The sequence below is a fragment of the Pleurodeles waltl genome, chromosome 8 (genome assembly GCF_031143425.1).
Source record: "Pleurodeles waltl isolate 20211129_DDA chromosome 8, aPleWal1.hap1.20221129, whole genome shotgun sequence".
Classification (NCBI taxonomy): domain Eukaryota; kingdom Metazoa; phylum Chordata; class Amphibia; order Caudata; family Salamandridae; genus Pleurodeles; species Pleurodeles waltl.
The window spans coordinates 462,466,035-462,610,213 of record NC_090447.1 but is presented as its reverse complement, the minus strand read 5'-3'; the positions used below and the strand labels follow the sequence as shown (position 1 = coordinate 462,610,213).

Here is a 144,179-nt window from a genome sequence, read left to right as displayed (position 1 = left end):
CATACACCTGGAAGGTACTGACACCTTACACCATCCCAGAGATGGCATTGCCAAGACACTATGCTGTTGTTTCCTTTGATAGCTCCTCATGTTGATGTATGTGTATGTGTGCCCCATTGCACAGCACACATGGACCTAGCAGATTTCCATTTAATCTTCTGTCTGTGCTGGAAGGTGCTCCTTCCTACACAACTATGATCTCCCCCTCAATGCATCCATCCTTGCACTATGATGCAAGAGATGCAGCATCGTGGCAGTGAGGCTAAATTGACACAGGCACAGGGGTGGACCCAGGGATGGCCAGCATGGGTATAATTTGTTGCTGTGTACATCATTTTCTATAGGACAGTGCCTGATGGTAAATTAGTTTATGGACATAGCCAATTAACTGGAGCTACCCTCCAGGTATGTTCCCGCTTTTCCACCAGCCTTTGGATGGCGGTAAAACCCCCATACAAAGGTTGGTGGTGATGTGGTGTGGTGTGCCCCTGGGTGCCTCTGTACAGCCCATGCACCTGGCATGGGCAGTGCCGGGGGACCTATGCCCTGCCCCTTTGCCCTTTCCACTTCCTGATTTACGGGGCTAAGAGCAGCATGTCCTGTCACACCCATTGCACCCTAAGACTGGCACTGACTCTATTTGATCCATCAACAATGTTGTGCTCAGTGCCCCACAGAGCTGCTATGAGCAGACAGATTTCCACCCACCATCCTAACAGGTGACTCATACTGCCAACTGCAAAGGGTATACTGCACTGGCGGTCTTACCAACACCTGACTTGCCCATGTACCACCCCAGCCCGTCAGTGTGAAATTGTACACCATTATTTTCACAGTCATACACCATGTGTTTTATGTGTGTGGTTATTTCCCCATTCCTATGTTTCTCACATGGTTGTGTCAGAGTAGTTATAGACTCAACCTGTATTTGTTGTGACCTACAGTTTGAAATCTGTAGTACATATTTTCTGTAGTGGCACAGTTCTGATCAGCATCATAATGTGTGGCTCCATACTACACCAGTTTAGTTGCTCTGGGTAGTGGCATGTTCCAGAGATACAGGACCACCCTGCTATTCCACCAGGGCCTGCCCAGATTATTTTCCACTGCACCCAAGGGGCATCCTTACTGCATGATAGAGTGGTGGCTGCCTTATGTGGATGTGTTGTTAATGTGTGGAGTAGTGGTGCTACCAGGCACATGTCTGGGTACTGTTGGGAAAGGTTGCAAATAATTGTGTGCTGTAAGATGCATCACACGTGTTTGGGCAATGAGGCAAGGCAGATGCAAGGTGTTACTGCAAGGGACACCACCATGATGTAACCTCAGGAATGGTATTGACTGACTTCCTAGTCTCTGATGTCTTGGTCATGATGTTAGGGTTTATTTGACTATAGGCAAGGGGTGTTGTGATGACACAATCAGAGGCACAGTAATTAGACATCCCTTCCATCCTATGTGCTGCATATGTACATGTATGTATTTAGCCCTGGTGATTGACACATGTCCAGGTTGTGTATGTGTTGTCATGCATGGCACTACCAAGGCATTGGTACATGTGTAGCTACGTCTAAATGGTGCAACTTCCTCATGTGCAATGTGTCCCTCTGCGCTTCTTTGACATGCATTGAGTGTGTCCTATGTGCCTCCCCATTTTTGCACTTGACAATTTAGCATTAATTTCTCCCATGCAAATTACCCTGCATTTCTGGTGTTTCCTGGTAGTCTGCGCTGTCCTGCGATTTCAGTGATCAGTTCCTCCGGGATGACCGCTGCAACCATCTCCTCCATATCGTCCAGTTCCTCTAGTGGTGCTGGACTACCACCTCCAGTTTGCAGTGCTGCCTTCCTGTTCCTTGCCATTTTCTCCTTTGGCCTTTTCTTGCAATCATGCCAGCGTTTCTTGCACTCGGTTACGGTTCTCCTCACCTCTGCCACACAGTTAATCTTGTCAACTATCTGCTGCCACATTACCTCTCTCCTGCCAATTGGCAATTTGGAGGTGATGAGGAGTTGATGTTGGTGCTCCATCACCTCTCTCACGAGTATTACATACTCCTCCACACTGAAACAACACTTTCTCTTTTTCTTCTCCCTCTCCTGGTATTTGGTTGAGTGTCCTCCTGGCTGGTTCCTGGTTGAATGGGGGTCACCCTGGGGTCTCTCCGGGCTTTCTGGGTCCGTTTTGACTCTCGTTTGCAGTGTTTTCTGCATTAGCATCTGAAGTTGATGCTGATGCGGTTAAAAATGGTGCATATCCATTTTGCGTTTAACCCCCAAAAATTTGACTCTAACCAGTTTTGAGTGCCGTCTTGCATCATGGTATAAATATGACGCCTAGATGGTGCTAAAAAATAGCGCTAGCCAGCGCTAAGCTTTTTGACGCAAAATTGTGTTTGAGCAGTTTTGCGTCAAAAAGTATAAATATGGACCTGAGTCAACAAGGAATTCTTCACCCTCTGAGGACTAAGCCAAGATCACTGACAAGAAGTATATTTAGAACATGTTAACAATGCAGCTGGAGCTCAGAGAATTCAGTAGTCATTATGCAGTACTTGCTTTGAGAACAGTGTAGAGCAGTGGTCCCCAACCTGTGGTCCAGGGACCCCTGGGGGTCCGCAAAGCCTCCTCAGGGGGTCTGAGAAAATTCAATAATATTAACAGATTAGGTCCCCAGCTTTTAGTAGTGACTCAGCTGGGGGACCCTCAGATTCCAATAATGATTCAGTGGGAGTCCCCGGGTTCCAGTATTGATAAAGTGGGGGTCCACAGAAGTCAAAAGGTTGGAAACCACTGGTGTAGAGGAAGAGGACATTGCCCATAAAACCATTTTTCCCACCTTTACTGGTGGAAGACAAGTACTTACTTGGATTTCGTTCACATGATTTACTTGCCAGTGAGTAAGCAGTAATTTGAGTAGCACCAAAGTACCTTAAAAAGGTTGTGATCACATGTGAGAAAAGGAAATGGTGTGTGCAATTTGATTTGAATTTCAATTTTCAATTTTCATACTTCCCTATGCCAGTTTCAGAACAGTGAGAGAAACTCTTCTCTGTCAACACATGAGAAGAAATCCAGCTCTTTAGTCAGTAAATGAAACCTCAGTTGCTGAAGGAATTCATTTGAGGTGGGAGACAACTTATATATATATGTCAACAACTTGGAAGATCACTCTCATTTGGAAAGTAAACTAACAATTTAATTTGATTTTACTTTGTAGTTGTTAGCTGTCTCTGGGTTAAACACCGTATGAAGGGAACACCCCACAGCTCCAAATGCTATTACAAGTATTTAGGACAGTTGAATAGTTGTCTACTAGCATCTTGGTTTGTAAACAATATTGGCTAGGGGAATGCAGCATTTTGACATTTTGGAAACCTGTTTAATGATAAAGAAGTATGTGCATTGTTTTCTCTGAATAGGCAGCTTTGCTTTTTTGTTTAGGTAACAGTTACTGTATTCCAAGTTTACCACAATGAGTCAATTTGTGACTTAAGGAAAACACAACCCACTGACCCACTGTGCCTCTGTAACCAAGCTTACCTGGCAAATTGGCCCTAGAAAGGGTGAAACTTATCTTAAGTTGCTTGTGTAGCAGTTCAAGAAGGACCTGGCCTGGCAGTTCAAGCTGGACTGTTCCTATTGGAGCAGCGTGAAGACTAATTTGCAGATTGCTAAGTCCAAAATCAGGTGGCATTGTGTGCAAAATATTGATGCACCAGGATGCATCCCTGAGTAACTACAAGGGGACTCTTCCGATTGGAGCAGGGTCAAGACTGATTTTTCGTATTGCTGGGTATAAATAGTGGTGGACTGGGATGCCGCCCGAGTAATTACCAGTGGTTGAAATTAATTAAAGTATTCCAACTATCACTTTTTTTGTTACACTTCAGTGAGATGCCCTTAGTAATTCGGGTATGCCTAGAAGTGAGTCTCTTGCAAAATATGCCACTATAACAAATCCATACCTAATGTGAGTCCTAATAAGGGTGACAGCAATCGTGGATTGCTTGATTGCTTCAAGGGAGACCTGGCATGACAGTTCAGGCTTCACTGTTCTGAGTGGAGCAGTGTTAAGACTGATTTGCATATGACTGGGTTCAAACTGATGTAGCATAGTGTGAAAAATATTGATAGTCTGGGATGCGGCCTAGTAATTACCAATGGCTGGTCATGAATTCAAACATCTCTCCTTCACATTTCTGTATACTTCAGTGCACTATGTGAATGGCACAGTCCGGTGTTTGTGACACCTGTAGGATTCTACTGGTGTTTTTATGCCCTTGCAGGTTACTATCAAGGAGCTCAAAAACTAAAGCCATGTTTTGTGGTTAGATAAACAGGTCTGACAACTAGTATATGAATGGAAAGTGACTGGGGCAAGCCGATACCAATAAATGTTTAGGTAACTTTCTGGTTCCCAGGTGAAACCGGAATTCTACATGGATAAAAAGAGAGGCGGGTAGGACGATGACTGAGGTCTTAAATCAATATTATCAAATACAGTGGCCAAACTGCAATCCTTCCCACAAAAAAATCATACATGGGTCAAGGATTACCAGTATTGCTTTATGAAGCACCAGAAGGGATGCTACATAAGAGGGGCAACCTTAAGCAACTGGAAGCACAGTAATGGAGAATGAATTATAGTCTCCCACAAACAACCTGGCATTCAACACTAAGGGCCTCATTACGACCTTGGCAGAGGGGATTGCTCTGTCCCAAAAGTGACGGATATCCCACCCCCATATTACACATTCCATTATATTCGATGGGACTTGTAAATTGACGGACGGGATATCCATCCCTTTTGGGGCGGAGTAATCCCCTTTGCCAAGGTCATAATGAAGCCCTTACTATCTAGAACAAAAGAAATACCTATCGGCACTGTAATTATTTTTTCCCAGGATGTTATGCATCCAGAAGGCATACTTGTGGAGCCTACATATCATGAAGAGGTACAACAGATGGATGGAACTTTTGTAAGCTTGTTTGATAATTAGCGGCAAAAAATGAAGGAGCAAAGGAGCTCAATCTTGAAACTGAATCTCTGGCTGTGAAAATGGATAATGTTGACTTTTTAACATTTGGCTAAATGGTGAGAATGAAATACTATGTGAAATTACGCCTATCACCTAGCCATACAGATGGAAGAACTATTAAACAGCAATAATGCTATATATTACTAACTATCCTAGATGAAGTTTATGTTCAACCAATTGTTGATTCTTGCTCTAGGACAGATCGAAGACTTTCAAGTTGCTAGTGGACCAAGATGCCACACATACCACTTTATTGTTTCAAAGACGTAATGACTATGGATAAGGTGTTCAAAGAAGAGATGGTGATGGGAATTATAATGAGTCCCTATAACATTTTGATGTGGTATCAGCATTTTTATGTATTCATATTTGAAGAGACAAAGTATTACCTACTAAATGAAATTATTCCTGTGTAATTATATGAGTTGAAGTAAGTTAATATTGAATTAGAAGATTTATGATTGTTTATATGGATGTCCAAGTAGGGACCCTCACTCTAGTCAGGGTAAGGGAGATGCACAGCTCAGTTAACCCCTGCTTACTCCCTTAGTAGCTTAGCTTGGCACGAGCAGTCAGGTTTATCTCAGAGGCAATCCACAAAGTATTTGTACAAACACATACAGTAACACAGTGAAAACACCACAAAAGAACTCCAAACCAGTTTAGGAAAATAGCAATTGTTTATCCAAATTAATAAAGACCAAAATGACAAAAACCCAACATACACAAGCAAAGGTATGAGTTTTTAAAGTAAAAAGAGTCTTATTCCATAGAAATCAATGGATCCATTGTTTTAGCACAAAGTATCTGGCATGCGTCAAAAATAAAGCTGCACGGGTGAGCGTGCGTTGGAAAAGTAAGCAATGCATCAATTCCTTACTCGCAAGTGAGGCCGTGTTTCGATTCTTTCTCCATCGGGTAAGCAACGCGTCGGATTCCGGACAAGCATCTTCAGGTCTGTGCGGTGATGTTGAAGATTTTGGTGCCCTGGGACGATGTGTGGAATATTCTGCCGTGCTGTGCGAAGGGTCTGTGTTGAGAACAGGTGCTGCGTTGATTCTCCAGCCGTGAGGCAGGCGCTGCGTCGAATTTTCACCCGCAGGGCAGGCGCTGCGTCAGTTTTTCTGACGCACACACAGCAGTGCATGAAATTTTCCCTGCAGGTTACCAACTTCCACTTCTAAGGGCCCAGGGACTGGATTTGGCACCACTTAGTAAGTCACTATTCTCAGCAGAAGAGCCCAAGCAATGGCAGATGAAGTCTTTGATATCTCTGAGACTTCAGAACAGGGGGCAAGCTCAGCCCAAGCCCTTGGAGAAACTTCACAAGCAGGTTTTCAGAAAGCTAAGTCCAGTCCTTTCCCTCTTTGTGCAGAAGCAGTAGCAGTAGGCCAGCACAGCAAAGCAACAGGCAGAGTTGCAGGTCTTCCTCAAGCATCAAGCTCTTCTCCTTGGCAGAGGTTCCTCTTGATCCAGAAGTAATTTAACGTTGTGGGGTCAGCAGTCCAATGTGTATACTTATTTCTGCCTTTGAAGTAGGCAAACTTCAAAGGGCAGTCTTTGTAGTGCACAAGACACTGCCTCTTCCTTGCCATGCCACATTCACACTCTAGGGTGTTTGGAGACTGTATTGTATGAGGGCAGGCACAGCCCTCTTGAGTGCAAGAGTCAGCTCCTCCCTCCTACTCTAGCCCAGGAAGACTCATCAGGATATGCAGGACACACCTCAGCTCCCTTTGTGTCACTGTCTGGAGTGAATTCACAAACAGTCCAACTGTCAGTCTGACTCAGACGTGTACTCAGCAGCCAAGCAGAGGCACGGAATGGTTAAGCAAGAAAATGTCCACTTTCTAAAAGTGGCATTTCCAAACAAACAATCTAAAAACCAACTTTACCAAAAGATGTATTTTCAAAATTGTGAGTTCAGAGACCCTAAACTCCACAGCTCTATCTGCTCCCAATGAGAAACGGCACTTAAAAGATATTTAAAGGTAAACCCAATGTTAACCTATGGGAGAGATAGGCCTTGCAATAGTGGAACCCGGATTTAGCAGTATTTTAGTATCAGGACAGGTAAAACACACTAGTACATGTCCTAACTTTTAAATACACTTCACCCTGCCCATGGGACTGCCTTGGGCCTACCGTAGGGATGACTTACAGGCCCTGGGCACCTGTGGTGCATTTTACCTGGGACTTACCAGCAAATCATATATGCCAATCATGGAATGGATAACCATCACCAATACAATTTAGGAAGAGAACATATGCATTTTAGCACTGGTTAGCAGTAGTAAAGTGCCCAGAGTCCTAAAGCCAACACAAACAGGTCTGAAAAAATAGAAGGAAGGAGACAAACAATTCGGGGATGACCCTGCAAACAAATGCCAGGTCCACCAGTAGTTTCATTCCAAATGAAAGGTTGTTAATGTGACAAAAGTTACAAAGTAAATTTCCAGATTAAAACATGTATAATGGTAATAGTTGAAACGTTCATTGTGATTTAAAAAAGTTAGAAGATTACATCTTACAGCTGAAAAAGTTGAATTAAAAATGTGTTCAAAAGTGAAACCTCTTCTTAAACCAGTCTTTTAGTGGTGCCCAGGACGAGAACAATGTGGCAAGAACTCCATTCTTTATCATATGTAGAAGGAAAGGGAGGAGAGGGTGACTTGAAGGTCAAGGGTGGGTAGAGGTAAAGGGAAGTGAGGGTGACTTGAGGGTTTAAGGGTGGGTAGACCTAAAGGGATGTGTGGATGTGTGATTTGAGGGGTGGGTAGAGATAAAGTGAGGTGAGGGTGATGTGAAGGCTCAGGAGTGGGTTAAAGGAGGTGAGGGTGACTTCAGGGTCCAGGTGTGGGTAGAGGTAAAAGGAAATGATTGTGATTTGATGGCTCAGAGGTGGGTAGAGTTAAAGGAGTGGGAGGGTGATTTGGGGATTTGGGATGGGTAGAGCTAAAGGAAGGTGAGTTTTGACTTGAGGGTTCAGGGGTGAGTAAAGGTATGGGAGGTGAAGGTGACTTTCGGGCTTAGGGGTGGGTAGACATAAGGGGACGTTACAGTGACTTGGGGGTTCAGGGATGGGTAGAGGTAAAGGTAGGTGAGGATGAGTAGAGGTAAGGGGAGGTGATGGTGACTTGAGGGTTCAGGGGTGGGTAGAGGTAAAGGGAGGTGAGGGCGACTTGGGGGTGTAGAAGTGGGTGGAGGTAAAAGGAGGTGAAAGTGACGATTAGATAGCCTGACATGGCATGGCCTGTTAATGAACGCATGTTATGCTATGGTATGCTATGAAATGGTTATGGCAGGGGTTTTCCAACCTTTTAAAGCTGCACCCCCCCCCCTCAGGTGGAAAAATAATAATTGCCCCCTCTCAGAATATATCACAATAGTTCTATTAAGTTGGCAATGTTTAAATTTGTCTAGACTTATTTACATATTTCAGTTAAGTTCTGTTAAAACCTGACATCTTCCCTGGGATCACTTGAGGCCCCCCGCGGGGGGCCCGCTCCCGAGTTTGAAGACCACTGTTATGGTATGGCCTGCTGTTATATAGTATAGTGGAGGATAATACAGTATGATATGGTTTGGACTGTCATTTTATTGTATGGTGTGGTATGGACTGCTATTGTCTAGTATGGTATAGTATGTTGTGGTATGGTAGGGTTTGTTGTATAATATGGTCTGTTATTTCATAGTATGGTATGGTATGGTATGTCATTGCCTTTTATTGTGTAGTATATTATGGTAAGAATATGGTATGGTGTATTATTGAGGTGTACAGCCTATGAACTACTAACAGCACATATACAAATGAATTTAGGCAAGCACAGATATCACAAATTGGTACAAATTAAAAATATGTAACTTTTATTAGCTTTCCCAAATTTGGAAGGAAGTTACCACTAGACAGAATGTGACCAAAACCAGGATGAACCATAAACAAATGCACCCCTAGTGAATGCTATCTTTATTAAAATGTAATAAATTATGTTGTGTTGTTAGACATCTCAGACAAGTCTAACTGGAGAAAAGTGCCTTACTGGAAAGTGAAGTTTTGAAAAATCTGTAATGCAGACAAAACAAGGGGAGTGGCTGGCCCAAGACGAAAAAGCAAAATCAAGTGGGCATAAAAGCAGCTAAAAAAAGTGAATTAGAATGGCATATGAGCATGTAAAAGGAACATACAAACAATACAAACTCACAAAAACCAAAATTTGAAAATCCAAACACAAGTAGATCATAAGACCACTAATCAAGAAAACAATCAGTACTTTTTCCATGCTGTAGAGACGAAAACTAAAACACTGAGATGAAGTGAAGCTGACATGCGCAGATACTTGATTACCAATGAAAAGAAAGAAAAGAAGATTGACGATGAAGCCAACCAATGGGAAGTAATGTGTTGGCCTTAAAGCCCCTTTTTAGAGTTTTTTTTGCTTTTTTAGAAACAATAGATGGCCATAAGCAAGACCCAAAAATGGCAAAATTAATATCACTGGCAGGGAGATTTGTAAACACTGAATGCACAGGTACAGAAGAAGGAAGCCAAGCATGGGCACAGGCCCAGTGAAAAAAGGGGACAGGAAGACATCCCCACAGGTAGTTTCTCACCTTTACCATGACCTAGACAGAGGGGTACTAGCAGTGAGACTAGCAGTGAGACATACATGGAAATGAGAGACATGTACACGGAAGATCTGTCACCTTCAGAAGGATACGGTGGTGCCTCCTAGTACTCACTGTTTCTAGTCACAACAGAGGAAAGAAAAAACTTATCTCATCATGCTAGATAGAGGAGAAGCCCTATACAGTGGCTGGGTATTAATCTCACAGTGTTTTTTCCTCCACCCATCCCTATAAGAGGGACTTGCCAAAGGCTCTGTAATTGGCATATTTCCTTTCGGTCTCTCAATCTCTCTCTAGAACACAATCTCTTTTCACTTGCAGAACCATATATACTTCATTGATGTTTTAGGCTACTTTTGTTTGGTCCTGAAGAAACGCTATTTGATCCTTTGGACTATTGAGGCGTGAAAAATGTTGACCAGAATTCTGTAGTACTGCAAAGTTAATACACAGAATTACATATGGGGAAGGTTGGAGCATTATCTCCGGTGACTTCCCCATTTTGTTTTTAATCTTGACATAGGCACTCCTGCCAATAAAAAACTATAACTACAGTGCCTATGGACAATTTCAGCTCACTTCTCTCCAGTCTCTCACAACACCACACATTAGGATTCACTTTATTCTTCTTGATTCTGCTGTCCCCTCTGGAAAAGATCTCAGGCAAAGAGCCCTCTCCTGGGGCATGACAGGCATTGCAGCGCCGGCCCAACGAGGGGCAGGCCCAATGTCAAAGCATGCCACCTAATGGTGGGTGAGGGCTCTTGCTCCAAATTAGCTAATGCTTCCGGTGACCTCTTCTTCTCTCCAACATGGTATTGAGGAACACTATTTACGTAACAGTGTACTCTTATTTTGACTGTCAGTCAGGCTGACCTTCGCTGAGCTTGATACGTCTCCTAAAAGGTGACCGGATGGTACCCCTCCAACCTTAAGGACGGGCCGCTGCTGCCTATGCCCTGTCTTGCTTGCAATTGCATGCATTCATCTGCAAAGACATTAGTCTCAGAATAAATCAAAATAACATGTTTTCTGCTGAAATCAGGGAGATAGATTCATAAAGCCATTTGATGGTAGAAGATTATCTTAGACTGTAGAACAGTCCCGAATTAGGCGTTTCAAGTTATTCATGAAAGATGATTTTACACTTGTAAATAATTTATTCTTATACAATGTTACTGGGATGGAAAATGGGTGTTCTTAATCAGGAATATTGTTTAAAATATGGTGAAATAACCCATAACCCAGGGACCCTTATTCAATGTAGACAGCTCATCTGAAGATAATCTGTATTAAGACAGGTTAAAGGTGGGAGCTACATCGGAGGTGGTGTCGGAAGTGTTAGGTGTTGTCAGAGTACCCTCTGGTTCTACCAAGCGTAATGTTGGTGCCTTGTCTGTCTCTCTCTGTGGGGTTCTTGGAAGTGAATATTTCGAGTTCTGCCCCTCCCCTGCCACAGTTCACAATGGAACAAAGTGACAGCTGTTAGACCTTTCATCCGTAGCCATCAATAGCAGGAGGTTACTTCCCAGGGAATGTAGGTGGAGTGCCATAGAACGTGAATCGTTTGCTGTTGTCTGGGCACTGAAGAAGGTAAGGCCCTACTTGTTTGGGACTCATTTTCAGGTTCAGACTGACCACAGGCCCCTCAGATGGTTAATGCAGATGAGGGCTGAGAATCCAAAACTGTTGAGGTGGCCCATTTCCCTACAGGGGATGGACTTTACGGTGGAACACCCTCCTGGTGAAGAACGCGCCATTGCTGATGGTCTGTCCAGGTTCTTCCACCTTAGTGATGAGAACTCCCATGAGGTTGGGTAGTTGCTCCCCAGTTTCAGCTGCGGGGGACACGTGTTAGACTTTTCATCCTTGGCGTGGTCTCCCTTAACTTTGCCTCTGTTTCCCAGGTTGTTGATGTGTGCTGCACTCTGTTTTTTCTGTTTGTGTTACTCTGTGCACTTTATCACTGCTAACCAGTTCTAAAGTGCAAGTGCTTTTACACAAAATGTATATGTAATTGGTTCATCCATGATTGGCATATTTGATTTACTAGTGAGTCCCTAGTACAGTGCAGTAGAGGTTCCCATGGCCTGTAAATCAAATGCTACTAGTGGGCCTGCAGCACTGGTTATGCCAGCCACCTTAGTAGCTCTGTAAACATGGCTCCTCAGACCTGCCACTGCAGTGTCTGTGTGTGCAGTTTTAAACTGTAAATTCGACTTGGCACATGTACCCACTTGCCAGGCCTAAACTTTCCCTTTTCTTACATGTACAACACCCCTAAGGTAGGCCCTAGGTAGCCCCAAGGGCAGGGTGCAGTGTATGGTTAAGGTAGGACATATAGTAATGTATTCTATATGTCCTAACAGTGAAATAGTGCTAAAGTCGTTTTTAGCTGTTGCAAGGCCTGTCTCTCTCATAGGTTAAGATGGGGGCTACCTTTAAAAATGATTAAAGTGTAGATTCGCTTTAGGAGCGGATAGACATGTGGAGTTTGGGCTCCTGAGCTCACAGTTTAAAAATACATCTTTTAGTAAAGTTGATTTTGAGATTGTGTGTTTGAAAGTGCCACTTTTAGAAAGTGAAAATGTCTTGCTTAAACCATTCTGTGACTCTGCCTGTTTGTGGATTTCCTGTGCTGAAGCAGATATGTTAAATAGAAATATTAATGAGAGTTTATGCATATTGAATAATAAAAAAATTGTAGAAATAAATAACGTAGAAAAATAATGTACACCTTTGAAAATGTGCCCTCGGAGAGCGATCACCAAGATTCACAAATGTACCAAAAAAAATAATAATCTGTATGAAATAGAAAAAAATGTATTGAATAATTTAGTAGTATGACATATTAAGATATATAACAAATGTTTTGCATTATATTGTAGAGCTTGACTTAGCTGAAATTGTGGCCTAGCTTTGCCAGGCTTCGTGCAGAAGCTTAGTCTTAACGTGCAATGTAGAAAAAGCTGATGTGCTGAACTGACCATGAACCACTCATTGTTTAATATAATCTGCTTAGTTAAAATTCTCTGCGTTGAACCGACCTACAGAAGACGATGGAATCAATTTTGTAACAAGGACTGTGTAAAGCAGACGGGATGTACTTTCCCAGGGCTCGAATAGAGACACTGACTGGAGAAGAAGATGCAACATTTTTGATACCTGACGAGCTGGATGATGAGAACATCGTACAGTGAACCAATTGACACCTTGAGAACTGTGTAATATCAGAATTCATAGATTTGAAGAGTTAAGATTATTGAATAGAGTCATAACTGGTGATTAACTGACCAATTAGGAATTGGGGGATAGTCTGGGTGACTTTGATATAATGACATGACAGAAGGGGAGAGCTCAGAGATGTTATGGGCATATGACGGAGGAGAGACCTTATTCTGAATATGATGCGATATTGGGGGGGGGGGGGGGGGGAGATTCGAGATTCTGTCTTTGGGCTCATGCTCTTGAGAGCCTGATGCGATGCCGATCGATTGATGACCTGAAGACGAAGACTGACTTTGTTGCTGATCCATATCGTGGATAGGTAGCTATGACAATGTGACTGAATTAGCTTTTGTGCCTTTTCTTTCTATGTACCAACTGTGCTGCTTCATACGTTTTTCTCTTAGCTAGGTGTGTTTTTTCCATAAATATGTGTTCTAAACCATTTTCGCATGAAGCCCCACATGCTAATGCTAATCTGGACTAGATGAGGTTCCTATTCTAAGACGTTGACACATACAGTGACAAATGATTGACGAACTGATTTGCTGAACTCTGCTACTTATGTTGACGTATTCACCTTTGATTCAGATGTTGGCTTATGCTGAAGCATTAGAATGTATTTTGTTCCAAGTTCTGATTAGATTATGTTATTGGTGGTCACTAATGAATTAATCTTGATTTCATTGAATAAAGTTTGAATTAATTCAATGATTTAGTATTGTAACTAATAGGGAAATAAAATTGATAAAAGGTATATTGAGTTGTGTTTATTTATGACTGGATGTCATGGTGAAATGTTAGAGTTGGGTATGTTCCCAGTATTTTAATGATAGTATTGAAGTGGTAGGTTGCGCTTGCAGAGGCTTATGCAAACCGCAGGTGAATTGTGACGTATGTGAGGGAAGTAGGGAGTCTGCGTACTCCAGGTAAAAATTAGTAGGAGTGTGCGTACTCCGCAGTCTGAGAGTAGGGAAGTCATCAAACTTCATTTGTGTGGCACTTTGTGCTAAAAAATTGTCCACGTGGTTGTTGGTAATGTACGGACCCTATGTGGTCTAAGACTCCAGAGTATATTGACAAGTGTAGGAGACACTGGTTTATATGTTGTAATCTGTGTGGTTTAGTAGGTTGAGCAGGCGTGGTCAACAAGTCGGTGCATAAGTTAAGAGAGTAAGAGAAATTTTTACTGAGATTTGGCGAGTCCTATGTGCACCAGGACCGACCCATTGATCAATTGAGAGAAAAATTTGCGGGTCGAATTGAGAAAGAAACATAGCTATATGGGCGAAAGGGCCTTCAGTGAAAATCTGTAAGGTCTCTGAGGCGATTGTGTACCTTCCTGTAGTAAACCAGCTGATTTGTTTTGGTTATTGGTTGTTGGTTAGTGCTCGCAATAATTTGCATTCTTTTTGTGTGACTCGAAGTTTAGGACGACGAGCAGCAAGACTTTGTCAGCTGCAGTGTGTGAGTGAGACGTCAGAGTGAGCTCCACTGGGATAGGTTGGTTAGTAAGAAGAGTCGCAAGCGGATTGGCACCCATCCGTGAGAGACAATTGGTTGAGAAATCAGGTGAAGGGAATCTTGGGAGTAAAAGTAATTTCCTTTTGAATTGAATAAACACAACAAAGAAAAGATGAAGTTTTTCAAAGCGTTTAGGAGTGCTATGAAAGGTGGTACGTATATTAAGGCAACAGCGGGGGAGCCTACCCCACCGGAAAATTCTCTGGCTTATATTGTAATGGAGGAGCAAGGTGTCACGCCATGTCTTTGGTTAAAGCAATGGTGCAAATTGACCAAGCAACAGGGAGCTTTAGCGTTTCCACAACATGGAACATTTAATTTGAGAATATTGGATTAGTTGCGGATTACGCTGTATGAGACAAAGCCTTTTCCGTGACAAGCACAGTTTGAGGCATTAGCTGTTTGGGAGCTCATAGCGAGACAGCAACAAGAAATCAAATTCCAGAGAAGAATAAGGAAGCTAGAGAAGTCTCTAGCAGAGGCAAGATGGGATTGGGAACAGAGAAGGTGGAGAACAGTGACATTGCAGGATGTTAAATTGTTTCCTGCCATCCCAGAGAAAGATGAGTCGGAAGGGAAAGAGGAGAATAGCAAGAGTGATAAGAGTTTGTCAGGGAGTAAAAAGAAGAAAAAGTCTTACATAGCAGAAGAAGATTCAGATGTTGAGGATCCTATTACTCAGACGCTGAGGGACAGACCTCCACCATATGCGGAGCATGGGGGCGGTCCAAGTAATAGCACTGCTCCAACTACCCCAGCTCAAGTGTTGGGGACAGTGGGACCAGTGCAACCACTTAATAGACAGGTATAAGGGGTAGTGCAGAGTACAGAGTACTCCTAATGCAGTGACTACTTCGGTAGTCCAAGCCCAGATGCTCCCACCACCGGTACAGAGAATTTATCCAGAGATACAGATTCTTGAGACAACCTCGAACTTAGGTAGCTACGGAGCAAGTGGTTCCGAGGCCGATGCTAGTTCAGACTGAGCCGACTCCAATGTTGATGCCTATGACATGGACACAGTCAGATGTGACACCAGTGTCGAATCACAGCATGGGAATAGCCCTTCCACAAAATGCGGGTGTCAGAGCGGCACCAGATACAATATCGCTGCTGATTCCTGTTGGTCCAGCGGTACCACTGTTTGCACAGAAAACACCAAGTGCAGGAGAACAGGGTGAAATGTCACAGAGCCTCATGAGGAGGGGAATGAGAGAGCATGTGCAGGTGGTTTCATCTATGGGTCAGACCTTTGATGGATCTAGGCCTTTAATGGACCTTATTCCCTTTGTTGCGCTTTCAGATGCTGAAAATGGCCCGAGTGTAAGTCAGAGTTTGAATCTTTTGACACCGCAAACTCCAGGTGCATTGGTACAACAGGTGCCATTGCCGAACACGAGTAATGTTTCATTACAGGGACTGACAGCACAGCAGTTAAATGAGTGGTTAGATAATCTAAATACCCCACGAAACACATCCAAGGGTGAAGAGCAGATTGCTAGCATAAGCCTGGCAACAGAAATAACTGAATCAGTTGAGGGATCAGTGGTAGTGAACAGGTTAGAATCCTATACTGAAGAAGAGCTGAGATACTTGTGTCCAAGAATCACGAGAGAAGTGGGCAAAATTCATTAGAAATTGGCAGATTTGGCAGAGAAACATGACATAGAAATTGAGAAAACAAAGCACTTGAAAAGAAGATTTGGGGAGCATTAGAGAAGTGGGAAGGCAGATGGGCAAAGAAGAAGGATAAATGGAAACGAGATTCACAAGAAGGATCTGAAAGTGTCCAGAATGAAAAAGATCCATTAAAAATTCTACCAATGAGGGAAATTCCAGGGGGGCAATTTGTTCACGTTCCTTGGCACAGAAGTGATATTCTGTCATTCATAAATGATTATCCAAAGCTGAGGGAGAAACCAGTTGAATGGTATCAGCAGACAGACAGATTTATGAAGCTTTCGAAATGTCTGTGGGAAGACCTGAATACTCTGTTGGAAATAGTAGTGCCAGCTGTTTTGGGGGTTGAGTGCAAGAGAGCAATGGACTGGGCAACAAGTGAACCGGAAAGAGATAGAGTTACAGGTGCACCATCACCCGAAGTGATGAAACATTATTATAGGATGATTGAGTTCCTGAAAACAAGAATATCACCAAAAATAATTGATTGCCAGAGAATTGACAGTACAGGAAGTAAAGGAGTCGATACATGCATACTATGAGATATTGTTGAAGGTGTTCAAGGATTACAGTAGTAAGGAAACAATCGAGCCGAAAGACATGTTGCACTTTGTGCTCAGATTTGTAGAAGGATTGAGACCTGAAGTAGGTCAGATGATTAAGAGTCATTTGATTTGTTGGCAAGCGAAGCTGATCAATGAGGTGTTCCAGTATGCGAAATACTGTAGTGATGAGATTGAGTTAAAGCATAAGAAGTTGAAGGAAAAAGCGATGGTGACGCAGATTAAGGCAGCTTAAACTGGAGTGCCTGGAGTTTTAGTGCAGCAGATACCGCAGCAGCAGGGAACTGTTATGTTCCAACCCCAGGTGAGAGGTAGAGAACATGGAGTCAATGTGAATCGCAGAGCGGATTTGAGTACTGTAGTGGTTAAAAATGATGTGCAAGGGGTGAAAAAGATGTTGCTGTGTCATCTTTGTGGAAACGTGGGACACTGGAAGCGGGAGTGTCCTATGATGGTTCAGGATGGTGTTGTTCAGCCAAGTGGTGGTGTCAATACATTGCAAACTGTAAAAGTTCCAAGAATGAGAGGATTTAATCCGAATTTCCAGAATAACATGAATCAAGTGCTGAATTTTCAACCCATGCAGCAAGTACAAATGTCTTGTGCACAAATGACACAGTGACAACCAATGCAACAGCAGGTTCCTATGGTACCTAGACAGCAAATGCAGATACCTCAAGCCCCGATGGAACAGCAACAGATGATGCTTACTCAGCAGGTCACAGGTCAGAGACAAGACAAAAGTAGTGAAACAGTGCACCAATTCCCATTACATAGTGAGAATGAAATAAATGACAAATGGATGAGGGATAGTTCGGATGAGGAGCCATGCATGCTTGCAGCATCAGTAGAGGTAGATCAGAGAAGACCTTTTGTGAGAGGAAAGGTGATGGGTCATAGGGTCTCATTTCTAGTGGACAAAGGAGCTACACGCTCTACAGTGAGAAGTGCAGAAGTTCTGAACTTACCCCTTTCAGGCAGAACAGTTCAGGTTGTGGGGGTAGAGAATAGGCAGTTGATAAATCCGATCACAGATCCAGTACAGGTTGAGATTGGCAACTTTCAGGGACTGCATAAGTTTGTAGTCTGTGATTCAAGTCCAGTATCCCTACTGGGAAGGGACTTATTGTACAAGACCAGGTGTTCGATTCATTGTTCAACTGCTGGAATAGAGGTCCAGACGAATAGTGATGAAGAGGAAGTACAAACTCCAGAAATTGAGAATGAAACCACTAATGAAGAGTACCCGTTGATTGAATTTTTCCTGATGTTTACTGTGAAAGAATTACATGCAGACTTGCAGGGAACACTGCAGGAAAATGTGTGGGACCTGACAGGTAAGGAAGTGGGTTTGATTAAGGGAGTGGAGCCGATTAAGATCACTTTGAAGCCGAATGTAGTGTGCCCGCAGCTTCCACAGTATAACATGGCACAAGATGTTCTGATGAAAGTGGCGCAGATAATTGGAGATTTTCTGAAACAGGGGATTTTGAAAGAAGTGTTGAGCAGTCCATGTAATTCACCGATAATGGGCTTGAAGAGACCTTGTGGGAAAGTACGAATTGTGCAAGACTTGCGAAAAGTGAATGACATAGTAGTCAAGTGTTGTCCTGTGGTGCCAAACCCAGTGGTAATATTGTTTCAAATTTCATGCAATGCAGAGTGTTTCACAGTGGTTGATTTGTCACAAGCTTTCTGTTCTGTGCCTCTTCATGAGGATAGTCAGTTTCTTTTTAGTTTCAAATTACCGAGTCACCGTCTCTGTTCAATCAGATTTTGAAAAATAATCTGGAGTCATTGGAACTACCGTACCAATCAACTTTGGTGCAGTACATTGATGATTTATTAATTGCATCCAAAACGAGGGACGAGTGTAAGTAAGACTCGATTGCCCTGTTGAATCATTTGGGAAAATTTGGACATAAAGTGCCACCTTTGAAATTGCAGTATTGTCAGAAGTCTGTGATGTATTTTGGACACCTAATTGAGAAAGGGTCCAGGAGAATTTCCAGAGACAGGAGTACAATGATACTGCAGAGAAGTACCCCAACTTCACAGAGAGATGTCAGGATGTTTCTGGGAATGGTAGGTTACTGTTGTCAGTGGATTCCAAATTTTGCTGAGATTGCTAAGCCATTGCAGCAGCTGACACATAAAGATGTTACAGATCCCATTACATTGGACCTGGATCAGATGAAAGCATTCACTGAGTTGAGAGAGAATTTGTAAAGAGCTCCAGCGATGGGAATGCCTGATTACACGAAGCCATTCACATTATTTTGTCATGAACGTGATGCTTGTTCTTTGTCTGTCTTGACACAGGTCCACGGAGGTGCTTTTCACTCAGTAGCCTATTTTTCAGCTACCTTGGACCCAGTTGCAGCAGCCTTACCGGGTTGTTTGCGTGCAGTTGCCGCAGTTGGTCAAAGCCTTTCACAGTGTGAGGGAGTAGTGATGGGATACCTTCTGACAGTAATGGTACCTCTATATACCTCACTCTGCTGAGATCTTATTGACAAGGACAAAAAAACAGTATTTGACTGGTGCCAAACTGACAAGGTATGAGACAAGCATTCTAGGTGCTCCAAATGTAACATTGCAAAGATGTACAGTGCTGAACCCGGCAACATTACTTCCTAGTGGTACTGTTGAAATTGAAAAAGAGGAAGCCATTGAGCATGATTGTCTTGAGGTAACTGAGTTTTACACAAAACCCAGACCTGATATCAGAGATACACGATTGGAAGAAAATGACCAAATTGTCTTTGTTGATGGCTCATGTCTCAGAGATGGTGCAGGATTATTGAGAGCAGGATATGCTGTGTGCACAATTACAGGTACTTTCGAAGCTTCTTGGCTTCGAGGTGTATATTCTGCACAAGTAGCAGAATTGGTAGCTCTTATTAGAGCATGCCATGTATCTGCAAGATTGAGAGTCACTACCTATACAGATAGCCAATATGGATTTGGAATTGTCCATGATTTCGGTCAGTTGTGGTCACAAAGAGGTTTCCTGACCTCTACTGGTACACCAGTAAGAAATGGCGACAGAATAAACGAGTTGCTCGATGCAATACAGTTACCTGAAGAAATTGCCGTGGTGAAATGCAGTGCACATTTGAAGGCACAGGATTACGTGTCACTGGGAAATGGGAATGCGGATCAAGTCGCAAGATTTTGCGCATTGAACTGTATTTCGTTCAAAAAGTGGGAACTGATGTCAGAAGAAGATAACACATGTACAAGCTTTCGGAGGAGCCAAAATGGCGGCCAGGAAGGATGCCTAGATAGCAAGCTCCGTCCCGGACTCGCCATAAATATCCTGCAGGGCGCCCTCCCTGGAATCTTACCGTCGATGCGGAGGCCGTGTGCTGCCCCCCCTCAAGCTGAGGGCTGCCGGGCAAAGAGGACACCTGGGAACACAGGCCCGAACGGCCGAAACCGCCCCAGGGATCGAGGTGAGGAGCCGGGAGTTTCCAAAATGCCGCCGCCCAGCGCGAGCTGAGCTGCGGTTGATGGTCCGGCTCTCCTTTCCCCCAAGGGGTCGGGGTGCTGAGCCGCCGTGCCGCTGCCGAAGACGGTGATCGCCCGGGACGTCCGGGGCGAGGAGGGGCAGGGTGTGCCCCCTCTGCCCGCTCTCCCTTCCTGGACGCGGTGTCGCCGCGCTGCGGGAGCCGCCGGGGAGACTGTAAAAGCACACGGCGCACCCGGTACGAGGGGCGGAGCCGCGTATTAGAGGCTGAGGTGGCCCTGGGCAGGGGCCCTGGATCCATCCACGAGGCGACCCACAGGGGGCCAACCAAATACGAGGCACGAGGCGTGCGGGAGGACCTGTGCTGGCCCGGTTCGGCCTTGCACACGGGCAGCAGTGTGGCCCCCGCCTGGAGGAGAGAGCCGTGGCTCTGTCAGGCGCGGTGGGTCCTGGAATTTTTGTCTTATCTTCTTTTTGCGGCAGGTGAGACGCGGCGGCTGGGGGCGGCGTGGGCCCTTCTTATTCCCCCCCCGTCCCCCCCTCCCTCGCTGGAGGCATCCATTGTGGTGCTGCTGCCTGGTTGAAGGGCAAGCCCACGCCCACGCCCTGCTGGGTGCGGCGCCGTGATCCAGGAGGCCCCACCCGGGCTGATTGACGAGTGCGGGAGCAATTCCGACCAGTGGGGAGCGGAGGGACCACACGCCAGTTAAACAAGCGCCACGCCGGGACGAAGGGCGCTGGCGGGGGCTTAACCCAGGACCTTGGCCGTCGTGAGCGGAGGGGACCGCGGGCCCACCCGGGGACCGGTCTCCGTGGCCTGAGCACCTGGCTGTCTCCCCCCCGCACCCGCCTGAGCGGCTGTGGCCTGTCTCCGCCGATGCCCCCTCTGGGTGACTGAACTATTGGAGTAGCAGGCGCGGAACCCTAACCCCAAGGAGGACGCACTATCAAAACCCGGGACTACTCGACCCTGGCTCCGCCGGCTGCACTGGCGGTCCCCCCCTGCATTGGCTAGCGAACAAAGGCATGTTTTGATTTGAGAAAAAGGGAAGAATAAACACCGCTCATACTTCGCCAACTAACGCGGTGCCCGGAGAGTAAGAGCAGGGGCAAACTACTGCGAGGTCAAAACAAAACTGCGCAGAGCACCACCGTGCTCCGTACGGCTTCAATCAGGCAGGTACAATGGCAGACAGGCTTAAATCGTCCAAGAACCAAGACCGGAACGTCCAGAGCGCAGCTCCCTGTGACCAGCAGCCAAACCCGTCTCTACAAACTTTAGAAAGCACACTCCTGTCACACTCCGCACAATTTGAGAAAGTACTCCAAGTGATCATGGACACTAAATCCTCACTGGAAAATAGAATAGACGCAGTCTCCCAAGATCTAAGTACACTCCGAGTGGACCACCGCAATTTGTTGGAAAGAGTGAAATCGGCAAAAGAGGCGATATCCGAACTGGCTCCCATGTCCCAAGATAACCAAAAACAAATACAGCGCCTAGATGTTGTGGTGAAGGCACTCCGGCGGAGATCAGAGGAAGCGGAGAGTAGATCGCGCCGCAACAACGTTCGCTTTCTGGGGTTCCCTGAAAACATGAGGCAACCGAACTTGGAGTTATTCCTGGAGCAATGGCTAATCAAGGAAGTACTAAACGGAGCTCCGTCCAAGTTCTTCTCCATAGAAAGGGTGCACAGAATCCCGGGTTCGACCTCCGGCCCCAGGCCAACCACCCAGACCATTGATTGCTAGATTTTTAAATCACAGGGATCGAGACGCAATTTTGCAACAGTGCCGCAATAACGGCCCATATAAATACGAGGACTCAATTATTAATGCATACCCAGACTTCACACAGGAGGTGCAAAATCAACGCAACACCTACGTTAAAATTAAACAGTGCCTACGAGAACATGACATCAAATATGCTCTGTTGTTCCCTGCTAAACTACGAGTGGTGTCGGAGGACCACACACATATCTTCACCTCCCCTGAGGACGCCTGGACATGGTTACATGCCAAGAGCCTGGCGCCCCCCCGGGAGGACACAGAGGACGCCGAGGAATGGATAACTTCTGCGCCGAGGAAACGATCTAAGAGACGCACCAGGAATCAACCCAATGATCGACAGGCAGCTGAAGAAAGGGCGAAAGTGCTGAAGGAAACACCTCTGCTGATGCAAAGCAACTTTGGAGGACCTAGGTCGACTCCCGAGATCAACTTGGACTCCGACACAGCCAGCTCTGACTCTACAATAACAGGAGTGTGGAAAGGACCGATAGTCACCCCCAGAACCGCAGACGAACTTTAACTATACTCCCCTGCTCCACCTTTCCACTAATATAAATAGCGGCCATGGTCAGATGTCACCGGGGGCCTTCGAGAGGGGACGGCCCCGGAGAACTGGACATTAACAACAGCGTGTATCTTTTGCACAATCCACCCCCCCATCTCCTGGGATCCGCGCATGGGGGAATGGGGGGGACGGGCAAACTGGGGGGGCAGGGGGAGAAGCTCCCTCTATCTTTCTCTCTCCTACACAACGGGGGGGCGCCCAACGATATTAGCAGATTAAGTCTGCGGAAAGATGTGAGCCCCGTAAAAGAGCCACATCTGGTTGCCAATACTACACCACCACGGGTATCCAGTTGGATACAGGTTTTTTCACACTTTTATGGGTTAAGTAGTTTCACACAAATTTTTAGTAGGGTTAAGGTTGCAGTTGGGATGGGAGGGAGTAGTAATTTAGTAATAAAGCACACAACAGATCCACTTAAAAGGCAGGGCTCACTGCCGCAAATGGAATCTCCACTAACTGCCACAGCAGAGGGGGTGGCTGAGCATGGGACGGAGACAACCGATAGACATGCACAAATAGGCGCATCTCATAAACTCACATGGCACCACATACGAAATGTAATATAAATCAATATGATATTGTAACATGGAATGTGAGGGGATTGGGAGTGCCGAGTAAACGGTCCCGGGTGTACACACGCCTTAAACGCATGTGTGCACACATTGCTATTATACAAGAGACACACATGCTGGAGCCCGACCTGCAGGAGCTGCGTACGAAGTGGGGTGGGCAGGTAATAGGCACAACATACTCGGCCTTCGCGAGGGGTGTGTTGATCTGGATAGCAAGCGGGGTCCCATTCCTCCAAACAGCACACAGAATAGACCAGGGCGGAAGATTTGTGGCGGTGGAAGGCCAGCTAGATGGCAGACAGCTGACAATAGTTGGCATATACGCCCCAAACTGCGGGATCGCAGGCTTCCTGAGCACACTCACTCCATCCTTATCTTATCAACCCCTCGGCCCCGGCCATCTGGGGGGGTGACTTCAATAGCAAACCAAACACAACACTAGACAGGTCCCACGCCCCAAACGAGCTCGACAGCAAAAAGAAACACCACAAGTTCATTACAGATATGGGCGGGGGACATGAGATTATATGACCTATGGCGCATGGGACACCCGCAGCAGATGGAATACTCATTCTACTCAGCACCACACAAAACCCACTCTAGAATAGATATAATATAGGGTACCCGGGACATAGGAGCACTGGTGAATGGATCGGAATACCTAGCAAGGACATTGTCAGATCACTCACCACTGAAAGTGTCACTGGACTGGGATAGGAGGCGACAGGCCATTCCCACGTGGCACCTGCAGGTAGATGCCTTACAAGACCAGGCATTCGTGGAAACTCTAAAAACCACATTGAATCAGTACTGGGAAACAAATGACTCAACAGCAAACTGACGGGCAGCCGAATGGGACGCTCACAAAGTGGTGATACGTGGACAATGCATGTCCACCACGTGGGGAGTGAGACACACCCTACAGGCGGAAGTAGGTAAATTAGAACAGGAGCTCAGGGTAGCAGAGACAGCGGTAGCACGCAACGATGTTCCCCACACAGCGCTAAAAGAAGCGCGCTCGAACTACAACGAAGTAGACAGCAGACTCCGATGTCACGATTATAATTACCACTTATCGCGCTTGCACACAGAAGGCGACAGATCGGGCAGATTGCTGGCGTGGCTGCTACGGGAGGACAAACAGCATTCCCCCATCGGGACCATACGGATAGACACACACACTACGGTAACCACGCAACTCGAAATAAATGAAACATTCCGTGAATATTACACAAAGCTGTACACTAAACGCACCTCATGCACGTCACTGCAACTTGAATCCTTCCTGGGAGACTCACTGTTATCACAAATATCCCCAGCAGACAGGGACTCCCTTGAAACCACAGTGACAGCGGGCGAAATAGATCTAGCCCTGGCGCAAATGCCCAGGAACAAAGCACCTGGCACAGACGGCCTCCCGATAGAGTACTATACTACCTACTCCTCTCGCCTAAAGCCTCATCTGCTGAAGGTGTTTGAGGAGGCGTGGGCCAACAAACAGCTTCCTCCATCTCAGAGGGAGGCTATGATAGTGGTCCTCCCCAAACAGGGCCGTGACCCCACTGACGTTAAATCTTATTGACCACTCTGGCTTCTAAACTTAGACTGCAAAATATTAGGTAAAATATTGGCTAACCGACTAGCTCCCATTATATATACCCAAATACATGAGGATCAAAACGGCTTCATCCCGAAACGCAACACCTTTTTAAACATCCGCAGACTGCTGAGCATAATGGGCGATACCCCCCCGGAGGCACTTGAAGAGATGGTGCTGTCACTGGACATTGATAAAGCGTTTGACACGCTAGAATGGGACTTCCTACTGGCCACAATGCGGCGAATGGGAATAGGCCCCAACTATATTTGATGGGTCCGGACACTCTACTCTAACCCCAAAGCTAGAGTGAAAACGGGGGGAGTCATATCGGATAGCTTTCCAATCTCCAGGGGCACGAGGCAGGGATGCCCCCTATCTCCGCTATTGTTCGCTATAGCAATGGAACCACTAGCAGCGAGAATACGCTCGATGAAGGACAGCTGGGGGATAGTCAGGAACGGGCTTCACCACGCAGTCTCGCTATACGCTGATGATGCCCTCGTCTACATACGTAAAAGTAGCAAGGTGCTACCAGCAGTAATGTCATTGCTGGCCGAATTTTGAAGCATATCCGGCTTAGTGGTAAACTGGGATAAGTCGTGCACGTTTCCGTTGGCCAGGTGGCCACCGGCGAGACGGGAGACCGCCCCGCCGGGTCGACTGAAATGGTGCTTTGAGACGTTCAAATACCTCGGGGTAAACATATACCACAACACAGAAGACCTGAGAGACGGGAACCTGGGGAGAGCACTAGCTTCCATAAAGGGCTCTTTACAATTTTGGAACAGACTACCGCTCTCGCCCCCAGGCAGGGTGGCGGTCGCGAATATGCTAATACTACCGAGGCTACTATATTACTTCGCAGCTTTGCCAATCAACGTCCCAAGGAGCTTTTTCAGGAATCTGAACACAGCGCTTCTACAACTCATATGGGGTGGGGGCAGAGCGCGGGTGGCCTTAACCTCTTTGCAATGCCCAGCGGACGCGGGTGGTCTGGGAGCTCCTAATTTTGAATTATACTGGGCGGCTGCCCAACTGCAGTGGCTACAGAACTGGATCCACAGGCCAACGCCGGCAGAATCTGAATGGCTGGGGTCCTGGTTAAAATGGACTCCACTGATAACGTGGTTGTCAACTAAACACCCTAAAAGCGTATTGGTTAATCCACTGCTAGCAGCGGCTCACGCATGCTGGGGGAAATACGTCCAAAAAGACCACAAGACGCTCCCATACTCCCCGCATATCCCACTGGATCTCCTTCCTGGTTGGCATAAAGCTGCAACGCACCAGCCGCCGTGTGGACAAAAGCGGGCATACAGTTAGTGGGTGATTGTTTTGAGGACGGTAAACTAATGTCATTTGAAGCCATGCAGGCTCTCACAGAAATAAACCCCGGCCAATTTCTGTCATATCACGCCATATGCTTGGCAATCAAAAAAGCGTGGGGCGCAGGAATCCTGGAACCGAAGATCTCCCCCATTATACACCACATCCTACAATATGATGCCCATACAAAAGTAGTATCGAGCCTATACAAGCTCCTCAACAATCCCCCTGAACTGCATATGGAGAGGGCTAGGGAGAGGTGGAACTTGGTCCTGCCGGACCCAATACCACAGGAGGACTGGCCGAAAGTCCTGCAACATGCTCGAGGAGTGTCGAGGAACCCCAGATTCCGTTACACCCAGTTTAACTATACACACCAAACATACTTATCCCCAGCCAGGTTAAGGCGTATATTTCCCGACTGTGAGCCGACATGTCCCAGATGCAAAGCCCCACGTGCGCACTTCTACCACATGGTCTGGGAATGCCCTCAAGTACAAAAGGTATGGAGTGAGGTGGTGTTAGCGATTTCGGAACTGACAGGACTAGGTCTGACAGTGGACCCCAAGTCATGCCTTCTGGGGCTGAGGACAAGAACGAAAAGGCACAGACACTTACACAAATTTGCGGATCTAGCATGCGTGATGTATAAAAGACTGATAGCAATGCACTGGAAAGCGCCTAGAGCACCTGATCAGAAATCATGGCACACCACCACATTGCGCTGGGCCCGCACAGAATATCAAGTACTGAGGAAACTAGCACAGGAGGGGAAACAACATACAGGCTGCGACGCCTGGGAAGCACTGGTGTCCAAACTCGAAGCAAAAAAGGATGACAAACCCCCATGAAGTGGGCGCTCCCCCCGCACATCATATTGAGCAGTAACACACCTGCGCACCCCTCGACGGAGACCCCCCACCCCCCTGTATGCGCAACTAATTAAAGACATATAAGCGCAAAGATCCTTGCCCTAGCTCCCCAGCCGCCCACTGGTGCTAGCACTCAAGTCCACACACAGTCTCACAGCACAGTCTCACACACCCCGCACACCAACATCATTATCGTACACACACATAAAGGCACCATCACTCACTTCAGAAGGAGGACCCAGCGGAACATAGTGCACACCAGTAGGCACATGCGTGATTTCCCAAGACCACAACACAGGCGCAGGAGCCCGACAAACGCGGAACGCACTAATATTGTTTTCTATAGGTGGATCTGAAGTGTGCATAAGTAGGGGGGGGGTTAGGTGTTTGATTGTTAACAAATATGATCCTGTTGTAAAACAGAATAAGTATATAATATGTATCTGGAATGCAAAACCAATAAAAATTATAAACAAAAAAAAAAACACATGTACAAGCTTTGCATTGAAAGTGATCGATACTTAGGAAGAATTGAAAACACTTCAGAGTAATGTTGACAAAGAAGAGAAACGACTTTGGTCCAACTTAAAATGTGTTCAAAGGCCTGATGAGATATGGGTTTCTGAGGAAGGTCAGGTGGTCCTGCCAAATAGTTTACTGTCTCAAATGGCCAGATATTACCATGGTCAGGCACAGATTGGGAGGGATGCCATGGTATGTCTGTTTAAAATTGACTGGTTCAATCCTAACTTTAGGCAGGCAGCAGAGGCAGTCTGTCATCGCTGTATTATTTGTCAACAGCTAAATGTGGGAAAAGGGACAGTGGTGAATCTGAGCCATATTGGAAGAGCAGGAGGTCCATTCAGCAGAATGCAATTGGATTTCATTGACATGCCTGTGTGTGGAGGTTTGAAGTACGTGTTGGTGATTGTGTGCATTTTTGGTCACTGGATTGAAGCATACCCCACAAGAAAGAACAGTCTCACAGTAGCAAAGTTGTTGCTTAGAGAGTTGATACCACGTTTCGGATTTGCTATCTTTTTAGAATCAGATAGGGGAACTTTCTTCAATAATCAGATATTTGCTAAGCGCGCTAATCACCCAGAAGGGTCTCAAGATGCTGGGGGGGGGGTGCTACTGTTCGAAGAGCCCGGTCTTGAGGAGCTTCCTGAAGGTCAGGAGGTCCTGGGTCGTATGTAGGTTGACGGGGAGGGAGTTCCAGATTTTTGCGGTACGTGGGAGAGGGATCTGCCGCCGGTTGTGGTACGGTGAATACGGGGGACGGTTGCAAGGGCAAGGTTGGTGGAGTGGAGCTGGCGTGTCGGGACGTGGAAGTTGAGACACTCGTTGAGGTAGGCTGGTCCGTCGTCGTGGAGAGCTTTGTGGGCGTGGATTAGGAGTTTGAAGACGATCCTTCTGCTGACGGGTAGCCAGTGGAGGTCTTTGATGTGGGCTGAGATGTGTTTGTGGCGAGGGAGGTTGAGGATGAGTCGTGCTAAGGCGTTCTGGATGCGCTGGATTTTCTTCTGGAGCTTGGCCATTGTTCCCCCGTAGAGGGCGTTGCCGTAGTCCAGTCTGCTGCTGACGAGGGTGTGGGTGACCATTCGTCTGGTTTCCACAGGAATCCATCAAAAGGTCTGCAGAGCATTCAAAGGGTGTTGTAGCATGAGGATGAGATGGCGCTAACTTGCTGGGTCATAGAGAGTGCAGAGTCCAGTATGAAGCTGAGGTTGCGTGCGTGGGTGGTTGGTGTTGGGGCCGACCCCAGAGTGGCAGGCCACCAGGAGTCGTCCCATGCTTATCTGTCTGGGCCAAAGATGATGATCTGATGAGGTGATTAAACTCTTGTGTGCAGCACTAAACATTTAGCAGAAGTTGCATTGTAACTATCGCCCTGAAGCATCAGGATTAGTGACAGATGAATGGTACATTGAAATCAAGAATTGCTAAGATGTGTGCAGCTACAAATCTGAAATGGCCAGATGCATTGCCTTTGGTGTTGATGTCGATAAGAAATACACCTGACAGGAAGACAGGGCTGTTGCCCCACGAGATCCTCATGGGCAGAGCAATGTACCAGCAGTTCCAGCCAATGCACTTGTGAATATTACAGAAGATATGGTGTTGGACTACTGCAAGGGTCTGGCTGATGTGGTTCGCTCTTTTTCACAGCAGGTGTAGGCCACTACCCTGCCACCCATCCACGATCCAGGGCACAATCTCAGAGCCGGCGACTGGGTCATTGTCCAAAAAACATGTTCGCAAGACGTGTTTAGAGCCACGCTGGAGAGGGCCTTACCAGGTGGTCTTAACAACTACGACAGCTGTGAAGTGTGCAGGACTCCCGAACTGGATTCACACGAGTCATACGAAAAAGTGGCATGTCCACTGAATCATGTAGAAGCGTTGTTGAGAGCACCAACAACAGTGAAACAGGTTGCCGCACCTGAACCAGAAAAAAGATCTAAGAGAGCTTGAAATTGAACAAGAGCTTGTGGAATATGGTTATGTTACACCAGTAAGAGACGAAGGTGAAGACTAACAGGAGTGTGCAGAAGAATCAATCTCGACGGATACAGCAGCAGAGCCAAGCTCAGCAGAGGTTCTCCCAGAAGCAGACGGTGCTGAGAAGCAGACAAAGCAAGTGCCAGACCAAGAAGGGGAAGGAATTGAGACAGATCAAAGTCAAAGTGATCTGACTCCTCCTGAGCCTATTGCAGGTCCATCAAGAGAAAACACCATAGAGAAAGAAAAGGAGAAGAGTCCAATTCTGAGAAGAATATTAACAGAAGGATGGTGAAAAGGAGATAATTGGCCTGAATCGCAAGTAGAGAGAAGAAAGGAAGTGGTTATAAATGAAACAATAGAGGAAGAAGTAGATACCACAAGGAAAGAAGATTTGAGTGAAGGAGAACTAAGTGGTGATCGAAAGTTAAAAAGAAAGAGAATAACAAGTCGGCGTCACGCAGGTCCTGAATGGGCGTATCACGGCAACATCACAAAAAAAAAAAAATGATGGACGAGTGTTGAAACTTTTCAAACAGTCACCCTCAGTCACAGATCTGGGTTTAATTCATCGTTATTTTGCTCGCTACGTCACCCCAGTTTAGACCCAGCCATATGTAAATCAGTCTTGACCCTGTTCCCCATGGGAACAGTCCAGCCCAAACTGCTAGACTAGGTCCTCCCTGGACAGGAAACAAGCATCCTGGGACCGGTTTCAGGGTATCACCCTTTATCAGCCAGGCTAGCTTGAATCCAGTGGCGCAGCGAGCAATGTACCCACGTCTGGGCATACCCCTGCCAATTAGGGCACACAAAGCAACATCACAAAACAAAATACAATGATGGACAGAGTGTTGAAACTTTTCAAACACTCACCCCCAGTCACAGATCTGGGTTTAATCCATCATTATTTTGCTTGCCACGTCACCCCAGTTTAGACCCAGCCATATGCAAATCAGTCTTGACCCTGTATCCCATAGGATCAGTCAGCCTGAACTGCTAGGCCAGGTCCCCCCTGAATGGGCGTATGCCACTAATAATGAATGGCAACACGAGTTTATGTCCTTTTGTTTTGATAGAGAGGTTCTGAGTCAGTTTTGTGATGTAACCACTGTTGAAAATAACTGGAAGAGACATTGGTAATCTGATCGACATAAAATCCGGATGTGACAAGCTGCTAATTGATTCTGAAAATGGAAAATGGTTCCTGGATGTGAAACTGAACTGTGAGAAAATAATTTTTCCCTTATTTTTGATTTTTACTGCACTTATGTAAGAATTGATTCTGCTTTCTGATTCTTTGATGATCATGGCTGAGTTAAATAACCAAGTTAGGAATGCTAGGTGCTGTAAATATATGAGTGTTGGATTAGTGATTATGTGTGGAATTTTGTTCATAATAGTAGTTGTGGGAATGTCTGTTCTTGATGTAAAGGAGCCAATCGTACTTCTGCTCCTGAGACTACTACACTAACGGCTTTAGAGTGGTTTAAGTTAGATGAGAAATATTTGCATGACTATACTAGTGCTCGAGGAGAGCTTTCTTCTAATGCTTTCTATCGCTTGTTGAGTGAATATGTTGAGACAATGGATGCAAAGGATTGTCTTGTGTGTACGCAAATTTCTTCATCAGTAGAGGAGGGAGGTAGGTACCACAGCCTTCCTCTAACCTACAGAATAAGCTGTAGTCTGCTACTAACAAGGGTCCATAATCAAGATTATATACAGTATTCCTATTCTAACTATGATTTGGTGTTTTTCGTTTGTTCCTATTATTATGTATTTGAGTAGAGTAGCTAAGGATCATGATATAGTATGGGTTAAAGGATTCTTTGAGCCTACACTAAGATTTGGAACTGCTTACGCACATAAAAACAGCCTCTCATGTCTGCTTACACCTTTAGAGAAGAGTTTTATAGGGTATACTGATGACAGGAGAAAGGCACTAAAAGAAAAACTAGAAAAAGGCTCAGAGAAAAGGACTTATAAAAATGATTATGCTTACATTGCAATTAAAACGCAAGGGAAATTAGCTTTAGAGGCATTACATGTAGGGATGCTTTGTAAATATATGCCAAAATCACTCACTGACACTTTATTTGTGGGAACGAGTGCGTGCAGGCATGTGTTTTTGTTTCAGAGTAAATGGGTCTTTATGCTGAATGGTCAGGACCCTGCGATTCCTGGTATCTATTATATTTGTGGACTTAATGGTTATTACCGTCTTCCAAGAGGACATGCTATTTGGAGATAGTTTTCCCAACGATATACCAGATAGATGGCTTGAAAAAGTTTCTGAAATTAACTGAATTACATCATAAGCGACAGAGGAGGGAATCCTCTTCTGCAATTGTGGGAGATATATTTGGTGCGGTGATTCCTTCACTAGGGGTCATCCTGAATTCAATCAAAATACGAAAGTTGTATACTATTGTGGATAACATGTTGACAAATTTTACAGGGGCAATACTCCTGATAAATACTCAATTAGCTGAGGATAGAGCTATGACTCTTCAAAATCGCCTTCCTTTAGACATCCTTCTAGCGAAGAACGGCGGAGTCTGTAAAATGATTAACTCTAGGCATTGTTGTTCTTATATACCTAACAATAGGAAGGAGATAAGAGATATACTTACTAACCTGACTAACTCAAGTAAGGTTTTAAAGGAATTGAAAGAACCAGGTGTATGGGAAAAGGTTGGAAAGGGATTTGCTTCAGTGGGAAATTGGCTTAGTAACATTTGGAATGAGGTACTATTAAAAATCATACAGGGAATATTAATTGTGATTGCTTGCATACTAGGATTATGGGGTTTATGTAAATTGTGTCAAAAGATTACATTGAAAAGGTCTAAACATAATCAGAGGAGGAAAGAATGAAACAGGGAAAGAATGTATAGAGATGATTTGAGGAGAAGACAAAGGGCCAGATGTAGAAAGCCTTTTACACGTCGCAAACTGCGAAAAACGCAGTTTGCGACGTGCAAAAGGCCTAACGCGATGCACAACCTCAAATTGCGAGTTGGTACTGACTCGCAATTTGAGGCTGCGACTCGCAAATAGGAAGGGGTGTTCCCTTTCTATTTGCGACCGCATCGCCATGGTTAGTTGCTTTGTGACCACGAAAGCGGTCGCAAACCAACTCGCAGTTACCACCCACTTGAAGTGGGTGGTAACTCATTCGCAAAAGGGAAGGGGTCCCCTTTGTGAATGACAAAAAATTTTTTTTTTCAGAGCAGGCAGTGGTCCTATGGACCACTGCCTACTCTGAAAAAAACGAAACCAAATGGTTTCAGAAGTTTTTCTTTTTGCAACTCGTTTTCCTTTAAGGAAAACGGGCTGCAAAAAGAAAAAAAAAAACTGCTTTATTAATAAAGCAGTCACAGACATGGAGATCTGCTGTCTCCAGCAGGCCACCATCCCTGTGTGTGCATGGACTCGCTATGGGGTTGCAAAATGCGACCCACCTCATTAATATTCATGAGGTGGGTCTTTGCGACCCCATAGCAAGTCACAGAAGGTGTCTGAGACACCTTTCTGCATGCACTTTTGCGAGTTGCAATTTGCGAGTCGGTCAGACTCACAAATTGCAAGTCGCAAATTTTTCCCTACCTACATCTGGCCCAAAATACTGAAGAAATTGAGTTATAAAAATGTTAATGGTAAAAATAGTGTGATGACATATTTAGTCATCAGAGGAGGGATTGCTGAAGCAGATATGTTAATTAGAAATATTAATAAGTGTTTATGCATATTGAATAATTAAAAAAATGCAGAAATTAATAATGAAGAAAAATAATATAAACGTTTGAAAATGTGCCCTCGGAGAGCGATCACCAAGATTCATAAATGTACTAAAAAAAATAATAATCTGTATGAAATATAGAAAGACGTATTGAATAATGTTGTAGTATTACATATTAAGATATATAATGTATGTTTTGCATTATATTGTAGAGCTTAACTTAACCGAAGTTGTGGCCTAGTTTTGCCAGGCTTCGTGCAGAAGCTGAGTCTTAACGTGCAATGTAGAAAAAGCTGATGTGCTGAACTGACCATGAACCACTCATTGTTTAATAAAATCTGCTTAGTTAAAATTCTCTGCGATGAACCGATGTACAGGAGATGATGGAATCAATTTTGTAACAAGGACTGCGTAAAGCAGACAGGGTGTACTTTCCCAGGACACAAACAATGGAGACACTGACTGGAGAAGAAGATGCAACATTTTTGATACCTGACGAGCCGGATGATGAGAACATCGTACAGCGAACCAATCGACACCTTGAGAACTGTGTAATATTAGAATTCATAGATTTGAAGAATTAAGATTATTGACTAGAGTCATAACTGGTGATTAACTGACCATTTAGGAATTGGGGGATAGTCTGGGTGACTTTGATATAATGACATGACAGATGGTGATAGCTCAGAGATGTTAGGGGCAGATGACGGAGGAGAGATCTTATTCCGAATTTGTTGCGATACTGGTGGAGAAGAGATTCGAGATTCTGTCATTGAGTTCATGCTCTTGAGAGCCTGATGCGATGCCGATCGATTGATGACCTGAAGACGAAGACTGACTTTGTTGCTGATCCATATCGTGGATAGGTAGCTATGACAATGTGACTGAATTAACTTTGTGCCTTTTCTTTCTATGTTCAAACTGCACTGTTTCATAAGTTTTTCTCTTAGCTAGATGTTTTTTTTCCCAAAATGTATGTTCTAAACCATTTTGGCATGAAGCCCCACATGCTAATGCTAATCTGGACTAGATGAGGTTCCTATTCTAAGACGTTGACACATACAGTGACAAATGGTTGACGGACTGATTTGCTGAACTCTGCTACTTATGTTGACGTATTCACCTTTGATTCAGATGTTGGCTTATGCTGAAGCATTAGGGTGTATTTTGTTCCAAGTTCTGATTAGGTTATGTTTTGATGGTCACTAATGAATTAATCTTGATTTGATTGAATAAAGTTTGAATTAATTCCATGATTTAGCATTGCAACTAATAGGGAAATAAAATGTATAAAACGTATATTGAGTTGTGGTTATTCATGACTGGATATCATGGTGAAATTGTATTACCTGCTGATTAATAATTTGCTTGATGGTATTGATTTGTGTATTGATTATTGATGAACATTGGTTACACCCTAGCTAGGATACTCCATGCGAATCAAAAGGTTCAACGACCTATACGCGTCCCCTTGTAAGTTTACTTACTAAGGACCGGGCGTGCTAGCAGCTGCCTGGGTCAGTTTGACAGTTGGGCTGTTTGAACCTCTCTTTAGACAGTGACACAAAGGGAGTTGGGTTGTAGCCTGCATATCCTGATGAGCCATCTGTGCTAGGAGGGAGGGGAGGAGCAGTCATTCACACCTGAACGAGCTGTGCCTCCCCTCACACAATGCATTCTCCAATCCCCTGGTGTGTGTCTGGGGCTTGGCCTGGGCAAGGCAGGATTTCACAAACAAGAGAGACTTTTCTTTGAAGAAAGCCTACTTCAAAGGGCGAAATGGGTATAAGAAGGGCACCCAAAACCACACACTTAAGAACACTTCTGGAAACCAAGTGGGACCTCTGCCTGGAGAAGAGCTGAAGAGCTGAGGATGAAGAGCTGCCCTGCCTGTGACTGTGCTTTGTGGAGCTATCCTGCAGTTGCTGCTTCTGCCTGTGCTAGAAGACAAACACTGGACTTTGTGTGCCTTCCTTCTTGTGAAGAACTCTCCAAGGGCTTAAATTAGAGCTTGCCTCCTGTTGTTTGAAGTCTCAGGGACAGCAAAGACTTCTCTCTGCCAGCACCCGGAGCCTCTGCTGAGGCTCCTACCCTGCCAAGTGGTGCCCATCCAGTTCCTGGGACCCTTAAAGGAGAAGTTGGCAGAACAAGAGTAAGAAATCCATGCACAGACCGCCGTGCGGGGAAAAGATCAACTCAACTCTGAAAAATCACCACGCTGCCGTCTTCGAGGCTGAAATCGATGCTCGCCTGCAACGCAGCTAGAAGATCGACGCACGCGGCTGGAGAAACAACGTGCAGCATCGCCGGCGTAAGCTGGTGAGATCGCAACCTGCGCTGCGTGGTTTTCGAATCATCGTGTGGCAGTATTTCTGATGCAAACATCTCTGGGCGTGTTAAAACAACGCAAGGCCTGCTCGGACCCAAGAGTGCTGTTCGGATTGATGCATCGCTGTCCTGCGGAGAGAAGAAACGAGGCACGCCGACCCGACTGAAGGAGAAACGACGCACGATCTCCCTCGTGAGTGATTTCAACACATTGCAAGCCTCTTTTCACACACACTCTCCCGTGCTGGGTTATTTTTGACGTGCCCAGGTACATTTCTACGCTAACAGCATTAGCGTTGTGTTTAAAATTACATGAAGACTCTTTTTGTTTTTTTAATGGATAACTTGACTTGTGTATTGTGGATTTTTTTTGTTTTGGTCTTGTTTTGTTTAGATAAATATTCTCTATTGTTCTAAATCTGTGTTGTGTCATTTTGTAGTGTTTTCATTAAGTTACTGTGTGTGTTGGTACAAATACTTTACACCTAGCACTCTGAAGTTAAGCCTGCCTACTCGTGCCAAGCTACCAAGGGGGTGAGCGGGGGTTAGCTGAGGGTGATTCTCTTGTACCCTAACTAGAGTGAGGGTCCTTGCTTGGACAGGGGGTAACCTGACTGCCGACCAAAGACCACATTTCTAACAACAACCACATCCCCTTCTTAGACTTAAGGGTGGGAGTGGATGACAGGAATATCTTTATGTCTCTTTATAGGAAACTCGCTGTTACATTATACAAGCCACCATCCCAGGAGCCTCAGAGATAATCTACCTTTTGGATAATTCCTGCGCATCCAGAGGAATTGTTCCAGAAATCAAGATTATTTTAAAGAGTCAGAGACACTCATAAGGAAACTCATAGACAGAGGTTATCCCAACAGACTTGTTAAACAAGCCAGAAAAAGGGCATGGCACAACCATAGGGAGTTCCTTCTTGAACCACAGACTAGAAACAGGAAGATGGACAGGATTGTTTGTGTTACCACCTTCTGTCCGGGGAGCAATGAACTCAAGAAGATTGTAAATAGGCATTGGGGCCTCCTAGAAAGGCAACTCACCACTAAGGAACTACTTTTATTTTCCTCTAAACGGGGAACAAATTTGAGGGACATCCTAACAAAGGCAGCATTACCCTTACCATGTAAAACAGCATTCCCGAGACTATGGGTCCTGGCAGAGATATTTGGACACTTTAAATGTGGTCACTGCATGGCTTGTAAATTTTATTTCAAGACTAGTAACTTTACCCACAACAATGTGGATGCAAGTTTAACTGGCTTTACCAATTATAACACACGGAATGTGATTTATGCCATTTGGTGTCCATGTGGACTCATCTCTATTGGATAAACCACACAAAAGGTGAAATGCAGAATTCTACAGCATAAGAGTACAATAAAGTGTGGTACTGTTGGAGCCCCACTGGTGAAACACTACTAAAGGCAACAAACATAGCAGTGAAGACTTGAAGTGACAAGTGGTTGAACATATAACACATTGGGACCACGTGTAGGGAATAAGACCAGTTTGCTCTCCAAGAAAGGATTGTTTTGGGTTGACAAATGCTGTTCAGTGACAAAGGGTCTTAATACTCTTGAGGACTAACAACAAGCTGGCAACAAGCTGCTTTATTATGATATTGTATTTTCTTGTGTATTCCCTTTTCTTGCATTACCTTTGAATGTTTGATATGGACTTGGGGTAACATGGATTCTATGGTTGTAGCAGCTTTGGGTCAAAGTGTAACCGCAGGCAATCATGATTTATCAATTCCATGTGATTTTTAACTGAAAACGTACATCATGCTCATGGTATTTGTATACAGCCTTGCGAAAATGTTTAGGTTTTGGCTTTGTCGTTTGTTATTTTGCACACGTTTTTGTCTTTGTAATATCATACCATCTTTAAATGGGAATTAATCAGTGTTTGATTTGACATGGCAGTAATTGATGGCTGAAAACTATCTCATTCGTTAGGCCATCTGCTGCTGTACATGTGCAATGCCTTACTCTGTCATGGCAGATACGGCAGTGTAATCTTTGACGTTGACATTGTTGTTTCATTTCACTTGCCTTTCCCATAAACTACTCGGCCCGACTTCATCTATCACCCAATTTTGTTAAGCCATTTTGTTAAGACCGTTTGTGTAGAAGGAAAGGAGGACACAGTGGGTAAACCCCTAACACTGACGTCACGGTGTGACATGGGCCTCAGTGACGTATCGAGGTGGACGGAAGTATCACTTTGATTTATGGTGGAGCACGGTTGCTTTGGCCCCGGTTCGAGAATCTTATTTCAGTAAATCATAATTGGATTCGTTTTTACGATACGGGTAGATTAAGGGACATTTTGTTCATGGATTACTTCTTTTATTTGTTGCGTTTTCAGTTCTCAGTAAATCACTACCAGTAAACAGTTCTAGAAAGATCGGTTGATGGCGAGTTACTTGCCTAATGTATGAGCCATACACTGACTGCACCGTACCCGGTTGTCACCTTTACGCTTGCATCAGGCATTACGACATGGCGTGTTTCAGCAATGCAGATCTCTTCCGGAAAGCTTTCCACTATGGAGGATGGGGCATGTTGACATTGATCGTATGTGTTCTACAACCTGGAAAATAGGGAAGAGACACACCCACTTGGGGTTGCATGTTGGCACGACAGATTGCTGAGGCTATTTTTCAAGTTCTTAACTCATGTATAGATTTTGCACGCACGTATTTAGTCCATTTGAGACGAGAGGTTGCGCTCATTCATGGCACACATTTTGTAACAGTGAACTCATGCAAGTATTGGTTATAATCGTATGGTTGAGTTATCGGTGGCACAATAGTACGCAGTAGTTTTAGTGCTTGTTCCCATCACTATTTCAAACGTGTACGGTGGCAGTAGTTTGAATCCTCTGAATCAATTTTTAACACTCTGTTGGCTAAGCACTTTGGTTGTTCCACAATATTAAGGTGGTAAGGTCTGGCGCACCTACATTGTTTAACAACTTCGGCGACTTTTGATTCTCTTTCCATTGATCAGGAGGAGCCTCTTCTATCATGATCATCCATGGAGAGCATGGGAGAGTATCAGTGCTTAATTTGTGCTTGTTGTTTCTGGTGCGGAGCACCGGCACTTATTTTTGAGGGCTGGTGCTTATTCTTCTGCCTCAAGCATTTGCTGCAAGCAAAATACTTTTTGGGGGAAGACGGAGGAAGCGAAAAACGAAAAAGCGTCACAATGGGAGAAAGCAGAAAACTGCAAAAGTGAACTGAAGGGGCAGGGAGTGGCTTTAAATGGATTGAAGAGTCCCGAGATGGCTTCAGGATTACGCTGCCTCAGTATTCCGTGTTTGAAAATGTAATTGCAGCACCCGCATGTTTAAAAGGATTTCTTTGGGCACCTGCACGTTTTTGTTCACAAATTAAGCACTGGAGAGTATTCATATATTCTTTGGTAATACGTGTTTTGGTGCCATTATTAAAGGAAGGTTTGTTAGACCTATTCTTCGAGTTCATACACTTGATGTTTTGTTTGCTTTTAAGGTGTCTCCAGGGTAATTGCTGTCCTGATGATGGCCCTGCACTGATTAATCTGTCATTAGGGTTGAAATGTCGACAGAACACACAGTGTGGACTGGCTTTTAAGTTTTTAATGTGGATAGGGACAACCGAAAGACTGATATCCTGTACGCTATATTATCTGTGCCAGTCACCTGTATTTTTATATAGCACCAGTGCACCTTTTTCACCTTGTCACTTTGCACTGAGCCATCACTTTATAAGAGCACCTTTGATATGCTATTATGAGATGATTATGATATTGTTTTAAAACCACAAAAATACAATTGCATTTAATTTTCAAAGAATTTCCTTTCTAGAGGGGTTCCTGTGCAATAAATAGATTTGCCGTCGGAGTCAAGGGTGATGCTTCCCCCTTGTGGACCATGTGCAATTGATATTATTTCCTAATCAACAATAAACAGGAAAAATAGGGAAGATCACTATTTTTTCTCTGACATAGTGCCACCCTGTAAATGATCAGAAACGTAATCCTGACAAGGGCAACATTGAATCAATTTCCAGGGTAGGATAGGCAAATCTCCAAACTGGTTTGGTTTCTTCATGGAGAACAATATCTGTGGTAGGAAAAAAAAAGTGTAATTACACAAATATGATGTATTTCCCCATGCACAGTTTTGCACAATGTACAACTGTGCATGGAAAAATGCCTTTTCAATGCAGTATTGATGGAATCTAAAAAGCAGACTGTAGATTGGTCAGCAATAAGTATTGAAAAAGGTCTGCAGCCAAATTTTGATAACACTTTTTTTCTCTTTTCATAGTGGGAAATACAACCTGAATACATTGTTTGTGTGTTGGGGGTGGGGTGTGAACGATAATTGGGCTTGAGTTATCCACCTAGTATTAAGTATTTTGTTGTACACTTTTTGTGTTGGATCTTAACAAATCATGTGATTGCGACCAAATGGAAAGGTGAGGGTTTCTTGATTAGATTTCATTGTGAAATTAGCATGTGTTCAAATTTGCACAGTAGTGGAAACCATGCGTTTATGCTATCAGACTGACTCATAAGTGTCATGTTAATTGTTTTAAGGATCCTGGGATTGCCATAAAGATCAAGGGATCAAGCAGTGTTTAAACATTAAAAACATAAGTGCCATGGCCCTTCTCACGAGGCCACCACAGCTTGCACCACCCAATGCCCCAGACAGTGCTACTAATGACAGTACCAACAGACATACTAACCATCATTACAATGCAACAATTCTGTCTATTCTGCGACACCCAAAACTCTAAGAAAGGTGTAGATGAGAGTTATTCATTTTAATGTATATTGACTTTTTCAACATTGTTGTTGTTCACATCTTAAAATAAGAAAGACATGGTCCCCATGTGCTGAACTGTCATTAGTGCCGGTGTTGAGAATTAAGTGCTGGTGCTGAACACCAGAAACCACTGGCTCAGATTAAGCAGTGGGCACAGGCCATGCTTTTTTAAGCCCTTGTCATTAGGTAAAACAGACATGTTAATGGTATTGTTTTTACGTCATTTAGAATGAAATGAAAGAGTTGTGTTAAGTTTAGCAACAATTTACTATCTATAATTCTGAGAAATGCTCATTTGCTGCTCTTCATTAATGTCAAAGGCTAATTATGTGCTTAAATCAAACTAAGTGAAGAGTTTAAGTTTTTTTTCGGTAATCTGTTCTTGAAATTAATTACAAATTTGAGTTTAACATTGACACTTTAACGAGATGTCAAATAAATAGAATTGCTTGTTTTAGTATGATAAGTGTGATTTTAGAATATTGTATGTGTGATTTACTTGGACTTTATGTGTAATGTATATGGAATTTGCTTTAGGATAAACATGGTTGACTGACTGATAGTTGGAGTTAAGCATGGGCAGCTCCTCCTCAATGCAGAAGAGCATCGCCCACCCGACAAAGAGCCAGCAGATCAAAAATAAAACAATAGTTAACTATTGTTTTATTTTTCATCAGCTGGGTCAGCCAGCAGGGAGGGGCGGAGCTGTGCCACAGGATGGGGGAGAGAGGAGGGTGAGTGGTGTTGATGCACTAAGTGAGCAAATATGTTTGGCCAGCCATCTTAGGTCGGCCAAACACACATCGCACTTAGGTTTCTCCAACCTGGCTGTGTTACACAGTAAGGCTGAAGAAACTGCACAGATCCCAGTGCACTGTCTGAGCAGCAGTCCAAGCCACTCAGACCAATCCTGACACTGCTTTTATTCTATGTTTAGCATGACAGCAGCGCCAGGATTGCTGGGGAGCTTTTGCGGGTGTTCGCAGAGGAGCGAGGTGGCAGAGGTGGGTACGGTGGGAATGGTAAGTGTTTTATTTAATTGTTTCCCCCGTCACCGTCTTCCCCCGCCTTCCCCTTGACATTTGCGGGGGCAACCCCTGGAGTTAAGGTTTGTGGTAGGTATTGAAGATCGACGGTGCCTTATGTGGCAAAGAAAACAATGGATTGATTATAAGTAAACAACAAAAACAGGGTATTAAGGACTTTTCCAACTTGGTTTAAATAAATAACTATAAATGTAAATGAGAATGTGAGAATTTGGGCAGGATGCTGTTATTGTTCATTGTTCCATGCACTTTGCGATATGTCTTGCTCATCTACACATATTGAAAATGTAAAATGCATACTAAAATGTAGCAAATTTGGCAAATTCTGTGAAATAAATAAAGAGCAATTGCAAAAAGGTAGGTGGTCGGAGAGTGAAGGAGGGCAGATTTCTATAATATATAATTTACACGTTAAGTGTTAAATGTTTGTTTAAAGCCATTTATAAGTCACTTGAAGTAAAGGTGTCCATTAGTTCAGTGCCATGCTTTCTATGTGGGACATGCCCCATTTCTTCCTCAACATTGCCGCTTGTATAATGTATCTTTCACCCTCTTCTGACAGTGGCAAAGGTCACTTAAACATCAAGGTCTCACTGTTCCTTGAAGGTAGTCGAAACTCTGCTTCAATGGCCCAAATTCACTAATGTCACTTTGTGTGCTACATAGTTAGTGATTAATTTGTAAAAGAATAAGTACTGAGGCCAAAAGTTTTAAAAGTCGGGGTGCTGCATAGCAAAGCTACCTAATCTTGATTCCACCTCATGCCTCATTAATTCATCACCTGTCACCCCTACCTCTTTATGTCACTATTGCAGGTTCTTTTCATCACTGCTTTTTGTTTGTCACAGTTTTTCTGTCTTTCTCTTCCTCCTTCCATCCCTTTTCGTATGATTCTCTCTCTCTTGCTTTGGCTCAAAGTCTGATGAGGGAAAATATGTGCTAGTCACCAAAATTAGTTCTGGTGGGCCCCACCTGAAACCACCAGCTACAATAAGCACTGCATATAGTGTGCTTGCTCCTGAGCAGTAGATGCTTCTCTCAGTGGCAATCCAGAGGAAAAAAATTAACTTGTCTATGTGCAGTGTTTACCTTCCTGAGGACTGATCTGAATTAATGATGTATGGCCACTGCAAATCCAGATGACCCACAAACAGCAGTGGCTGGCTCTTACTTACAATGAGGGTGGGTGGTACAATAATAATAAAATTAAAAGAAAAAATGCCACTTACCTTTGGACGGACGCCTCTTCTCGACGTCTTTCCTTCTATCCTGGTTCCAATGCACGACAGGACCCAAGAAACTGCACTAGCCAATCCTGGCTCTGCTTTCATGCTGTTAACCAGCATGAAGGCAGCGTCAGGATTGGTGGGAGTGGTCTCTCACAGCGCTCACCAGAGCACTTGAGGCCTGTGCCTTCACTAACCATAGAGATGTTTAAAGTGCACATGTCAGGCTGGCCGTTGCAAGCCAGCCGGCCAAAGGGACATTTGCAATTTAAACAAGTGCACAGCTCATTGCTGCCACTTGCCAGTAATTGCCCCCACTGTCCTCACACTTGGTTCAGAACAGGGTGCTGAAAAATAAAATGGTAATAAACAAAATGTATTACCATTTTATTTTTCTGTCCTAGGGGCATTTTTCTTAGCAGGGTGATTCTTCTCTGCTTTCGTGGAGGGGCCGCCAGCAAACTGAAAATGAACTTCCTTTGCATATTTTGATCATCATACGCCATTCATCAACATGTCTTTAATTGTACAATGGATGTTTTAGGAAGCATTCTTATGTATTCACCTAGTAGTCATGTTGTGACCTGGTGCTGTCTCCCTATGGTGCATGGAATGTACCTTTTGCTCAGGATTGTAGTCATAAAAAAATATGTGAAGCAGGGGTATTGCACTTTTCAAAACCTGTGGCAGTATCTTGGAAAATATAGGTTATGCCAACCCATGCAGCGTGGCCCGCTGTATGCTGCCAGGGTGTGCTACAGTGACATACACTCAAGGATATTATACTTGTCCTGAGAGTCCTGTGCATTGTCCTCTATGTTTGTGATTGGCTGTGCCATGTAGCATTCTGCAGCCTGCATTTGTTGTACCATCACCATGACCTACTGAATTATCATTGAAAGGCCTAATAAAAAATGTGACTATGGTGACTGTTGAGAATGTCTATCACAGTTTGTGAGGACTACCCTTATAATTGGTCAGTGTGGTTGATTGCACCCACCTACGGATATGCCGAATCCAGTTGTTGTTCACCAAAGTCTTTATGGCACTGATGTACATTAGATCTTAACTGAAATGTTCTCATCAGAACCCTGGGTCTTTTAATATACAATACAGCTTAGGTACATAATTGCCCATTGTCCACCTCCACATGGTACAGATTTTTTTATTACAGCATTTTGAACATTCTATTACTTCAGTGAATACAAGATATCCCCCATACTACATTCCACAAGCACTTATCTGAACTCCTTCATTTATGAAGGTTTTGAAGGCACCTCTTTACATTTAAGGTGGAGACTTTCTAGAACTCTCTTGTTCTTTATGATTATCAGCTTTATACCCCATGCCTTTGAAAATCCATTGCCAAGGTATATTCAGGCGTTATGTTCTGATTATACACACTGTAACCTATACAGGGAAGCACATTTGTCAGCTAAAGAATCAAAAAGGGCAGTGCTTAATTTGAGCCAGTGGTTTCCAGTGCTGGCACCAGCAATTAATTGTCAACACCAGCACTTATGAAAGTCTGCCACATGGTGGCGTTGTTTGTCTTCTTTAGCGATCCGCACAACAGCAGTTGTTTCTTAATTCAATGTACATTAAAAATGACTAGTAGTCTGAACTGTCACTCTTGTAGGTGTGTGGATGGGTAGTGGTTGTGTTGGTACTGTCGTTGGCCGCACTGGTAGGGGCAGTGGATTGTGTAAGCAGCAGTGGGCTCCTGATGAGGGCCCTGGCACTTATAATGCATACTGCCTGCTGCTGGTGATTTTAAAATATGTGACCACTTCTGGCCCTAATGAGAGCAGGAGAAATGAGTGCCAGATAGGCCTGGATTTGAGACAAGGCTGTTTAGAGCATTAGTTGTGTGTTTCTATGACACTTTTTGATAAAGGTGTATGTCTGATGTTACACACGCAAAGATTGCAATTGCCTGTTCCACGCTTCTTCTGGACTTAAAATGAACTCCAGCTGTGGAACTGGATTAAGTTCACGTATCAAGAGTCATTAGAGTTAGAATTTACTCCTTTGAACTAGCATTAGGGGCTATCTTTCTGTATGCAGAACCCATCATTGCTAGAGGCTCCTTACAGATCCATGGCAATGAGAACCCATGGTCCAACTGACAGAGATTTTGAAGTAACATTGTATGATGAAAGTGGAGTCACAGTATGTCCTATCCACGTTAACTTATGGATTGTGTTTATAACAGGGATGTTTCTGTATACAGACACATTGGCGGTCATTCTGACCGCGGCGGTCGCCGCCCGCTAAGCGGTTCCCGCCGAAAGACCGCTCCGCGGTCAAAAGACAGCGGCGGCCATTCCGGCTTTCCCGCTGGGCCAGCGGACGACCGCCAGAAGACCGCCGGCCGGCCCAGCGGGAAAGCCCCTTCAACAATGAAGCCGGCTCGGAATGGAGCCGGCGGAGTTGCAGGGGTGTGACGGGTGCAGTGGCACCCGTCGGGATTTTCACTGTCTGCAAAGCAGACAGTGAAAATCTTTGTGGGGCCCTGTTAGGGGGGCCCCTGCACTGCCCATGGGGAGTGCAGGGGCCCCCAGGGGCCCCACGGCACCTGTTCCCGCCATCCTGGTTCTGGCGGTGGACACCGCCAGAAACAGGCTGGCGGGAAGGCGGTCAGAATCCCCATGGCGGTGCTTCAAGCAGCACCGCCATGGCGGATTCCCTGGGACAGCGGGAAACCGGCGGGAATCTGCCGGCTCCCCTTTTCTGACCACGGCTTTACCGCCGCGGTCAGAATCGCCCAGGAAGCACCGCCAGCCTGTTGGCGGTGCTTCCGCGGCCCTCCGCCATGGCGGTCATGGACCGCCAGGGTCAGAATGACCCCCATTGTCTTTTACATGGACCAGGTCATGGGTTAGCCCACATAAGTTTGCGGACGAGGCGATTCAGATTCACTTTATTTATACCTGGAAGGCCGCTGAATCTCCCCTAAAGTCATACTTCCTGCTAAGGGTTGGGCACCAATGTCCTGCCTATCACCTAACACCATACATCCCACTTTGAGTTTGATACTAGGCACCCGATCCTCCCTATGCTGTACTTCTTGCTACGGTTTGGGCATCAGGATCCTGCCAATACCCAAATACCCTAGCACCTGGGAGGCTTTGGGCACGAGGGGACCACGTACTCCAGCGCTCTAGTTTCCGGCTGTGTTCAGCTACTAGTGTCCGGGCCCTTGCATCGTTCTCTGAGCCTAGAGACTGTATATCAAATGCCTAACCTCAAACATTTGTTGCTCTGATAAAGCTATCATTACATTTGTCAGTAATGGCATTTGAGATTTTTGTTCCCACAAGCCTCAAATCCATAGTGTCATTCCTAACTGAGTCCTTGACTCTACCCCCAAACATTTCACTCTACTCTGCAAACATGCCGCAATGTTTCCTAATCTAACACTTCAAACAAGCCTATTTCATACCATAAACATTTATTATACGATCAATTCGTGACATTCATATTTACATGTAATAAGAAAATATGGCTATTCTACTCTAATAGTTTATTACAGATGACACGCAGCATCACATGATTTCCTTCCAGGAACAGTAAACAATATAAAAGTCTGGTCATTAAGGAGAAAACATAACTGTTTCTTAATCAATGCAAGAGAAGTTTCCAATACCTTTCTTCTGAACATTTTGTACATTTTACAATACATAGTCATCAGTTCTGTGTTGTAGAATGCTTATTTCTCACCTGCTGGGGTCCGATACTTGAGAGCATAATTCTGTCTGCCTGTCACACGCACACTTTAATGTTAAAATGTAGTACTCTTACAGACAGAGAAAATTGCTTCAGAGTGCTTGAAAGAAAGTACTCGGTGAGACTAATTATGAGTTAAGCGGTTAATTCCGACCCGTGCATAAACCCCTGTTTATGCAGAGGTGGGAATTATAAATTGATACATACTTAACATATCCGGTAATTATTGTATGCATTAAATAACACAACCTTCATTAAGTGTAGGCAGGTCAAACCTGACGAAATTTAACTAGGGAAAACCTGACAGTATTTGCCATATCATGCATATTTTGGTGCGTTAAACACCAAAATCTGCAAGGTATTTCCCAACAACTTGTAATAGGTGATATTTATCTCACTCATAAATAACATACCCTGTGGCATTGTTACTTATCATGTGCGATAAGCACCACCTATACTCATAATCAGGGCCAGTGCTTAATTGTGGTTATTGTTTCCGGTGCGGATCACCGGCACTTATTTTTGAGGGCCGGCGCTTAATTTTCTGCCTCGAGCATTTTTTGCGAGCAAAAGACACATTTGGGAAAGACGGAGGAAGAGAAAAACAAAAAAGCGTCACAAAGGGAGAGAGCAGAAAGCTGCAGGAGTGAGCTGAAGGGGCAGGGAGTGGCTGTAAATGGATTGAAGAGGCCCAAAATGGCTTCAGGATTACGCTGCCTCAGTATTCCGTGTTCGCACATTTAATTGCAGCAGCCGCGCATTTAAGAGGAGGGCTTTGGGCACCGGCACGTTTTTATTTACAAATTAAGCACTGGGGCCAGTGTGTTTATACTCACAGTACAGATTCCACATTCATTGTGCAGCAAGATGCTTCCATGAATTTGAAGGGACCGAGACCAAAGATTTTGTGGTAGGCAAAGGTTGAGGTGTGTGAAGGTGTGACTATGTATTGCAAAGAAGATATTATCCCTTACAACATGTAAAAAGAATATCATACCGCTTGGTTGTTTCGTGACCTTATAAAGGAACATGGTCTTCGGCCTCATTCCTCCACCTGGCCACAGTTCACCACAATGACTTGCAATATCCACGGCATGTATGGTGGGGGTACTTTATCCGCAATATCTGGTAGTTGAATTAATGGACTACGTACATTTCAGAATAAACAATGACCAGATGTCAGGTTCAGAGTGTTTGGACCAATCGAAAACCTGTGCTGTCTCTAAATCTCTAAGCAGAGGTATTTGTCAAACAATCTGGCTGTGGGAGGAACCAATGGAAACAGGACTAGGGGGTGCAAGTAAACTACAGAACTGAATTCGCCCACCGGGTGGTTTTATCTCAATTAGCTGAGACTTACAGGGACTTCAGGCAGAGGATACTAAGGTCTTCATGGGATAAAGGTTAGTAGCAGTCCACCGTTTAGAATACAGGACAACTTTGAGACAGAAAGAATATGCTGAATGTTAGATCGAGGCTGTCAGGATTCTATTTCATCAGAGACATGGTAGCAAACGAGTCAGGTTGGGGACTTTGGAGAACGGGACAATAGAAACTTCGAATTCCTAAAAACGAAACCCCTAACATGGTGCTGGCTTGCAGGTTTTACTTACTTCATGGTTTCAAGGCACGCCTAGGGCAGAAAGGGTAGAGCCAGTATTTAAAGTACTAATAAAGAGGAAGGCAACACCCATCAACATGTTTTTAGGTGTTGCAACTCTTGGGATTGTTCTAGTTTGCAACTGTTATTACATCCATCACGTCTTTAGATTTCCTACCTTTCCCCAGCTGCTATCTGTGTGGATGTCTGTGGGACCTCCCGGTGTCCTCTCTCTCTCTTGCTTACTTCCTTAGCTCCTGTCAGGTGTAGTTTTCCGTGACATCCATGGAGTTGCTCCTCTAACCATGGACTGTAGGAGTTTTACAAATGAAACATCTACTCCTGAAACCAGTAAGCCTGTCTTGGTTGAACTACTGCAGTATTTCACCAAACAATACCCCATACTCATGTGGGGTGTCTTGCTTCATTACGGCCGTGGTAGTGAATCCTCATACTCTTGCCAGTGAGGCCTTCAGTACTGCTCGAAACCCACCTAGACTCCAGGCCAAGAGTGAAACCAGTCGCTGCTCTATTTTCCACCATAAATTGATGTGTGTGGACTCTGAACATTTTGGAGTATGGTCTTTTGACACGTTCTACCTGATACCATGTTGCTTTGAAATCCACAAAGGTCTCCCCTGTCTGCAGTGGGCATGTGCCACATACCCTCCAGAATGTTGTGTCACTGAACCCCCGCAAAATGTGGTGTGTAATGTATGTTCTCTCAAGAACACACTGTTGCACTATGCACACTACAAATGTGGGGGTCACAATGGTGAACAAGGGTTTGGACTTCCATAAAGGACCTCTTTATCTACAACAGGACTTTTCAACTCACTTTCCTCCAGAAATATTAGCTGTTTATTTGCAAGACACCTGTCTTTTCCTAAAACACAGAAAACCTGGAAGGAGGTTGTTCTTTTTTCACTCAGGCTGTTCCTTGGTGAATTGCCCTTCCATATAGTCAAGGCAATTTGCAAGCAAATTAAAACCACATCATTCTTTCAATTCTGAGACATGGTTATCTGACCAGTTAGTGTTTTTCCTCAAAGTACTAGGAGGGCACAGTCATGGGTATTTGTGCTTTCTATGAAACGAATCAAATAACATTCTGGGATAGTGCACAGAATCCTCTAAATAAGGCTGATTCAGGAAGTGATGCAAGCTTACCCAAAATAGTGGCAAGCTTTGGGCGGGGCATCCGCTGGAGAGGTGAGTGAACAAAGAGATGGAGATTTCTGCAAGATGGGGTGATATACCTGTCGCAAGAGGAATGAACACTTTTCAAAATCTCTGTGATGATATTAAATGGCGTTGGATGAATAGTGTGGTTTCCAGATACTGGGAGAATTTCTGCTTTCCCACATGCATTTTATTGGAAAGTTCTGCCAGACTTGATTCTGTAACTCAGAATTTAGGTGGATAAAATGCGATCTCATTCTGAAATAATATACCATTACCCTGCCTTATTCTGCGTTGCACTGCTCCCTGATCGATGCAGCTTTAAACCTCCCTCTTAGCTACACTCTGATTTGCTTATTGTGTGTGAATTCCTCCAAGCAGGGCTCACTTTTGTTATAGTGGCTTATGCTCCTACTAGGTTTTACATACACATTCTTATTTGAGGCAAATCATTGTCTTATTTGCATGTTCCTCCCATTAGTTTGAATGACCTTTTGTGAACATTTGCACATATTTTCTTTTGATTTCCTAACAAATATATTTCTACACATTATATGCTACTTCGAATTTGCGAATTAAAAAAATTAATAGGAAACCTTGTGCCTATTGTGCAGCTTTGCTGTGGTGGAATTTATAATTGTACAGTTTGGCAACTCATTTTGCTTAACCACACTAATTTTTAAAAGATCTGACCCTGTATTTCTTAATCATCTGCACATCCCGGTGCTACAAAATGTGTAGGATTTGGAGGTGTTGGTTTTAAATCAAGACTAGATAGTTTATGTGATGTAATAAAAATCCCAGCGTCAGGAGAGAACTAATTCAAGAAATTAGAGAAGCTAACCTCCTCAACCTGAAATAAAGAATGTTAGTGGGCATCAAGCCATCTCGATATCCAGGTTTTGCTCGGCCCAGATAGATGTGAAGCTGATTACTTTCAATTCCTCTTTTGCCTAACCAATCCAAACTCAGCAAAACGTTATCTTACAATTTCAAGAGTTCCAAGTATTTTAAAAAGATCAAATACGAGATGAATCACCAATTGGCATCAACATATTCCACCCGGAAACCAGCTATTGGGGATAATCACGACCTACTAATCATAAAGGCCCAGTGCTTAATTTGCAAATAAAAACTTGCCAGTGCCCAGAGCCGTCCTGTTAAACACACGACTGCGGCATTTAAATGTGAGAGCACGGAATACTGAGGCAGCGCAATCCTGAAGCCATTTCTGGCCTCTTCAATCCGTTTACAGCCACTCCCTGTCCCTTCAGCTCACTCTTGTAACTTTCTGCTTTCTTCCTTTGTGATGCTATTTCGTTTTTAACTTCCTCCGTCTTTCCCATATGTCTCTGTTGCTCTCAGCAAATGCTTGAGACAGAAGACTAAGCGCCAGCCCTCAAAAATAAGTGCCGGTGCTCAGCATCAGAAACAACAAGCACAAATTAAGCACTGTAAAGGCCTCCTCAAACTCCGAGATTGAGGATTGTATCAACCGCTTGAAAGATCTTTTAGTGTGAAATAGCTGAAAAATGTTCTTGAGTTATGAAAGCCTACAGTAAATTAGCTGATTTTTTGTTATTTTATCTGATTAAAAATGTGCTGCGAAAGAGCCATTCATTTGTTGAAGCATCGATTTCTCCTTTCAAGTATTATAAACATATTCTCTCAATTTTATAAAAAAAACTACTGCTGGAGGAAAATGGATTGGCCATGGAACTGGCTGATTGCTGGTTGTTAGAAGGGATTGGAAGACCAAAGAGTTTTGGCTGTCTGAATAGATTTTCATTTACAAATAAGAAAATTACCTGTATCTGATATCCGTAACAACATCTGTTAATGATTCATCATGACTATTGTATACCAGCAGGGCTTGATAAAATGTATCCTCAATCTAACCATATATGCCCAAGACATACATTCAGATTACATGAACATATTTTACCTGTGCTTCTTCTTACTTCAAGCTTGGCACTGTTTGGTGCAAGCATGAAGTAAATACATTCTCCATTGGTGTTACATTTTTTTCTTTGCCTTGCAATGGCAATTGCAGGGTTAGATTTTGCTAAAAGAAGGTAAGTGGAAATCCTCAATGAATCACCAAAGTAATACATTTGTGGGACAATTAAAGATCCTTAATGAATCACCAAAGTAATACATTTGTGGGACAATTAAGGTATGTTTGCACCATGGAGGTGTTCAAACAGGAAAAAGATTGAATTGTGGACTAATAAAAATTAGTTTCAGGAGGTTAATATGTCTTGAATATCAGTTGTTTTGTTTGTCAAAGGCTGGTGTGAGATGTCAAATAGGAGCAGCATCCATTGAGCTTTTGTAATTAGAGAGTTGAGGTATCATTTAAGGGTTAACCAAGTCCTTAACAGAGTAATTCCTCGAAAAATTATTTAACAGGAAGACCAGGTAAAGTGATACATTTATTAACCATAGTCAAACTAGGAGGGATCCTGCCAGCCTCCTGACGTCACCCATTCTAATAACTTTTTAAAACACAACACTGTTGAAGCAACATTTTCTAGTAAGTTGAACAGTATGCAACTCTCCCATCCTCAGCCACCTTAGAATAATATATTCAATACACTATTGTTCACGTAGAAAATGTTCCATTGCCACCACAGTTACACTTTGCTCCTCTGTGCTCCTTTTCATTATTTTATTCTGTTTGTTTTCAACTGAAATGGTATACGTTAGCAGAACTTATTCTGCTGTGGTTACCTGAAGTGTGAGGATTAGCTAAAAAACACTGCCAACCCCAGTAGGCCAGCGCTTAAAGTGCTAAGATGCAGTGCTAGCACATTAAACTGAGAAAGACTCACAAAAGGGAGCCAACAGGAGCAGACAGAAAGGAGCATCCTTATAAAGTAGTTCTTCATGATGTTCAATGCAAGCACTGGAGTGGAGACAGAAGGAGATGCTCTAACAGCCAATGACTTTAGGCGAGAGATGAAAACTTGACTGGGAGGATCCAAAACATGATTGACAAAGTCCTAGTCCAATGGCTTAGTGAGGCTGATTGAAGGAAGCAAATGTTTAAAGGAGAGGATTCAAAGTCCGTGTTATGTATCCTATTAGAAACACATCTGTTTGACAGCTGCGCTGTCGAAACCCAGACATGACTAGTAGACTTATAATCATATTTAAACCAAGACATGTGTCACCAAGAGCTGACTTCAATAGGGTTGAAATCTGTATGAAGTCTTCCAAAAAATGTAAAAACTAGGTTGCAGTACCAAGTCCCAGACGCGGCCCGTCCTTTAGGGTGGAGGGGCCACGCCCCCCCACCTTTTGCCCCTCATGAAGAGTGTCTGTCAGGCTGAACAAAGGTCAGCCTGACAGACAGTCTTCATTTTCAGCTCAGCCAGCCAGGAGAAAGACATCCGCGATTTGCGCAGACTCCTGGCTGCCTGAGCTGAACTTTTCTGGGCTGAGGAGGTCACAGCTCCTATGGGCATGACCTCCTCAGCTCAGCAACGGTGCCTCGAGGCCCTCCCCTGGATGACAAGCAAAGCGTCACCCATTGACACCCACCCTGGGTGCTTCAGGTTTAGGCCCTGAAGCGCCCAGGACGAGTGTCAATCAATGACACTTCGTCACAGAGTGGGGTGGGGTCAGCAGTCTCACTGACCCCATCCCACTCTGTGACCATGCTGGGACTGCTGCCTTCCCTCAGGCAGCAGTCCCAACCCTCCTGGGACCTCGAGGCTGAAGGTAAGTGTGTGTGTGGGTGTGTGATGTTTTAAAATGAATGTTTGATGCGTCCATGCATGTTTGAATGTTATGATTGTTAATGGATGTGCGTGCGTGTGTGAAAGAATGAGTGTGTGTGTGATGTTTTAAAATGAATGTTTGGTGCATGCGTGCATGTTTGAATGGTATGAGTGTTGTTAATGGATGTGCATGCGTGTGTGAAAGAATGAGTGTGTGTGAACTTTTAAAATTAATGTTTGGTGCATGCGTGCATGTTTTAATGGTATGAGTGTTGTTAATGGATGTGCGTGCGTGTGTGAAAGAATGAGTGTTTGTGAACTTTTAAAATGAATGTTTGGTGCGTGCGTGCATGTTTGAATGTTATGAGTGTTGTTAATGGATGTTCGTGCGTGTCTGTGTGTGAAAGGGTGAGTGTGTGTGTGTGTGTGTGTGTGTGTGTGCTTCCTGCCTGCCCCCTCCCTCCTAAAGCTGCCGGCCGCTACTGCCAAGCGCTCAGCAAAACACTGCCTTTATCTGATTACAAGTTTCGTCTCTTTCCTTACATCACAACTGGTTTAAACTTGGATTGGCAGTTTGACACCTCAGTTGTATTGTAAAATGCCTAGTTAATCTAAAGGTTTCCTTTTAACAATTCACCCACGTTGTCTTTCACAGCAAATTGTGGCGACTGCCGTAACTCCAGGATTCTGTCATAATATTGCCTTTATACTCCTAAGTGCTGTTCCGATTTCTCTGCAGCGGCTCATTTTACACAGCAGCTCTGTCGATGTGACATGCGATGCTATGGCAACCAGCTCAGGCACAAGCGGCAGGAAGACGCGTGGCGTTGCTTATAAACAGAATGATTTTTGTAAGTGTGAACGGGGTGTGGTTTATAAACAAAATAAATCTTTTAAGTGTGAACTGTCGATTGAAAAATAGAATTGGAGTACCTTTTAAAATCTGGGAAGGCACTGTTTATCACTGATTGCCTTTCTTTGTAGTCTCTTCTGTTTGCTGCTTGCTCGATTTCTTTCCTTCCTCTTCTGGGATTTGTCCCTCTCCTGGAGCATAGCTTCTTTACCATCCTTTTGATTGGATGACTGTTTTCATAGAAGCTTAACAGATTCGGGAAAAAAAACATTGGCAAATCAAAAAAAGCCTTGTCATGTGGGCTTTGCCAATTCTTGCTTAATTTATTTTGGTTTCGTTAAATATTTAGTTTTGCTAATTTAGAAGATTGCACCACTGTTGACTCAATTAGTCAAGAGGGTCCCACACTTGAATAATATCGGAAGCACACCTTTTCTGACATATATCGCTTATTTTGCTAAAGTTATAACAAGTGAGGCAAACAAGTAGGTTTGGCTTTTGATCAGTGCATGTGCACAGAAAGGCTCAGCAAAGTGACATGCATACATAGACAACACGCGGTCATGCACACACACTAACACAGAGACACCCATCCACACTGACCAAAAGACCGTTATCCATGCATATGAACAAAGAGACACCGAAGCAGACAGTCCAGAAGAAATATAGAGACCCAATCACGCAGGCAGTAAACATATACAGGTACCTTGCAGACAGACCAACATATATGCAAGCACCTATATATGTACAACAGATTACCCAAACACACATTACCTATGCAGAAAGACCAAACAGACATATAAGCAGCTTTGCACACAAGCCAAAAGACATAAAGGCGCCTATGCGCATAGACCAATAATCCTACATAACCTTGTGCAACATACGGTGCAAGGTTATGTGCTTCAAGGAAGCAAAGAATGATGTGCAACGGGTGACTTATGGCGCTATTAATCATTGGAGCACAGGCTCGATGGCAGCAGTGGGCCGCAGAGATGTGGAACAGGGAAGCACTGGGTGAGTCGCCAAGCACAGGATATCGATGACGTGCATCAGGTAAGCGCCCGGAGAGGTGCAGCAGGGAAAGCACCGTGTAATGTGCACAAGGAGCGCACAGAGCGGTTGCCGTAAGTGAAATGCCTAAGGGGGAGCATAAGGTTCTGTGCTCAGGAAACGTGGTGATGTGCACGAGGGAGTACTGAGCGATGTACCTCAAGAGAGTACTTGACATTACTCCTTATGGGAGTACTGAGTGCTGTGCCTCCCAAGAGCATGTGGTGCTGAGCATCAGTGCAGCTCTGGGTAATATAAGGATCATGGGCACAGGGCTCTCCGCATTACAAAGCTGTAGGTTGATGGGCAGGACTGAATTCAGTAGAGGCACAGGATGATAAGCACCTTGGTTCACGGAGATGTGCAGCAGGGAGCGCATGGTCATGTAGTGACGAGGTTGCAAGGGTGTTTTAACTAAATGAAAATTGAATGTAATCAACATGTGAAATAGACGAGTACGCTTCAGACAAAAAGCTGTATTTTAAAACCAAATGTGCACGGCAAGCTTCCATAGCCACAAGTATTTAGCTAGAACCACTGATAAATGCATTTTTCTTTCTTTCTTTTATCCTGACCTGGGTCAGGAATGTAAATGTTAAACTTTCAATGACGCAAACGTGATGAGAAATGCATGATCCAAGAAAAATTGTTATACTTTAATGTTTCCTATGGGCATAGTTTTCTTAGAATATAATAATGTATTAAAATGTTTAGTTTGATTCCCATAGAATGTTTCATATGAACAATAAAACCTTCATTTAGGATAGGTGAGAAAGTGCATGATCTCATGCTGGAATGTAGTGCCCTAACCATGAACTGTTATGTCCTGTAATAGTGAATGGTATGAATCAAACTCCATCTAGCAATTTGTAACTAATATGTAGTTTGTCAAAAGGGAAATGTTAGAGAGTTATAGTCTATAGACTGCTTGGAAGATGGAAGCTTCCTGCATGATTGAACGAGGTACTGAGAAATGGCAACATATTGCAGTGAATTGCTAATATAAAATGTAGCATAAATGCATGTTCCTAGTTTTGACTTCTCTACTAACCAAGACTCTTTGCTAATGTTTCTCAGATTCCTTCTGAGAGATCTATTTTTCCCCTGCCTATATTTATGCTGCTATGAAACTACTGAGATTCTTGAACCTCTCTTTATGGGAAGTTCTGCTTATGATTTGAAATTTATGCTAAAATCTTCATGATTTCACCTCTCAAATTTAGAGCTCTTCATGAGTTCTATCTGACACTTTTCTCTCACTCTCGATAGCTTAGAATAGGGATCAACTTATATGGAACACACTTTATGCTTTGTTCTGTATTGTATTGATAATTTAATTCCTTAATATTGCTGACTTTGCAATAAATAAATAATTACTGAAAGACTTAACAAAGCTTTGAAACTCACACCAAAATCTCATCATTGAGTTCCATGAAACCTAAATAGTTTGTGATGTTATATAGATTTATGCATTTGATTTGCAGTTCCTGGTTAATTCCCTACTTACGACCAAGGTCCTTCTCCCTTGGACCCAGTATAGGGAGCTGGGACTTTATGTTTCCGGATAGGTTGGTAAGATTTATGACGTAAATTGAAATTAATTATTTAAGTTCCCTGCTCCAACGCAATAGTGAGTATTGGTTAATAGGTGGTTGATGGACACATCAGTGTGTCAGAGGGATCTCATTTGAGGCTTAAGTAGTAATGTCTACTATATCTGAACACTGTAATTAGCAGGTGTTACTGTTTTTCAATGTAATGGCACGCAATTTACCCACATTGAAAGTCTGGAAAGCTATGATGACATTGCCAGGATTCAAGCTCATAGCATACAGATGTCACAACACTGTTGAAGCTTTATGAGAAGAGAGAACTCTAAAGCTAGTCAACAAGTCTCCACCAAATAAGAACACTAAGTGTAGGAGTGGGGAATCTCAAAAATATACTAGTTCGTAAAAGGGGAGAATAGGGATAGGGAGGAGAAAGGAAACACAAAGGGATAAATGGTTTGTCTCAGAGGGGTTTATATATATTTTACAGCTCGGGCATGCACTGTCTCCCTTGGAAGTCTTAAAGGAATCACACATACTACTGGTACAGCAAGTCTTACTATAATGACAAGGGTAGATGGTAAGTAATGGCAGTGTGCGGGCATACCCGTTACTTATCAATCCACATCCCTTCTGGGAGATGATGTTCATATGGCAAATGGCAATAACCAGCCCAGGAAGTACCTGGCAGCCGTCTTCGAGATTGGCAGCGCCACAAGATGAAAAAAAATGGTGGTTGCGTCAAATATCACACAACAGTTTTCAGTTAATTTGATAGCTGGTTAACAGAGGCATACCAATTCACAAGGAGGAAAACGGGGGGACTAAAGTAGAACAAAGCTAAGGAGCAGTGTAGCGCCAAAATGGTGATGGAACTTAGCCAGTAAGAACCGTACTACTAAGAAGTTGCAAGGCAACCTGCTGCTGCCACTAGGCTGCTTAACTTACACAGGAAGCAGTTCTACTGCAAATCTGATTAGTTGTTCATCTCTGTTGAAACAGGAAGGCCCAACTCTTGTCCCTTAGCCCCAGCCTCCTATGAACCAGTCCCCACAGTCTCCACAGTAATATGTTCTCTTTCTGCCTCTATATCAAAATTTCACCTGTTCTCTCACAAGTAATGACAACAGATCACCTGAGATACCAGCAGTGCAATGAGCTCTAATTCAACAAGCCATATTGCCAAGTAGGTCATCTAGTCCATGTTTTTCTCAGAATGCTTTACTTGTAGTAATGCATAAACAGCGGCACAAACAGTGCAGTAGGTAATGAAAAAACAGATCAGATAGGATATATCTAGAACTTCATAGCATACAGGAAATTATTCAGCCATTATTTGCAGTGCAATTAATTTTTGAGGGCAGCAAGCAACTTGTCTGTAGATAATTAAATTGACCTGCTTTGTGCACAAATGGATGGAGTAATTATGTGAAGCTGAGCTATATCATTAATTTGGTTTTCATCATGCATTCTTTTATGGTCAACATGTATGACACTTGCTCCATTGATGACAAACATATTAAATTCTATACTTACGTCATAGGCTTTAGGTCAACCTCTTCATCCATTGGCTTCTTTTGCTCCAGCAGAATCATCATTGGCTTGAGACACTGGCAATCACATTCAGATCTTCCCAGAGGTGTATTTTAGACTCACTATTTTTAAAGGCTGTTTGGGCGGGTCCTTCCATGCAAGAGGGACTGTTTTACATCTAAAAGCATTTGCAAGTGACCCAGAAGCACTGAGGAGCAAGACAAAAGCATCTGAAACATAGATGCTGCAGAAAAGAAAGCAACACTGTTTCATGTAGCATCCATTTTTCAGAAGCTTTTGTCTGTGCTTGCTCCCTGTTGCTGCCAGGCAAACAATCATTGGTAAAGCCAATATGTTTGACATTTGTATGATGTGTGCACGCTAGGTTCGCATACCATACAAATGTGAAACATTTTTGCTTTGCCATTACATATATATTCTGATTTATTCATTTCACATCTGCATTATTAAAGTGAACTTGTTCCAAAGTCAATTTATTGTGAGTAATAAAAACAGCAAGAGATGGTGTTGAGGGCACTGGGACTTCCCAGTATTTGTTTGTGCAATTTCCCATGTTCATGCTTACCAATGGTGGGTGCAATTTACTCTTCAGTGTTGAGTATGGTACAGCCTTACACTTGTAAGCAATTATAAATGATGTATGTTGTGAGTCAGTTTCCTAAAAAAGAATTTTTCTAGTATGACATCACTGCAAGTCCACCTCAAACTGTGCAACAGTTTACTATTTATTGTATTCATAAGAGGTTGCTAGAGTACACAAAACATCATTTTAGTATTTACAATGTTGACGATTTGACCTCAGCACCGGAAATAACAAGCACAAATTAAGCACTGGTGATGGGGAGACAGAATAAAACTTACGAGAGAGTACAATTTATATTATTTTGTATTTATGTTTTTAATTTAATTATTTATATTGTAATGTTATTTATAGATTTAATTATATTTTTTTAATTTACTTTTTCACTAGTACAATAATACCAGAGTAAAAATTAAATAGATATGTAAATACATAGTAGAGGAATATATGTGCAGGACTATAATAATGGGTAAAATAATATGAGAAGTAAAGTTGTATTGCATAAACACAGACTTTCAAGATTTGTAATATTTGATGTTAATTAATAAGTGTACTTTTATAACATTCAATTACCTTTCCTCAATTTTTCAATAGCGAAATGCTTTCTGTTAAATAGTTAAGATAAAATTTGCTCATTGTGATATAAAAAAAGAAAGCAGGGATTCATAAGTATCTAGTATAACAGCTTATCTAGGAACTATGCAATAACCTATGAACATGTTAAGGATAGAATAAAAAATACACATGTGTATATACACACATATATATATACACACATGCACACCCACGCATATACATATTTATATATTTTATATATATATTTAACCATGAGTAAATATACATTTGTTAAACAGGCTTAAAGAGTATGTGTACAATTTATTATTATGAAATAGTAACTATACACATTTCTTAAAGAACTATATATATCTAGAATATACACATAATCAGATTATAAATATTTATCAAAACAGGCGCATGCAGTCCATTGCTGTTTGAATATGGTGGTTATGAAGGAAAGAGCCAACTCTTGAGTAGTCTTCTGAAGACAAGATAGTTATCTGTGGATCTTATATTTGGGGGTAATGAATTCCATAGTTTGGCTGCTTGAACAGAGAAGGATGTACCACCTACTGTCTTTTTCTTGTATGGTGGAGTTTTAAGGGGGGGTGCCAATCTTGAGTGGAGGTTTTTTTGTTGAATGTATTTGGTTATTTTGTTTCTGATGAAAAGTGGTCCTGTTCCATGTATAGCTTTGTGGGTGATACAAAGTATCTTGAAGGTGGATCTTCTGGCAACCAGTAACCAGTGTAGTGCTCTCAAGGCAGGGGAGATGTGGGCTTGTGGTTTTAAATGTAATAGTAGCCAGGCAGCTGAGTTCTGAATACGTTGTAGTTTTTTCATAATAGATAGAGAGTATCCATGGTAGAAGCCATTGGCTTTATCCAGTTTAGATAGTACAAGAGAGATAGTAGCCTGCACCTTGTGTGGAAATCCAAGGTGGGGGAAGATGCGTCGCAGACTTGAAGGTGATGAAGCTTGATCGTGCTAATTTATCTACTTGAGCATAAATTGTTAACTTTGAGTCCATGGTAATGCCAAGGTTTTTAACTTCCTTGAATACTTTAGGAGTTGGTCCCAGATCGTCATGCCAGGCACACAGTGAGTCATAATCTTTCCAGTTGCCACATGTGAATATTTCCGTTTTGGGAGTATTCAGTTTGAGATGGCTCCAAGTCATCCACTGATCAACGGCTCTGAGGCAACTGAATATTTGTGAGTTTTCAATGTCATTGGGGCTTTCCTATTTAAGTAGTATTTGTGTGTCATCTGCATAGTTGTAGCATGTGAGTTGAAAATCATTGATCAGTTCTGGTAATGACATCATGTAGATGTTGAAAAGCATAGGTGAGATATGGGGACCCCTACTTTTGTGACATAGGGTTTGGATGAGAAGGGGAGAGAATAGATAAAATTAGTTCTGTTTTGAAAGTAGGATGTAATCCAGTCAAGAGCAGTCCATTCTATGCTGGTTTCATGGATTCTTTGAATTAGGGTGTCATGGTCAACAGTATCAAAGGTAGCTGAGAGGTCCAAGAGAAGTTGTGCAGCAACTCTATTGTGGTTGACGGTGTTTTTAAGAGCATCCCAGATTTCTATGAGCACTGATTCAGTGCCTTTTGCTGGGTGGAATCGAGTTTGGGAGTCTGAAAGTATGAAGATGTCTTCAATAAATTGTGACATCTGGGCGAATGCTGCTCTTTCTATCAGTTTGCCTAGGAAAGGTCCATTTGAAATTGGTGTGTAGTTGTTGGGGCATGCGGGTCTAGGTTTGTTTTCTTTAATAACAGATGCATGTATGCCTTTTTCAGGTCTTCAGGAAAAGTTCCTGTAATTAAAGTGTTATTGTTTCTTCTTACAGGTATGCACACACACCTTCATACACTTCCAAAGACCATGCTCTCACTCACACATAGCAACCCTGTCATAGCCACCCCAGCCAAAGTATTTTGTTCAAACCATAGTATCATGCTCTACAGACATTAGGCTTAAAGTCAAAGAAGCTGTGTAGGGGCTGCCTGGTAACAATGCACAAGAGATTCAGCTTTCAATAGCTAAAACATTTTCACTGATCAGAAGTAGCTCTCACTAAAGAAAAGTTAAGAGACCTATTAATTAAATACTTACTTCAAAATTAGGAGAAAGCCGTATCATTAGTTTTGTTATAGATTTAAAATATTTGTAATTTATATTTAACATTAAAATATTTATAATAATGTATTTTCATATTTAATTAACTTTTACATTTCACCAGTACTTAACCATAGGGAAATCTCCACCACAGTAGCAGAGACCTTTGTGTACATGTGAAAACATTACAAGTAGTAGCTCTCCACTCATCAGCAATCAGGCTCTACTCTTGAATTCAGGGTGTGTGGATATCTAAGTCTACACTTCTGAATGACATTATACTATTAAATGGTGAATAGCCATAAATAATAAAGTTACTCGAAAGTGTAAGAGTAAAACATACATGAATAGATTTATTTACATGTAAGTGTACCTTTGTGAATAGCCCTCAGTATATGGGGACAAAGATGTCAAAGTTGTGTATATGCGAAATAAATTGACACACAGGTGGCATTTTAGCAGCTATCTCTAGTTAGTTAAAGTAATCTTATACAGCTAAGTTATTAAACATACATGTAGGAGATGTGGAGCTGGGGGGGGGATAGGGTGGTACCTGGTGGTGGGGAGCAGTTAGGTCTTTTGGCCAAGATGAAGAGGTGGCAGTATCCATCCGTTGTCGTGACAGTGGATGGACTCTCTAAGCACATGCAATTCAAACGCTCTAATAATGAAGTAATACTATCACAAAATGTGCCACATTATTCTGCATATGCCTTTTCATGCCAGATAATTTACTCAGTCCTGCTGCATAATTTGGTCCTCCCTACTGCATATTTCTAATCGCACTGCTCAATACCCGTGAATGAGAAAAAGGACAGATATAGTGATAGAGTCAGACAGACTGGGAGAGATGTGTCAAGGAGGCAGAGGGGGCCACATGGCTTGACATAAAAAAAAGAGACGCAATGGCAGATTAGGATGTGAGAATATTGGTATTTGTGTGGGTAGGTAGTATCATGGGTAGATTTATGTAATGACTGTTGGATCAAGAGTTGGTATATAGGGAGACGAACAAGTGGAAAGAGAGTCAGTTTAGGATAGGGTTCTATGGGTTAGTTTTGTGGAACCTTTAGATCTCGACGTTGTTGTAATTACTCTGATGAAGTGGGCTGCTGCTTCTTGGATGGGCACGTTCTTACACTATGTGTTTTATCTGCGTAGCAATGGTCTCCTCTGAGGCAGGCCTCAGCCTTAGGCTCATGGCAGACCTGTGATATGTTGCAGAGTTTACCATCTAACTTTGTAGAGGAAGGGCTATTTGTATTTCTTCGATTCACCCCAGACGGCTGGTACATTAGAACTGGCAATGTTCTGGTTAGTCTCACCTTGTATGAAAGACCCTCTGATGCCCATTATCTTGGTAGAACATCTCTGAACATTTTCCCTATTGCCTACTATATTTGTGGCAGAAATCTCAAACTAGGGTGGCAACATGAAAGCTGAAAGTGGAATCACTGCTACATACAAATTTCTCTGCAGCTATATTTGAGCCCCAGACGAGCTACTTGGAAACACAATGGGGTGGCGACAGAATGGGATTTAATTAAGATTGTTGTATGAGGTATATATATTTTGGGAGAACATATGCACAGCAAGTGAAAGCTGCTATACAAAAGGCTAAGAATAAGATAATTGCCTTGAAGCTGGAAGTAGAGCACAACCCAAGGCTTGACAAACACATCCTGGACTGTAAACATGAATGTAGCGGGCAATATATATCCGTAGACATATTCTCATACATTCCAACATTCAGTGGTTACCTATGGGTGGAGACAGGCCTGGCAAGATGCTCATGTGGCTTATTAAAAAAAAAGGTCAGCCACAGTCCTTGATTTGCATTATAGACCAGCAAGGTTATGTGCTGTACACAGAGACAGGAATTAACATTTTGCGACAATTAACCCCTTGACCGGCATGGACGTAATGGTTACGTCCGTGGCTGCGCTAGCGCTCCCCCTTAGGCCCCCCCCCCAACCCCCAGGTCAGGGCTGGAAGAGTAATCGCTTCTTGTTCCACCCCCGACCCCTCCAACCCCCCCTGGTGACGTCTGATGACGTCAGCACGTGAAAGGAGGTCACCTCCCATCGCGCTGGAAGCATGCTTCCAGCACGATTGCGGAAGAGGAATGCTCAGCATTTCTCTTCCTCTCGGGAGGAGGGGGCCAGCAGAGACATGAAAGGAAAGGAAAGGCCTTTCCTTTCCTTTCCTTTCATGTTTCTGCAAGCATTTCTGCTGCCCGATCGCGATGCGATCGGCAGCAGAAATGCCCACTAGATACCAGGGATTTTTTTTTTTTTTATGAACATAAGGGGAGCGGCCCCCCCTAGACACCATGGATTTTTTCCTTTTATGTTTAGGGAGCGACCCCTTCTGATTCCAGAAGTCTCTGTCACCGAAATGAGAGGAAAAAGTATTTTTTGGCCAAATGTTGAGGTTTGCAAAGGATTCTGGGTAACAAAACCTGGTGAGAGCCCCACAAGTCACTCCATCTTTGATTCCCCTAGGTGTCTACTTTTAAAAAATGTGCAGGTTTGGTAGGTTTCCCTAGGTGCCGGCTGAGCTATAGGCTGAAATCCACAGGTAGGCGCTTTGCAAAAACCACCTCTGTTTTCTTTGGAAAAATTTGATGTGTCCATGTTGTGTTTTGGGGGCATTTCCTGTCACGGGCGCTAGGCCTACCCACACAAGTGAGGTATCATTTTTATCAGGAGACTTGGGGAAACGCTGGGTGGAAGGAAATGTGTGTCTCCTCTTAGATTCCAGAACTTTCTGTCACCGAAATGTGATGAGAAAGTATTTTTTTAGCCAGATTTTGAGGTGTGCAAAGGATTCTGGGTAACAAAACCTGGTGAGAGCCCCACAAATCACCCCATCTTGGATTCCCCTAGGTTTGGTAGGTTTCCCTAGGTTACGGCTGAGCTATAGGCTGAAATCCACAGGTAGGCACTTTGTAAAAACCACCTCTGTTTTCTTTGAAAAATATGATGTGTCCATGTTGTGTTTTGGGGCATTTCCTGTCACGGGCGCTAGGCCCAACCACACAAGTGAGGTATCATTTTTATCAGGAGACTTGGGGAAACGCTGGGTGGAAGGAAATGTGTGTCTCCTCTTAGATTCCAGAACTTTCTGTCGCCAAAATATGAGGAGAAAGTGTTTTTTCAGCCAAATGTTGAGTTTGCAAAGGATTCTGGGTAACAAATCCTGGTGAGAGCCCCACAAGTCACCCCATCTTGGATTCCCCTAGGTGTCTTTTTAAAAAAAATCTGCAGGTTCGGTAGGTTTCCCTTGGTGCTGGCTGAGCTAGAGGCCAACATCCACGTCTAGGCACTTTGCAAAAAACAGGTCTGCTTTCTTTGGGAAAATGTGATGTGTCCACATTGTGTTTTGGGGCATTACCTGTCGCGGGCGCTAGGCCTACCCACACAAGTGAGGTGCCATTTTTATTGGGAGACTTAGGGGAACACTGGGTGGAAGGAAATTTGTGGCTCCTCTCAGATTCCAGAACTTTCTGTTACTGAAATGAGAGGAAAAAGTTTTTTTGGGCCACATTTTGAGGTTTGCAAAGGATTCTGGGTAACAGAACCTGATCAGAGCCCCTCAAGTCACCCCATCTTCGATTTCCCTAGGTGTCTAGTTTTCAAAAATGTGCAGGTTTACTAGGTTTCCCTTGGTGCCAGCTGAGCTAGAGGCCAAAATCCACGTCTAGGCACTTTGCAAAAAACAGGTCTGTTTTCTTTGGGAAAATGTGATGTGTCCACATAAAGTTTTGGGGCATTACCTGTCGCAGGCGCTAGGCCTACCCACACAAGTGAGGTACCATTTTTATTGGGAGACTTGGGGGAACACTGGGTGGAAGGAAATTTGTGGCTCCACTCAGATTCCAGAACTTTCTGTCACTGAAATGAGAGGATAAAGTCTTTTTTGGCCACATTTTGAGGTTTGCAAAGGATTCTGGGTAACAGAACCTGATCAGAGCCCCTAAAGTCACCCCATCTTGGATTTCCCTAGGTGTCTAGTTTTCAAAAATGTGCAGGTTTGCTAGGTTTCCCTAGGTACCGGCTGAGCTAGAGGCAAAAATCTACAGCTAGGCAGTTTGCAAAAAACACATCAGATTTCAATGTAAAAATGTGATGTGTCAATGTTGCGTTTTCTGTTGCGAGCATCAGGCCTACCCACGCAAGTGAGGTACCATTTTTATCAGGAGACTTGGAGAAACGCTGGGTGGAAGGAAATGTGTGTCTCCTCTCACATTCCAGAACTTTGTCACCGAAATGTGAGGAGAAAGTGTTTTTTTAGTGAAATGTTGAGGTTTGCAAAGGATTCTGGGTAACAAAACCTGGTGAAAGCCCCTCAAGTCACCCCATCTTGGATTCCTCTAGGTGTCTAGTTTGCAAAAATGTGCAGGTTTGGTAGGTTTCCCTTGGTGCAGGCTGAGCTGGAGGCCGAAATCCACAGGTATGCAGTTTGCAAAAACCACCTCTGTTTTCTTTGGGAAAATGTGATGTGTCCATGTTGTGTTTTGAGGCATTTCCTGTCACGGGCGCTAGGCCTACCCACACAAGTGAGGTATCATTTTTATCAGGAGACTTGGTGAAACGCTGGGTGGAAGGAAATGTGTGTCTCCTCTTAGATTCCAGAACTTTCTGTCACCGAAATGTGAGGAGAAAGTATTTTTTTAGCCAGATTTTGAGGTTTGCAAAGGATTCTGGGTAACAAAACCTGGTGAGAGCCCCACAAGTCACCCCATCTTGGATTCCCCTAGGTGTGGTAGGTTTCCCTAGGTTACGGCTGAGCTAGAGGCCGAATCCCACATGTAGGCACTTTGTAAAAACCACCTCTGTTTTCTTTGAAAAATTTGATGTTTCCATGTTGTGTTTTGGGGCATTTCCTGTCACGGGCGCTAGGCCTACCCACACAAGTGAGGTATCATTTTTATCAGGAGACTAGGGGAAACGCTGGGTGGAAGGAAATGTGTGTCTCCTCTTAGATTCCAGAACTTTCTGCCGCCAAAATGTGAGGAGAAAGTGTTTTTTCAGCCAAATGTTGAGGTTTGCAAAGGATTCTGAGTAACAAATCCTGGTGAGAGCCCCACAAGTCACCCCATCTTGGATTCCCCTAGGTGTCTAGTTTAAAAAAATGTGCAGGTTCGGTAGGTTTCCCTTGGTGATGGCTGAGCTAGAGGCCAACATCCACGTCTAGGCACTTTGCAAAAAACAGGTCTGTTTTCTTTGGGAAAATGTGATGTGTCCACATTGTGTTTTGGGGCAATACCTGTCGCGGGCGCTAGGCCTACCCACACAAGTGAGGTACCATTTTTATTGGGAGACTTGGGGGAACACTGGGTGGAAGGAAATTTGTGGCTCCTCTCAGATTCCAGAACTTTCTGTTACTGAAATGAGAGGAAAAAGTTTTTTTGGGCCACATTTTGAGGTTTGCAAAGGATTCTGGGTAACAGAACCTGATCAGAGCCCCTCAAGTCACCCCATCTTCGATTTCCCTAGGTGTCTAGTTTTCAAAAATGTGCAGGTTTGCTAGGTTTCCCTTGGTGCCGGCTGAGCTAGAGGCCAAAATCCACGTCTAGGCAGTTTGCAAAAAACAAGTCTGTTTTCTTTGGGAAAATGTGATGTGTCCACATAAAGTTTTGGGGCATTACCTGTCGCGGGCGCTAGGCCTACCCACACAAGTGAGGTGCCATTTTTATTGGGAGACTTAGGGGAACACTGGGTGGAAGGAAATTTGTGGCTCCTCTCAGATTCCAGAACTTTCTGTCACTGAAATGAGAGGAAAAAGTCTTTTTTGGCCACATTTTGAGGTTTGCAAAGGATTCTGGGTAACAGAACCTGATCAGAGCCCCTCAAGTCACCCCATCTTGGATTTCCCTAGGTGTCTAGTTTTCAAAAATGCGCAGGTTTGCTAGGTTTCCCTAGGTACCGGCTGAGCTAGAGGCCAAAATCTACAGCTAGGCAGTTTGCAAAAAACACATCAGATTTCAATGTAAAAATGTGATGTGTCAATGTTGCGTTTTCTGTTGCGAGCATCAGGCCTACCCACGCAAGTGAGGTACCATTTTTATTTGGAGACTTGGGGGAACACAGAATAGCAAATCAAGGTTTATTGCCCCTTGTCTTTCTCTTCATTTTTTCCTTCCAAATGTAAGACAATGTGTAAAAAAGACATGTAATTGAGAAATGCCCTGTAACTCACATGCTAGTATGGGCACCCCGGAATTCAGAGATGTGTAAATAACCACTGCTTCTCAACACCTTATCTTGTGCCCATTTTGGAAATATGAAGGATTTCTTAATACCTATTTTTCACTCTTTATATTTCACCAAATTAATTGCTGTATACCCGGCATAGAATGAAAACCCTTTGGAAGGTGCAACTCATTTATTTGTTCTGGGTACCTAGGGTTCTTGATGAACCTACAAGAACTATAGATATTCCGGCAACCAGAAGAGTCCAGCAGACGTAACGGTATATTGCTTTAAAAAATCTGACATCGCAGGAAAAAGTTACAGAGTAAAACAATGAGAAAAATTGTTGTTTTTTTACCTCAATTTCAATATTTCTTATTTCAGCTGTTATTTTCTGTAGGAAACCCTTGTAGGATCTACACAAATGACGCCTTGCTGAATTCAGAATTTTATCTACTTTTCAGAAAAGTTTAGCTTTCTGGGATCCAGCATTGGTTTCATACCCATTTCTGTCACTAAGTGGAAGGAGGCTAAAAGCACAAAAAATTGTAAAAATGGGGTATGTCCCAGTAAAATGCCAAAATTGTGTTGAAAAGTGGGGGTTTCTGATTCAAGTCTGTCTGTTCCTTAAAGCTGGCAAGATGGTGATTTTAGCACCGCAAACTCTTTGTTGATGCCATTTTCAGGGGGAAAAACACAGGCCTCCTTCTGCAACTCTTTTTTCCCATTTGGTTTTAAAAAACAACATTTTCGCTGTATTTTGGCTAATTTCTAGGTCTCCTTCAGGGGAATCCACAAAGTCTGGGTACCTCTAGAATCCCTAGGATGTTGGGAAAAAAAGGACGCACATTTGACGTGGGTAGCTTATGTGGACAAAACGTTAGGAGGGCCTAAGCGCGAACTGCCCCAAATAGCCAAAAAAAGGCTTGGCACCTGAGAGGGAAAAGGCCTGGCAGCGAAGGGGTTAAAAGCCCTGTATGCACACAAAGATGTACAATCTCTTTTGAAACTACCATTACCATGGCGGTCTTTGGAGCAGAGGAAAGCACAAGAAATACCGTTGTCCTCTTTGAAGCAAATGACACGGTGGAACCGCCAGACATGGACGGATTCTCTGATCTAGAGTTCGACAAGATCTTTAGCGAAGCCTGTGAGGTAGATATTCTTCGACATCATGAGCTGTTCTCCTTGCAGCCGTTGTCCAGCTGCAGGGCGCTGAATTATGGTTTATCTGAGTGGAAAACAATAAAAACGTGTAAATAGGGCAAAGGAGAAACGGAAAATGGGCTAAAAGAGGAAAACAACCAGGTAGAGAGAGGAGGCGAAGAGAGACTGACAGAGGAACTGGGAGGTGGGCAGATGGAGGGAAAGATGAAGAGACACATGCAGAGATGCAAAATGCTGTTTGTTATCATTCATTTCTATCGGGCACACGTCCACTGAAGCTTCTTGGCACTATGGAAAATAAAACAACAGGTACTTGTGCAGCCCACCCCTCAATTACTGCTTCTCGACCGTGTGAGCAGACAAGTCTTCAGCGTTTTCCGGAATTTAGAAAGAACAATGAGATATTGAGGGAGGGAGGAACAAATGGAGACGAAGGAAGGATGGGTGACTGGTTGGGCTCGCGAATGACAGCTAAAGGACACAGAGGCAATGTTTGGATGAAGAGACAAAAAAGGGACAGGAAAAGGGAGGGAATAATTGAAAGTTTGAGGAAGGGACTGAAACTTACAGATGGCATAGAGCTGAGATCAAACAAACTGAGTCATTGATGGCAGGTGGGTGGCTTGAAAGAAGCAGAGATTGGGGGACACACGTGAATTGACCAATGGAGAATAGACAGGTATATGGAGGGATAGACAAAGGGGCAAAGGGGTTGACCGGTGGGTGCACAGTTGGACAAGATGTAAGGACAGACAGACGAATAGAGATGGTAAATGGGGCTAGCGGGAAAAGAGAGTCACCCATGTCAGAATAGATGAGTGGACTGTTCAGTATAGCGCGGAAAGACAGAGTGAGATTACTGTGCACTAGTTACAGTAAAACATTACACAAAATGTAAAATATTAAATTGTCAAATAACCCGCTATCCCGCGAAAAACATCCTCGGATTGTTGCCCTATGACGTAGATGTCTTCTCGACAGAGGCAAGGTACATTTTGTGGCTTTACAACATACTTTCTAGTAATGCAAACGGAGAAATATTGAATGAATGTCCATGGATGGCATGCTTGGGATGTTTTCTGTGAAGTAGTTCATGTATTTATTGTGTCTTCCTGTAATGGCAAAAGGAGTAGGGGGCCTTGTGGGGGGTGACTCATCCTCAACTCCCCAGGCTATGTATACTTTTTATTCAGTGACTAACTCTTGCCAGTTAAACTTTGGGGAAGCGCAGCTTTGATCCAAAAACATCTGCTACGGGTCAGCAGTTTTAAAATGAAGTTTTGTTTCTTTCATGTGAAGCCCCTCTGGCTGAACTCCTCATTATACGTTTTTTTAACCCCTCACCACTGATTTTGCTCAACCACATGCTTCTCGGACTGTACTTAAGCGAGGCGAGGGAGCGTTGCAGGCAGTCTGCTAACCAGCAAATGAGCAGATGTGCAGGCCGCGCCTCTTTCTTGGCTGTCAATTATGCAGACCTCAGGAATAAAGAACAAAAAGGGATCGGGGAGTAAGATTTGAAGAAGTGCTGATATTAAATGGAAAAAGATGACTGAGGTGCAACTGGAGGGGAATTTAGTGGGGTGGCTAAGGGCCTCTAAATAACTTTGCTCAAAAACAGGCATTTTGCTGATTAAAATAATTTCTAACCTAGATCACTGTCCGTTGGACTTAAGATCCAGGTTTTAAGGTAAGAATTGGTTATTGGGCTGTAGAATGTTTGATGAAACAATTTAAACAACATACACCGATGCTTTGTTCAAAGCACATTTTGGGTCACTATAGTGCTAACAATTATTCAAAATAGAACTGTTCAGTAAATCATCTGACAGAGGTTAAAGAATTTCTATAAAGCAACAAATATCTTGGTATGGCCCGCGTGAGGTTGCAATGAATTGTGTCCCCTTATTAACTGAAGGGCTATCTTTGTCCTCTACAAACGACCTTCTGTCAAGGACACTGGAACTGCCGACATGAACTGACCAATGACCATTAAAGAACTACCAGGAACAAGTAGCGCTCACGAAGAACAGGAACACGTAGCGCTTACAAGTAACCACTTGTAACGAGGTGTGCGAATCTGTAAAGATTTTATACAGATAGTTTGGAAACTTTTTTTTTTAACTTCATAATCTTCGTAAACGTCACAAAATTTGAATTTCTTCTAATAAAACAAGCAAAGGAAATGCCAGTAGGCCTGGCGTTGGCTGCCAGCCTTCAAATTTTGTCACTGCTTGTTTTGTTTTGTCATGGTTTTTGTACAACTTTATTTCTGAGGTGCTGCCGGGCCATCCTCAATACAAAAAATAGACATTAACTAAAAGATTTTTTTTTTACTTTACAGAGAGTACTTTGCCATAGTAGTCCCTGACACTTAAGGGACCAAAGGGAACTACTTTGTGTGAAGGTGCTTATTGAGAAAGAGCAGAATGGGGCTTGCTTCCCCTGTGGCAGTCTATGCAGATGATGTAATAAATTCTTGCACTGCTCGCAACCCACAATTCAATGTGTGGAACATTTAGCATCAGAGTTTGGCTAAGTGTCAGGGTACAGAATAAATACTCACAAGGCACAACTTATTCTAGCAAGCAGAGCAAGCAGCCGTGGTCAGAGGGTGACACATCGAGCCAGGTATCTCAGCATTAGTCTGGCACCTACCATGAAGTAGTGCTATGCATACAACTATAGTGCACAGCTGCTGCAGATTAGTCTGTTGCTGTATAAATGGATGCATTTACCAATCTCTTTAATTGGGTGAATCAACTTAATTAACATGAGCAGGTTCTTCCAAAAATCTTGTATCTTTTTCGCCCATTACCTCTTTATTTACCACATAGGTACTTTAAAAAGTTAGACTCTGCTGTGTCAAGGTTTATCTGGAAGAGGAAGAAAGAGCGAAGGTCTTTGAAAAGTTTAAAATTCTAATAATTAAAGGCAGATGAGCACTTTCCGACTGGCGCTTTTCTTAATGGGCTAGTATTATCAATCACATTTGCATTGTTGTGTAGCCATTTTAGTTATAGCTCCATACACGTTATTTTAACACACTAGGCTGCTGTGCACTTTAACCTAGATATATTTTACTCAGCTTCGCTTTATTGTTATTACAATAACCATTTTTACGGTCTTGTTTATTTTCACCTTTCTAACTGTTTTTGCCTAGGCCAGCACTCTGTTCTTAAACAAGACATTCTTGATCACTCTGTGCTTCATTCAAGGCTGTAGTTCGGTACATTGCCGGTGAATCTGGTAGAAGTTTAGTCTCCAACATTCGTAGAAAATACACATCCTTACATAGGGACATTTTCTAAGAACATCAGCTGTGTTATTATATAAACACTTCGTTGTCCCTTACACGTTAGAAGGAAATTCCAGCCAGGGAACCACAACTGTATGCTGATTGCTGAATGCTTCGCTACAGATGCTAACGCAGACCACCGGCCTTTGCTCAGGTATGGGGGTTGATGTCTTCCCAGGGGAACCTGAAAGGCAGAACTAGAGCATAACATGCCATGCTCAAATTATAACTTAGATAGGAAATAGTCCATCAATCATAGTGACAATATGATAGCGTTTTTGTTCTATGCTCCATTCTTTTCGTCACAATTTTAATACTGTCATGTTGTGTCATCCTGGTTATTGCAGCTCACGCTTTGATATCTAAGATGCTGTTGTTTTTATTAAACTCATTATTGAAACATATACTGCCTCTGTTTGTCATTTATATATGAGACTGAATTGTAAATGAGAGAACGAGATGCGACCTGAGTGACCACAACTTCCCTGAGAAGCCTAGTATGTCATGCGCTCGGCTTCCCAATCATCACTATCCTTTGGTAGAGATGAGGCACTGCTAGTTAGCCGGAGCAAAACCCGTATTAGAGCGACAGGTGTCACCCGCAGTGGGTTAGACTCAATCTCCCACACCGTGGATGATTCTGCTGCTCAAAATCCAGTAGTCTCATTAGAATAATGAGAGCCTACGCGACAGCATGATGTCAGAACCTTATACGGAGTATTGGCTTCATGTTATGTAATTCATGAAGGATCCCAGCTCTAGTCGTTTCAAACTTCAAAGCAGAGAACTCTTAAAAAAATTAAGGGGCATATTTATACTCTGTTTGCGCCGAATGTGCGTCAAAATTATTGACGCACAATCGGCGCAAACCCTGCCCCATATTTATACTTTGACGTCCGACCCCGCGGGCGTCCAAATTCCACCATGTGCGTCATTTTTTGGAAGGGGGAACCAGCCTTGCGTTAATTATATGCAAGGTAGGCGTTCCCTTCCAAAAAATTACTTTAAGGCCTGTGCCCCTTATTTATACTCTGACGTCATTTTGACGCACAGGAGGGGTGGGCCTTAAAAAACGGCGCACAGCCTGATGGGCGCTGTTTTTTAACGCCTGGGTCAGGGCAGGCGTTAAGGGACCTGTGGGCTCGGAAGGAGCCCAGAGGTGCCCTCCCCTGCCCCCAGGGACACCCCCTGCCACTCTTGCCCACCCCAGGAGGACACCCAAGGATGGAGGGACCTATCCCAGGGAAGGAAAGGTAAGTTCGGGTAAGTGGTTTTTTCCGATTTTTTTTGTGGCATGGGGGGCCTGATTTGGGCCCCCCTACATGCCACTATGCCCAATGGCCATGCCCAGGACATAAGTCCCCTGGGCATGGCCATTGGGCAAGGGGGCATAACTCCTGTCTTTGCTAAGACAGGAGTCATGTCAATGGAGGCTGGGCGTAAAAAAAAATGGCGCAAATCCGGTTTGAGACCTGAATTTTGCCTCAGACCTGACTTGCACCGTTTTTTGACGCACAACCCCCATTTTCCCATACGCCGGTGCTGCCTGGTGTGAGTCATTTTTTTTTACGCACACCAGTCCGCAGCGCCGGCTAACGTCATTCCATTAATAAGGCGCCCGCATGGCACGTTGGAATGGCGTTAGCCGGTGGTAATATTTTTTACGCACAACTGCGTTGGCGCAGTTGTGCGGCAAAAGTATAAATATGGGCCTAAGACTTAAGACCACATCTGCTCTTGATAAGCTCTGGAGTAATATGAGGAGGTCTCTGGAAATCCCATCCCTCCATGCCTTCACTCCCTTTGTAGATAACCCGATCTACCTGATTGTTTCTCTTCTCCTTATTTTGGTACTTGGAGAAATTTGGGCATGAAGTGGCTAGGGGATTTGATTGATCAGTTTGGGGTCAAAACATTCGTGGATCTTTGGGTGTGTCCTACCTTATATTTGTTTTGATAATTTATTTTATAAGGGGACACGTAAGGGTAACCAACCATCTACTCTCATGAGGTCGAATGAACCTTTGGACTCAGATAGGTGTGCGTGTTTGGCTCTGAACAAAACAAAGTCAACAATAAACAAAACCAAACAATACCATCATTATTCAACATTAGAGTTAGTAATTTAAACACACCAGGACCTATTTGGACATCATGTAAACCAAGCACAAAACCAAATTATAAAGAAACATGAATAACACAGGTTGACCAAACCTGCTAAAGAATCTCAGCACTGACAGAATATGAATTATTAGGCACTCAAGAATCACAATACAGAACAACAGCAATATCAGATACACAGATGAGATTGAATACATTGAGTTAACACAGGTGTATTATTCACAATCAGGTATTTTGTGCAGCCAAATTCAGAATGTGACATTCTAATTATTACCCTAATTAGATTAAGCATGTTGGACTTCATGCAAAAAAAAACAAGACAAAAACAAATTTGGAAAACATCTATCTATGGCGCTAGTGGTTGGTTTTCTAAAAGGAAAAAAACATGAAAACCTGCAAGAAAGACAAATGCTCAAAATATGTTATACCTCTCCCTAATGGGTTTAGCAGGCAGTGAAGTCTTCTTCAGTGGAGCATCTTCTGGTTATCCTCAGTGGACAGTGACATATATGGGAACAGCTCAGTAATATTTAACCTTAATGCATCTGAACTGTCAGTGGCACAAAGCACATTATTTCACTAACAAAAATAAAAGCACACCTGAACACAGCAAAGGACAAAGCAAAAAAATCTCCAAGTCTGAGCTAACATCACAATATTAAAGTCCCAAAAAGTAACTAGATACTCTACCATTGGTTTAGACTCTAGGGTGGTTTGGGACAGAACCAATTAAAATTAAAGCACTTTTCTTCACATTGCGATCCTTTCGCTGCCATCACCAGTTTCCGTCGCAGAAATAAAATGTTTCAAACTACATATAACTACTGAAAGCCATTGTTTTCTGTGGAACACTATCTAGCAGGAACTAAATTAATGTTTCAATATTAGTACATTTCCCTCCACGTCAACAGGATGCTTGAGGAAGGACAGAACTTTCCATCCACATCAACAATTTCTAAACATCACATTATTGCATCTGAATTAGCTTAACATAGGCCTGTTTAAAAACGCAGTAAAATGTGCAGTGTACAACATTTCATAAAACTTTAACTATTTATTTTCTGAACATGTAATTATTATTTTTTCATTACTCTCAGTTAGTAAAACATAAAATACATTTAATTAGTGATTTATTTTCATTTTTGAAATATCTGTGCCAATTATCAGTGTAGGCCTAATTTTCATTTCAGCCTTGCACCTTTAAATGTACATTTTTCTTTCAGTTAGTCACACAACTTTGTTAGTAATTTTCACACTCTAACAGATCAACAGGCTGAATTTGGTATGCCTTGTGGCGAATTTTTCAAGTATTTACAGATTCACACTTTCTTGCAGAGTAGGGATATTAATATCACTATTTCGCTGACCCAGCCTGCTATTATACAGACGTTTTTTGATAAACATCTGTATAGCATTTTGGATAATTATAGTTGTCTTATTCATTCTCTTCCAAATGACCTGGGAATATGGGCTGATAGGTGGACTCATACCCTAGGCGAGGAGGTTACAAACCAAGAACTCACTTGCATTCTAGGGTGACTCTGTAAGGTCATTATACCCACCAGGCTGAGAGGCCAGATTTATTACACTTTGTTCGACTTTTACATCAGCCCCTCCAAACTGAGCAAATGGTACAATAGGTTGTACAGTTGTCCACGCTGCTCAGCCGGAGTGGCTGATATTGTCCATATGTTTGCTACCTGCTCTAAACTCTCATCATTCTGGTCCTTTGTTGAGTGGAAACTATTGTGCATACAAATTTCACAAGTAATACATACTCCAAAGATGAGGTTGTTGGATATAGATACTACCGACTGGGTCCTTTATGTTCGCTCAATGGCTAGCTTAATTATTGTGAGGAATTAGAAATCTGCTTTCCTGCCAAAATATGAGGAGTGGTGGAAAGATGTTATGGCAGCATATGAGTTGGAACTGTAGAAGTCTAGAGGCAATCAAAGACACAAACCCATCAATGGATAGCAAAAATAAAAATGTATTTAAATGATACGGGGGCAGATGACTTGAAAAGCCAAAAGTCAAAAATCGAAAGTCAAAAGTCCAATTTGCTGAACTACAACACAATCTTTTATTCCTGCTGTTAGACTTTTCATCCCTGGCGTGGTCGCCCCCATAACTTTTTGCCTCTGTTTCCCAGGTTGTTGATGTGTGCTGGACTCTGATTTTGCTGTTTTTGTTACTCTGGGTACTTTACCACTGCTAACCAGTGCTAAAGTGCAAGTGCTCCTTTACAAAATGTGTATGTAATTGGTTTATCCATAATTGGCATATTTGGTTTACTAGTAAGTCCCTAGTAAAGTGCACTAGAGGTGCCAGGGCCTGTAAATCAAATGCTACTAGTGGGCCTGCAGCACTGGTTGTGTCACCCACATAAGTATCTCTGTAATCATGTCTCAGACCTGCCACTGCAGTGTCTGTGTGCAGTTTTAACTGTAAATGCGACTTGGCAAGTGTACCCACTTGCCAGGTCTAAACCTTCCCTGTTCTTACATGTCAGACACCCCTAAGGTAGGCCCTAGGTAACCCCAAGGGCAGGGTGCAGTGTATGGTTAAGGTAAGACATATAGGGGGTCATTACAACCCTGGCGGACGGTGTTAAAGATGCGGTAATACCGCAAACAGTCAGACGGACAAAAAAAGGGAATTATGACCCTGGCGGAAACCGCCAACAAAGACAACCACTTTAACACTTCGCCCGCCACGGCGGTATAGACAAGCACCGCGGCGGTCACCGCCAACAGACATGCGGGAGACAATGTACCGCCCACAGTATCACAACAGGCCAATCCGCCACCTTTTCCGGGGCGGATTCACCGTGGATAAAAACACGGCGGAAACAGCTTTTGCTATGGGATAACGCTCACCTTAACATATCCCACGAGGAACGACGACTCCATGGACCCGGAACTCCATATACTACCTGCCCTTGTCTTTCTGCTCCTTCACGACCAACAGCGACGTAGGCGCAGAAGATATCGGTGAGTACAGCACCTACGACATGGGGAGGGGGGAGGCAAAAGTTAGGGGGACACCCACCAAACACCCCCTCCCTCGCATATTACAACATACACACCAATGCAGTCACAAACATCACAGTAACAACCCACAATTCCCCTGGAAGAATGCAAAGACAATGCGAATTTCGGTCAAACTTTGTAATGTGCCAATATACATGTCATACAAAAATAAACAAATATATGTATACTAAAATCACTCTTATTTACATATATACAATCCGAGAAGTAGTGCAGATATGTACACAACAATTTCCGTGCACAAACAGTCTAAAAATGCATGGGCGAGGCCCACAATAGATACCTGACCAAAATCGGAGAGAACACTGCCGGGGCATCAGATAGAAACACTACAGGCACCTCAGGGGGAAGTGAAGGGGGGGGCACCTCAGCCACATAAACGCAAAGCCAGATCCACAACAGGGCTCCATGCCCATTGATGTATCCTGGGGAGTGCAAAGCCACAGTCTCTCAAGTGTATACAGTGGGTGGATTGCCCACTTTCACATCCTGGGGAGTGCAAAGCCACAGTCTCTCAAGTTGATGCATGTCCATACTGATACTGGGGGCTGACTGGTGCCCAGACTGGATGAGTCTCCCCGTGAATGGTAGTGTCCTGTCACTGTCCCAGCTGCACATGGGATAAGGATGCCTGATGTGGTGGGCCATTCATTCCTACCCAGTGCATTGCCCTCTTCAGCCGTGCTATGACATGGCGTTTCAGGACTGTTCAGCGGTGCTTTGACATGGTGGTCTTTGCCCTCTTCAGCGGTGCAATGACATGGCGGTCTTTGCCCTCTTCAGCGGTGCTATGACATGGCGTTTCAGGACTGTTCAGCGGTGCTTTGACATGGCGGTCTTTGCCCTCTTCAGCGGTGCAATGACATGGCGGTCTTTGCCCTCTTCAGCGGTGCTAGGACATGGCGGTCTTTGCCCTCTTCAGCGGTGCTAGGACATGGTGGTCTTTGCCCTCTTCAGCGGTGCTATGACATGGCGGTCTTTGCCCTCTTCAGCGGTGCTATGACATGGCGTTTCAGGACTGTTCCGCGGTGCTTTGACATGGCGGTCTTTGCCCTCTTCAGCGGTGCTATGACATGGCGGTCTTTGCCCTCTTCAGCGGTGCTATGACATGGCGGTCTTTGCCCTCTTCAGCGGTGCTATGACATGGCGTTTCAGGACTCTTCAGCGGTGCTATGACATGGCGGTTCTGATACGGTCATTGGTGTGTGGCATGACGATTTCCACACTGGACATTGGTGTGTGGCATGACAATTTCCACACTGGACATTGGTGTGTGGCATGACGTTCCATCATTGCCCAGCGGGGCTGTGGCATCCTGGCCCCGCCTGGGCTGTGACTCCGGCGGTGGTCTCTGGACCAGTGACGATACTTGAGCCCTCCTGGGCTGTGACTCTGGCGGTGGTCTCTGGACCAGTTACGATACTTGAGCCCTCCTGGGCTGTGACTCTGGCGGTGGTCTCTGGACCAGTGACGATACTTGAGCCCTCCTGGGCTGTGACTGCGGCGGTGGTCTCTGGACCAGTTATGATACTTGAGCCCTCCTGGGCTGTGACTCCGATGGTGGTCTCTGGACCAGTGACGATACTTGAGCCCTCCTGGGCTGTGACTCCCGCGGTGGTCTCTGGACCAGTGACGATACTTGAGCCCTCCTGGGCTGTGACTCCGGCGGTGGTCTCTGGACCAGTTACGATACTTGAGCCCTCCTGGGCTGTGACTCCGGCGGTGGTCTCTGGACCAGTTACGATACTTGAGCCCTCCTGGGCTGTGACTCCGGCGGTGGTCTCTGGACCAGTTACGATATACTTGAGCCCTCCTGGGCTGTGACTCTGGCGGTGGTCTCTGGACCAGTGACGACGGTGCTGGCGGTTGTGTCTGGACCGCCGGAAATGATGGCACACTTCTCCGCCGTGACACTCACAACAGGCTGGGCAGACTTCCTCTGGACCTTCCCCACCTTTTTTGGAGTTACAGCTGACTCACCAATCGCCTTCGATCCCATTTCACTTGTTGTCCCACCAGGAGTCTTGCCACGGTCCCGTCGTCCACTCTCCAATTTCGGAGCCTTTACAGGGGGTGGGCTGCCTGTGCCTTGGCTCCGGGTCCTACTGCCTGCCCTGGTGGATGGTGCACTCCAAAAACCTTGAACAGGCACCACTGGTCCTGGAGGCTTTTTGGCTGAGGCGCTACGACGGGACTGATGAATTGGAGGGGGTGGGGGGGTGGGGGCAAAAAGGTCAATTTGACAGAGGGACAGTTTCTGACGAACACTGGGATGGGTAGCTGGAGGGGGTCTGGGAGTGGAGGAAGAGGAGGTGGTTGTAGGAGGTATCACTTTAGCTGTTTTGGGTACAGGTACTGGAGGCTGTCATGAGGTGGATGAATGTTGGCTGAGTGATTGCCGGCGTTTGGGTACTTTGGGAGGGGGCGTCACAGACACACTGGGAGAGGACACAGGGGACGTTTAAATGGCAGTGGAGGTGGTGAGTGCAGGTGAGCAGCGTGTGGTGCTGGGTGTCCTGGTGCGAGTCCTAGTGCCTGTAGATGTGGTGCATGCAGGTGTGTGTGTAGATGAGACTGGGAGGGAGAAGAGGAGGAGGGGGACACAGTGAAGACAGTGGATGTTGCTGTGTCTGTATGGGTGTGATGCTTGTGTGAGTGCTTGTGGTGTGTGTGGTGTATATGTTTGCTTGAGCTACTTGGGTGTGTTGACTTGTCTGCATGCTGGTCTGTAGGTGTGCTTGGGATGGGCTGGGATACAGGGCATTGGGTCTGGGTGGAGGAAGTTGGAGGGGGGAGGCTGGACACAGGGACAATTGCTGCCATCAGTGCTGAGGCCAGAGATTGCAGGGTTCGCTGAAGGGCAGCCTGACCAGAATGAATGCCCTCCAGGAATGCATTACCGTGTTGCAACTCCCTTTCTACACCCTGGATGGCATTCACAATGGTAGACTGCCCAACAGTGAGTGACCTGAGGAGGTCAATGGCCTCCTCACTGAGGGCAGCAGGGGTGACTGGGGCAGGGCCTGAGGTGCCTGGGGCGAAGGTGATGCCCACCCTCCTGGATGAGCGCGCACAGGGCGAATGCTGAGGAGCTGCTGGGAGGGCGGTGCTGGTAGGGGGTGTGGCGGCTGTACCTGTAGAAGTGGGGCGCACAGATGGTGCCGCCACCACAGGGGACCTCACATCGGCGGACAAGTCTGTGTCGCTGGTTGGTGATCCGGTGGCCGACGTGAAGCTCCCCTCGCCCTCCGTCCCACTGGTGTATTTAGAGTCTGTGGTGTGGCCCTCCATGGCCATGTGGGATGCAGCTCCCTCGTGCTCCGGTGCCACTGTACCTCCGCCTGTTGATGCTGATGTACAAACGGACAGGGAGAGCAGGAAAAGGGGGGGAGACAGAAGAAAGAGAGTTTTAGTACATGGCATACCGCTACCGTTGGCGGACAAGACAGACGCAGCAGCCCCCTGCATTACGCCGTGCTCCTGCCCTCTGCACATGCAATTTCTGGGATATGGCCTATATGGCAATGGTGGACATCTGCGCACATGGATGCCACAGGGGCAACTATACCTCAACTTGCTAGTTTTCTGAGGTGGGGTAGAGTGCCACATGGCCTACATTACGGAGGGGCCTTGACTAACTAACTCGCCCTGGCCTACGGACACCCACAGCCCACCTCCACCACCCACACACAGTCACTGCACGCAAAGTCCGCAGAATGAGTTTGTACTCACCCCCTTGTGTCTGCTGTGATGACCTTAAGCACCCATCCAACTCCGGGTAGGCCACCGCCAGGATCCGGAACATCAGGGGGGTCATGTTACGACGGGCACCCCTCCCACGTTGGGAGGCCATCCCCAGCTGAGCCTCCGCTGTCTTCTTGCTGCAGCGGCGAATGTCCTCCCATCTCTTCCGGCAGTGGGTGCCCCGTCTCTGGTGGGCCGCCAGGGTCCGGACGTCCTTGGCGATGGCATGCCAAATGTCCCTCTTCTGGTGGGCGCTGACCTACATGACATGCACAAGGGAAGAGGAACAGTCATTACCAATTGCACCATCAATGTGTGTGGCCCCCTCCATACTCTGACCATGTGGCCCATTTATTCCCATGCTTTACTGTAGTATGACTTCTGCCCCCTTCCCTCTTCCACCCAGCCCTCTCCACCCAGGCCTAGCCCCTACAACGTGCTCCCTGTGTACTAACCTGTTGGTCTGGAGGACCGTAGAGTAGCGTGTACTGGGGGAGGACCCCATCCACAAGTTTCTCCAACTCCTCCGATGTGAAGGCAGGGGCCCTTTCCCCAGACGCAGCAGCCATCGTCGCTTCCAGACCGAGGTCACTGCAGCACTAGCAGTGTAGGTCCTCTCCTGTCGAACGTCAGGTATCTAGTGATTGAAGAGATAGAAAATGGCGGTGACGTCCGCGGCGGGGTGCATCATCACCGTCGGGGCACCTGTTCATTGGCTCCTGGGACCCATATGGTCCATTGTTAACCAATGCAGCATTGCGCCGCGCTCTACGACCGCCTACCACGACGGTGTGCAACGCCAGCGCTGTTACCCCACAATCCCATTGTCCCAGTTTAGAAGTCAGGCAGCCGCCATTTCAGGGGCCCACATGGATTTATTTTCAAATGCGTCACACATACTGAGGCCTACACTCAACACACATACAGGAAGGGTTTATTGTCTGGGGTAGTCTTGTGTGTGACTGTGGGTACATACCTGGAAGAATAGTGACTGTTTCTTCACTGTTGTCCTTCGTAGGCACCGTCAGCTGGGACATATGAGAAGATGGCGGAATCCGCCGGTGTACCGACCGCTGGTGGACCTGTTGACAATGGAGGAGTGACATTTAATCGTGACCTACAGGTTTGACCTTGCCACAATCCAGGAACTGTGTACCCAGTTGGAGCCAGAGCTGATGTCACCAATTCGCCATCCGACTGGAATCCCCCCTGACGTGCAGGTGCTGTCAGTGCTCCATTTCCTTGCAAGTGGGTCATTTCAAACAACAGTGGCCATGGCATCAGGGATGTCCCAGCCTATGTTTTCCAACGTCTTGTCCAGAGTGTTGTCTGCCCTGCTGAAACACGTAAGGAGATACATAATTTTCCCTGAGGTGGAGGATTTGCCTACAGTGAAAGGTGACTTCTATGCCCTTGGACATATCCCCAACGTCATAGGTGCCATTGATGGGACCCATGTAGCTCTGGTCCCCCCCCACAGGAGTGAACAGGTGTACAGGAACAGGAAGAGTTATCATTCTATGAATGTCCAGATGGTCTGTTTGGCAGACCAGTACATCTCGCAGGTAAATGCTATGTTCCCTGGCTCAGTGCATGACGCCTACATCCTGCACAATAGCAGCATCCCTGATATGATGGGTAAACTCCAGAGGCACCGTGTATGGCTATTGGGGGACTCTGGTTACCCCAACCTTTCGTGGCTATTGACCCCAGTGAGGAATCCCAGGGCCAGGGCAGAGGAACGGTACAATGAGGCCCATGGTCGGACTAGGAGGGTTATCGAGCGCACCATCGGCCTTCTTAAGGCCAGGTTCAGGTGCCTCCATATGACAGGTGGATGCCTATTCTACTCACCGAAGAAGGTGTGCGACATCATCATCGCCTGCTCCATGCTCCATAATTAGGCTTTGCGACGCCAGGTGCCTTTTCTGCAGGAGGATGATCCAGATGACAGTGTTGTAGCAGCTGTGGAGCCTGTGGAACCTGTGGACAGTGATGAGGATGAAGCTGAGGAAGACGAAAACGACAAAAGGGAGTCAGTCATACAGCAATATTTCCAGTGAGACACAGGTGAGCACATTTTCTGTTTTACCTTTACATTCACTTTCACACATCTACCTATATCCTGTACCTCAATTTCACTCACTATTTGTTAACTGAGTTGTCCCCTTCCATTTCAGTTCCACAAATGTGGTAACCTACGTGTCAACTGTTCGCATCCTTGAAGGGCTTGTGATGTGTTACATAGGTATGTTAGCCTTCCAATGGGTAACACATTATGCAAAGGTAATTGATTATACAGATTTACAAATCATTGACTGACTCCATTTTTTTTTGGTGTTTGAAGGGTGTTTATTTAAGTGTACAAAAATGAAGGAGGGTTGTAAAATGGTGATGGGTGATGGTGGAGGAATGTCCATGGCAGAGTCCAGTCTATTAGTCTCACAGGTACATTGTATATCTGGGCATTGGAAGCGGAGCTGGGCCAGTTCTGATTTGGGCAGGGTAACAAAGTGGGACAGTGGGAGGACTATCAGGGTGGTCTTATTTCCTGGCGGGGGACTTGCCATCTTGCTCTGTCCTGTTCCTGGATCTCAGTGCCCGCTTGCGTGGTGGTTGTCCGTCTGCAGGGGGTGGGGTGCTGGTGTGGTGGTCCTGTGGCTGGACGTCCTGTCCACTAGCGCCGGCGGAGGCGGTGGGCAGTTCGTTGTCCTGCCTAGTGTTAATGGCCCCTTGGAGTGCCACAGTGTCCCTCAAGGTCTTTTGAATGTCCGTCAGCACCCCTACGATGGTGCCCAGGGCAGAGCCGATGGTTCCTGAGCTCCTCCCTGAACCCTAAATATTGTTCCTCCTGCAGACGCAGGGTCTCCTGCAACTTGTCCAGGACCGTGGCCATCGTCTTCTGGGAGTGGTGGTATGCTCCCATGATGGAGGAGAGGGCCTTGTTGAGAGTGGGTTCCCTTGGCCTGTCCTCCCTCTGTCGCACAGCAGCCCTCCCAGTTCCCCTATGTTCCTGTGCCTCCGTCCCCTGGACCGTGTGCCCACTACCACTGCCCCCAGGTCCCTGTTGTTGTTGGGGTGGTGGGTTACCCTGGGTGCCCTGTAGTGGTGGACACACAGCTGATTGACCTGTCCTGGGTAGGGAGGTTTGGGCCCGCTGGGTGGGTGCTGTGCTGGTGTTACCAGAGGGTGGCAGCTCGGTGTTGGGCTGTGGCTGGGCAAGGGGAACCGACTGTCCCGAGGCCCACGATGGTCCGGGCTGGTCATCAAGATCCAGTGGGGCAGAGCTGCTATCGTCACTGTGGGCCTCTTCTGGGGGTGGAGTGGTGTTGTCTGGACCCTCTGGTGTGGTGACGTTCCTTCGGGTTCCTGCGGGGGTATAAGTACATGATTATTGCATGTATGTGTTTCATGGTGTGCAATGGTTGGGTGTGCGTGAACCCCAGTGCAGGCATTCCTGTGGGGGGGCTTGTGTGCTGATGGTTGGGGGGTGATCTGGGTCTGTGCAGTGGGCATGCTTTGGTGATGGGTGTCGATGCTTAGTTATGTCATGCAGGGCTTGGGTTTGGGATGGGTGGTTGGTGTAATGGGTAGATAGGTGAGGATTTGGGGTGATAGGGGAGGGTGTGATGGTGGGGGTGTGTGATATCATGCAGGTAGGGTGGGGGTTATGATAGTTAAGATTTGACTTACCAGTATCCGTTCCTCCAACGACTCCTCCGAGACCCTCAGGATGCAAGATGGACAAGACTTGCTCCTCCCATGTTGTTAGTTGAGGGGGAGGAGGTGGTGGTCCGCCGCCAGTCTGCTGTACCGCGATGTGGTGCCTGGATACCGTTGAACGCACCTTCCCCCGTAGGTCGTTCCACCTCTTCCTGATGTCCTCCCTATTTCTTGGGTGCTGTCCCACAGCGTTGACCCTGTCCACTATTCTTTGCCATAGCTCCATCTTCCTGGCTATTGATGTGTGCTGTACCTGTGAGCCAAATAGCTGTGGCTCTACCCGGATGATTTCCTCCACCATGACCCTGAGCTCCTCCTCGGAGAAGCGGGGGTGTCTTTGGCGTGACATGGGGTGGTGTGTGTGATGTGTGGGGTGGTGTATGTGTTGATGAGTGTGGTGAGTGTAGTGGTATGTGGTGTTTTGTGCGTGGTTGTTGTGTGGGTGATGGTGTTGTGTGCCTCTGTGTGGTGGGGTTGCCTATTGCTGTGCTCTCTCTGTCGCCTTCAACTCAAATTTTTGGTCGTAGGGGTTTGTGGGTGATGTGGGTGTGTGTTTTATATTGTGTTGGGTGTGTGGGAGTGTTGTTTGTATGTGTATCAGGTGTGTGTATTTTGAATTGTCCAATGTGGCGGTGTTTTGGAGATGTGTGTGTATTTTGAGCGCGGCGGTGTGTACCGCCATTGGAATACCGCAGTTGAAAGACCGCCGCATGGATTGTTGGGTCATAATAGCATGGGCGTGTTTCTGCTGGCGTGGAGGTGGAGGATTTGTTTCTGCATGTTTATCGCTGACCTTTGGTGTGGCGGTATTGTGTGGGTGTCTGAATTTCAGCGGATTCCGTGATGTGTGTCATAATCGCTGTGGCGGTCTACCGCGGCCTCGGCTGTGTATTGGCGGTCTTCTGCACGGCGGTAAGCACCTTATACCGCCAATGTTGTAATGACCCCCATAGTAATGTGTTTTATATGTCCTGATAGTGAAATATTGCTAAATTCGTTTTTCTCTGTTGCAAGGCCTGTCCCTCTCATAGGTTAACATGGGGACTACTTTTAAATCTGATTAAAGTGAAGATTCCCTTTGGGAGTAGATGGACATGTGGAGTTTGGGGTCTCTGAGCTCACAATTTAAAAGTATATCTTTTCGTAAAGTTGATTTTAAGATTGCGTGTTTGAAAATGCCACTTTTAGAAAGTCGGCATTTTCCTGCTTATACCATTTCTGTGACTCTGCCTGTTTGTGGATTCCCTGTCTGGGTGGGTTTGACAGTTGGGATGGTTGTACCTCACACTAGACAGTGACACAAAGGGAGCTGGGGTGTAGTCTGCATTTCCTGATGAGCCATCTGTGCTAGGAGTGGTCACTTACACCTGAAAGGGCTGTGCCTGTCCTCACACAATGTAGTCTCCAACCCCTGGTGAGTGTCTGGGGCCTGGCCTGGGCAAGGCAGGATTTCACATTCAGAAGAGACTTTAATTTGAAGTAGGCCTACTTCAAAGGAGAAATTGGGTATAAGAAGGGCACCCAAAACCACAAACTTTAGAAACACTTCTGGAAACACAACCTCTGCCTGGAGAAGAGCTGAAGAGCTGAGGAAGAAGAGCTGCCCTGCCTGTGACTGTGCTTTGTGGAGCTATCCTGCAGTTGCTGCTTCTGCCAGAGTAAGAAGGCAAAGACTGGTCTTTGTGTGCCTTCCATCTTGAGAAGAAATCTCCAAGGGCTTGATTTAGAGCTTGACTCCTGTTGTTTGAAGTCTCAGGGACAGCAAAGACTTCTCTCTGCCAGCACCTGGAGTCTCTGGAGAGACGTCTACTCTGCCTTGTGGTGCCCATCCAGTTCCTGGGACCCTGAAAGGAGAAGCTGGCAGCCTAAAGCCAAGGAAATCCACGCACAGAGCGCCGTGCGGGGAAAAGATTGACGCAACTCCGATCTGAGGCTGAAAAAACGACTTGCCGCCGGCTCTGCAGCTGAGAAACGACGCTCGCAGGAAACGCGGCCGAAGAATCGACGCACGGAGCAGGAGAAACAACACGCAACATCGCTGACGGAGGCTTGGAGATCACAACCCGTGCTGCAGAGTTTTTGGATCATCGTGCGGCTGGATTTCCGGCTCAAGTACCGCTGTGCGTGGAAAAACAACGTAAGGCCTGCCCGGACCCGAGAGTGCTGACCAGATCGATGCATCGCTCTCCTGCGAAGAGAAGAAACGACGCACCCGACCCGGCGAAAGGAGAAACGATGCAGAGTCCCGCTCATGAGTGGAATCAATGCATCGCAAGCCCTTTTTGACGCGCACTCGCCCGTGCTGGGTTATTTTTGACACACCCAAGGTACTTTTTCACACTGACTGCGTTAGTGTGTGTTTAAAACTACTTAAAGACTCTTTTTGCATTTTTATTTATAACTTGACTTGTGTACTGTGGATTTTTTTCGTTTTGGTCTTGTTTTGTTTAGATAAATATTTCCTATTTTTCTAAACTGGTGTTGTGTCATTTTGTAGTGTTTTCATTGAGTTACTCTGTGTGTTGGTACAAAAACTTTACACCTAGCACTCTGAAGTTAAGCCTACTGCTCTGCCAAGCTACCAAGGGGGTAAGCAGGGGTTAGCTGAGGGTGATTCTCTTTTACCCTGACTAGAGTGAGGGTCCTTGCTTGAACAGGGGGTAACTTGACTGTCAACCAAAGACCCCATTTCTAACATTGGTGATCAGCGGTTGGGATTTGTATTTGTACTTAACATACAGTGATTACGTGCATACTACTATTTTGAGTGCAGACCACTACGTGACCACATACTACTTGTTTGGTGATCTTTGATTTTTCTCTTTTGCTTGAATTTTTCCTTACATCCATTTTTGTGGTAATCTTTGATTGACTTCTCACCTTCATTTGGGAGCTTTTCTGCTTTTTGGAACTTTGCACTTTTGTTGACTTTTCGTCATGTCTCAATCTGGGGATGCATTAGTTGGAGCTGCTTTTGACCTGGAGAAATTGGATAGCTATACCAAGGCCCAGTTAAAAGAGTTCTGTAAAAGCTTTAACTGTAGCATTAAGAGCTCATCCAAGAAGGAGGAGCTGCAAAAGGCGCTGAGGGCCTGGGTGACAGCCAAGAGCACTGGAGGGCACAGAGAGGATGAGGAAGATGAGGAGGAGAAAGTGAAGTCCCTACACAATGGTATTGTGGGTGGGCCTGTTATGTCCAGGGAGAGGGTCTCCAGGGCAGGAAGCAGTGTCTCATCTAAGGGTCTGACCCCTGAAGAATTGCAGGACAGACAGGCAGAGAGAGAGCTCCAGAGGGAGTTGGAGAAAATGAGGATGGCACTAGAAGAGAAAAATATTTTGTTGGCTCATGAGCGCAGCTTGAGAGAGCTGGGTCAGAGGAGCCAGTCTAGTAGGGATGGTGGCAGCCACATCACAGTGCAGCCTGAAAGGAAGGTGCACATTCCTAAAGATCTTGTGAAGGATTATAAAAGGGAGGACAACATATACTTGTGGTTTAAGGGGTATGAGTCTGCTCTCCATATGAATCTGGTCCCTGAAGCTCATTGAGGGTGCGGGTCTGTGGCAGCACTTTGAGGTAGAGGGGAGGGATACACTGACAGCCTTAGGGGATGCTCAGAATCTCACCTACTCTAGCATGAAGGATGCCTTGCTTACAAGGTATGGTCTTAACCCTGAGCAGTACAAGGATACGTTTAGATCCTACAAGAAGAATGAATCCCAAACATGGTTGGAATGTGTTGATTCTTATTGCAGGTCACTGGATGGTTGAGTGAAGGGCAGTAAGGTAACTATGTATGAGGGGCTTTACAATCTGATTGCTTGGGAGCACTTGTACAGTTTATGTTTTCCAGAGCTGCGCCAGCACCTAATTGACAGCAAGCTGACTGACCCCAGGAAGCTTGTGCAGGAAGTGGACCGCTGTGAGAGCACCAGGGTCCAGAAGAGGTATGGGGGAGACCACGCCAAGGGTGGGCAGGGTCCCTCTCAGAAGAAAGGCAGGGGTAAGGGTAAACAGGGGGAGTTCTCTAAAGGGCCCCAAACTGATTCCCAGGGTAAGGATTCCCAACCCCCCAGTGAAAATAAGTCATGGTTCTCCAAAGGGAAGCCAGTGGCAGGTGGTCCCCCACGTAAGTGCTATGCATGTGACCAGGTGGGTCCTGTGAGGGGGGACCCCAAATGCCCCAGAATTACACCAGCACCCACTGGTGTGCTGTCCCAGGGTTTGGCCAGTGTAGCGCTTGGGGAGGAGTTGGTTTCAGGTGGGTGGGAACCAGCTGAGATGACCCTTGTCTCACTAGGGGACAGTGAGATGGTCCAGGGAACCCGAGTGCCTGAAAACACTAAGAAGTACAGGCAGTGGATGACCATCAATGGACAGAGGGTGGAGGCTCTGAGAGATACAGGGGCCAGCGTGACTATAGTGAGGAGTCAGCTGGTGTCTGAAGAGCAGATAGATCCCCGGGTACTTCACCAAGTAGTTGCAGTGGACAACTCAGAGCGCCTGTGCAGAGTGCCACAGGTTCCCTTTGAATGGGGGGGGTCTCAGGTTCCTTGAAGATAGCTGAGAGTCCAACCATGCCTGTTGATTGTTTTCTAGGCAGTGACCTGGAGGATTCCCCTTGGAAGGAGGTGGAACACAGGTCTCACTAGGAGATGTTGGGTCTGCCTGGCTGGGTATGCATATCCACCTGGTCAATGGCAGTCCGTGGGTAATCAAGAGCCCCTGGAGCCTGAAACAGTGGCCCAGGGGACCGCCAAGAAGAGGAAGGGCAGGGGGCATGGGAAACCGGCCCCAGAAATTCCCACGGTCCAGGAGGAGAAGGAGCCTGAGGGTGACGCCCCGGAGCCTACAGGGGAACAGGTGGCTGAACTGGGGGAGGTCCATGAGCTGTCACAGTGGCAGCAGGAAGGGGAGCCCACCAGGGAAGCTTTCTGTGCAGCACAGAAGTCATGCCCTACTTTGGAGGGTTTGCGGCAGCAGGCTGCAGACCAGGCGGCTGGCAAGGAGCCAGGATCACACCTGATCTATTGGGAGGATGCCCTCCTGTATAGCGAGCCTAAGGTTCCTGAGCCTGGGTCAGCCCGTGTGCTGGTGGTACGCCAGTGCTTCAAGGCCTTCCTACTGGGGTTGGCTCATGATGTGCCTTTCGCTGGACATTTGGGGCAGGACAAGACCTTTGAGAGGCTTGCCATCCACTTTTACTGGCCCCTAATGCGCAGGCACTCAGATGTACATTGCAGGTCTTGTCAGACTTGTCAGGCAAGTGGCAAGAGTGGGAGGAAATGTAAGGCTCCCCTCCAGCCTTTGCCTGTTGTTAGTACTCCCTTTGAGAGGGTAGGTATTGACATTGTGGGGCCTCTGGACCCCAAGACAGCCTTGGGTAACAGGTTCATCATAGTCTTGGTGGACCATGCAACACGGTACCAAGAAGCCATTCCTCTGAGGTCAGTCACTTCCCCTGTGGTGGGTAGTGAACTGATGGGTTTTTTTACCCGCATGGGGTTCCCCAAGGTAGTGGTATCTAATAGGGGTACAAACTTCATATCCACGTATATGAAGTCTTTATGGAAAGTGTGTGGGGTAACCTACAAGTTCACCACACCTTACCACACCTAAAGTAATGGTCTGTTTGAGAGATTCAACCGCACCTTGAAAGGCATGATTCAGGGCCTGTCAGAGCCCTTGAGGCAGAAGTAGGACGTCCTCTTGCCATGCCTTCTGTTCGCCTACAGGGAGGTGCCTCAAAAGGGACTTGGGTTTAGTCCCTTTGAGCTGATTTATGGCCACCTTGTGAGGGGACCTTTAAGTCTGGTTAAGGAAGCTTTAGAGAACGCTCCTAGTAAACCCCCCAAGGATGTATTCAGTTACATACTGGCTTTGAGAAACCAGACTGCCCGCTTCAGGAGTCTCGCTCAGGAGAACCTGGAAGCAAGCCAGGAGGACATGAAACGCTGGTATGACCAAAATGCCACTCTGATCGAGTTTCAACCTGGACAAAAAGTGTAGGTGATGGCACCAGTGGAGACTAGGGCCCTCCAGGATAAGTGGACTGGGCCATTTGAGGTGGTGGGGCGCAAGAATGAAGTCACCTACCTGGTGGACTTGCGGTCTCCAAGGAACCCTTTAAGGGTCCTGCATGTCAACCGCCTCAAACCTCACTTTGAACGTACTGAACTGTCCATGCTCCTTGCGACAAATGATTGGGTAGAGGAGGTGAGTGAGCTTCTTCCTGACCTCCTGTCTGCAGGAGAAAAAGATGGGTCAGTGCAGGGAGTAATCCTTTCCCCCTCCCTGACTGAGGAGCAGCAAGGTGACTGTCGCCACGTGTTGGGACAGTTTTCCTCACTGTTTTCCCTGATCCCAGGAGTCACACACTTGTGCACACATGATGTGGACACTGGGGACAGTACACCTATTAAACAGAAGGTTTTCAGGGTGACTGACAGGGTCAGGGCATGCTTTAAGGATGAGGTGTCCAAAATGCTTGCCCTAGGGGTTATTGAGCACTCCAGCAGTCCTTGGGCCAGCCTTGTGGTATTGGTCCCAAAGGCTGCTGCACCTGGTGCCACTCCAGAACTCAGGTTCTGTGTGGACTACCGGAGACTCAATGCAGTCAGCAAGACTGACACACACCCCATCCCCGAGCAGATGAGCTCATTGACCGGTTGGGAGCTGCCAAGTACCCCAGTACGTTTGATTTAACATCTGGGTACTGGCAGATTGCCTTAACTGAGGGGGCCAAGGAGAGGTTAGCATTCTCTACACCAGATGGCCACTTTCAATTTAAAGTGATGCCATTTGGGATGAAGAATGCCCCTGCCACCTTTCAGAGGTTGGTCAACCAAGTGTTGGCTGGGCTGGATGGGTTCAGTGCCGCCTACCTGGATGACATTGCTGTGTTTAGTTCCACATGGGAGGAACACCTGCAACACCTCTGGAGAGTGTTAAAGACCCTGCAGAAGGCAGGCCTCACTTTTAAGGTGAGCAAGTGCCACATAGGGCAGAGTTCTGTGGTGTACTTAGGACACCAGATGGGAAGTGGCCAGTTGGCACCCCTACAGCCTAAGATTGACACAATTCTGGCTTGGAAGCCTCCCAAGACCCAGACTGAAGTGAGAGCCTTCTTAGGTCTCACAGGATATTACAGGAGGTTTGTTAAGGGATATGGTACCATTGTTACCCCCCTGACTGAGTTGACTTCTAAGAAGCAACCCAGGAAAGTGATCTGGACAGAGGCTTGCCAGAACGCGTTTGATGCCCTGAAGGCTGCCAGGTGCACAGCACCTGTTGTGAAGGCACCTGACTACTCCAATGAGTTTGTTGTGCAAACAGATGCCTCAGAGCAGAGTATTGGAGCAGTGCTCTCATAGCTTAATGAAGAGGGCCTAGATCAACCCGTAGCCTTCATTAGCAGGAGGTTACTACCCAGGGAGCGTAGGTGGAGTGCCAGAACGTGAAGCGTTTGCTATGGTCAGGTACTGAAGAAGCTAAGACCCTGCTTGTCTGGGACTCACTTCCGAGTTCAGACTGACCACAGGCCCCTCAGATGGTTAATGCAGATGAGGGGTGAGAATCCAAAACTGTTGAGGTGGTCCATTTCCCTACAGGGGATGGACTTTAAGGGGGGACTCCGTCCTGGTACAGAACACGCCAATGCTGATGGTCTGTCCAGGTTCTTCCGCCTTAGTGATGAGAACTCCTATGAGGTTGAGTAGCTGCTCCCCACTTTCAGCTGGGGGGGACACGTGTTAGACTTTTCATCCTTGGCGTGGTCTCCCTTAACTTTTTACCTCTGTTCCCCAAGTTGTTGATGTGTGCTGGACTCTGATTTTGCTGTTTTTGTTACTCTGGGCACTTTACCACTGCTAACCAGTGCTAAAGTGCAAGTGCTCCTTTACACAATGTGTATGTAATTGGTTTATTCATGATTGGCATATTTGGTTTACTATTAAGTCCCTAGTAAAGTGCACTAGAGGTGCCAGGGCCTGTAAATCAAATGCTACTAGTGGGCCTGCAGCACTAGTTGTGCCACCCACATAAGTAGCTCTGTAATCATGTCTCAGACCTGCCACTACATTGTCTGTGTGTGCAGTTTTTAACTGTAAATGCAACTTGGCAAGTGTACCCACTTGCCAGGCCTAAACCTTCCCTTTTCTTGCATGTCAGACACCCCTAAGGTAGGCCCTAGTTAGCCCCAAGGGCAGGGTGCAGTGTATGGTTAAGGCAGGACATATGGTAATGTGTTTTATATGTCCTGACAGTGAAATATTGCTAAATTCGTTTTTCACTGTTGCAAGGCCTGTCCCTCTCAAAGGTTAACATGGGGACTACCTTTAAGTCTAGTTAAAGTGTAGATTCCCCTTGGGAGTGGATGGACATGTGGAGTTTGGGGTCTTAGAGCTCACAATTTAAAAATACATCTTTTAGTAAAGTTGATTTTAAGATTGTGTGTTTATAAATGCCACTTTTAGAAAGTGGGCATTTTCTTGCTTATACCATTTCTGTGACTCTGCCTGTTTGTGGATTCCCTGTCTGGGTCAGTTTGAGAGTTGGGCTGGTTGCACCTCACACTAGACAGTGACACAAAGGGAGCTGGGGTGTAGTCTGCATTTCCTGATGAGCCATCTATGCTAGGAGGGAGGGGAGAAGTGGTCACTTACACCTGAAAGGGCTGTGCCTGTCCTCACACAATGCAGTCTCCAACCCCCTGGTGAGTGTCTGGGGCCTGGCCTGGGCAAGGCAGGATTTCACAGTCAGAAGAGAGTTTACTTTGAGGTAGGCCTACTTCAAAGGAGAAATTGGGTATAAGAAGAAAACCACAGACTTTAGAAACACTTCTGGAAACACAACCTCTGCCTGGAGAAGAGCTGAGAAGCTGAGGAAGAAGAGCTGTCCTGCCTGTGACTGTGCTTTGTGGAGCTATCCTGCAGTTGCTGCTTCTGCCAGAGTAAGAGGGAAAAGACTGGACTTTGTGTGTCTTCTATCTTGAGAAGAAATCTCCAAGGGATTGATTTAGAGCTTGCCTCCTGTTGTTTGAAGTCTCAGGGACAGCAAAGACTTCTCTCTGCCAGCACCTGGAGTCTCTGGAGAGACTCCTACTCTGCCCTGTGGTGCCCATCCAGTTCCTGGGACCCTGAAAGGATGAAGCTGGCAGCCTAAAGACAAGGAAATCCACGCACAGAGCGCCGTGCAGGGAAAAGATCGACGCGACTCCAATCTGCGGCTGAAGAAACAACGCACCGCCGGCTCCGCAGCTGAGAAACGACGCCCGCAGGAAATGCGACCGAAGAATCGACACACGGAGCAGGAGAAACAACACGCAACATCGCTGACGGAGGCTGGGAGATCAAAACCCATGCTGCGGGGTTTTCGGATCATTGTGCGGCTGGATTTCTGACTCAAGTACCGCTGTGCGTAGAAAAACAACGTAAGGCCTGTCCGGACCCGAGAGTGCTGACCAGATCGACGCATCGCTCTCCTGCGAAGAGAAGAAACGACACGCCCGACCCGGCGAAAGGAGAAATGACGCACGGTCCCGCTCGTGAGTGGAATCAATGCATCGCAAGCCCTTTTTGACGCGCACTCACCCGTGCGGGGTTATTTTTTACGCGCCCAAAGGACTTTTTCACGCTGACTGCGTTAGTGTGTGTTTAAAAGTACATAAAGACTCCTAGCACTCTGAAGTTAAGCCTACTGCTCTGCCAAGCTACCAAGGGGGTAAGCAGGGCTTAGCTGAGGGTGATTCTCTTTTACTCTGACTAGAGTGAGGGTTCTTGCTTGGACAGGGGGTAACCTGACTGTCAACCAAAGACCCCATTTCTAACACCTGCAAACCACAAAAAGGCATAGCTAGACATTTCATCCATTGTCCAATAAAATGTGAGTATGTGATCATTTTCTACCAATCATTAACTAATACATCACATGTCAGCAATTGTCAGTCAAGATTTCATAACATCTATATAAGATCCAATCAGATTTGGAGATTAATAGTGCATGATAAGCAAATACATAATGATATCCCATGTGTCCCGCATGGCGTCAGTTGGGGACTTTCAAGATTGAGAAACATATTAACCAAATAGCAGATGCCTAATCCATAAATAGAATTGTATTGCTGAGCTAGCATGCTATGATAAATCACGAGTGCTATCTCTTGAGCAATCCTTGCATCACAAGCTATCTGTCAAGGTACATTAGATTAATAAATGTTGTCCCAATTCTGAACATATTTTGCAGACCTTTGTCATTATTGAGTATCACAAGACATGAACAAGACAAGATGGATTCCACATAAAGTAAAACATGCTTCTACAGAATGTCAGCTAGCTGAAGCTAAAGGATCTGGGGTGAAATTCCATCGTATTTGAGGGTATCTAAGAGATTATTTAGGGTCAGAGTAGATATGGGTGCTTTCTCTGCTCATGTTGCCTGCTTTCTGCTCAATGATTTAACTGAGCATTGCTATGTATTTCTGATGTCTATAATGAATTTATGTCATCTGGGCTTATTTAATAACTAACACCCTATTCAATCTTCCATGCTGATTGCTTCTTGTTTAATGAGCTGTTTAATGATTTGTCTAAATAGTCTTAGCATTTTGATGCCTATAATGAATTTATGTCCTGCGGGTTTAACCAATATTTATTACTCTATTCAACTTTTTTTATATTTCTAAGAGCAATATGTTATATGCTATATTTTTTTTTTACTGCATGCACTCTCAATGCAAGAAAAGAGAAAGAGCAGAATGACATGATTTACAGTGAAGCTACCCAATTGCTGAAGTGTGCTAACCCATTGCTTAATGCTATACATTGTTGTGAGTTGAGGAAAAATGTGACTGGCACAATAAACTAATGGATGAAGATGTCTGGATTAAAACTCTCATAAGTAATCATATTCTATATATAATTTCAGTAAAATTAAAAATAATGCCAGACTTAAAAAATAAACATAGGAAAAGATTCCCACTAAAAGTAGGTATGCCGGAGGAAACTCTGCAAAATGTTCATTTGGAGCAGGAGTGTTGTCTTGTAAATCAGATTTTGCAAGAAACGTCTCTCACAAAAACGTTTTTTATGTGGAAAACAACACTTGAAACTGGGGCAAGTTGGTAAATGTGCAAAGTATTCAATCTAGTTGAAGTGCAAAGTTAGCAAACCCCACCACATTTCAAAGGTGAAAGTTTCAATTTCGGCAACTCTTAACTGCATTCCAAATATGGTCACCACATTCTTTCTCTCATTTGTATTCACTATGTCCCAAAGGCAGGGTGCTGGATGTGTATAACAAATCACAAAAAATAAACAGCAATAATCAAGACGATAATTTAGCTTAATGCATTAGTGCTCGCCAATGAAATTGCAGTCATCAGAATTCAAATTTCAAATCCCTTCAAGGCCCATCATTCTTCCATCTTCTGAGGTCGAGAAATTAAATCACAGTGCTTAGAAACTGTAGAAATGTGGTTTGAAGTTCTACAGAACATTCATTTAAAAACAAGTTAATCATAGATAAATAACAAAAAATAGGTATCTAATTGCCTAAAGATTATAACATTTCTAAACAAACTAACAGGAGTTTGATGTAATCAGCCAGATACTTCTTCATTATCAGCATCAAATAATGCAATATGCATTTTATTCTCCCAGATACTACTGCCCGGCAGCGCACATTCATAAAGCTGTCATTGATCATGGGGGCAGACCTAAGGTACCCTGTCCTGTGTTAAAAGTGTGACTTTTAACCAGTCCTGGGTTAGTAGATACCATCACAGAACTTGTACTTTCACTTTTCTTGTAACAAACATGGGCCTCCAAGCCTGAGCATACTTAGGGGCCTCATTATGAGTTTGGCGGTCAGACAAGCCGACCACAAAAACTCACAGGGATAAGACTGCCATCAACCCGGCGGCCTCATCCCACTTTATAGTACGATTTTCCCACTGGGCTGACTGACGGGAACATCGTATTACAACGTTCCTGCCAGTCAGCCAGTCTTGAACAGTGCTACGGTATTGGTCTCGGCTCCCTTAAGGGAGCCAAGGCCAATACCATAGCACAACATCACCCTCGGAATGCCCAAGTGGGCATTCCGAGGGTTCTGGCCAGGGGGGGCCCTACACTGCCCATGACATGGTTGTGGGCAGTGCAAGGGTCCCCATGTGGCCCCCAGCATTTCCTTTCCACCAGCCTTTTCATGGCGGTTAAACTGCCATGAAAAGGCAAGTGGAAAGGGGACTCGTGGTCAGCACAGCAGTGCTGTACTCAGTGCCGCTGTGACTGACCACAAGTCTGACTGCTGTCAGCCCGTCGGGAACCATTTTCCTGGCAGGGATGGTGGTCCCCTGGTAGTCGGACCACTAGGGTTGTAATGTAGCGGTCGGACTGCCTGGAGTGCGGCAGTCTGACCACCACCACAAGGCTGGCATTCTCATGACTGCCAGCCTCATAATGAGGCCCTTAGTCCTCATAATTGAAAAGCCAGGCATGGATGAAAGCCACACTTTTGACATAATAAACATGTTAAACAGATAATGTAGGGCTCGTGACCCGACTGCAGAGCCCACAGTGTCATCTGCCATTTGGAAACAAGCCTGAGAGTGAGAAATCAGCTGCAGCAGACTCACTACTGGTGATACATGATTGCACATACCCATCCTGAGCCCGCATATTTGGGAATTTGTTGACGTTCACAAACCACAATCCAACCTCTTCACTCCCTGGAAGTGGTCACAGATTCACCATCCAGGTTGTTACAGTGAAGGGTTCATCTCCCAGTGTTGTTGAGCTGTAAAAGGGTGAGCTGTAAAGTGGAAGGGGTTCTTTATGTGCATAATTTTAAATTATCTTGTAAAATATGTATTGTTGATAGCAAGCTTATATTGTATGGATCGTAATTTTTATAATTAAATTTTAAGTTTGTAGATGGAATCATATTTTGAGTTCGTCTCCCCAACCAAATTCCAACATTTTCCCCAATGTAGTTATGTTTGGAGTGAGAATAGTAAAAGTGTCTCCCCTGAGTCAAACACTTTCTCCAGTGTGGCTTTTTTGATTGGGAATAGAACTTCTAAACCCCTCAGAGACCAAAACTTTTACCCAATGTAGTATAGTTTTGAGTTATTTAATAGTATGGGCCTCATTACGAGTTTGGCAGTCTTGAGACCGCCAAACTCGTGATGGCGGCAGGACCGCTGCACTCCTAGCAGTCCGACTGCCAGATTACAACCCTGGTGGTCTTTACGCCTGGGGACCGCTGCCACCACCAGGCTCACAGATCCCAACAGGGAGGCGACAGTCGGAGTCATTGTTAGCCACAGTGGTGGCCATGGCAGCACCACCATGCTGATCACAAGGCCACTTTCCGCCAGCCTTTCTATGGCCGTCTGACCACCATGGAAAGGCTAGAGGAAAGCCAGTGCTGGGGTCACCCTGCCAACACCCCGTGGAATGAGCACTGTCTCCGATACACTCCGAGTCCAACGCTTTCCCGAATGTGGCTATGTTTGGAGTGGAAATAGCAAATTGGACACCTCCATAGTCCAATACCTTCCCCAACGTGGTTATATTTGGAGTGGGAACAGTAAATTTGATGCCTCCAGAGCCAACACTTTTCCCAATGTCACTAAGTTTGAAGTGCAAATATTAAATCTTCTCCTACAAAGTACAAGTTTCCCCAGTGTGCTTAAGTCTGGATTTGGAATTATTAGTGTTATTCCCTCATGGTCATACAGTACATTTACAGTATTTAGAGTATATTTTACAAATGTTATTAGAAAATTATGTATTTATTATAGATAACATTAGAGTGAAAAAGATTTTGGAACATGTATCATTTAAAAAAAATATAATTATTAACTTAAACATTTTTGGTATGCATAGAAAGGAACATTTTATTAATAGATTTTTTACATATTTTAATTGTTATTATTTTTGCTATATATTATTAAATACTATAAAGAAATTATAGTTATTTATCAGTATTCTTAATGTAGATGGAAACTAACATTCACACCTTTTTTTAGAATTATTTGTAACATTTTACTCACATTGTGTGTATATGGTAAATACATTATACACTGTTCATAATCATTTTTATATCTGTTTCATTTATAAGGCATCTTTTTACTGGTTGTGGTCTGTCTTCTTTCTAGTTCAACGGCTGGTTTCCAGCATAGTTGTTTCTTGTTGTGGTACTCTGGTGCAGCTAAGAACCTTTTCTACCTTACTTATAACTAAGGTACTTGGATGTCTGGCGGATGACTGTTAGGTTTGGTAGTGTAGCTTTGTATAATTTTAAGGTTTGAATTAGTTAGTATTAGGTATTATTGTACTTTCGTATTGAGTGTCTGATATGCTTATTTGTGTAATGCTTGAATGGTATATCTAGTTTAGGTGTGTATGTTATATTGTTATATTTTTCAAAGAGTTATTAGTTAGGTTTTATGATTTTGGGTGGGTTGTATTTCTCTTTAGGATGGTTTTCTGTGTTTTTGTTTTTTACAGGATTTTTTTATACTTGCACCAATGTTATTTTTATATAGTAGTCACATTTTATTTTCCTTACAAGGAAAATCAATTGATACATTAAAACTATTTCTTTTGTTTCTCCATGTTTTGCTGGTTTTGTGGACTGCCTAATCAATTTTATAAAAAATGTTTTACGTTTTGCAGGGTATCAATTGATTTGATGTGGGTCTATTTGGATGGATTTCTCAATTTTTCCTAAGTTATTTTTCACATGTTTTGAGGGACTTATTTGATAGTATGGGGGTGATTCTAACCCTGGCGGTCGGTGATAAAGCGGCGGCCAACCCGCCAACATGCTGGCGGTCCAAAAAATGGAATTCTGACCCTGGCGGGAACCGCCAACACAGCCCGCCACATTAACACTCCGCCCGCCGCGGCGGTACAGACAAACAGACAATGTACCGCCCACAGTATCATAACTCACCAATCCGCCACCTTTTCCGGGGCGGGAGCCCCGCCGATAAAAACACGGCGGAAACAGACTACAAACGGGAAAACGCTCACCTCTACGCACTCCACGAGGACGGAGGACAGCATGGAACCCGAATTAAACATACTACCTGCTCTCGTCTACCTGCTCATCTACCACGAGTACGAACGCCGGCGCAGACTAAAACGGTGAGTACTGCACCTACGACACACGGGAGGGGGGAGGAGTAATGCTTACGGGCACACACACATGCGACCCCCACCCCCCCAAACTATGTACACACCAATGCAGAGCAACAAGTCACAGTGACACCACCCAAACCCCCCTGATAAATGCTAAGACATAATTAAATTGTGAATAAAAATTTATGTACATATTAGGCTCTGAAAAGTTATGCTCAACTAGCCAAAAAATAAATATCAAAATAAGTCTATATACAGTGCAATGGATAACCGAGGCAATTAGTCCTGCACATCAAAAGAAAATCGAAGTGTCCGTGGGCCAAAGTGTAACAACACAAGGGCAAAGCCCACACAGGAGACCTGAGTCCTCTGGAGAGAACACTGCAGGGGCATCTGAAGAAAAAACTACAGGCACCTCAGGGGGAAGGGAAGGGGGGGGCACCACAGCCACATGAGTCCACGACGCCAGAACCACGAAGTGGCCACCATGCCTACTGTGCCATCCTGGGGAGTGCAAAGCCACAGTCTCTCAAGTCTCTACAGTAGGTGGGTTGCCCACTGTTCCATCCTGGGGAGTGCAAAGCCACAGTCTCTCAAGTCTATACAGTGGGTGGGTTGCCCACTGTGCCATCCTGGGGGGTGCAAAGCCACAGTCTCTCAAGTGGATTACAGTCTCCACTGGTCAAGGAGGAGGCATGGTGGGCACAGTGAACCGTTAACAGTGCTTGACAGGAAGGGCCCAGCGGAGCGGTGCTTGAGACGGCGGGGCCGAGCGGAGCGGTGCATGACAGGAAGGGCCCAGCGGAGCGGTGCTTGACAGGAAGGGCCCAGCGGAGCGGTGCTTGAGACGGCGGGGCCCAGCGGAGCGGTGCATGACAGGAAGGGCCCAGCGGAGCCGTGCTTGAGACGGCGGGGCCCAGCGGAGCGGTGCTTGAGATGGTGGGGCCCAGCAGAGCGGTGCTTGAGATGGTGGGGCCCAGCAGAGCGGTGCTTGAGATGGTGGGGCCCAGCAGAGCGGTGCTTGACAGGAAGGGCCCAGCGGAGCGGTGCTTGAGACGGCGGGGCCCAGCGGAGCGGTGCTTGACAGGAAGGGCCCAGCGGAGCGGTGCTTGAGACGGCGGGGCCCAGCGGAGCGGTGCATGACAGGAAGGGCCCAGCGGAGCGGTGCTTGACAGGAAGGGCCCAGCGGAGCGGTGCTTGAGACGGCGGGGCCCAGCGGAGCGGTGCTTGAGACGGCGGGGCCCAGCGGAGCGGTGCATGACAGGAAGGGCCCAGCGGAGCGGTGCATGACAGGAAGGGCCCAGCGGAGCGGTGCATGACAGGAAGGGCCCAGCGGAGCGGTGCTTGAGACGGCGGGGCCCAGCGGAGCGGTGCTTGAGACGGCGGGGCCCAGCGGAGCGGTGCTTGAGACGGCGGGGCCCAGCGGAGCAGTGCTTGAGACGGCGGGGCCCAGCGGAGCAGTGCTTGAGACGGCGGGGCCCAGCGGAGCGGTGCATGACAGGAAGGGCCCATCGGAGCGGTGCTTGAGACGGCGGGGCCCAGCGGAGCGGTGCTTGACAGGAAGTGCCCAGCGGAGCGGTGCTTGAGACGGCGGGGCCCAGCGGAGCGGTGCTTGACAGGAAGTGCCCAGCGGAGCGGTGCTTGAGACGGCGGGGCCCAGCGGAGCAGTGCATGACAGGAAGGGCCCAGCGGAGTGGTGCTTGAGACGGCGGGGCCCAGCGGAGCGGTGCATGACAGGAAGAGCCCAGCGGAGCGGTGCTTGAGACGGCGGGGCCCAGCGAAGCGGTGCTTGACAGGAAGGGCCCAGCGGAGCGGTGCTTGAGACAGCGGGGCCCAGCGGAGCGGTGCATGACAGGAAGGGCCCAGCGGAGCGGTGCTTGAGACGGCGGAGCCCTGTTCAGCGGTGCTCTTCTGCACGGCGGGGCCCTGTTCAGCGGTGCTCTTCTGCACGGCGGGGCCCTGTTCAGCGGTGCTCGTCCAGTAAGTCAAGGGAGCCAGACCTGGCCTGGACTCCCTGCTCAGTCGCCCTCCGACCGTGCTGTTGCTGGACCCTTCGGTGACGGAGTCCTGGGCCCTTTGGTGTCCTCCCTAACACCCGGGATGGGGCTTGTGGGGCCCACCTGCTCCGCGCTCCTGCTGGCTGACTTCTCCGCCCTGCTGCCCTTTCGCTCCTTAGATGGGGCTCTCGGGCCCTTGCCTCCCCTAGATGTTGTGGCTGGTGAAGTGGGCGAACTTGGCTCCTTGGGGGCAGCCGTGTCAGTCCTCTCACGGCGGCCCTTTAGTTTCCGGGTCCTCTTGCCTGGGGGGGGGGCTGGCTGTCCCCTTGCTGCTGATTGAAGTGTCACTGCTGGCAAAGGGTGGACTCCAGAAGCCATGCACCACAGTGACACTCGAAGCTGGGCTGGTGGTGGCTGAGGTGCTCTTGGGACTCTTTGCAGATGGAGGGGGTGGGTCAGTGGAGGAAAAGAGGTCAAGATTAGCGAGGAAAACTTTCTTAGGACCAAGGTAATAGGTAGGAGAAGTGGTGATGGGAGTGGAGGAAGAGGATGTGGTTGTGGTTGTAGGAGAGTCAGGTGTGCTGTCTTTGGGTGCAGGTGCTTGTGCTGGAGGCTGTCGTGAGGTGGATGGCTGTTGGGTGGGTGTCTGCCTGTGTTTGTGTGTCTTGGAAGAGGGGGTGACAGACACAGTGGGAGAGGACACAGGGGACGTGTAAATGGTAGTGGGGGGGGTGACTGCACGTGTGCGGACTGGACTGGAGGGTGTGCTGGTGATGGAAGCACTGGCTGATGGTGGTGTGCATGCAGGTGTGAGTGTAGACGTCACAGGGAGGGAGGAGGGAGACGAGGAGGAGGGGGACACAGAGGTGGTAGTGACTGTTGGAATGTCTGCATCTGGGTGTTGCTTGCGTGAATGCTTGTGGGTTCTGTGGTGCTTGTGTCTGGATGAGCTGCCCTTGGGTGTTGAGGTGTGTGCAGGCTGGTCTGATGGTGTGGATGGGATAGGCTGAGGAACAGGAGACAGAGACAGGCTGGAGGCAGTCAGAAGAGGGAGGCTGGAAACAGGGACAATGGCTGCCGTCAGTGCTGAGGCCAGAGCATTGAACAATCGTTGATGGGCAGCCTGACCCGAATGAAAGCCCTCCAGGTAGGCATTGCTCCGATGCACCTTCCTTTCTACCCCCTGGATGGCATTCAAAAGGGTAGTCTGCCCAACAATGATGGTCCTCAGGAGGTCAATGACCTCCTCACTGAGGGCAGCAGGGGTAACAGGGGCAGAGGCTGAGGTGCCTGGGGCGAAGGAGACGCCCGCCTTCCTGGGCGAGCGGGCACGGAGCGTAGGCTGAGGGGCTGCTGGGAGGGCGGGGCTGGTGCGCTGGGTGGCTGTACCTGTAGAGGCGGGGGGCCCGGATGTTGCCGCCACCGCTAGGGAGCTCCCATCCGAGGACGTGTCACTGTCGCTGGTGTCACCACCGGTCCCCGTTGTGGTGCTCCCCTCGCCCTCCGGATCACTGGTGCCCTCGGTGTCTGTTCCTGGTCCCACCGGGGCCTTGTGACTTGCAGCTCCCTCGTGCTCCGATGCCAAGTCTCCTCCGCCTGATGATGCTAATGCACACATGCACAAGAAGATGAAGAAGAAGGGTGGGGGGAGAAAAACGAAGACCAGGTTGAGTGCATGCAATGTCAACACCGTGGGCGGAGAGGACAGACACAGGAGCCTCATGCACTAAGCCGCGCATTCGGGGTACACTACTCAGTACTTCTGACTAGGACAACAGGTCTAGAGACGACTAAGGCGCACATGTGTGATGCTGGACCATCGATAGCTGTACTTGTCACCCTACAGAGGTGGGGGCCGGGAGCACAGGGCCATGCCTAAAGGAGAGGACTACACTACAGAAAGCGCCCTGGCCTAATGTCACCCACAACCCTCCTCCCCCACCCAGACGCCTCCACTGCGCAGAGAGATAGCAGAATGTGCTGATACTCACCCCCTTGTGTCTGCTGTGATGTCCTCAAGCGCCCATCCAAATCAGGGTAGGCCACCGCCAGGATCCGGGACATCAGGGGGGTCAGGGTACGACTGGCACCCCTCCTAGGTTGGGAGGCCATCCCCAGCAGTGACTCGGCGGTCTTCCTGGTCCCGCGGCGGATGTCCTCCCACCTCTTGCGGCAGTGGGTGCCCCGTCTGACGTGGACCCCCAGGGCCCGGACTTCCTTGGCGATGGCACGCCAAATGATCACTTTCTGATGGGCGCTGACCTATTTGACATGTACAGGGTGGGAAGGAAAAATCATCAATTTTCTGCATGTTAGATGCGATTGCCCCCCCTCCCCAACCTTGCCATATGGCACATGCTCTCATCTGTCGTGCGTTGCACTCCTCATTCGCCCCCCACCCCACCCCACCAACTTACATCCAAACCACTCCACACAGGCATAGCCCATTCAATGTGCACCCAGTGTACTTACCTGTTGGTCTGGAGGACCGTAGAGTAACGCATACTGGGGGAGGACCCCATCCACAAGTTTCTCCAACTCCTCAGACGTGAAGGCAGGGGCCCTTTCCCCAGTCGCAGCAGCCATTGTCACTTCCAGACCGAGGTCACAGCAGCACTTGCAGTATAGGTCCTCTCCTGTGGAAGATCAGGTCTCGAGTGATTAAGCAGATAGAAAATGGCGGTCACGCCCGCGGCGCTGCGTACCGCGGCGGTGCGTACCGCGACCGCCGGCGCACATCGTTATTGGCTCCTGAAACCCATAGGCTTCAATGGTAGCCAATGCGGCTTCGTATAGCGGTCTTCGACCGCCTACCGCCACGGTGTGCCACGCCAGCGCATTGACCTCACATCCCATTGTCCCACTTCACAGGTCAGGCAGCCGCCATTTCAAGGGCCCACATGGCTTAATTTGTACTGCGTCACACAGGCCTAGGCCTTGCATTGCCACACATACACGCCTTTCAATACATTGATAATCGAGTGCTATGCATGCAGTGGTGAACGTACCTGTGATTTGCTTGACTCTGTGCTCCATGTTGTCCTTCCTAGGCACCGTCCGCTGGGACTTGCGAGGAGAAGGATGAATCCTCGCGTGTACCGACCGCTGGTGGACCTGTCGACAATGGAAGAACGCCATATAATACTACGATACCGACTTGACCGAGCCACTATACATGAACTGTGTGCCCAGCTGGAGCCAGCCCTGATGTCCCCATCCGCCAACCCACAGGAATTCCCCCTCTAGTGCAGGTTCTGTCAGTCCTCCATTTTTTGGCGAGTGGCTCATTCCAGACAACAGTGGCCATGTCATCTGGAATGTCTCAGGCTATGTTTTCAAAAATCTTGTCTAGAGTGTTGTCTGCCCTGACGAAACACATGCGGCGCTACATTGTATTCCCTGAGGAGGTTGATTTGGCCACTGTGAAGGGTGATTTTTATGCCCTTGGACATATCCCCAACATAATTGGTGCCATTGATGGGACCCATGTGGCTTTAGTACCCCCAAAAGACGATGAGCAGGTGTACAGAAACAGGAAAAGTTACCATTCTAGGAACGTCCAGGTGGTCTGTTTGGCTGACCAGTACATCTCCCATGTGAATGCCAAGTTCCCTGGGTCAGTGCATGACGCGTATGTGATGCGAAATAGCAGCATCCCTTATGTGATGGACCAGCTACAGAGACACCGTGTGTGGCTAATTGGTGACTCTGGTTACCCCAACCTGCCTTGGCTATTGACCCCAGTGAGGAATCCCCTGACCAGGGCAGAGGAACGGTACAATGAGGCCCATGGGCGAACTAGGCAGATCATTGAAAGAACCTTTGGCCTCCTGAAGGCCAGGTTTAGGTGCCTGCATATGACAGGGGGATCCCTGATGTACTCACCAAAGAAGGTGTGCCAGATCATCGTGGCCTGCTGCATGCTTCACAATCTGGCATTGCGACGTCAGGTGCCTTTCCTGCAGGAGGATGGTCCAGATGGTGGTGTGGAAGCAGCTGTGGAGCCTGCAGAGAGTGAAGAGGAGGAAGACGAAGAGGACGACCCAGACAACAGGGACAGAGTTATCCAACAGTATTTTCAGTAGCACACAGGTAGGAATCACCCACGCCATTCAACATTTACTGAAAGCCCCCTGCATCTTTACTTTGTGTATTTCCACCCAGTTCTTTTAAACTGATGTTGGATTTTCCCTTCCCTTTTCAGTGCTGTATGACTCACTGCGTGACTTCTGCTTGGTTAGCCCATGGACTAATGCTTATTGACATCGGTATGTTATCATCACATAAATAACAGAACATTATTGATCAGTAATGTGTTATACATTTGTAAATAATACAGGCTGACTCCAGAATGATTTCAGTGCAATGAGTGATTTATTTTTAGTGCTAGATATTGGTACATGATATCAAAACGGTGATGGGTGAGGGTGGAGTTATGTCCATGGCAGAGTCCAGTTCTCGGTCGCACAGGTGCATTGTCCATAAGCCTGTGGAAGGATGGAGCAGGGGCAGTTCAAGGTTGGACAGGGTGACACTGTGGGACAGTGGAATGACATCCGGGGGGATATTAGGCTGGCGGGGGTCTTGGCATCCTACTCTGTCTTCCTTTGAGATCTCAGGTTCCTCTTGCGGGGTGGTTGTTCTTCAGCAGGAGGTGGGGTTCTGGTGGCCCGTCGTTCTGTGGGGGCCTCCTGACCACTAGCGCCGGCGGAGGTGGTAGGCTGTTCCTGGCTAGTGACAGGGGCCCTTTGTGGTGCCACATGGTCCCGCAATGTGGTTTCTATACGGTTGAGGGCCTGGACTATGGTCCCCATAGCGGTAGCGATGTTCCGGAGTTCATTGCTGAACCCCATGTACCGTTCCTCCTGCTGTGCCTGGATCTCGGTGAACCTGGCCAGTACCGTCGCCATCGTCTCCTGGGAGTGATGGTATCCTCCCATGATGGTGGTGAGGGCCTCTTGGAGAGTCGGTTCCCTGGGCCTGTCCTCCCCCCCCTGTCGCACAGCAGCCCTCCCAGTTGCCCTGTTTCCCCGGGACCCTGTCCCCTGGACGGTGTGCCCACTACCACTGCCCCCAGGTCCCTGTTGTTGTTGGGGTGTTGGGTCAGCCTGGGTGCCCTGTAGTGGCGGACACACCGCTGATTGACGCGTCCGCGAGACAGAGGCATGGGCCCGCTGGGTGGGAGCTGTGCTTGTGTTCCCAGAGGGGGTTGGGTCTGCTGTAGCCTGTGTCTGTGTGTGGGGAACCGACTGTCCAGAGGTCCCCGATGGTCCGGGCTGGTCATCAGGTTCTAGGTCGACAGAGCTGCTGTCCTGTTCTGGGGGTGGGATGGACAAATCTGGACCCTCCGTGGCGGTGTGTTGGCGTTCGGGCCCTGCAGGGGTAAAGGAGTATGGTTATTGTTTCGGTGTGTGCCATGGCGTGCATTTTGAGTGCCCTTGGCCCCCAGTGCTGGCATTCCCTTGTGGGAGGTGTTGTGAGGGTGGTGGGGGGGGGTGTATGGGTATGTGCAATGGTCATGCTTTGGTGGTGGCTGTCTATGGTTTGTGTTGGCATTCAGGGGTTGGTGTTGTTTAGGGTGGGTTGTGCTGGTGAGACATTGGCAGGGAGGTTGTGTGCTGGGGGGTTGAGATTGGGGGTGAGGGTGGGGGGGGGTTGGCATGCTGGTGGTTGGGGGGGGTGAAGTAGTTGAGATTCGACTTACCAGAGTTCATTCCTCCGTGTACTCCAGCGAGGCCATCAGGATGCAGGATGTTTACCACCTCTTGCTCCCATGCTGTGAATTGGGGTGGAGTGGGTGGGGGTCCGCCGCCAGTCTTCTGCACAGCGATGTTGTGTCGCGACACCATCGAGCGCACCTTCCCCCGTAGGTCGTTCCATCGCTTTCTGATATCTTCCCGATTTCTGGGATGCTGTCCCACAGCGTTGACCCTGTCTACGATCCTTTGCCATAGCTCAGCCTTCCTTGCTATAGTGGTGTGCTGCACCTGTGTGCCGAAGAGCTGGGGCTCAACCCTTATAATTTCCTCCACCATGACCCTGAGTTCTTGGTCCAAGAACCTGGGGTGTCTTTGGGGTGCCATGGTGTGGTGTGGATGAGGTGTGGGGTGGTGTTTGTGGTGATGTGCGTGGTGATATGTGGTGATGTGTGCGTAGATGTGGTGTGGGTGAAGAAGTTGGGTTCCTGTGTGTGTTGGGGTTTTCTATTGCTGTGCTCGCTCTCTCTATCTCTGTCTCTCTCGCCTTCTCTCCGATTTCCAACTAGTGGGGGTTTGTGGGTGATTTGGGTGTGTGTTTTATAGTTGATTGGATGTGTGGGAGTGTTGTTTGTATGTGTATCAGGTGTGTGTATTTCAAATTGTCCAATGTGGCTGTGTTTTGGAGCTGTGTGTGTATTTTGAGCGCGGCGGTGTGTACCGCCAATGGGATACCGCGATTGAAAGACCGCCGCGTGGATTCGTGGGTCAGAATGGCATGGGCGTGTTTGTGTTGGCGTGACGGTGGAGGTTTGGTCATCTCCAGTTTTCCGCGGCCCGCTGATGAGACGGACTTCCTTGGATGTCGGATTGTTGGCGGTTTCACAGTTGGTGGTCAGAATGACCGTGTCGGTTTACCGCGGCCGCGGCGGTAGAATGGCGGACTTCTGACCGGCGGTACGGGCCTTTTACCGCCGAGGTCAGAATGACCTCCTATATTTAGGTGAATTATTATTTTTACTTTGGATAGTCTACTGTGGTTGGGGAATTCTGCTACTAAAGTGTAAGTATGAACTTTTTTTTATTAGTTCAATGTTGGATGTGATTTTGTTTATGTTTCGAATTTATACAGTGCATGGCTACTCAACCAGCATTTCCCATCACTAATGACCATAACCAGGGGATGACTAAGACGGAGTTAGAAAAGACAGGTTATAATTTATTTTCCCAAGATCGCTTCAATTGGACTCTGACACTGCTGAAGTGGTAGGGAGTTCCAAAGTTTGGATGCCATAAAATGACAAACCTTTCCTCTGTGTCTGACTCTTTTAAGCCTGAGTAGAAGAACTAAACTTCAATTAGTGGACCTCAAGGCCCAGAAGGGAGTATGAAGTTAAATTAGGGTCTAAGAAAATTGGAGTCAGTCCTGGCAAAGGCACAGAAAGCAAATTGCAAGGCTTTTTAGCTGGCAGCCAATGAAGATCTGACAGACAAGTGCGAAGAGATTGATCGGTGTTTGGGTATACACAGGAGCAGGCGTGCCACCATGTTTTGTATTATTTAAAGTCATTTTACTTACATATGTGAGATACCTTGATAAAGTTGTTGAAGTTGGACTCTTGCTCGAGGCAAGACTGCTGGTTTACGGATGACAGCTTGTTGGTAGGCAACTAGGCCAATCCTACAACAAGTCGCAACTGTCGGCCCAACCCTCCCGGCTCACAAGCAGTACCGCACCAAAAACCCAAATCATAAAAGGTGATTTGTGGCAGCCTTTACGCATGGACTCAAGAGTGCGACATTTCAGGGGAGTCATGGTTAAACGGAGATTACCCTTTTCTCACATGAGCAACAAGTCTCAGTCACACACAGGCAATAAAGGAGATGCAGTAAAGTTTTCAATAGGTTTTATTAACAAGACTCCAATCTACTGTAAATTGCATGGGCTGCAATGATTAGGATAATGAACAATGCAAGAAACAGAATTGTAAAAATGAGAGTCGTGAATATAAAGACCCCCACCATCTTGCAATATCATGAGATGTGAAATAGGCCATAATACCCTAGCATGATGAACCTAATCTCTAACCTAAAGAGAGCTAGGCATGTTAAACCTAATCTGCCAGTACCATGTCCATGAGAAGAGCCCCCCAACCCTTGTTACCTTGGAATGAGGTCTCTAGATCAGACTCTGTGTGGACACGAAGGCTGATCTTCTATCAAGGTGATGTGTAGCATAGATAGCGTTGATGGCATCTGGTAGGAATCCCTCTGATAACCTTGTCTGCATGAGATGTATTCATACAGATCTTGTAGGACCCCTATTGCAGGTATGTTCCCAAACAATAGATAAGAAGGCATGATTGGGGTGGCAATAATATAAACAATTCCCTCCAAAAGTACATTATGTTCCTGTCACATGTAAGTGGAAAAGAACATGATGTGAATACCTAAGTATATCACTTGTCTTTGATGCTGGTAGCGACGCCTTCACAATGTGGCACTGATAACGTGAAATAAAAACATCTTCCTAACTATAAACATAGCTGCCTTTTCAGAAGAAATAATTAAATAAATGCACTAAAACAGAGCAGGCTAAATAGGTTAAAAGTCACTAGGTGACGGAGGCATGGGCCTGCAAGCCAGAAGGCTAAGCTATATCCTGATTCCCAATAAAACCAAATAGGATGTCCTACAAAGTATGATCCTGTAATCCAGGCAAGAGTTAATAATAGCATGAACCATGGATATTTGGGTGTAGGGTGGAATGGCCCATAACACATTCTTAAGGATATGAGAAAGCCAAAACAGCAGATGTTCTAGAGTTAATTTGTCATCAAGCCAAACATCAGAACCTTTTACTGCCATTTGGGGACAGGAAAACTAAAACATCCAGCACCAAGCAGCAGTCCACAGATGGAGGCTAGTTCCTCATAATATCACTTCTGTTTTTCCACTGTTCAATTTCAGCCAGATTAGTCCCATCCAATCAGCAAAAGATAAGAGCCAGTTCCTTAATTTCACAGAGTTGTTCAATGATCTGGCAGAAGTGAGATTACCATTTGGCTGTCATCCGCATAGGTGATTTTGGTAAGGCCAAATAATTCAACAATGTTGGTCAGTTGGAGGACAAATTTATTAAAAAGGTTTGGGTCAAGTAAGAGCCCTGAGGTACACCACAAGAAACTGTCTGGGTAGTAGTGAAGAGAGGCTTGCTAGAAACTTGAAAACATCCATCCTTCAGAAAGGAGTCAAAAAAGTCCAAGGCCTTGTTGCTTATGCCATGGCCCAGTACTCTCCATATTGTAGAATTATAGAACACTGTATCAAAACAGGCATTCAGATTGAGCAAGATGATAGATTCCTTGATCTAGGGTTCATCTAAGTCTTCTGATACAGCTGTCAGGGAAGACTCCATGCAATTGTAAAGGCTAAAACCATACTGTGAAGAGTGAAGCAGGTTGTGAGATTCAAGATAAGTAGAGAATCAGTGGTTAGTATATTTTTCTAGTACCTTAGCTGGAAAGGGAATAAGGTATCTAGGCCAGGAGATTTCACATTTGGTAGCATCCACAGAGGATTTTTTCAGTAAAAGACCAACTACTGAATGTTTTCATGAGGGAGGGACCTGTGTGGAGGAAACTGAAAGATTGAGAAAATCTACAAAAGTTTGAAGGATGTTGGACGCACTCTTATTGGTGGCATGTGGTGGAACAAGGTAAAGTGGAGAGCCTGATTTTATTGTGCTGGCAAGACTCTGAAAGTCCTCAAGCTGGATAGGACTAAAAGTCAACAGACAAGGTCCAGCAGAGTCTGGAGGCTAAGAGGTCGCAGGAGCTTTCATGTTCTAGGTCTGTACAGGAAAGGAGGTATAGATATTACACATTTTTCATGAAAATAAACCTGCAAGATTTTTGCATTCATCCCTGGAAGGACCAACCATGGGGAACTTAGAAGTGGTGTCTCACATAGACTTAACAATTGAGAACATGTGTCTGGTGGAGTAGGAAGCTCCCCAATATTTAGTAGCAAATAATGTAGAGCAGGTTTTCTAAAGAGCTTTATGGTAGAGTTTAATTGCTTTACTATATTTACTTTTGCAAAGAGGATCATATATTTTTTGCCAAACCCATTCTAATACTTTACAATCTTTTTAAGGGCCAAAAGATGGCTGTTAGACCAAGGCACTGGATATTTAATATCTTGGTAGAGCAGTCAAAGGAATCCCCTTGTCTAAAGTGGATGAGATCCATGCCCCAACATCCATATCTTCTTCCTCTATATCAGTGTTGAGGTTTGGTTTGGCTAACTTTAGAAGATCATAAATATTATAGGGAATAAGTGTAGACCATTGTCTAATGGTGTTTGGTAAAATGGGATTAGAGGGAGCAGTACATTCAGCTACAATAAGTATAGGGATTGCATAGTGGTTGGTCCACTCAAAGGAAAAGGGGTGGTGGAGGTCTACTTTCAGGTTTGCAAGTGAATACTGGGTACAAAATGTGTCAAGCACTGTGAGCCGGGACCTTTGACCTGTTGTACAAGCTGAGTGGCTTTCAAATCCTTGATCAAAGGTGGACATTGGGGTTCATTTTTGTTTTTGGTTAGCATTTTGTGCATTTGTTTAGTCCTTTTGGATATTTTTGGAAAATGTTCATATACATGAAATTTGAAACTTAGGTTGGTGCCTGCATTGTCATCTTGAACAACCCACATGTTTTCAGAATAGTCCAATAATGAGGTTGTTTTTTGCTTGTTTAGTAGACTGGTGATTCTATTAGCATGCCATAGTGTTTTGTAACCTCTGTGACAGGCACATATGCTAAAGCTATTGCCTTTTTAAATTCGTAAACACATTCAGGGTTTGTTAAATAATCTATGTGTAGTGTTGATATTTGTTGGTGCTTCCATATTGTTTGCTTATAACAGTAGTAGCATAAATATATGTGTGTGTATAGGCAGACTTTTAAAGTAGTGGAGAGCATGGCTTGTTTAAAGTCTATAATAACATTTTGTAGTTTGTAACTGTTTTTATTTTATTATTGTTAGTTGTTCATTATATGTTGTAATTTGCTTGTTGATAGCAGCATGCATATTAATTGGACATATGTACTACGGTTGTCTTTGAGACTGACAGGGATAAAATTTAAATGTCCATCCATCTTCAAGTTTTGGTACTGTGTTAGAGCAGTAAGTTATTATTTGTTGCAAACAATAAATATATTGTTGTTGTTTTCCATATCATGCATTAAAAACTCTTGGTTAGTTTACATTTTTCTGGGATCTTTATTCATTCGAATATCCTTGTGCTGTTGCTGTCTGCTTTGCTACCATCCTGGTTTTTGCTATAAGACCTTTGGAGTTTCCTACAGCTAGCAGTTGTCCTGTGGCTTTTTCGGGAACTTGGGGAATTATGCCTTCAGCATAGTCCCTAGTCTCTGCTAATGCTTGTGAGTTAGTGCTTGCTTCTTTTAAGTTCTGTAGCACATTTGTAACTTATATTTCTGTGATGTTTGGAGGTGATTATGTTCCCTCACTAACGCAGTTTAGCGTCAAAAAATTTTGCGCCGGCTATCGCCATTCTGAAGCGCCATGCGGGCGCCGTATTTATTGAATGGCGTTAGCCGGCGCAAGCAGACCGGCGCTGCCTGGTGTGCGTGGAAAAAAACCACGTACACCAGGCAGCGCCGGCGTTGGGAAAAATTGCGTTAGGGCGTCTTAAAATGGCGCAAGTCAGGTTGACGCAAAAAAATCGTCTTAACCCGATTTGCGCCATTTTAAACGACGCCCAGACGCCATTTACATGACTCCTGTCTTAGTAAAGACAGGAGTCATGCCCCCTTGCCCAATGGCCATGCCCAGGGGACTTCTGTCCCATGGGCATGGTCATTGGGCATTGTGGCATGTAGGGGGGCACAAATCAGGCCCCCCTATGCCAAAAAAAATATATAAAAAAAAAAAAAATTATACTTACCTGAACTTACCTGAATGTCCCTGGGGTGGGTCCCTCCATCCTTGGGTGTCCTCCTGGGGTGGGCAAGGGTGGCAGGGGGGGTCCCTGGGGGCAGGTGAGGGCACCTGTGGGCTCATTTTGAGCCCACAGGCCCCTTAACACCTACCCTGACCCAGGCGTTAAAAAGTGGCGCAAATGCGGGGTTTTTTGACCCGACCACTCCCGGGCGTGATTTTTGCCCGGGAGTATAAATACCACGCATTTGCGTCGCCGTCATTTTTTTAGACGGGAACGTCTTCCTTGCATCTCATTAACGCAAGGAAGGCGTTCACGCAAAAAAATGACGCTATTTGCCCATACTTTGGCGCTAGACGCGTCTAACGCCAAAGTATAAATATGGCGTTAGTTTTGCGCCGAATTTGCGTCAAAAAAACGACGCTAATTTGGCGCAAACGGAGTATAAATATGCCCCTATATACGCTACAGTTTCTGACATTACATCTATGGGCTGTAGGTGTATGATAATGTGTGTTATATTTTATTTTAATACATATTTAATATTATAGATATTATTAAATGTGTAACACATTTTACATTATGTAGTTCAGTTCAATTCAAAATAACTTAATTCTGCCAATGAGATGGCCATAAAAGTACAAAGATTTAAAATAATCATCAAATTAAAAATAATATACTTCCTCCACTGAACACCCTTAGAAATACACCAGTTTACCTACATATATACATAGCAGCACAACTCATATTAAAAAAAAAAACTAATTTACCTATAATAAAACAATGAGAGATCAAGTTAAAGTGCATAAAATATCCTTATAGACATAGCATCAATTATATAACTAAGTACTGAAAAACAGATTTAAAAAGAAGACAGACTCTGTAAGTAAATTAACCCCTCCTTGTAGGATATAATGTGCTTATTCAATAACATAGGGTGTAAAAAGAGCAATCTGGGTGACTCAGAATAACTTAAAGTGCGGGCTGGAATAGACTGTATGCCCATCACACGGGCAAGCTGGAAAAGATGAATGCAAAGAGCAACCAACTGGAAAAGCCACTAGATACTGGACTGTATTCAGCCTTAATCTAGTCAAATAAAATCTCTGTTCCAGGTTGTTGATCCATTACAGATATGGTCCATCACCGAGGTGGAGCTAATTTGCATGTATCTTATGACTGAGGGCATATCCAAAATACCCACAAGTCTAGGTTTCTCTTTGAAACATTCATACAGCTGTTTTAGCTTTAATTATGAATCTGGGAAATCTGTTCAGTGTTGTTTAAAAATGGCCACGACCAAGGCTATGAAAATTGTTTTTTAAATACGCTATCCATGGGATTGACATCATATTGTCCAGGCTCAGACAGTCTAACAACACTTGTCTCAGAAATCGGGCTTGTGGGGTACTCCATATCTTTAACCATAGATATAAAGGTGCTGGCAATGTGATCTTCTATGTATTCTACTCCTAGTTCGTGTGTGCAATGAAAGCTCGCAGTAGCTCCAGGGATAGCTATAAGCCTGCACAAAAAATTATTTTCCATAGCCTGGAGTTTCCCTGAGGCAAACTCCTGCACCATAGGTATCCACCACTAGGCGTTTTGCTTTTATAAAGTTAAACCAACTCCTGTACCAGCTTCTGTCCTAATCTGGTAGCAAACCTAAAAATCCCCCCATTTGTTGTGCTCTACTGGTCATTATCCTACCCCATCTCCTGTGTACATCAAATAAAAAACCTAAATAATTAGAAGTTGAAGTTTTTTCAATCGACCTTCCCCCTATTTAAAATGTTTTGGATTTAAGTTTTTTGGGGCCACAGGACATTATAAAAGGCTTCTGCTGATTAACTTTAAACTTAAGACCCAACATGAAATCATTAAACCCATCTAAAAGTTTCTGGAGGCCGTTTGCTGTGCACGCCGCGTACAGCAAAACTGGCACTGAATGATTACCAATTCTAGGGAAGTCATCTGTACACTTACTGAATGTAGAACCTAGGGAATTTAAACAAAATAAGAAGAGAAAGAGAGCCAAAATGCAGACCTGATGTACTCCTTTCCCACCCTGATTGGTGCTGTACAATCCCCCTTCATAGAGTGACACAGTCTGGTAAACAAATCCTGGAGAAGATGCCTTATGAGGGCAAGTATTGGGACATCTATACCTGCCTGCTTCATCAGTTCCCACAATAATTCCCTGTCTACCATGTTGAAGGTGTAGGAGAGGTCCATAAAAGCCATACAGGGAGTGCAGAATTATTAGCAAATGAGTATTTTGACCACATCATCCTCTTCATGCATGTTGTCTTACTCCAAGCTGTATAGGCTCGAAAGCCTACTACCAATTAAGCATATTAGGTGATGTGCATCTCTGTAATGAGAAGGGGTGTGGTCTAATGACATCAACACCCTATATCAGGTGAGCATAATTATTAGGCAACTTCCTTTCCTTTGGGTCAAAAGAAGGACTTGACAGGCTCAGAAAAGTCAAAAATAGAGAGATATCTTGCAGAGGGATGCAGCACTCTTAAAATTGCAAAGCTTCTGAAGCGTGATCATCGAACAATCAAGCGTTTCATTCAAAATAGTCAACAGGGTCGCAAGAAGCGTGTGGAAAAACCAAGGCGCAAAATAACTGCCCATGAACTGAGAAAAGTCAAGCGTGCAGCTGCCACGATGCCACTTGCCACCAGTTTGGCCATATTTCAGAGCTGCAACATCACTGGAGTGCCCAAAAGCACAAGGTGTGCAATACTCAGAGACATGGCCAAGGTAAGAAAGGCTGAAAGACGACCACCACTGAACAAGACACACAAGCTGAAACATCAAGACTGGGCCAAGAAATATCTCAAGACTGATTTTTCTAAGGTTTTATGGACTGTTGAAATGAGAGTGAGTCTTGATGGGCCAGATGGATGGGCCCGTGGCTGGATTGGTAAAGGGCAGAGAGCTCCAGTCCGACTCAGATGGCAGCAAGGTGGAGGTGGAGTACTGGTTTGGGCTGGTATCATCAAAGATGAGCTTGTGGGGCCTTTTCGGGTTGAGGATGGAGTCAAGCTCAACTCGCAGTCCTACTGCCAGTTCCTGGAAGACACCTTCTTCAAGCAGTGGTACAGGAAGAAGTCTGCATCCTTCAAGAAAAACATGATTTTCGTGCAGGACAATGCTCCATCACACGCGTCCAAGTACTCCACAGCGTGGCTGGCAAGAAAGGGTATAAAAGAAGGAAATCTAATGACATGGCCTCCTTGTTCACCTGATCTGAACCCCATTGAGAACCTGTGGTCCATCATCAAATGTGAGATTTACAAGGAGGGAAAACAGTACACCTCTCTGAACAGTGTCTGGGAGGCTGTGGTTGCTGCTGCACGCAATGTTGATGGTGAACAGATCAAAACACTGACAGAATCCATGGATGGCAGGCTTTTGAGTGTCCTTGCAAAGAAAGGTGGCTATATTGGTCACTGTTTTGTTTTTGAATGTCAGAAATGTATATTTGTGAATGTTGAGATGTTATATTGGTTTCACTGGTAATAATAAATAATTGAAATGGGTATATATTTGTTTTTTGTTAAGTTGCCTAATAATTATGCACAGTAATAGTCACCTGCACACACAGATATCCCCCTAACATAGCTAAAACTAAAAACAAACTAAAAACTACTTCCAAAAATATTCAGCTTTGATATTTATGAGTTTTTTGGGTTCATTGAGAACATGGTTGTTGTTCAATAATATAATTAATCCTCAAAAATACAACTTGCCTAATAATTCTGCACTCCCTGTATGTGGACCACTCTCCTGGCTGTCACATGTTTATCCAGGGCAAGTGTAAGATTCAGTGCCGGTTCTGTAGTCCCCAAACCTGGTCGAAAACCGTATTGTAAAGGGCTAAAAAATGTGTTTTCTTCTGCCCAAGACTCTAGTTTCCCCAGGATAACTTGGCCCAAGATCTTTACCGTTGAATCATTCAGTGACATTGGGTGATAACAAGCAGGTTTAGATAGTTCGGTCATACCGCTCTGTTTAGCACGGGCTTTACCTGATTTTGCTAATTGACTTAACTCAGGCTGTCTCCTATGTACTCAAGACGTGCATACATAGGATGCAACTTCGTGTCCAATAGGTCGCATATAAAGAATCATATGAAGGAAGTAAAGTTTCAGTTGAAACAGGTAGTCCATCTGGTTCCTGCACCCTTTTCAAATTTGGCACTCTCTTCTTCCGCTTAGTAGTTCTCCCCAACTCCAGAGGACTCACAGCAGAAACAAAAGCAGGGTCATTCATGTGTTACAGGCCTCTGACTGAACAGGGAATAATTAGCCCCGGCCTCCCAGGGCTAAACCTCTGAGGCTGATTAGAAGAGATTGGGGCCTGAGTTAGGACTGTGGTCTCGTCCAGTTGTGATGCCCCAGCCACCCTGTGTGAGGTGGTTGAGAGAGGCGAGAGAGGAATCAAGAGCTGCTCCATTGTAAGAGAAAGGCTCCGCTTTGCCAGTTTGATTTAATTCGCCACCAAATCCACAGCCCTTACTAGGAAAGTTCAAATTGTTGAACACCGGTGTTTTGTATGGGGGTCTGTGCTTCCCGCTAAGGTTGTTTCCCTTTTCCCCATTGTCCCGCTGATGAAATATATAGAGTCTTGCAGTGACAGTTAATAGCCAGCAGTCCACAGCCCAACACTATTTCAGCCTGCCATTTACAACTATACTTTGTCCCAGAAATGGCAAATGGTATAGAGCCACAGTCAAACATTAATTACGTGTGCAAGGTTACTGTCGCAGGACGGGCGCTAGCAATCACACAGGACTCGTTGATTCTACAGGTAAGTGGTATTTTTTTTTTTTATATAACAGTTTCTGGTGATGAAAGTCTTTTGTATTAAGTTTCTGTTCTCCAGACAGGGTTTAATGATCTCTTCTTCTTCTCTCTGTATTCTTCATAGGTCTCTTGGGAAGCACGTGTGGGAAGAAGAAGAAGAAGAATAGTCTCGGTAAGTGATCGTGGAATTTCCCTTCCCTTATTCTCTTTTCTGTCTATGTCTCTGCCTTTTCCCTTTTCCTCGTTTGGCTCTGTTTCTGGTCTTTATGGGGGGGGGGGGGTTTGTGTACTTGTTTCTTCTCTCTCTCCTGTTTCTGCTTTTCTCTGTTCTGTCCTGCTGAGGTTGTTTCGGGCTTTCTTTTATTTATTTTCCTGTGTTCTCTCTTCTTTTCGTGAGTCTATTTTCCCTATAGTTGCGGTTCCTCGTCCTCACTTTTCTTACTTTTACTGGATCCTGATTCTTATATTTTTCAATGCTTTCCTGCTTCTTCTATACTTCCAAACCCCTTTTCCCCCTCTTGATCCTCCCCAAGTTGTGCCCCAAACCTTTCGTGCTTTCCTTTATCTCTCGTGTCTCTTATACCTTTCAATAGTGAAACCCAAAGTGTTGTCTCCCTACCGTCCTCCCTAACCCTGCCCCGGCCACAGCCCCGTACCTGATTCTGCCACACTTCTCCTGAAGCGTGGCGGGTGCTAGTGTTCTGCTTCCCAGAGCCGAGTTCCTTCGTCCCTGATCAAGACCGCAGCAGTCCTGTCTTCTCTCCTGTACTGCACTCGAGGGGTGCAGATGGTACTGGGAATTCCCTCTGTACTTGGATCCTGTCGACCTTTCCAGACTCGTCCTCGAGGTCCTCTGTACTCGCCGTTCCAAAACATCCGATTCTTCTCGCCCACCCACCGTTCTCTCTCTCTGATGCGCGACCTGGCTCTTTAACAGCCCAGGTTCCCGCAGAGATGGACTCGAGCTCACGTGATTGGTAGAACCCAGAGACACATCCGGGTCAGCCCAAGAAGCGTCAGCATCGGCCGAGATATTGTGCGGGTCGGCCTTGTCCGGCCCGTCACAGTTACCTTTCGAGCTATGTATTTTTCTCTTTTCCTTTCTGCTTTTTTGGATTGTTTTTTAATCTGTTTGTTGAAGATTTCTTGTTTCCCCCATATTGGTTTTCTTCTTTATTTAAGATTTACTTTTTATTTAACACTTTTGTTATATTTTAGTGTACTTTTTATGGGTTTTTACTTTTAAAAATGTTGGGTTTTATTTATTTTTATGACGTTTTAGTATATTTGCTGTAGTATATTTACATGTTGGTACTTGGAGTTTTCTCTATTCTTTTGCATTTGCATCTATTCCTTTCTCAGCACTAGGCCCAGCCACACAAGTGGGGCAGTGGTAACATTGGCACAAGTGGGCCAATGCTAGGTGGTAGATATTTTGTGGATTCCTGTGAATTCTGGAAGTTTCCATCACAGAAATGTAAGGAGGAGGTATGATTTCAGGCAAAGTTTGAGGATTGCAGGGTATTGTGGGTAAAACAACCTAATCTAAGCCACGCAGGTCAGCCCACACTGAATTCCTCTAGGTGTTTTAAAAAATCTACAGGTTGGCTAGGTTTTTCGAGGTGCTCGCTGAGCTAGGGTCCAAAATTTAGAGCTATCCACTTCGGAAAAAGAGTTTCAGTTTTTAGTCAAAAAATGCACTGCGTCCATGTTGTGGTTTGGGTCGTTTCCTGTCCCGGGCACTAGGTCTACTCTCACAAGTGTGGTACTATTTTTATCGGGAGACTTGGTGGAATGCTAGGTGGAAGGAAGTTCATGGTTCATTGCAGAACTTTCCATTACAGAAATGTGAGGAAAATGTGTTTTTTTAGTGAATGTTTGAGGTTTACAGGGGATTCTTAGTATAAAAAAAAATAGCTTGGCGAGAACCACGCAAGTCAGCCCATCCTGGATACCCCAGGTGTCTAGTTGTAAAAAATGTGGAGATTGTCTAGGTTTCCCTATGTGCTGGCTGCGTTAGGGTCCAAAATCTAGAGCTACCCACAGCGAGAAAAAAAGGGTCAGTTTTCGGTGGAAAAATGTGCTGCATCCATGGTGCGTTTTGGGCGTTTCCTGTGGCGGGCACTAGGTCTGACCACAAAAGTAAGGTACCATTTTTATCAGGAGACTTGGGAAATGCCGGGTGGGAGGAGGTTGGTGGCTCCCTGCAGATTTCAGAACTTTCATCAAAGAAATATGATGAAATGTGTTTTTCTTAGTCAATCTTTGAGGTTTGCAGGGGATTCTGGGTACAACAATGTGGTGAAAGTGAGACTTGTAGGAGCATGGAATAGTAGAACATTTGTTATTACCAATTGGATTTTTCTGCATTTGTGCCTTTCAAATGTAAACCAGGGTATAAGAAAGAGACATTTTGAAAAATACCCTTCAAATCAAACGCTAGTACGGGGACTCACAAATTCAGAAATGTAGAAATTATCACTACTTCTAAATTCTATATTGTGTGCCCATTTCATAACTACAAACATTTCCTTGATACCCCTTTTTCACTTTGCCTATTTTGCTATTAGAATTGGTCTACAATCGGTATTCAATGAAAAACCATTGTGAGGTACAGCTCAGTTGTTTGATCTGGGTAACTTGGGTTCTTGGAGAATCTACAAACCCTATATATCCCCACAATCAGAGGGGTCTAGCGGACATAATGGTATATTGCTTTTGTCATTTGCCATTGTGTAAAAAATTACAGATGAAATTGCTGTCACAAAGGCCCTTTTTTCCTATTCATTTTCAATATTTATTTTTGTCAACCGTTATTTTGGTTGGGAAAGCCTTAAGGGATCTACACATATGGGCCCATATTTATACTTTTTGACGCTAAACTGCGCTAACGCAGTTTAGCGTCAAAAAATTTTGCGCCGTCTAACGCCATTCTGAAGCGCCATGCGGGCGCCGTATTTATGGAATGGCGTTAGCCGGCGCAAGCAGACCGGCGCTGCCTGGTTTGCGTGGAAAAAAGCCACGTACACCAGACAGCGCCGGCGTAGGGGGAAAATGGCGTATGGGCGTCTTAAAATGGGGCAAGTCAGGTTACGTCGAAAAAATCGTCGTAACCCGACTTGCGCCATTTTTTTTCGACGCCCATCCCCCATCAACATGACTCCTATCATTGTAAAGATAGGAGTCATGCCCCCTTGCCCAATGGCCATGCCCAGGGGACTTCTGTCCCCTGGGCATGGTCATTGGGCATAGTGGCATGTAGGGGGGCACAAATCAGGCCCCCCTATGCCACAAAAAAAAAAAAAAAAAAAACTTACCTGAACTTACCTTAATGTCCATGGGATGGGTCCCTCCATCCTTGGGTGTCCTCCTGGGGTGGCCAAGGGTGGCAGGGGGGGTCCCTGGGGGCAGGGGAGGGCACTCTGGGCTCATTTTGAGCCCACTTGTCCCCTAACGCCATGCCTGACCCAGGCGTTAAAAAGCGGCGCAAATGCGCCGTTTTTGGCCACGCCCACTCCCGGGCGTCATTTTTGCCCGGGAGTATAAATACCACGTAAAGGCCTGGGAGTCATTTTTTAAGACGGGAACGCCTCCCTTGCATATCATTAACGCAAGGAAGGGGTTCACGCTAAAAAATGACGCACACTCCGGTCACTTTGGCGCCCGAAGCGTCTAACGCCATAGTATAAATATGGCGTTAGTTGGCGTTAGTTTAGCGTCGAATTTGCGTCGAAAAAAACGACGCAAATTCGGCGCAACCAGAGTATAAATACGGCCCATGACCTCTTGATAAATTTGGAATTTTGTCTACTTTTCGGAAATCTTTAGATTTTCTGGATTTCATACTGGTTTCCACCACTAACTGGAAGCAGGCTGATAGCACAAAAAATGGGAAATAGGATAACTCTTAGAAAAATTCCAAAACTGTGGTACAAAATTAGTTCCTTTGATTCAGCTCTGCATGTTCCTGAAAGCTGGGAAGAGAGTGCCTTTAGCGCAGCAAACTGTTCGTGGAAGCCATCTTTAGGGAACGAAACAGACACTTTTATCTGAAGCACTTTTTCGTAATTTGTTTTAAAATAAACATTTACATTTTGCTATATTTTGTCTATTTTTCAGTCCCCTCCAGGGGAATCCACAAATCCTGGGCACCTTTAGAATTCCCAGGATGTTGAAAAAAAGGACACAAATTTGGTGTGGATACCTCATGTGGAAAAAAGTAATGGTGCCCTATGCGCAAACTACCCCAGATAGCCAAAAAAGGGTTCAGCACTTGGGTGAGGGGAGGAAGGCCTATCAGTGAAAGGGTTAATTGAGAAAACGTTCCTAGTTGCTAACTGTTTGAATTTCATTGGTTACATTTTTTTTGTTACCTTACATCTTACATAGTGGGTGCTAATTATTTTATTTATTTCATTATTTCATTGGTTACATTTTTTTGTACCTTACATCTTATATGGTGGGTGCCAATTATTTTATTTGTTTCCATTATTATTATATATATATATATATATATGTATATCCACAAACGCATTGTCAGAAAGACCCACGAGGCATTCACCTCAGAGTATAGAAACAACGTACCATGACTCTAGTGCAGATGCGTGTTTATTGTAAATTCAACACAGGAATCCTGACGCATTTCGGAGCCTCTGCTCCTTGCTCACAGGTCAGGTGTTTTGTGAATGTTTAAATATCTACTCATTGCTCACTCCACTAAATTAAACATAAATATAAACAACAGACTACTGTTAACCCAAATCTGAGGATGGAATATATATATATATATATATATATGTATATATATATACACATACACACACACATATATATACATATATATGTATATTCATATATATATACACACACACACACATATTTAAATATATATATATATATATATATATATATATATATATATATATATATATATAATGACAGTCAACAGTAAGTAGTTATAGCTAGGCCCATGTTTCCATAGGAAAAGCGCTTTTTTGACTTTCCTATATGTTTTGTGCCGTTTGATGGATCTTCACGGAATTTTACAAAAAAAGTGTGCGGGTAATTGTTGCGCATGCAAAGTTTTGGGGTGATCTGTCAAGCAGGGACTGCGAAAAAGGGGTGGTCAAAAAAAGTGCATTTCCCATGTTAATTCCCATTGGAGTTTTGAACATGACTACAGCTTGAACCGCTGGACGGAGTTGCATCAAATTTGGCAGAAAGTTCGATTTTGTTGGCAGCTTGTGCTTTTTGTTATTAGGTGTAAATCCATTCAGAAGTTGGTGCAAAATGTAAGGAAATCCAAATTTGTATATCTAGGGCCTCGGTTCCTCCCCAACGACTTCACGAAGATTAACAAGCTCATACAGGAAAATGTAGAGCTCTGATTGGCTGCCAACACTTCAACCAGGATTTGCTGGCAGCCATCTTGGGACTCAGCTTCAGCGGAGTCCCACAAAAAGAACAACAACAAAAAAACAAGTGCGGCCTCCTATGTTTCTTTTTATTTAAGCCCCTGGCTGGGTCAGGTCCTGGAGGCATTCCCCCTTTATTAAATTAAAGGAGGGGGTGCAGGTGGCCCCTCTTCATATGCATTTTTATGCCCCGGGGACCACCACCTCCTAGTGGCTTTTGTTCATTATGCTTGGGGAGGCCTTTCGAAACCCCCTAGGCCCCGGGGACTACCACCTCCCTGGGGACACAATATAACAAATACATGGGAGGGACCACGCGACCCCCTCAGGCCCCTGGGACCACAACCTCCCGGGGCCAAAATTGAAAAAAAACGTAGGGGGGAGGGGGGCTGCATGAACACTGCCGGGCCCAGGCACCCCTCCGGGGCCATATACGGCCCCGGAGACCACCACCTTCTCAGGGCTGGCCCTCTTGGAGCCATTAATCGCCTTGGGGACTGCCACCCCCCAGGACCGGCTCCCAATGTGCCCCGGGGTGCCCATCCCGGTGACATAGCTGTTTGCTCTGACTTGGTGGGAGCTTTGAGAGCTCCCACTATCTCATAGCAAACACTCTGGTTCTGGTGGGCAAGAGCTGTCAAAGTGCTCGCACCCACTGAAAGTAGAGGTTTCCTCTCTTTCTGTCGAGATGCGGGCAGGGAAAGAGTTGAAACTATTGCTGTTGCACACAGGGAGCTGCATTTTTTAGCAGCTCTCTGAGTGCAAAAGCAAAGCCTACTCCTGCAGGAGACGGGGAGCAGGCTGGGACCGTGGGGCCTTGAGGCTCCCCCCACCGTCCACATTGTGTTCCCTGCTGATTCTGATGGTGCACTCTTGATGCCAAGGAATATGAGGACATCTTCACCAAACAAAGAAGCACTTACTTCATTTAGCTAAGTGGAAGGACCCTGGTTTGGTGGAGATTTACCTCTTTGGAGTCTTGTTGGCCTCTCTATTGGAGAATTCATGTTAACACAGATTTCTGGAGAAAGACGCATGAGGAACAATGACATTGCTAAACGCACACAAGTTCACTGGAGACATTTCCTTGTGGTCAATTATGCAGCTGTAGTGTAGAATACTCACTGGATTTTTACCCAATGAGGTAGCACTTACTAACTAACTAACTTGTAGAAACTACTTCAGTTGGATAGACATTTTGTGCAAAACTGTGGACTGTTGGATAAACGGGTAGGTGTGGTTTCTCTGCGACAGAGTCACTCATGCAGCTACTGACACACCCAAAGAGACACTCACACACCCACTCACAGACGAACTCAGGCACTCATTCACCCACTCACATACCCACTCTGAGACTCATGTACTCACTTACAGACTGACTCAGACACTCACATACCCACTCACAGAGCCACTCAGGCTCACTCACCCACTCAAAGACCCACTCAGAGACTCATGCACTCACTCACAGACCCACTGAGAAACTCATGCACTCACTCACAGACGCACTCAGAGACTCCTGTACCCACTCACAGACCTAGTCAGACACTCATACACCAACTCACAGACCCACGTAGACACTCACAAATATAGTGTACCACAATGTATTTTTAATTCTAATATATATATTTTTCCTGTAACTACCACAGTACTTTGTAGGTAGTACCACAGTTCTCCCTTAACTGATTTAAAAATATATAGAAAAATATTAGATACATAACATATAGAAAAATATAAATCAATTTCACTACCTATGACCACTTTCATAAAGTGGTAATACCTACAACATAACAGGCCCTAAACCAGATCTCAGCCAAAGTGTGCTACAAACAACATGGCTGACTTTTAGGTTTTGTAAATACAGCCATTAACCAATTATATACTGCCTTGTTATCACCATGTACTGCAGTATACCTCAATTTTACCAGGGTATACAGCGGCACAGTATATAACTAATTGTTTTCACAATTATAACTTTATCACTACTTAAACTAATTACACTTACTACCAAAAATTATCATTTACACCCCAGAATCGATATTCCTGCCACATCACATCTACATCCATTGACACACTTTCATGCTACATCTGTTTATATGAACACACTCTACAGTCTCTGCCACTCCACTCTATGCCACCCCACTGTACTGTATTGCTGAAGCAATGGCACTGCGAGGTAAACCTTTTGGCTTAGCCCATGTTGGCAGATAGCCTGTAAAGGGCAAAAAAAACAAAGAAAAAGCAATGTCTCAGTGTGAAGGTTGCAGACCTTCACACTGAGCTTTCAGGGTTCGTGTCCAGCAGGACTCGCTTCTCTCTTTTGTTTTTAAATACAAATTATTATTTTTTTTTTTAAATGACTGATACATTTTTTATTTTAAATTGTACAGAAATATCTAATTCTAAGTATATTATACATCAAAGTGTAAAAAACTCTCAATATCTCTCCGTCTCACTTTCTTTCTCTCTCCATGTCTGTCTCTCTTTCAATTTCTCCCACTCACACACCCACTCAGGCACTTATGCACCCACTCACAGACCCACTTAGACGCTCACATACCCACTCACAGACCCACTCAGACCCTCATGCAGTAACTCACAGACCTGCGCAGACACTGACGCACCCACTAAGACACTGATGCACACACTCTCACACCCAGACAGAGACTCTCACAGCCACTATCACCCTATATACACCCTCTTACACCTATTCTCACACCCAGAGAGATAGGCTGCGGCCAGCTCCCGGCGCACACAGCCAAAGGGCAATGTGCAGAGTAGGGTCGGGTGGTTAGGGGGTTGGCCACAGGGACTGGCTCCAGGCCAGGCCTTGCAGGCAACCCCTGCTGCGCATGGGCAAAGGCTGTGCACGGTGCAAGGTTGGGTACTTATAGGGGGGCACAATGCAAGGTTGGGTGCTTATAGAGGGTTGGCCTCAGGGCCACACTTTTAAAAAAAATTGTACCCTGAATTTGCGACATCATCGCGAATTCACGGTAATCATTTTTTTAATAACAAGCGTGGTCTCCTGCACTTGTTTTTTTATAAGCCCCCGGTGGGCCAGGTCCCCGAAGTATGGAAAATATAAGGAGTGGGGCGCACTGGGCCTAGATTTGCCTCAGGGACTGCCAACTCCCTGGGGCTTTGTACATATTGCATGCAGGGGACCACACTGCCCCCGCACCCCAGGGATCACTAACTCTCCAGGGCAAAATGCCTTAACTAATATAGGGGGGGCCCAGGGACTGCTATCTCCCCAGGGTTTCATTGTAATTGTGTGCAGGGGGGCCATGCGGCCCTTCCACAGACCGGGGGGCCGCAACCTCCCCTGGGCTTTACATGAATACACTTCAGGGCCATACACCCCCCGCCCGCAGCCCCGAGTAACACCACTTCCTTGTGGCTTTACATAAATACAGTGCTATATAAATAAATACACACTCCCCTGTATGCAACTCCACTGTAAAATCTTCCACTGTAAGCCACTCAACTCTACCACACTCCACTGTACGGTGTTCCACTGTTTGCCACTCCAGTGTATGCCACGCCACTTTAAGCCACATATTGTAAGCTACTCCACTGTATGCCACTACGGTCAATGCCACTCCACTGTATGCCACTCCACTGTATGCCACTTCACTCTATGATACTCCACTCTACGCTATTTCACTGTATGCCACTCCTTTGTACACCACTCCCCTGTAAGATCTTCCACTGTAGGCCACTCCACTTGATGCCACTCCACTCTACAGCAGTCCACTGTATGCTGATCCACTCTACACCATTCCACTGTATGCCACTCCAGTCAAAGCCACTCCATTGTACACCACTCCTTTCTATAGCACTCTACTCTATGCTATTACACTGTACATAAGTCTACTGTACCCCACTCCACTCTACTCTATTCCACAGTATGTCACTCCACTCTTCAGCACTCCACTTCACGTTATTCGACTGTCTGCCACTCCACTCTACACCACTCGCTCTATGCTACTGCACTCTACGCTACTCCACTCTACGCTATTACACTGTACACCACTCAGCTCGATCCAGCTCCACTCCATGCCATTCTGTTGTACTCCACTCAACAACACTGTACTCCACTCAACAATAGTCTACGCCCCTCAACTCTACCACACTATACTCCACTCTATAGCACTCCACTGTACAACAATGTACTCCTGTCTATGTGAGTCTACAACACTCTACTGTACTCTATACAGCAATATATCACCCTACTCCACTGTACGACAACCTCTATGCTGCTGCACCACACTGCAGCATACTCCACTGTGTGACGCACTACTCCACTCTATGCCACTCCACTATATGCTACTTTATGCCACACCAACTCTACGATAGAATATGTAACTCCACTATACACCATACTATACCGCACTGTACTCTACTCCTCGCCACTACACTGTACAACACTGTAATCCACTTTATCACATTCCACTCTACTCCACTCTGTGACACTTTCCAACACTCTTTAACACCACAGTCCACTCCAGTATACAACACTTCATGCCACTCTACAATACTTTACTTCAATATATGCTATGCCAGTCCGCACTACTCCACTCCAATCCCTGCCACTCTACTCTGCAGCATGCTACTCCACTATGTGCTATTCCACTACACTGAACTCCACTCCACTCTATTCCACTACATGACAGTTTACCTAACTCTCTGCCATTGTACAATACTTCACTCTATGCCACTCCATTCTACCACACTCTACTCCACTTTATGCAGCTTCACTACACAATACTCTACTAAACTCTTTGTCACTATACCACACAAACTACACCAACATTAGACATTCTAAAGTTTTGCTTATTCATTAAATTTATAATTTATTAACACCTTCAAATTGTTATAACTCTTTCATCCTCCATACACAGTATATTGAACATGGCAGCCACACTACAATAAATATAACTCGCTCATTCTGCACGCACTGCTAATACCCTTTAATTGTACAACACTTATACTGTCTGAAATCATACCATTTACAACAACACTTTTGACATTGCAAATACCATTAGTCAATGTAGTGTGGCAACCAAGTTCAGTATGCTGTGTGTGGAGGTGCACGAGTCATAATAAGTTGAAGGTGTTTGTTAAATTATCAATTTAAGGTGTAAATATAACTTTAGAATATCTAATGTTTGTGTAGTTTAAGTTAGGTTTAACCGTTAGTAGTGGGTGCACTGAGTAGGTCTATGAGTGGATGCGTGAGTGTCTGAGTGGGTCTAGGAGTGGGTGCATTAGGGTCTGAGAGGTTGTGGGAATGGGAGAAAGAGATTGAAAGAATGAGAAAAAGAAAGAGAGTGAAAGGAAGAGCGATAGAGAGTTTTTAGGCTTTGATGGACTATGTACATAGGATGAGATATTTCTGGACAAATTGAAAATAAAAATGTATTTGCCAATTAAAAATTGTGAAATCACTGTGGCTCTAGTCATGTTCAAAATCCCTACGGGAAATTGCTTGGGAAAAACATGTTTTGCCCTCCCCCCACTTTTACTTGGCCCGCTTGATGAATCACCTCAAAAACCCCAAAACTTTCATGACAGAAGCTGAAATGACTGTTGTATTAGTTTTAACATTTTTGTGAAGATTCATCAAACGGCACCAAAGTTATTGGCAAAATAAAAAATGCCTTTCATAAATATATATATATATATATATATATATATATATATATATATATATATATATATATATATATATATATATAATAATTAGTTATAATTAAGCCCATTTTTCCATAGACTGAGTGTTTTTCTCTTCCACAGTAAAGTAACCTAGGGATGCATCTTGACATACACCCACCTTATTTCATCAAAGGTAACTGAAAAGCAGTATTTGAGCAATTATAGGGTACACACCTATCGGGTAAAGGAGAATACAAAAATGGAAGAGAGGGAAGGGGTAAAGAGGGACTGGTTAAGTATGGAAAAAGAAGAACAGAAGACAGAAAAGGTGAAATGTGAAAAGTGACAAAGGAAAAGCCTCTACTTACAGATAATTAACATAGCTTTAGCCCTTACACTTATGTTCAAATCCTCAACATAGACATCTGCATAAACAGGAGTATTGAAGTATGAGCATATGATAAAGTGAAATAAGAATTGATCGAAACCACCTAGTGGGCTTCCTAACACAGAAATTTTTGATCTCAGCCATTGAAGTTCTCCTAGAGTGATTGGATCACTTCCACCCTTATAAACATATGAGATTTTTCTGTGTGGGGCACTGCGTTTATCAGTATTCCACACAGTGGTATTTACTTCTAAATGCAGAAAGTATTTTCTCAGTGCTTTAAGTAGTACTCTCTTGAACTGGGTTTCAGCACAACTGTCTAGAAACAGTAGCGTGTGGCCCTTCAATCAATTTCAAAATTTGTTTTGTCATTTCCCACTTCTCTTCTGATGGATTCCTGCATATCGGGATCACTGTGCACTTCTTGATGGTATACCAATTCTATCGGTTGAGAGCCTGCACTACACCCTGATGGCCTTTTTGTTTTCACTGTGTCTTTTCTGCAGTAATCAGGTAGGGTTAAAATGTTAAGCAGCGAGAGCTTTCATTGCTGCAGAGATTTCCACTTAAGGTTTGATAAGCGAAAGCCTTAGTACCATGAGATTCACCACCCTTCTTATGCTCTCAGGCCCATATTTATACTATTTTAGCACCGCATTTGCGTCATTTTTTTTACACAAAAGCAGCGCAAACTACCAAAATAGAATTGTATTTTGTAAGTTTGCGCCGATTTTGCATCAAAAAACGACGCAAATGCGGCACTAAAAATGTATAAATATGGGCCTCAGTGTCTCTAACTTGTCACCAAGACCCATGAAGTTCCTAGTCATGCCAATTCTGAAATCCACACAGTCTCATACCTTCCCTCCGTCCTGTCTTCATGGTTCTCAACCTGATGTAATTTGCTCTCCACCAATCCCATTAATGTTCCAGTGAGCACCCTTTTCTCTTTCATTCATTCTGGACAAGCCTCCTCTGCTGCTGGAGATTTTTCCTCCTTTTCTGTATTTTTAAGGTTCACCTCAAGTGTTGACATCATTTCCATTTTTGCCTTTCACCAAATCACTGGTACCTAGATTACAAGCCACCTCCTCCAATGAGCCCTTCCTCCAGAGTGAACCTTTTTGTTGACTATCTACCGTTGTATGTGACTTATCTTTTGTACAGCCATCAGTCTGTGGTGGATGCTCACCTAGGCTCTTTTGACTATCACTGCTACTTCTGGGGATGGTCGCACATTAATGCTGGCTCCTGGGACCTCCCCAGGTTTCAAAGTCTGAAGCTGGTCTGAGCTCCACTAGCAACCACTTACAGAAATGCATGGTTCCCTCACTCCATTAGAAATCAATCCAGCATCAGCTCTCAGGGATCTTTTATTCTTATGGCAGGTGGGAGTGGGCAGCACAGACAACGGAAGTGACGGTGGAAACTGTAAAAAAAAGTGCTACGATGGTGCCAGTGCAGACTGCGTCATCGTGTTTTTTTTTCTTATGGCAGGTGGGGCTCCAACACAGACAACGGGAGGGTGGGAGGTAGTTGAGAAGCAGCATGGACAGTAGGTGGGTGAGGGTGGGAGGGAAGAAGCAAACGGACAAGGGTGGGGGATAAAAAGCAATGAAAACAAGGGTGGTGGTGCCAGAGGGGAATAAGCAACGCAAACAAGAATGACTGGTGGGAAAGGAAGAAGCAGTGGGGGTGAGAGTTGAAGTAGAAATAGGGGGGCTGGAAGGGGCAGAGGCAACACGGATAGGAAGCATAAAGAAAAAACAATAGTACCTGAATCCCAGTGAGCAGTGGAGGGACAGCGAAAAGACACTAATGAGAGTGAAACAAACAGTACTTGGTCCATGTGCCAAACCAAAGAACAGGGAGTGACATCTTGAGGCGCTGACCAACTCGGAGGCAGCAAATAAGAGTGACAATGAAACCAACGACTAGTAAGTAATGGGCAGGCTCTAAGCCTCTTATAGTACACAATGGCCCTCATTACAACCCTGGCGGTAAATCCCGCTTTCTGGCGTGCAGAAGACCGGCAACATACCGTTGCGGCTGCGGAATTCCGCTACAGGTATTACGACTCACGCTCGGAATCCACCACAATACAGACACCCACACAAGTCCGCCACACCAAAGGTCAGTGATAAACTGGCGATACCAAAACCTACACTGTCACGCCAACAGGAATACGCCCACAGTATCACGACCCACAAATCAACGCAGCGGTCTTTCACCCGCGGTAATCCATTGGCGGTACACACCGCTGCGCTCAAAATACACACACATTTTGAAAACACCCCCACATTGGACAATTCAAAATACATACACCTGACACACATACACACACCACACCCACACACCCAATCCAATATAAAGCATACACTCACATCACCCACAAACCCTTACAACCCAAATTTTGAAAGAAGGCCAGAGAGAGAGATTACCTAACACAACACCAGCATCCACAGACACACAACACCATCACTTATGCAACATCCACACACCTCAAACAACACACACCAATACATGCCCTCACACATCACAACAGACAGCACCTTACACATCACACACACCACATCATGGAACCTCAAAGACACCCCAGGTTCTCTGAGAAGGAGCTCAGGGTCATGGTGGAGGAAATCATCCAGGTAGAGCCACAGCTATTCGGATCACAGGTGCAGCAGACGTCCATTGCAAGGAAGATGGAGCTATGGCGGAGAATTGTCGACAGGGTCAACACAGTGGGACAGCATCCAAGAACACAGGATGACAACAGGAAGAGGTGGAACGACCTACGGGTGAAGGTATGCCCCGTGGTATCCAGACACCAGATTGCTGTACAGAGGACTGGCGGTGGACCCCCACCTCCTCCCCCACAACTAACAACATGGGAGGAGCAAGTCTTGGCAATACTGCATCCTGAGGGCCTCACAGGAGTAGCAGTAGGACTGGACTCTGGTAAGGCAAATCTTTACTACTTTATCCCCCCCACCCCACCTGCATGCCATCACATACTCCCACCCCCACCCTCACACCCATCAGCCCAACAACCCACAGATACCACACTAACACAACCCACACATCCCAAAATCAAGCCCTGCATGTAACACCAATGCATGGACACCCATCACCAAAGCATGTCCACTAGAGAGACTCACTCATGCCCCAAAATCACCAATCACACAAGGGCCACGGCAATAATGCAAGCACAGGAGTAGATGGTAACTCACCCATTGCACAAGATGGCACACACAGATACTAACATTATGCATTCACACCCCAACAGGACCCTTCCCCAACGTCACCGGACAGGAGGTGGCAGACATATCCTGTCCCCCGACAGAACAGGCCCACAGTGATGACAGCAGCTCTGCACGCCTGGATCAAGATGACCAGCCCGGGCCATCAGGGACCTCGGGACAGTCGGTTCCCCTGACACAGTCACAAACCACCACTGAACCTCCCCCCTCAGGAAAAACCACCACAGCACCCACCCAGCGGGCCCATCCCTCTGTCCCCAGGACACGTTAATCAGCAGTGTGTCCACCACTGCAGGGAACACAGGCAACCCCACTAACACAGGACGATCAGGGACCTGGGAGCAGTGGCAGTGGGCACACGGTTCAGGGGACAGAGGCACAGGATAACAGGGAAGCTGGGAGGACTGCTGTGCGAAAGGGGGAGGACAGGCCCAGGGTACCCACTCTCCACGAGGCACTCTCCAACATCATGGGAGCTTACCACCATTCCCAGGAGACCATGGGCATGGTACTGGCCAAGTTTCAGGAGACCCAGCGGCTGCAGGAGGAACACTATCTGGGGATCAGGGAGGACCTGAAGTCCATTAACAACACCCTGGTCACCGTTGCAGGGGTGCTGCAAGACCTTTTCAACACCAGGAGGGACACAGTGGCACAACAAAGGGCCCCTGACACTAGCCTGGACGATGAACAGCCCTCCACCTCCGCCGGCGCTAGTGGACAGGAGGCACCGCCACAGGAACACGACACCAGCACCCCACCCCCTGCAGATGGAGAACCACCCCGCAAACGGTTCCTGAGATCCAGGAACAAGACAGAGAACATTGCCAAGAACCAACCCCCCGGGAAATGAGACCCCCCTGAATGTCCCCCTTTTGTCCCACTTTGTCACCCTGTCCATCCTTCAACTGCCATTGCTCCACTTCCTATGCCCCTTTGGATTATGCACCTGTGAAACAAATAGACTGGACTCTGCCATGGACATTCCTCCACCATCCCCCCAGCCTATTTTACAACCCCTACACTTATTTGCATAAAAATAAACACACTTCAATCACAAAACAATCTGGAGTCAGTCTGTGCTTTTTTTTGTAATTGCAATAACCATGGAAAATAGCAATGTCAATTTACTTGTGCACATACCGATGTAACACAACTGTAGGCCTGGAGGAAATATAGCAGAGGGCACAAAGTGGGACCCACATCTGTGAAATGGAAAGGCAATGTGACAAGTCAGCGTCCATACACTGAGTGAAAATGACAGACTTCTACTAGCTCCAAAAATTGTATGAGATGTGGGAGGCAGTGACATCTTCTTACCTGTGTCTCACTGGAAGTATTGCATGATTATGTTGTTTTGGTTGTCGATATCCTCTTCTTCTGTCTCCTCTTCTTCACTGTCCACAGGCTCCACAGCTGCCACAAGACCACTAGCTGGCCCATCCTCCTCCAGAAAAGGCACCTGCCGTCGCAAAGCCAGGTTGTGCAGCATACAGCAGGCCACAATGATCTGGCACACCTTCTTTGGTGAGTAGTAGAGGGAACCACCTGTCATATGGAGGCACCGGTATCTGGCCTTCAGGAAGCCGAAGGTTCGTTCGATCACCCTCCTAGTTCGCCCATGTGCCTCAATGTAGCGATACTCTGTCCTTGTCCTGGGATTCCTCACTGGGGTCAATAGCCATGACAGGTTGGAGGAACCAGAGTCACCTGCAAATATCGAGGGACAACTGTTAAACACACACTAACCCTTAGGGACAACCCCATACCCAGACACCTTTTCACACTTTATTGGGTCCTTGGCCTCACCTATTAGCCACACACGGAGCCTCTGGAGTTGCCCCATCACATAAGAGATGCTGCTATTCCTCAAAATGTGAGCATCATGCACTGAGCCAGGAAACTTGTCATTCACATGGGAGATGTACTGGTCTGCTAAACACACCATCTTTACATTCATTGAATGGTAGCTCTTCCGGTTTCTATACACCTGTTCACTCCTGCGGGGGGTACCAATGCCACATGTGTCCCATCAATGGCACCAATGATGTTGGGGATATGTCCCAGGGCATAGAAGTCACCTTTCACTGTGGGCAAATCCTCCACCTGAGGGAACACGATGTAGCTGCACATGTGTTTCAGCAGGGCAGACAACACTCTGGACAACACGTTAGAGAACATTGGCTGGGACATCCCTGATGCAATGGCCACTGTTGTTTGAAAGGAACCACTTGCCAGGAAATGGAGTACTGACAGCACCTGCACTAGAGGGGGTATCCCTGTGGGATGGCGGATAGCTGACATCAGGTCGGGCTCCAACTGGGCACACAGTTCCTGGATTATTGCACAATCAAGTCTCTATGTGACTATTATGTGTCTCTCTTCCATTGTCGACAGGTACACCAGTGGTCTGTACACCGGAGGATGCCGCCATCTCATCACCTGCCCCAGCAGACGTGCCCTATGGAGGAGAACAGCGAGCGGAGAGTCAGCCAACACTGAGGTATCACAAAATGTCATGTGCACAAATTTATAAATCCACATTGCGCCTGTAACTGTGTGTATTCTAGGCCTAGATAGGTGTGACGCAGTTATTATTAATGCCATGTGGCCCCCTGAAATGCCGGCTGCCTGACCTGCAAGGTGGGACAAGGGGATATGAGGTAACTACGCTGGCGTTGTACACCGTCGCAGTGGGCGGTCGAAGACCGCGGCGCAATTCTGCATTGGTTAACATTGGGGTCATTGGGTCCAAGGAGCCAAAGACGATGTACGCCAGCGGTGGCGGTACGCACCACCGTGGACGTGACCGCCATTTTATGTCTGTTACCTCACTTGATACCTGACCTTCAACAGGAGAGGACCTACACTGCAAGTGCTGCTGTGACCTGTGTCTGGAAGCGACGATGGCTCATATGTCTGGGGAAAGGGCCCCTGACTTCACTTCGGAGGAGTTGGAGAAACTAGTAGATGGGGTCCTCCCCCAGTACACGCAACTGTGCGGTCCTCCAGACAAACAGGTGAGTACACTGTGAGCATGCTACATGGGCAATGCCTGTTTTGAGTGGTGTGGATGGAAGATACATGGGGGGCTGAGGTCTGCATATGCGGATGGTGAGTGTATGTGCGTCAGGGCAAGGGTGGGAACGGGGGCAATGACTATGAGGGTCCGGACGGCTAATTAATTTCCTTTCCCCCTGTACCATTCCTCTAGGTCAGCGCCCACCAGAAGAAGGCTATTTGGTGTGCCATCGCCAAGGACGTCTGGACCCTGGGCGTCCACCACAGACGGAGCACCCACTGCCGTAAAAGATGGGAGGACCTGCGCCGCTGGTCCAAGAAGACGGCGGAGGCCCAGCTGGGGATGGCCTCCCAACGTGGGAGGGGTGCCCGTCACACCATGACCCCGCTGATGTTTCGTATCCTGGCGGTGGCGTATCTGGAGTTGGATGGGCGCTTGAGGGCATCACAGCAGCCACAAGAGGTGAGTACACTCTCATTCATCTGATTTTGCGTGAATTAGGAGGTGTATGGGAGGTGGGCAGTGGGTTCCCCTAGGCCAGGGCAATCTTGGTAGGCAATGCCCCTTGTGAGGCAGGCTATGTGGCACCCCAACCCCACTAGTGGTTAGAGCCATCTACACCTAGTCAGGCTCCTGTGACTTCCAGGTGTGCAGCAATTGGGCTTAGGCCTCGTACCCCATGGGCATGTGATTAATCTAGGAACTATAAATGCATGGCATAGTGCAGAGGGCTGCTCACTGTCTGTTGTGTCCGCCAACGGTAGTGGTGTTGCATGCATTGAACATGTCTTTCTTCTGTCTCCCCCCCTTTTTGTGGTCTCCCTGTTCTTGTGTGCATTAGCATCATCAGGCGTAGGAGCATTGGCACCGGAGTAGGAGGGAGCTGCATCCCACTTGGCCCTGGAGGGTGAAGCAACGGAGTCTGAAGCCACCAGTGGGACGGAGGGCGAGAGGAGCTCCACGGCGGGGACAGGAGCAGAGACCAGCGACAGCGACTCCTCCTCTGATGGGAGCTCCCTTGCGGTGGCGGGCCCCTCTGTGCCCACCGCATCAACAGGTATAGCCTCCACCCCCTCTACCAGCACCGCCCTCCCAGCAGCCCCTCAGTGTCTGTCCCGTGCCCGCTCACCCAGGAGGGTGGGCATCTCCTTCGCCCAAGGCACCTCAGGCCCTGCCCCAGTCAGCCCTGCTGTCCTCAGTGAGGAGGCTATTGACGTCCTGAAATCCCTCACTGTTGGGCAGTCTACCATTCTGAATGCCATCCAGGGTGTTGAGAGGCATTTGCAACAAACAAATGCAGACGTGGAGGGCATTCATTCTGGCCAGGCAGCCCAACAGAGAGCATTTCAGGCTCTGGCCTCAGCACTGATGGCAGCCATTGTCCCTGTGTCCAGCCTCCCCCCTCCAACCTCCTCCACCCAGACCCAATCCCCTGTACCTCAGCCTATCCCAAGCACACCTTCAGACCAGCATGCACACACTTCAACACACAAGAGTGGCTCCTGCAAACATAAGCACCACACATCCCACAGGCACTCACACAAGCATCATACCCATGCACACATACCAACATCCACTTCCTCCACTGTGTCCCACTCCTCCACGTCTCCCTCCTCCCAGTCTCATCTACACTCACACCTGCATGCACTACATCCTCAGCCACTACCTCCATCACCACACACTGCTCACGTGCACTAACCACCTCCACTACCATTCACACATCCCCAGTGTCCTCTCCCAGTGTGTCAGTGAGCCCTCCTCCCAAAGTACACAAATGCAGGCACACACCCACCCAACAGCCACCCACCTCACAACAGCCTCCAGCCCATGCACCTTCACCCAAATTCAGCAGACGTACACCTCCTACAATCACTACCTCTTCCTCCACTCCCAAACCCCCTCCATCTACCCGTCCCAGTGTGTCTAAAAAACTTTTCCTGTCAAACCTTGACCTCTTCCCTTCACCTCCCCCCCCCGTCCTTCGCCTAGGGCCAGGCTTTCCTAGTCCCAGCCCAGCACCTCAGCCACCACATCCCCAGGCACAGTGGTGCCAGCAACTGCGGGGTCATGGAGTGCGCCAACCATCAGGGCTGCCAGTGTGCCACGGAGCGAGGGCAAGGACATTCCGCCACCTGCCAAGGTTAAAAAGGTGCTCACATCCCAGAGGGAGAAGCCGAAAACACCTGCCACCAAGGGGTCAGCGAAAACGAAAGGGGATAGTGGCAAGACAACTGCGCCACCATCAAAGGTGGGGAAGGGCAAAAAACTGAAGGGCAGGTCAGGAGAGGGCATGGTGGCACCTACTGAGGGACCAGTGTCACACCTTCTGTCCACGTCCACGCCAACCTGCACCACCACCTGCTCCGCCTCCGGCACATCTACAGCCGCTGCGACAATCCCCAGCCTCTTCCCCGGTGGGCAGCCGTCCGAGGCTGCAGGAGACATCCTGCATTTTCCGTCAGCAGGTGCTGACACATTCCCCGCCGCCACAGACCCCACTGCCAGCACCGCCGCCACAGACCCCGCAGCCAACACCACCACCACAGACCTCGCAGCCAGCACCCCCGCAACAGACCCCTGCAGCCAGCACCACCACGACGGACCCCGCAGCCAGCATCACCGCCACAAGCCCCCTCCAGAACCAGTGGAGTATCACATCCACTACCTCAGTCCTTGGCAGAATGAAGCACTCTGGGCACAAAGCCCCCTCCAGAACCAGTGGAGTATGACATCCACTACCTCAGTCCTTGGCAGGATGAAGCACTCTGGCCACAAAGCCCCCTCCAGAACCAGTGGAGAAAGGCATCCAATACCTCAGTCCTTGGCAGGATGAAGCACTCTGGGCACAAAGCCCCCTCCAGAACCAGTGGAGATTGTTATCCACTTGAGAGACTGTGGCTTTGCACTCCCCAGGATAAAGCAGTGGGCCAACCCACCCATTGGAGAGACTTGAGAGACTGTAGCTTTGCACTCCCCAGGATAAAGCAGTGGGCACCCCACCCACTGGAGAGACTTGAGAGACTGTGGCTTTGCACTCCCCAGGATAAAGCAATGGGCAAACCACCCACTGGAGAGACTTGAGAGACTGTGGCTTTGCACTCCCCAGGATAAAGCAGTGGGCAAACCACCCACTGGAGAGACTTGAGAGACTGTGGCTTTGCACTCCCTAGGACACATCAGTGGTCATGGAGCCCCCTTGTGCAGTGGCGTCATGCGTTCATCTGGCTGAGGTGCTCCCCCTCCCCCTGAGGTGCCTGTTTCATTTTGATCTGATGCCCATGCAGTGTTCTCTCCGTTTCCAGTCAGATATCTAGTGTGGGCTTCGCCCATGCATTTTGAGCCCAGCGGTCCACGAACAATGATTGGTGCACTATCTGGACTTGTGTAGTTGGTGTACATAAATGCGTTTTCTGGATTTTGAACTTTGATATTTAGATTTCACATGATTACATTTGTTCAAATCAATTTCTTTTTGTCCTTGCGTTCTTCCAGGGGGTGGGGGGGATGTATGTGTACTGTTGCTGCATGTATTTGTGTGTATGGTGTTGTGGGTGAGGGTGGGGATGGGGGTGTTGCATGTTGCGTGTGTGTGTCACTCTCTTTTCCCTCCCTCCTCCCCTGTGTTGTAGGTGCAGTACTCACCGTGGTCGTCGCCACCGTCGTTGGAGCTCCTGATAGAAGAGAAGGAAGACCAGCATCGGCAGTATCTGCAATTCGGGCTCCATGGCGTCCTGGTTCCTCGCGGGGTGTGGAGAGGTGAGTGTTTTCCCTTCTGTGTACTGTTTCCGCCGTGTTTTTGTTTGCGTTGGTTCCGCCCCGGAAAAGGTGGCGGATAGGCATCTTTTGATAGGGTGGGCGGTACATTGTCTTCCGCCTGTCTGTTGGTGGTTACCGCTGCGCTGTTTGTTTGTACCGCTGTGGCAGTCAGAGTGTTAAAGTGGCTGTCTATGTTGGCGGTTTCTGCCACGGTTGTCCTCCCATTTTTTTTCCAGCGGCCTGTTTGCGGTATTACCGCCGCTTTAACACCGACCGCCATGGTTGTAATGAGGGCCAGAGTGTGTGTGTGTGTGTGTGTGTGTGTGTAAGTGGTGAATTTGAGTGTATGTATAATTACCTCTACGTCCCTCGTCCTAGACACAGTACTGACATCATGAGGTTATCCCCTATCCAAACAGGAAACAGAACAGGAAACACTCTTCAGCCCCGCCCACCCTCCAGGTCAGGCAGTTAACCACCTACCAATAGGAGGACTTCCTGTTTTTTTTCCTCTCTGTGATAGGTGCTTGCAGGGGATGCTGCGGTGACTTCCGGGCTTTCACCTCCACCTTGTTGCGGGGGTGCCCCTTTTGCAGGGCTCTAGGGGACCCTGTATCATTTGTGGGAGCAGCATGTGACAACAGGACTGCACTGGGTCTCCCGGGCTGTCAGGCAGGTATGTCTGGGTGCTGTGTGAGGCAGAGTCGAGGGGCTCCTGCTGGGGTGTTTTTCGCTTCTGGCCGGAGAGAGGTGGTGAGCTCCAGCTGTGTTGTTACTGGCTCTGTGCCACGATTTCATTCTGGATGCTTTGGGCAGACCTGCTGCCCTTGTGAAGCAGGGAGCCAGTTCTTGTTGCTCTCGCTTAGACTCCTTGGCAATATGCGTTCCAAGACACGAGCGGACAAGTGTTGAATTCACTGGGCGGCCCGTCTCGTTCCTGACAGCGGGATGCTGTGGTGCATAGGCTCCTCATCCACGTTTGTTGCCTGCACCTTGTTACAGTGGTTCTCTGCCTCCTCACATGCACTGCAGTGGACCGCCTCTGATAGAGTGATGTTACTTCCGCAATCCTGGGCGGGCGAGTGGTCCCCAGCTGTTTCAGATTGTTTTGTACATCTCCTCTTTTAAAATGGATTGTTCTTGGGGCAGTCTTGTGCAATTCTTTTTTCCTGTGTGTTGGTGGGCTTGTGCTGCTCCTGGTTAACAATGGGGAAGCATACGGCTAAGGAGAGGCATTGCTCTCCCAGCTCCTCAGATTCTTCTTCTGCAGTGGGGTTGCCTTCTTCCCCTCCCTCTCCCCCTCAGACGGCGAGAGTGGTCAAGGAAGCAAAGTTGAAGCAATTGATTGTGGAGACTTTGGCGGTCATTCCAACCGTGGCGGGCGGCGGGCGCCGCCCGCCATGCAGTTACCGCCGAATGACCGCACCGCGGTTAAGAGACCGCGGCGGCCATTCTGGCTTTCCCGCTGGGCTGGCGGGCGACCGCCAAAAGGCCGCCCGCTGGCCCAGGGAGAAACCCCCCTCAACAATGAAGCCGGCTCCGAATGGAGCCGGCGGAGTTGTAGGGGTGCGACGGGTACAGTGGCACCCGTCGCGATTTTCAGTGTCTGCAAAGCAGACACTGAAAATCTTTATGGGTCCCTGTTAGGGGGCCCCTGCACTGCCCATGCCGCTGGCCAGGAACAGGATGGCGGGAAGGGGGTCGGAATCCCCATGGCAGCGCTGCAAGCAGCGCCGCCATGGAGGATTCCCTGGGCCAGGGGTAAACCGGTGGGAAACCGCCAGTTGCCCTTTTCTGACCGCGGCTTTACCGCCGCGGTCAGAATGGCCCAGGAAGCACCGCCAGCCTGTTGGCAGTGCTTCCGCGGTCCCCGGCCCTGGCGGTCATGGACCGCCAGGGTCGGAATGACCCCCTTTGTCTTCCTTAAAAAAGAAGTCAGGTTCCCAGTCTTTCTTGGCGCAGGATTTGTACTCAGATATTACCAGTTTCTCTTCCTCCGATGACTCATCCCACTGCATTGACCATAGGGGGAAGTATATTTCTAAAGATCTGCTGCCTGCCTTACTTGGACATGTGCGAGTCGATATGAGGTTTCCAGAGGATGCTCTGCCCGGTACCTCTTAGGACTCTGTGTTGCCCCAGTTTAAGAAACTGCCTAGTGTGGCCCTTCCAATTCATCAGTTTGTTATGGGTGTATTGTTGCAAGAATGGAGGGATCCTGATCGTATCGCTCTGCCTCACTTTATGACCAAGCTTTACCCCTTGAAGGACATGGAGGATAAATTGCCTGACTCAGTGCATATAGATTCTGTAGAGGTCAGTCTGGTGGGTAGGTCAGACATGGTGGTGGGAATATCCTGAAAGATGGGGCTGACAGGAAAGTGGATTCGTCGGGGAAGAAGGGTTATGCGAGTGCACATCTCACTTTACAGGCTAGTGATTAAAGGGCTTATGTGTCTCAGTCTTTTTTGTCTGACTTTAAAACCCTGTTTTCCACCATTCAAGAGGGGGACCGTGCACAGATCTCCTGGAGTCTATAGAGCAGCAGGCTAAGTTCTTATCTGATGTTGCTTTTTATTCTGTGAGGGCTTTCTCAATTTCCTGTGCTGCTTCAGTGGCTGCCCTTCGTAACCTGTATTTGAAGGGTTGGAATATGGATGCTGCACAACGCTCCATGGCCCTCCAACTGCCTTTTACGGGGTTGCATCTGTTTGGGTATGAGTTGGAGGAGAAGTTGCATAATGTTTTTAAGGAGCGGAAGCATTCTTTCTGCTTCTGGAAGCCTTAGAAGTCCAGAACATCTTTTAGGGGGTCCTTGTCCATCCTTTCTGGAGCCCTCCCGGAAGATAGCCTGCAGTTGCTGGGAATCAGAAATTCCAGGTTAAGGGATTGCATGGGAAATTTCAGAAGAAATCCCACACTGACCCAGGGACTGACTTTCAGCGGTACTGACTATGCCACTGACATCCCCCTGGGATTCCATCTGTGGTCTGGGGTAGGCTACGGTGGTTGTGGGATACTTGATGTTTTACCACATTGGACAAGTGGGTATTGGACATACTAGATGTGGGCTACCGGGCTGAGTTTGTCACCTGCCCTTTCCCATCCGGCACTGTGGTGACCCCTGTGCCACAGGATCGGGTGAAACACCAGGCCTTGCTGTCCAGGATCCACTCCCTCATAGTGAATGAGGCCATTGTGCCCTTTCCCACTGTCCAGAGGGGTTCCACAGTGTATTCTGTCATTTTTCTGGTGCCAAAGGTAACCGGGGTTTTCAGGATTCTGATCAATCTGAAGGGCCTGAACACTTTTGTGTGGAAAATTCCTCTCAAAATGGAGACTCTGCAACACATTATTCTGTTGATTCAGAAGGATGCTATCCTGGCCACATAGGTTCTCCAGGATGCCTACTTACATGGCCCATTTGCTTTGGAATCACAACAGTTTCTGAGGTTTACTGTGATGGGTCACCATTGGCAGTTTTGTGTCCTGCCCTTTAATCTTTGCTCATCCATATTCCCTTTCCTGGATTACTGGCTCCTTCAGACTCTCTCCATCCCATTGCTATGTGTGTATCTGGAGCAGACCATTCATATGCTAAACATATGTGGTTTCCTTCTGAATCTTCCCAAGTGCCATCTCCAGCCACAAACCAGGAAGCTGTTTTCCAGATCAGTATTCAACATGGTTCTGGGCAGGATGTTTCTCCCGCAGCCTGTTTTTTTTTAATCTACAGGGCCTGGTTTGGTCATGGTTGGACTGGTCGTCCGCCCTTCTGGGCCTGTGGATATAAGTTAAGGGTCATATCACGGCTGCACTCTTCATGGTCCCTTGGGCCCGTCTTCATCTGAGACTGTTGCTCCGGCATCTCCACAAGTTTGCGAACCTGCCTGTGTTGAACGTGTCCTTGTTGGTCCCTGTGTCACCAGCAGTGGACTCCAGTCCGTAGTGGTGATTGGACAACTCAAATCTAGGCAAGGGGTGTTGATTCATCCCTCTCCTCCAGTATTTCTGGTGATGGATGCAAGCCTCGTGGGCTGGGGTGCAACACTGGATCCACTGATAGTGCAGGGGGAGTGGCTGCCCTCGGAGGCCCGTCACTCGTCCAATTGGAGAGAGATGTCAGCAGTGGACAGAGCTCTGCATCATTTTCAGACTCACCTGATAAGTTGCAGTGTGTTGGTCGGCCAGACAACACGGTAACAGTGGCTTACATCAACCATCAGGGCAGTACACACAGTCTCTTTCTCAATCTGATGGCCTGCTATATTGCACAGTTGGTACACAGTAGGTGGAGTGTCATCTTCAATCCCTTCATGCCCAGCACACCCGGGGGTGGACAATATGGTGGTGGACTTTCTGAGTCAGAAGTTCCCCTCTTCCCTGGGCCTGAAGCTCTCTCCTCTGGTGTTTCAAACGATTTGCAAGAGGTTTGGGTGTCCCTGCCTGGATTTGTTCTCTTCAAGGGGAACTCCCATCTACCCCTGTTCTGCTCCAGAAGTCCGGAAGAGGGTGCCTGGGTGGGTGGATGCTTTGTCAGTTCAATGGGCTTGGGGTCTGCTGTATGGTTTTCCTCCTTTTCCCCTTGTGTAACCCTTTCTGCTGAAGGTACGACTGGAGGGTGCTTGAGTGGTAGTTGTCCTTCCTTACTTTTGCTGCAGGTCCTGGTTCCTATTGCTGCAGACCCTTTCT

The 144,179-nt window shown here is 46.1% G+C and overlaps 1 long non-coding RNA gene across 1 annotated transcript; it reads right to left on the bottom strand.

Moving 5' to 3' along the window:
* Window positions 1-63,123: 63,123 nt before the first annotated feature.
* On the bottom strand, window positions 63,124-118,949 carry LOC138250047 (uncharacterized). Its single transcript, XR_011194884.1, has 3 exons — window positions 118,649-118,949; window positions 71,778-71,904; window positions 63,124-68,486 (listed from the first exon to the last, which is right to left on the bottom strand). It is a non-coding gene; the product is annotated as an uncharacterized lncRNA (long non-coding RNA).
* Between the last annotated feature and the right edge of the window lie 25,230 nt (window positions 118,950-144,179).